Raw genomic sequence first — 144,179 nt, forward strand, 5'->3', positions numbered from 1 at the left:
TATGCTTACATGCTAATGTGTTTGCCGCTTTTGGTTGGTTGATTCATAAATCCGAAGCTATTTGGTATTTTCTTATAGCAAGGTGTCGTTAATGTATTCTTATTAACGATTTCATATAAATCCGAGTATATTTGGCATCCCCTTATAGAAATGTGTCGCTAATGTATTCTTATTAGCGATTTCATTATCTAAATTGTTGCTATTATTTATTGATTTGTATACAAGTTATGTAATTTCTTGTTATATACTTATTGTTTAAAATTATGAAATTGCTCACTAACCTTTGTGTTGACAAATTCTATTTTATGCAATGTTACAGGTTTGACTATAGGTTGACTCGAGAACTTGAAGTGAAACGTTATCAAGACTTTTAGGATATTAGCAAAACGAACCATATAATTATTTGCTAAGATTGAATTCGGTTATTGTATGAACAAGTTATGTGACTATTGATGATTTTATGAATTTAAATGAGTTGATTAAATATTGTCACTTTAAATAGTGTCTTGTGTTCTTGGGCAATCCGTTGCGCCCTGGCATGTTCCGCTGCCTTTGGTCGGGGTGTGACAGATTGGTATCAGAGCAATGACTATAGGATAGGTGGTTAGACGTAACGACATAGTATAGTTTATGCATTAGGGTCCTTATACATGTTACCTATACGTGTTTACCCTACTCGATTGTTCATTACACTTATTTATATATATAATTATTTATTTCATCAAATCATAAGTGTACACATACACACACTTTCATAGTACTTCGAGGTATCCTTACCTTAAAACGCAAAAACATATATTTTTATTACGTTTTATGGATTACAAGTTTAACTTGGATCCCGTTGTTTCAAATCTCCTTAAGGATCGGTTCCATAATGTTTTTCGCGATGACCGTAGGGAGTTGAACACTTGGAAACGACCTTTTGACAAAAAGATTCCAAGAATCGAAGGTGATATACTTACCTGGGAAGTTTGGATCAAAGTGTTTACTCCTAGGCCGAATGATTTATATTATGTGAAATGACAACCTTAAGTAGTCGAATGCGAGCGTTCCGGTCGCCATCCAAATTTTGGTGTTGAAACATAAAAGCCTCGGTGATACGTGGACTAGTGTTTTGACATCCCGTTGTATCTCGATTTATTACTTTGTCATTATCGCTATTTGAGTCAAAAACATGAAAAAGACGCGGTGGTACGTGCACATGTTTAGACTCCAACATGGTATTTTTGTAAAAAGGTTTTTAGTGTCGGAATATCAAGTCATGGTGGTTCATGCACGATTTTTCCGCCTTTAAATCTTAAGACATTATTTACAAATTCCGAGGATTTAAACAATTTTTCCTTTTATTTTGTCATATTAATTCTCATCACAAGTTCTCATTTATAAATTTATTTTCATTGTGAATAATTATTTTAAATTTTGATTTCACATGGTAAAGTTTCTACACAAATTTACTCATTTTGATTTCATACCGCGATTTTTGTTACAAAATTCATTTATTGTGATCTCTTCAATGTAAGTTGAAGAATATATATATATATATATAGGGGAAGGATCATGAGAGAACTCAATGTTATATATATATATATTGAACTATTTATAATGATTTTTAATATGCCATCTTTGTACATTAAGACTATCTATAAACCTAATTTTTATCATATGAATTTCATCGTGTTAAAAGTTTTGTGGTAAATTTTACTTTGATTTTTCAAGTAAATTCTCATTTTATAAATTTTAAATTGTCTTTAAAGTCAATATACGACTTCAAAAAAAAATTATTTTTTATAACGCTCCCGTTTATTTTGAACTATCATTTCACAATGTTGATTATTAAACTTCTCACGACAATTTAATTACACTAATTATATAATACACATGGTAGAATTTTTATTACCCAAATATATCCTCATAACAACTTTCATTATGCAATTTTTGGTTCATTACAAATTTTTATAAATAAAACTTGCTTCTTAATAAGCATCGATTCTTGTACTTTAGGTTTTTGTAAAAAAATATCTGAGTCTTTGCAATATTGGATTACGAAGGCAAGATTTGTCTTATACTTCACAAATTTGTGATATTATTTTGAAGACTAGAAGTTGTACATGCCGAAAGTGTTAGATTCAGCCCCGTAATAACCTACTTTGAAGACCATGGATATATTATGGAGTTGTAGGCAAAACTTTAGCACTACATCAAGAACCGAGGTCGAGACCAGTTTTTCCTTTCATTTTTCCATTTTTTTTCTTTTATTATCATTATGCCATTTATGTGTTTTTTTTTTTTTGTTATTATTAATCCAATCTAAGCATTTGATTCTTTAGTGATCTGACTGTGGGGGATTATTGAAACATGGTATTTTGGGATTTAGGTACTAGCCCACAGCCCCGTTTATATCTCCATATATTGTAACACTATATTGAATATTGAATGAAAACGATAAGCATTTTACCATTGTCTTACATGGTATTAAAGTCTTAGGTTCTGATTACTCTCTTCTTTGCTTTTGCTGTTCCACCACCAACAAAAAGCGAAAAACAACCCTAGCTGTCACCACCAAATTCAAACACTAGAAAGGGCGACGTGCCGCCACTTCTGTCGCCACCCGCCCTTTCTGACCATCGTTTGTTTTCATCTTTCTTCTTTCTAGTTCTAAATAAAGTCTCGTTTTGATTCTTGATTCTAGCCAATATTCCTATATATGTTTAGTGGGTCAATCCTTACATTCAAAGTCTTCGTCGTTCCACGCCCAAAGAAAAATTCCTTTATGAAATTGTTGCCATAATTTATTCAATAAACAAATAACCAAACACTGGTTATTGTGTTTTGATTCTTGTTAGCAGTCATATGTGTTGAACAATAACACACACACACACAAAACAATCGATTGTGTTCGTGTGATCGTCCCACCCATCGATTCTATAATTATGTTTCGCTAGCAGTTACTTTTTTTTCCGGGTATCATGGAATTTCGAACCGCACAAACCAGTATGAATTATTTTTCGTTTCTATGACTTTCCGGGTTCTATTTAGTTTTGTTCGTAATGGTCTTGTGTCTTTCCGAAATCCAAGAACAACCACACAGAGATGATGCTACGACCTCATCTTGTTGATTCCATTTCTCCATTAAGCCGTTTTCTTTCAAGACTATGGTCCTCGTGTCGCTCTGCCATCTCAAATATGACTTTGATCATCTGGTGCAATATTCATCGAGCCACACCGCCGCCCAAGATCAGACTTTAGTCCTCTGGAGCCGCTCGTTTTTTTTCTGTATTGTTGTCCCTCTCTTTCGGGACTACGGTCCTCGAGCTACTCCGTCGCCCCAAATTTGACTTTGGTCCTCTGGCTCAACATGTATATTTTATCCCCTCACTTGTAGGGCTTCGGTCCTCTAGCCGCTCATTAACATCTCGCAACATACACCACTAGTTGGACTATGGGAACATACAATTGTGGATTGCAATTGAACAATATGGAATAAAGATTGCTGGATTCTAGAACTTTGGCAGAAGTTTTGATCGAAATTGAAGACCGTATTATTATTAGACATTATTGTTCTTGTTTTTCATTTTTTTCCTCTCCGGTATGAGCTTCCGGTTTATGTCTCTAGGGTTTTGTCATAATAATATTTGTATATTGTATGACAACCTTAATTAAAAACATCGAGTCTTTTACCATTATCTTACAGGATTTGGGATTCCCTCTTTTCTAAACATTTCTAGTAATACATTATACATATATAAAATAAAATATAAAAAAGTAAAATAAACGATCCAAACCGAGCCATTACAACCCGGGCTGAGCTAAGCTCGCATTGTAACCGAGCCGATCCGGCTTGGCTCAGTTTTATAGTACCGAGTCGTGTTGAGCGAGCTTTTTTTCAAACTAAATCCGAGCTAGCTTCAATTCGAGCCGCGATTTTAAACGGCGCATGTGATGACAATTGAAATCCGAGTTGCAACTCCTCCATTTTAAATCTTACCCATTAACACATGGGAAGGGTCATTTTCCATGGGGACAAAATCTAGAAGCAAATTAAATATAAAGTGACAAAATTCGTCCAATTTCGTGAAATGAAAATATCATAGCATATGTAGGGTCTCCAATAACAGGGAGAAAAATAACTATTTTTAAAGTAAACAAATATCAACGGTAACATTAAATTTGATATAAGTCTACTAAACATACAAATAATTAGTGTAACTACATATTTAACCTATAGTATTTATGTTATAAATAGTGTAATAAAAATTACTCTAGTTTGAAATTTATAGAGTAATAACAAATACTGTAGTAATTTGTACATTTCTTACGATAAAAGTCATTTGTATTTATTTATCATAGGGTGATTTGTTATATAACAGAAGTAATTAACATATGTTTATTTGTAAATTTTAATACTCTAATAGAATTTTCTAATCAAAATCAGGTTATTTTTTCAACGGCAAAATCACGTTATTTGTAGTATATATTTTGGATTGATATAAATATTTGTGAACCACCCTACCTACATCTTAATGAGAGAGAGAAAAAATGAAATAATTTCGGACGCATAGTGGGGTACAAATTTGTTGCTTGTATGACGACTTAATGGGTCTAGTTGAGTAGTTGATAGCCTGATAATTGTGTTGCTATAAGCCTATACCACATGAACCATATGATCGATTATTGATCTATAATATTTAGTGTCATAAATGTGTAATTGCAAATTACTCAAGATTAAATTGGTAAAGACTTGAAATGAGACAAGTTTAATTAGCTTAAGCCCGAGCTTTATGTACTATGACCGTTAGTGAGTCTAAACGAGTTCTCAAGGATTTAAGCATGTGCGTAACTTTATTGTAAATGGGAAGGGCTATGTGGTAACCTGACCTAACGACCTATACTTGGCTCAATGTCTCACATGATGTGAATTTTTCCTTTCAAGCTAGTTTATCTAGCTACTCAAATTGTTTTTCTTCTGACTTCTCGGTTTTGCATATAAAAAAGTGATACCAAGTTTAAATCCTTCTAAAAGTCAGCAAGCTCATTCATTGATGTGACGGCTTAACGTCCTCATTCTCTCACAGTTGCTATTGATGAATGGATTGGTATTAAGTTGCTTTCTAAAAGTAATTTTTGTTATCTTGCTTAACTAAGTCTTCACCAACCTTCATATGCGTATAAAATGGAATTTTGTCAACAACACATGTTGAGTGAGCAACACACCAGTTTAGTTGTACATATAGTGTATATATATATATAACAAAATATGTAGCTGCAACAAGTCATATGAGAATAACAAATTAACCAAATGAGCAAGTATAACTGAGATGTCGAGAAGCACAAAGGCTAACGACTGGCGTATGATCATACTAGACTGAGATTATGTTGGACCTCTCCGAATGCGAAAGCATACAAAGCAAATAAGCACATAAACAAGTAAGGTATAAGTTGTTAACACATAGGACAAAGTTGCAGTTTTGAGTATAAGTATATATATGAAAAGTATATTTACGCATATGTCCCCAAAACATTGAAAGCCGTAAAATAGGGGAATGTGGTACTCACCTCAATAGACGAACAAAGGAAATAGATAACAAGCAGAATGACGATTTACGGAACTCACGCATTGACGATAAGGCCTAATAAGGAAAGTAGAATGCGGAGATACTAAGTAAAAGAACTAAATCGATTAAGGAAGTTCGGTATTTATAATTATTATTAAACAATATTATATTCTTTTTAATCATACTTAATATAATATTTTATTATTTATAAGTTATTATATGAAGAACTATTAGTTTGCCAAATTATAAACAAAGTATATTGTAATTATTATTTATAAAGGTATTATATAAGTAAAACATATCTTTAATAATATTACTAGTTTATTAATCCGTTAAATAATGCATTATAATATTTTATTATATAAAAATATTATACATCTTTAAAAATATTTATTAATTTGTTAAAACATTCAACAAGTTTGTCCATTTATATATATATATATAGCGAAAAATATTAGTTTACATGGTATTATATATACGTATATATAGATATATGTATATCTAAATACACATATACATACATACACGGACAAAGACGTGAGAAAATAAGTATTCTAGGCTCGGTTTCTAATAAAATAGTTTTAATTAGTTATTATTAAGAATAATGTATTTATTAAATGCTTTTTACACAAAAAGATCGAAAAATACATGGTGGCAAGGAGTCGAACCCGTGACCTCTGCCCTACTAACCAAGAGTATTTACCAGCTGGGCTAACCAACAATATGCAACAAGAATCCGATTTGATTAATTATAAACAAAAACTATTTAAACAAAAATCAAGAACAAACCCTAACAATTGCAATTGATTTAATCCGTGAATGTTAATTAAATCAGTGTTAGGGTTATCGATGAGGGATGGACGACGAATCTAACCATCAAACTAATTACCTGTGATGATGACGAATTGAAGGTGAAAGAAGATCTCGACGTCGACGCTTGAACGACGACTGGTAATGCCATTAACAGGTCGTTATAACTCAATTGCTTCTAGGGGTATGGTCGGAGATCAATGGGAGTATGTACCACAGATTAATTGAATTGTTATTATGTTTATATAATCAAATCACGATCGGGTATAAGACGGTGAAGTATTTGGAGCAATACGTATCATATATGATATTGTTTTCTTAATTAACTTAGTCAGCAAGGACGGTTTAGGCAAGAGAATCATAATACATAAATCAATTTCCAAGTTTGAAGCGAAGATTAAGGTGCAAGATACGTAAACGGGTAACGGGTTGAGTTTATGGATCGTGGATACGGGTTCGGGCTATTGGGTTATTGGGTTAAAATATTATAATGTTCAACATTTGCTAAAAAGCCCCTAGACTATTGAGGTGGAAACGCTAAAGGGTTAAAGTATAAGTTTAGGTTAATTTTTGCTAAATTATGAAAGTTATAAATATGTTTTATATAATTAATTAAATAATAATATAATAATTAAATCTTTTTGATAAACGCGATATAAATAGCCCGAACGTAAGAGTGGGTCGGGTATTTACTAAAAAGTATTAATCCGAGAAACCCGAGTTGTTACATTCTTTTTCTTCCTCCATTAGCGCTTGGTCGTATGGCGGTAGGTGGCTAAAGTCTTTGGTTAGAAAAGTCAAACTCTTGAAACGGTTTCTTTTATGTCGAGCTTCACCAATCGATTGGAGGCCACTTGACAATTCCTTAATTTCTTTTTTATAGTCGCCATCAACAACCGTTTTTTTCCCACGATTCCTACCCGGAGGGCGGCTACAACCTTGGTCTTTCAAATGACCTTCGGACAAGTTTAGGTCGAAGTCAATATGATTCTCCGACCCGCTCGAAGAGACGTATGTGCCGGACGCACTAGTTTTTGTACGTTTTGCCCCATCGCCCATGTCCTCCGCACATAGTTCAATCCATTTCGAGCACTTTCTTAACACCTCCCACAAGTAGCTATCGTCAAACGTCTTCACCACCCCATACCTCCGCAACACCTCTTGTTTCCATTCATCACAAGTGAATTTGCAAACCGTGAGATCATCAGACCCACTCGGCCGCATGCTAACCACCCACTCGGCCGCATTCGGTTAGCATTGCGGTTATGATGTTGGTAAACAATCCTACATATTTACGAGTATCGGTCCACCGACCCGATATCATATTATCGGTACGAGCCCTATTCCCCACTTGTTCGTAAAAACATTCCCGAACCTTGGCCCAAAAATCTCGAGCTTTTTGAAAGTCGGCTACAAAATAAATAAAAAAAAATGTAATAAGTACACATAAAACTTAAAAGAAATATCAAACAATAAAATTCACGAAATAATTTACCCGCGTTCCGATCTTGGGATATTTCAATCCAAGCTTCCAACGCAAGCTTCTCTTCTTTAGACCACGGAGTATCTTCCGCTTCTCCGGTGGCGAGGGACCATCCGCTTCACCGGTCTTCTTCCCCTTCTTTTTGTGGGATCGTTTTACCGGCTCCGGTTGTGTTTCCGGGACCGAAAAATCAGGTTGTGACATCCCAATGAACTCTTGAAACGAATCGTCGTCCATGTAGTTATATTCCTCGGGAAATGGAGTGTCGTTGATGTTGCCCCAACCCGACATGGGGTTGTAACTTGATAAATTCTTAAATTATTAGAGAGAAATGAAGTGAGAATGGTGTGTTATTGGTTATAAAATGGGGTAATTATTTATAATGTGTTATTTAGTAAAAAAAACAATTTAAACTAGCCAACGACTAGTTTTTTACACCCCAAAGCCCAACGGCTATTTTCTGTCCCGCGACCACAGTCACGCCGCCCAACCGCGCCCCGGCTCACCTGACCTGTGTAGCGGTGTTCGCGAGCCACATCACCGGCCACCTGGACCGCACCCCCTCCTTCGCGAGCCACTATCCACGGTCTTAGAAGTAAGGAACCAACAATCACATAAGCAACATAAATTAGCGACTCTTCAAAATTTTGATCATTCTACTTTAAATTCGAAAAAATTCTCATTACTCAAAAACTTAAGACATTAGGAATATACCTAAATAAATCCCCTCCATGTTAAAAGATTCCATAAATGTTATAAAAACTTTTGTAGTAGGCATTTTTGAATAACCACTAGCTTGGTCTAGTGGTAAATGCAAGAAAAAAAACGGTTATGGAATATAGTCTCACGACATGATTTGAAAGGAAATTAATTGTTAAAAATAGGTATTCATGAATGATCCAATAATCGATATAGATAATCTAGTATCGATTTTGACAAGACACTACTGTTCTATGACTTTATTTTACACAACACATTGAAAGCTATATGTACGCCTCTCATTATCTTGTTTCTCTCTTTAGTGATTGGAATAAGTACTACAAATATCAAAACAAGAGACAATGTCACATGCTAAACTTAAAGAGAGAAATTATTGAAAATACGCTTACATATCAAATAAAATACATTTTTTTACAAAAAAAGATTTTACTCCTTTTACTTTTATTTTTTAATTACATACAAAAGATTACTCTCACATCAATTTGAAAGAAAATAATAATAATAACAATAAACACCTGGTAAAAAGTACAAAATTACTAAACAAACATGCATCAAGTGATCAAATCCAACGAATTTACTCTTAGAAGGAGATACCCATCATGTCTATCATGAAATTTTCCAACATCAAACCCTCATCTTCTCCACAAAAGTAACTCTTGGATCTTGTTTCATCTGCATTTTCATTAACATCCCCAAATCAAATATGTTAGAAATATGGTTTCACATATGAACAAAGAAAGATCACATAATAATAATTAAGGTTTTTCATTAATCATACCGTAGAATGAGGATTCGACAAGGTTAGTTTGTGGAACGGGCGCGATCTTCTTGAGGGGGCATGAGGTGATAGGAAGCATAGGGAGAACATGACAATTGCATATCTCAATCATGTAACCATCTGGATCATGGAAGAAGAGCTGGTCCACCTCCACACCGCCTTCTTTCACAACCGCGGTCACGTATTTGATTCCCATTTGCTCGAGTTTCTTGATTATAAGACCCATGTTTGTGCATTGGAATGAAATGTGGTTGTCTTTTGGATTGATCACTGCTTTCTTTTCTGGAATTGACTCCATTTCTAATAAATGGATTCCAATCCCATGGTTGAACAACCTGTATTCAATAAAATCATCATGATTATGAGTGCCGATCGCAATTCGTGATCTGATGTGAACTGAACTCGCATCCATTTTAGGTTAAGAAATTCAGTATCTAGAAGACAACTTTAATTAGTAAGTCAGCACTGCAATGCAACTAGGGATGTTCTTAAGCCGTTGAAATTACGTCAAAGCGGATCTGCTTGTTTAGTAGTTTGGTTGTTTGACTGTTAGGTTTTTAGAGAATAACAGTTTATCCAACATGTTAAACCTTGGAACAGGTTGTGTAAACAAACAAAGTTTTAACCTTTTCAATTTTCATTTATGTACATTTATTATATTAATAAAACATTTTTATCATTTAATGTTTTTGATATAAACAAATAATTTAAATCATCTAAACATATAAAATTACATATTTTCCCAAAACACAAGTTTTAACTTTAAAATAAAACATTGTAAGCTGAAAAATATGAAATTCTCCCTCAACAAAACTCATTAAAACGCTAAAACCGAACATTTATTTCAAACCACAAAAACAAACTGCTTTAGTTCGTTTGGCTAGTGCAACCAACCAATTAACCCAACTAGCCAGTCCGGTTAAGTTAACCGTAAAAACTAACCGTTTTGGCTGGTTTGGTCATTGCAACTGACCCAACCGGCTAAACCAGATCATGAACACCCCTATCTGTAATTCGGAAATGATTCTCACCATGCGCCTTCAAAGTCGAAGGATGAAGGCCGTCTAATGAGAACAAACCCAAGAACATCGCTATAAAACTTAACGGATGTTCGAACAGATCTGCAAACAAACGACACATGATTGAGAGACAGAAGAGGCAACTGCTGTGACGAAGATGTATTGGAACCGAACTGATCGTGTCCACCATTAACAGCCATTGAAGAAGCTAATTAATTATTATAAATGGGGTAGTAGTGATAATTGGAGTGGTGAGTGAGTTAATGTATATCTAGATCTGCTGAAAAGCTCACCTACTTATAGACGAGAATGGTGAGCTGCTGATGATACTGGATGCATATGTAATTGTACGGTCCGATCCTACGTGGCATCGTGTCATCCTTGGTTTCATAAATTTACATGGTTATAGGAGAAAAAAAAGTAGTTCCGAGTCTAGACCACGTGTTTTTAATGTGCATTGTTAACACGCTTTGTCATTGATATATATTTTTGTTTTATTGTTGAAACTTGAAAGAAAATCATAGGCCTCAATGTTCACCTTTTTTTTATCTGCTTCAGACAATATTACACAATATATACATGTGATTTTGGTTACTCTCACCGTCATTGTTTTGATCTTTGAGACGAAATCAGGTAAGATTTGTCAACTAAAATGTATTCGCGCGTTATTCAGTGTGTTAAGGTGCGATCACACATGGTTTGAATACTTGCATGTCACCAGGTCTAGCTATATATGTTTAGGTGAATGCCGGCCGAGTTGTGAAGTTGTCCACATATGATCGTTGATCCACCACTGAATATTTTTATATCTTTTGGACCCAACCTCGTCAGTTGAAGTTCCAAAAAATTACACAACGTTGCCCGTTCTCTTGGGTGTTCCATCATCGTACGAAACACCTTGATATTGACTTTCATTTCAAAGGACATGGTACTCGCACATAACATTAATGTTCGATATGTGTCTGCCGTTGTCCAGATTGCAGATCTTTTGATCATACGGTTGTCATCTACATAAATGGGGACTCTTCGTTCCAAACTTCACATTGTTATAAACGTTTAGCTTGAAGGGCATATTAAAAACATTTGTTAGTCGTTTCATCATTATAGCAATTACTTTGTTCTCATTCAGTTGTAGACCCTCATTCAGTGTTGTCTTCGTATGTTTTGTTACTGTTTTTCTATGACTATATGGTTATGTTTTCATAAACTTTAGCTTTTAAGGTATAAAACACGTCACGTAGATTTTGATCTTTGAGATTTAATCCGTCACCTACTCATCTTTGCTGGATGTGGGACCTCAGTTTCTTTTGTTTTTTCTCTCTCTCTCTCTCTTTGTAATTATATTTAAAGTCATATTTTTTAATAATAAATATCTAAAAATGCGATATATGAAAATCATGTTAAATACACCATTTGCAATTATTAGAGCGACAAGGATGGGTGGGTGCCAAGACTATTTAGAATTGTGAGCATAAAAGAGTCCTTAAGACTAACACGAAGTCTACATTATAGAATGATGGTTAACAAAAATTATCATCACTTTATTGTCATTTAGGCGGACGAGAATTATTAAAATACTTCACTGAGTACAAAAAGAGTAATCATTCATAAAGAAAATCGTAATAAGGGTTACAATTTGCAGAAACAATCAAATAAATTAGTGGTATGTAAAACACTAGTTATCACAGATTGAAACACGAGCAAGCAACAAAACGATTCTTTGAGACAGTAATCTCAATCGAATGATTTGAATCATTCAGAAATAGGATGAAGAAGATGATCTTTGTGTGTGTGTTCTGATCTTTTTAACAAAACTGAAAGTGTAAAAATAAATGGCTTGGGTCTTGAGGAGTATGCCAACTATTATCCAGAAATCAATTACCCCAAATTAGTTGCAACGGCCCAATCCTTCCAAAGCCACATTTCAACTTTCTTTTATTAAAAACTCACACAAATATAAGAAATTTAAGAATCAGAAATATATATATTACTAGAGTTTTACAAGGCGCGTTACGTCGGGGCAGATTGATAAAACCCGGGTAGTGGTAAATCAAAGCGTTGTCAGTCCTAAGCATTGAGGCAGTAAGTCGACGCGAATTCGGTCGTTTTTGATTACGTGCGTTATTATACCAGAAAATTACTAGTTAGATCTGTAGAGACGCTCGATATGAAGGCTATGGGTCTAAATACCTTTGGTTTGATGAAGCAGTCGAGAAAAGGGGCTAAAGTAGTTCATCAAAGGACTTCATCAGCTGCTAAAGTTTGGAAGATTTGCATAAACTGAGGTTGTTGTTGCTGCTGCTACTGCTATTATTTTGAGGAGCATGCTGTTCCTGTTCGAGGGCCTACAACTGCCTTTGAAACTATTTCCGATGATGAGGCTGATAGTCCTCCATCACAACCTGTGGAGACTGAACACCAGGTGCAACAATCTATACCTGCTGCTGAACAACTTGATGCATTCGAGATATTTAAAGAAAAGCTCCAGTCAACTGCATTGAATCCTCCTTAATCAGTTGTTGTGACACATGATGATGCTGATGTTGAAGAAGAGCAAGCCACCGATCTTATTACGCGTAAACGAAGAAAGAAAGATCCAAGACCGGGTGTGCTGGCTAGTGATCTTGTGCCAACCACTCAACCAACACCTTCTGAGCCCGTCACTGTTGAAGCTCAAACTGAACAAGGCTCGTCTGTTGAAGCTTCACAAGCTCAAGATCAAATTTTTGATGATATTACGCAAGTGTTTGAGTTTGAAGCCCATATTCAGTCTACCACCGAACCCTCTAGATCGCCTGATCCGACTGGTCAAGAAAGCTCAACTACAGCTGCAAATATTACCCATATTCTCATCATGCAAGACCAATTTTTACAGGATAAGGGTAAAGGATTGCTTTGGACGCTGAACAGTCGATGTACATGCTTTACAACGCAGAGTCTTTGAGCTTGAACAAGATTCTGTGGTGAAAGATGTACGCATTCAAGAACTTGAAGCCAATAATGCTGAAAAAGATTCGAAGATTCAAGAGCTTCAAGCGAGCATGGGCGGTCTTACCGCTTTTTATTTTGATCTCCAACAAAAGCTTGTTAAAAGGTTTGGAGATGACTTTAAAGGTGGTGACGATAGCGGTGAAAGGACGTTGATGATAATCAAGATGCTCCTGTTGATAACGGCTCTAGTTTGCGCCCCGCATCAAATATTGATATAATACTTACCCGCTCCACCAAAGACCACTGAGCAGATGGAAAGAATAATGAGGAAGATATTGATCAGAAAGAACTCCAATCAGAATGTAGTGTCTTCCGATCACCCTGAAAAGTTTGTCATGGAGATTCAAAAGGGTTTTTCTGATAGATATGGTGATCATTCGGGGGTTGTTTCTTAGGGTTATGACATAGATAAAGAAATGTGGTGGCTCAAACGCAAGTCTGGAAACATGGAGTATTACAAGAAGATGAAGGACTTCCGTTCGTGGACGAAGGTTAATTTAAATGATTTAATACATGCTCTTTTCCACAACTGCAATCATGATCCAAAGGCCACCAATTTCTTGAATTACTTGAGCAACCAGATTGAAAGAGGATTCCCTGATATGCCTACTGTTGAGTCCTTTATCAAGAAAGTAAAGGGTGTACTTGATCCCCATACTAATAAGACGATGCTAATGTGATGTGGCCTCCTACTGCTAAAGTGACGCCAAATCTGATCACCAAGAGATTTCCCGAGGGTGCTCTTGATGAAATAAAGTTTTGGACTTATGATGGTGAGACGGCTACTGTTATTATACGGCTAAAAAAAGGACGATACCGTATTGTTGATCCGTGAGACCTATTGAAGTTTGGTGAGAAAGATATCAAGACCCCTTAGTGGCTTTCAGATTATGGCTGAACCACTTTATGAGCCAGCTACTAAGGAGTATACTGGAATGGTGGGATTGATTATACGAACAGGTTTATGGGCGGGTGCTTACAAAGAAGCTTATGCTGAAGTAATGGAGCATGAGTGGGATCAAAATATAAACCAAGGGGGAGATTGTTGGGCTATACGTAAATGGTTTATACTTAATCGTTGCGGGCTTGGTTTTGGGCGATTATGCAAACCGAAATATCTTTGATTTCGGTGGGCTTTTGTGTGGTTTTGGGCTTAGGGTTGTTGGTATACTATATATACTTTGTTTCTAGGTTATTATATGGTTGGTCGGTCATAGAACAGTGAGAGACGAGCGAGTTGTTTATCATTGATATTGTAATCATTGTTAAGGGCTTAAGAACCTGAGGTTGAATATACCGTGTGTTTTGAAGCCATCTTGTGTGTGTTTATTGCGTTTGCTAGTATTATATTGCATCAACTCGTTGTTAGATTCCGTCTAACATCAGGTTTAAGTGATATCACATTGAAAGATCCTTCATTGGGACCTACATGAATGCTTAAATTTGTCTTGAATGTTGAAATTGTGGAGTACTTGGCTAAAAAACTTTTGTTTTTAGTCTATCATAAAGTGGGTTTTAACCTTAAAATGAAGAACCCAATTTCATAAACAATAGTTGGTGTTTTTGCTTTGATTTAATTGGATTCTACATGTAAATTGATTGTTGATGTGATTTGAATGAAATTAGAATTATATAAGTGGTAGAAAGTTATGAAATTTAACTAAATGTACAACTTAGAAATCATGCCTACAAGGTGGTTGATGAAATGCTTGAATGAGATGTACAATGTGCCATAAGGAGGTTGAGTTGAACTATTTGGATAATGTTGGCATATGCTAATAAATATGATATAAAAAGAAAAGTATTTTCATGAGTAACTGGGTTGTGACTTATAGGCTACTCGAGTGACTATCAAGAAAATCAACCCGGAAGGAACGTGAAACAAAAAGGGAAACTTTAAGGTACGTGACTAGATGTTGCTTTTTATTATGTTACGAAATTATATCGATTTATTTATCTTGCCATAATAATTGAAAGAAGTTTGATTATTGATTCTAATAATAAAAAATAAGTTTTCACAAATTAAATAAAGGACTTGTCAATACGATTATATGAAACATGGCTAGGACCATGGAGAAATTAAATTACAACGTTGGATTTATTCACAAGCGATGGATTTCACAAGAAGGAATCGAACGAGTCGCCTTTGGCTTATATGGCCTTCAACCGACATTGACAATGAAACCAAGGTATAAACGACCATGGCGGCATTATACCGAGGTGTGATTATATACCAATCATAAAGTATTTTATGCTTGGATGAATATAAGAGCTTTTACTTGGAAGTAATATAATGAATTAATGACAAAAATACCCTTAACGGGCCAAGTAATTCGGGTTAGAAATCGGAATTCAAAATGGAAAGAAAACAAAATTTTTTTTATAAACAAGGGGTGTAGATTTGGAAACCTCTATTGAAGCTATCGTTGCTTAGCTTGATAGGTTTGCTTGACTTGCTAGGTCTGTTTGACTTGTTAGGTATGCTTGGTTTGCTAGGTCTGCCAAATGGTCTATCTATATAATTGATAAGAATAGTCTAATTCTTAAAATTTTCCAATCTTTTAGAGACATTTCTAGCTCACTAGTGTTTCTATTCGAATTTACCTGAACAATTTCAATTTTTACAATCTAACTAAAATATAAAGATAATAATCAAGACAATATTTTAAGATTTAGTAGTTTGTTCTAAGAGTTTTCAAAACATATAAAGTGGGAAAAATTAGAAACCGGTAAAAATTAGAAATAGAAAGGGAGACATAATCTTTAATGTATATATTAGCATTAAAAGTTGAATCTTGAGTGGGTAACTAACCCTCACTAAACCCAAGATGAATCCGCCACCGATCTTGTGTACCTCTTTAGTGATTCAAATGAGTACTACAAATATCGAAAAAGCGACAATGTCACATGCTAAATTTCAAGAGAGAAATTATTGAAAATTTTCTTCCATATCATATAATTAAATAAAATCCATATATATATATATAAAGATTTTACTCCTTTCACTTTTATTATTTAATTACATACCAAACTCTCACATCAATCTAAAAAAAAATCAATAATAATAACAATAAACACATGGTAAAAGGTACAAAATTACTAAACAAACATGCATCAAGTGATCAAATCCAATGAATTTACTCTTTGAAGGAGATACCCATCATGTCTATCATGAAATTTTCCATCATCAAACCCTCATCTTCTCCACAAAAGTAACTCTTGGATCTTGTTTCATCTGCATTTTCATTAACATCCCCAAATCAAATATGTTATAAATATGGTTTCACATATGAACAAACATCACATAATAATAATTAAGGCTTTTCATAATTAATCATACCGTAGAATGAGGATTCGACACGGTTAGTTTGTGGAACGGGCGCGATCTTCTTGAGGGGGCATGAGGTGATAGGAAGCATAGGGAGAACATGACAATTGCATATCTCAATCATGTAACCATCTGGATCATGGAAGAAGAGCTGGTCCACCTCCACACCGCCTTCTTTCACAACCGCGGTCACGTATTTGATTCCCATTTCCTCGAGTTTCTTGATTATAAGATCCATGTTTGTGCATTGGAATGAAATGTGGTTGTCTTTTGGATTGATCACTGCTTTCTTTTCTGGAGTTGACTCCATTTCTAATAAATGGATTCCAATCCCATGGTTGAACAACCTGTTTTAAATCAAATCATCAAGAATTTGAGTGTACTGATATGAAATGAACTAAAACTCGAATCAATTCTAAATTAAAAAAAAATACTCAATTTTGGAAGGTTAAATCTAGAAGATAAATAATTTCGGCAAGTAGCTGGGAGTGTTCATAAACCTCTAAAACTGAGGTTAAACCTTGAAACCGACTCTGTAAACTCAACATGTTTTTTTTTTGAATGACAAATTAGGATCACTCACGGACCACTGGAGTGAGTGTTCATAAACCTCTAAAACTGAGGTTAAACCTTGAAACCGACTCTGTAAACTCAACATGTTTTTTTTTTGAACGACAAATTAGGATCACTCACAGACCACTGGAGTATCATCGTGTCACCAGCAGAACCACGCGATCATATCCATCTCCACTAGGCAACAATGCCTAACCACCAATTCAGGAGGAAACCCAATAAATCTTGGAAAAACCCTCTTGTGGGATTCGAACCGAGGACCTTATGGTCCCTAAGCCTTATCCCACCACCAAGATGCCACTAGGCTATAAAGCCATGGACATTTATGTACATTTATTATATCAATAAATAATTTTATTTTTTAGAGTCTTTAATTTAAACTAAAGATTTAAATTCTTCTAATTTAAAAGTTGCATATTTCCCAAAACACAAGTTTTCGAAGATTTAATTGTACTTCAACTATAACTTAAAAAGAATATATGTACTTTTGTAAGTTCACAAAGGAAAAAAATATGAAATTGTCCCTTTAACAAAACTAAATGAAATGTGAAAACCGAACATTCATTTCAAGCGATAAAAACAAACCCGCTTTTGTTTATTTGTCATGATCAATTCAACTAGTCCAACCATCTAGACCAGTTTGGTTTTTTTAATTTTCATAACCCTATATATAATTCAGTAAGTGATCATGCTTACCAAGCGCCTTCGAAATCGAAGGACGAAGGCCTTCTGATTAGAACAAATCCTAGAACATCACTATAAAACTTGACGGATGTTTTAACGGATCTACAAACAAACGAGACGTGATTGAGAGACAGAAGAGGCAGCTGCTGAGATGAAGATGAAGAACCAAACTGATCAGGTCCACCACTAACAGCCATTAATGAAGCTAATAAGTTATTATTATTATAAATGGGGTAGTAGTGATAACTGGAGTGGTGAGTGAGTTAATGTATATCTAGATCTGCTGAAAAGCTCACCTACTTATAGACGAGAATGGTGCGCTGTTCATACTGGATACATATCTAGTTGTACTCGGATCCTACGTGGCACCGCGTCATCTTAAATTTACATCGGTTATGTGTCTGACCACGTTTTTATAGTGCATGGAGTTCACTTTTTTAGTACACAATACATACAAATGTTGTAGATAAACTTATCTATAGTTTACATGTGATTTTGGTCACTCTTACCGTCAATTGTAGTTGCTAATGTTTATTTTTTGAAACAAAATCGGGTAAGAGCAATCAACTAGATTGTGGCCAGGCACGTGTTTTATTTAGTGGCTTAAAGGTACGGTCATACATCTTTTGAATATTTGCATATAACCAGCTATTTATGGTTATGTGGATACTGGCCGAGTATTCCATATATGATCGTTGATCCAGCACCATATATTTTGTGTCTTTTGGGCCCAACCTTGTCAGTTGGAGTTCCAAAAAACCAACATATAGGTGCTTCATGGTTACCAGTGGCGGATCTGAGAATTTTTTTTAAGTGGTGCACTAGTTTAAATGTTTCAATTTCATGAAATTGAATATTAAAATTTCGGGTCGGTTCGAAACCTAGAAGTATATTTGTTTAATTTGCTAATTGTATAGTTGTTTAAATGTTTTGGTTATGAAACCTAAAAGAATGCATCCCTATGCCATCAGCTTATAATATAATCGAAATGGTTTTTTTCTAATTTATAAGATGGTTCACTCTGTTGTTTCCCATATAAAGATACACTATTATTTCCAAACTCGGGTGGTTCCTCCGAACCACCCATTTATATGGTGGATCCGCCAATGATGGTTACATATATCTGTTCCTAGTTCCTAGTTAACAATATTGAAGCTTAACAATCAATTGGGTATTTTTATTAGACTAGAGTAAGAAACACCTTGAAATTGACTTTCATTTCAACATACATGGTACTCGCACATAACGAACCTGCTACATTTCGCTGGGGAAGAAAGAAGGAATTGAGTCTTTTCACATTATCACGGAAAAAGGGGGCTTATCGTTGTCCAAACTGCAGATCTTTTGATCAAATGGTTGTCTTCATAACTAGACACTTTCCATTCCTAACTTCACATCGTTATACATGTTTAGCTTGATGGACATATTAAAACACATTATAAGTTCGTTATTTCATCAATATAGCAATTATTTTTTCTCATTCAGTTGTAGACCCTCTGCCGTTTCATTTATTTCTCCCTATTTCATTTCTCTTCGGATAGAATTATAGATGTGTTGTCTTCATATGATTTTATAATATTTAGCTTTTAAGGTTTAAACTATATTACCTAGATTTTAATTGATATAATCCTTCACATGCTCATCTTTGCTGGACGTGGGACCTCAGTTTCTTTTCTTTTTATTTTATTTATTTATCTTTTGTAATGGCAATTAAAGTCAGATATTTTTAAAATAATATCTAAAATGAGATATATGAAAATCATGTTAAATACACCATTTGCAATTATTAGATCGAGTTGGATGTGTGGGTATTGACTTTTGGATCATAACGTATTCAAGTAGACTAAAGAAAAATAATATATATTATTTTCATTGTTTTCTTTAATAATATGATTACTTCATGAAAATTTTGAAAAGAAAAAAAAAATGAAAGAGATAAAGAAGGTGAACAAATTTACTTATCATCGGTTAACTTGTATGGATTATTAAGGTTCAATGTCCCCATGCCAATTCAGCAAATCATTTCAGGCTTTTTTAGTTGTTCTACTCGAAAGGGGTCCGGCAAAGAGTTTTGGTTAGAATGATTATGTCTAAGCGATAATGATAATAATTTTAATAAAATCTTTCTTTCTTTTCTTTTCTTTTCTTTCTTTTCTTTTCTATTTGTTTTTTTGTTTAAACTAGGGTCGTTAATTTCTTAGACGGCCCGTACAAGATATAATAAAACAGATTTTTTTCAGGCAACACATGTGACGACTAACTCCCGGTACGCCACATAAGTTGGGCTTACACGTGCAAAAATACAGTAGCTCTTAAACTCCGGAATAACATTAACCCATCGAAAAAGAGATCATTATTACAATTCTGTCCTTTGTTAACAAATCAACAAAAATACCGAAAGAAACATAATAGCGAATCTAAACTTGGATGCCACTAGCCGCCTAGATAACCAGCTATACCCTAGCATTCCTTATTCCTTCAAACTAAACCCGCTAACCTGGTATGCATACAAAACGTCAGCTACACACTTAGTGAGTTCGAGATTTACTAATAACAAATAATATAAATAATTATAATTTCACTGCCGTGCCGAAACACGAACATAAATAAAATTGGACAAACATAAAGAATAACTGTCAAATCAACTAACCATACAACCATACTGAAATGTTCTCATTGCGATCACTGACAGACGCCACAAAGGCAGCGTCAACTAGTGCCCAAACATGGAGCCCATCTAGTACCCATACAACGTGGTCTAACTGAGTGCCCACACAATAGGGTCTTAACTGTGTACCCATGCAACGAGGTCCAACTGACTAAAACTTGCCTACACAACTGTTGGCTAACATACGATTAATTAACTTGACACATAACGTATGCATACCGGCCCCAAACCATATTTTAAATGTCTAAAAAAGGGGTTTTAGAAACTCATATGAATCTTGTTGCATTCGAAATTAATAGTAATTCCCTTTCTTAACTGAGCACGACTAACTGTTAAACAATTAGTTGTTAATTAATTATTCAATAACTTAATTATACTTAATTAAATTAACTAAGCTAACGGGTTCAAACCCATTAACTTAACTAATTTTACTAACACTTACTAACTTAACTAAGCTGTCTATAATGATTAAATATCTAATAAGGAGCATTCCCATTTGCCAAAAGTAATCCATTTTGCAAGGACTATTCCCATTTGCAAAGAGTATTCCCATTTTCAAGGAGTATTCACAAGTGTAAAGAGTATTCCCATTTGCAAACCGACATCAAATACATATAGTTTTCTAAACTAAAACGTACCTTAATCAAGTGAGATCCGAAAACGTATGTGATATTTGATGACGGCTCCTTCACGTTTTCTTTTTGTCGAACACGGATCTACACTTTTATGGAGTCGGATCTTGAATTCTTTACTAAAACGAATCGTTCTAATCATGAGCTTCATGTGTATGTTTTGAAAGGTTAAATATGAAGAGATTTAGGGTTTTAAGAGGGTATTTATACTCTCTATCTCATGGACCCTTAATCACATCATCTCTTCTTATGCCCATTTCCACTATTCAAGTCCATTTCCAGTAAATTCTTATTAGCTAACTCTAATTAGCTCATGTTAATATTTGTTATTTTAAACAAATAATAAATCCATCGATTTGTAATAATACTCCTTATTATTATAAATTCTAGGAAGTTACATGGCACATGCTTTCATGAACTTTCAGCTTTATGAATGCTTAAGCAATTACCTTTCCTAGTTGCATTAGCATGCAACCTAATCGTCGGTGCGATGCATTAGTTCAAATGACCATTTATTCATTATCATCAGGTAAAGAAAGCACTGGGCTTGCGTCATCCTCTTCTTAACTCGGTGAAGGCATCCTTCTGAAACTTATTCCATCGGAAAACAGCTGCCTTTCGGGTCAGGCTAGTTAGCGGTGAAGCTATCTTGGAGAAATCCTGAATGAATCTCTTGTAACAATCCACCAACCCTAAAGAATTGTGTACTTTCATTGGATTTTGCGGTGTCTTCTAGTTCGTCACCACTTCAACCTTAGCGGGGTCAACCATGATCCTGTCAGGATTGATTATGCGACCTAAACACTGAACTTCACGTAACCAAAAAGCTCACTTAGAATACTTTGCATACAACTTTTCCACTTCAAACACTTCCCGAATACGACAAGCTTGATAGGACTCATTCTTTAAATAAATCAAGATATCGTCTGTAAAGACGATGACCGATATGTCTAACATCGACTGGAATACCCTATTCATCACATCCATAAATGTTTCTGGAGCATTCGTTAATCCAGACGGCACTACGAGGAACTCGTAGGGCCCATACCATGTCCTGAACACTGTGTTAGGGATATTCGCCTCCTTCACTTTCAATTGTTGGTAGCCTGATCTCAGATCTATTCTAGAGAACCAACTCGCAATTGATATATTTTCTTTACCATAAACTTGTTCAAATCATGATAGTCTATACACATGTGCATACTTCCATCCTTTTTCTTCACAAACAACACATGTGCGCCCCAATGGGAAACACTTTGTCCGATAAAACCTTTATCGAGGAGTTCCTGTAGCTGGGCCATTAACTCTTTCATTAAAGACGACGTTAGGCGATAATGGGCTTTCGTGATGGGTTGTGCTCATTGTACTAACACTATCTAAAATCCTACCTCCTAATTGGGTAAAATTCCTGGAAGGTCCTCAGGGAACAATTCTCGGAAGTCACACACTATGTGCACATCAAGAACTATCTTTGTCTCGATCTCGCCTTGATGATATATGCCAAGTAAGCACTGTACCTTCTCCTCATTAAACTTCCAGCCTTAACCATCGGAATAATTTGTGGCCCTAAACTATCTGACTCACCATACATCGTCACAGAGCTACCATCAAAGCTTTCAAATGTATCATGCTACCCAAACACACTCTCTGAGCCTCGAACTCTAACAACCAGTCCATTACCAAAACTACATCGAACACTCATAACGTCATGACATACAACGAAACTGGGAAATTGTGCCTCTATAACTCTATCGTACAGTCCTTAACCATTCTCAATACTTTAATGGAAGTATCACTAGCGGTTTCTACCAAAAATATCTTAGGCACCCGACTACACACACACTTAGCTGACTTACAAAATGACGAAGCTACAAAACTTTTGATAGCACCAGAATCAAATAAGACAGATGCATGAATACTAATACCAAGAAAATTACAAGATATCAATTTGGTGTTATCCTTGGCTTCCGTTGGTGTGATCATGATGTAACACAAAGTGTACATATTTTAGCATCGAATTTTCCTCATATTTTGGTAAAAATCCATGTAAATTCATTCTATTTGGTACTTACATGAGTTATATGTGAATTTGCAGGTCCGGGCGCTCGCCCGACGAAGAAATGATGAAAAGATGGCGCTTTTAGGACAAAAATCAAGAATATGACAAAAACAGCATGGTCATGCACTTTTTCTGCATGAGTGCCTTTCTGAGAAGATTAGCCAATTCACTCTGGTGCACTAGCTGGTGCCGAGACAAGATGATCAGCACGGTCATGCACATTTGGTGCATGACCGTGCACTTCCGAGAAAACATGCCAGTTGACTAGGAGATGCCGAACAAGATATATCAACTTTGAAAGTGCACCGCCAGTACCGGTCATGCACGACCATGCACTCTTTGTGCATGATCGTTCACTTTTTTGGAACTTGCAAATCTGGTCAGCAAAAAGTGAAACATTGACTTACTAAATTGGGACACGACCTTGCACGTTTAGTGCACGATTGTGCAGTTTTCCCAGACAGTTACAAACACTCATTTCTCTTTATTTTGAGTGTGTGGAGCTTTACTCATTCTCTCTCAACTCTTGAAAATTATTTTGTGTGATTCTTTGAAAGTTTAAAGGCTTCCACCATCCTCAAGATCCTCCTATCTATTCTTCAATCCTTATTTGATCTTAGTTTACTTTCCATTGTTCTTGAACATGATTTGTAATCTTATATCTAGTTTGATTGTAGTTGTATTAAGCCTTATGGGCTAATTACTTTTGCTATCTAGACAATGTTGAAACTTTTTCTAATGTGATATGCATGATTTTGGTAAATTGGTGTTCTTTCAATAATATCGTTGAATTTATAAGTTGATATTGATGGTGTTCATACTTGTTAGAATTGCATAATCTTGTTAGTTTTACAAATGTTTAGGCATTCATGTTGGAAGACTATGTTCTAGATATTGTTTGTAAACTTTGAATGCTCATATTTTCTTTGTTTACATTACTAAGCAAGGAATGACTAGTACTTGGTTATAATATTATTGATGAGTATGGAACCCTACACTTAATATTGGAAAATTGATAAGTGTTGTTATGATTCTTGACTTGGTGATGACTTGCCAGTTAAAGTTTCATAATTTGATATTAATTTCATGAGTTTGGATACTTTAGTGTAATCTTAGGTGGTTAGAATGCTGTTCATGCTAGCTTCCCTTTGATAATAAGACTTTGTCGTTTTGAAAAACAAGTTAGTTTATGTTTATCTCTTGATTGAAAAATCCATCATGATGATTATTTGCTAGTATTAGGTTGTTTGATTGTAATCTAGTTTTCATGTTTAGACTCATGATGTTTTACCATATCAATGCTATGTTATCATAATAGTATAGTGGATTCATGTCTAGGTAGTTTCTTGGATTGATTGTGTTCTTGTGTTTTTACTTACTTATTTTCATTGTATGCTAGTTTAGTTAATTAAAATTCAAAGTGAGATTTACTTCTTCGGTTGATCATTTACAAAGATTTAGTACCAGATAGTTGCCATGTCCATGGATTGATACCCGGTTCTTACCGACACTTTATTACAAACGATTTGGTACACTTGCCTTTCGTGTGTGGTTTAGTTGTAGTTGAAAAACTATTTTAAAACCCGATTTGTGTTGAAATTTTATTAACATTTTTATATATATATCCACTTACGTCAGATCACGAACGCCTTTGCCTTGGCCTTTTCTTTATCAGCTTCTACCTTATTTCCTTTCCTTGAACCCTCAGCTCCATCCTTCTTCAATCCTTAGCTATATGACCACCCACCACAGTTGAAGCATTTTTTGTATTAGGACAGTCTGGGGAGAAATGCCATGGTTTTCCACACCGAAAGCACACATTGCTTCCAGGACTGCATTCACCACGATGCTTTCCCACAGGGAAAGCACACATTGATTCTGGCCTTGGTTTCCTCTTTCTTCACTTTCTTAAGCGCCCCTAAGGTTGCTTGAGCAGATCTCTTTGAGGTCCCAGTCCATTTATTCTTGGGATCTTCAGGTACTGGATCTTCATTTTCAATGTCATCCCTCATAATTACGCTAAAAGTGTTCATGGATTTGTTGTTCTTGGTTTCACTTGCCTTAACGTACGTGCAGACCTTTTAAGGGAGTCCTCGAATGTAGTACTTCATGCGATTTGTTTCATTGTTAACCAGATGCGGGACTAACCTTGCTAATTTATTGAACTTGGCATTGTACTCATGATGGGCCATATTGTCGGCTTTAAGTTTCAGTAATTCCATCTTTACTTTTTCAACTTCATTTGGTGGGCATAATTAACAAAGAACTAATTGGCTTTAAGTCATTTCATTTTATCTTTTCAAGTGCCTCGGCACCCATGTTCTCCTTCTTAGCTTCCCACCAGAACAAAGCTTCATCCTTAAAAGAATGGGTAGTAAACATAACAGCTTGATATTCATTGCATTGACTCATCTAAATGGTTGCGTCCATTGTAGTGATCCATTTGATTATGGCCACAGCATCCTTACTAACATTAAACTTAGGTGGGTCACATCCTTTGAAGGCTGTGTAGTTACAACCCTGTCCATGTATTTTCATCGCCTAAACAACATCCTCTTCATCATCAACACTGGTAGTTGTTCTTGGGGTCTTAATGTTTACTCTGGTTGCTTTCTCAAATGCCTCATGTTCTTTCTCTTCCTGACCCGCATTTTACAATGCCTCTGATAGCAAGGAGGGCGATGCTTCTTCTAACATAGCTGGGAATGAAGTCTTCATTGGGGAAGTAATCTCCTTAACCAAAGAAGCCCTCACGGGTAGCCTTAACTTAAACTACCCCGCTTACTTTTCCTTATGATAAGGTTGGGTCGCACTGATTTCATTCTCATCTAGAGTGTCTTGCACCACATCATCATAGTAGTTGTTCCAAGATGCTGCTTCTTGTATTCTAGCACTATTAGGTGTCCACGGACTTGGCCGCGACCTCTGTCTCGATTAGCATTACTCCCCATTTCAATATCCTACACATGAAACGCTAATGTTGTCATACCAGGTATAAACTTAGAACACGATTAGTAAGGTAAACCGTTAACAACATTGATAAGGTGATATTAATCCTTCATGTTACTAATCGAGTTCTAACTTTTTTCATATTCTGACAACCATTAATACTGACTATTAACCTCCTAAGAGGTAACTTGCTAGCACTGGGTTATCCTTGTTGTTATTCACTACTTGGTCCTGTTCTCATGTTTAAATTTACATATAGGAGATCCCCAAATCTCTCAAATTACTGCTCTGATACTAATTATAAACGTCTGTGACCCTGTACGCCACATAAGTTGGGTTTACACGTGCATAAATAGCTCCTAAATTTTGAAATAAATTAACCTAATGAAAAAGATCATTATTACAATTTTTTCCTCAGTTAACAAACCAATAAAAGTACTGAAAGAAACATAATAGCGAATCTAGACTTGGATGCCACTAGCCGCCCAGATAACCCACTATACCCTGGCATTCCTTATTCCGTCAAATTAAACCCGCTTAATTAACATGACACATAACGCATGCATACTAGCCCCAAAACATATTTTAAATATCTAAAAAAGGGGTTATAGAAACTCACTTGAATCTTGGTGCATTCGGAATTAATAGTAATTTCCTTCCTTAACTGAGCACGACTAACTATTACACAATTAGTCGTTAAATAGAACTTAATTATACCCAATTAAATTAACTAAGCTAACGGGTTCAAACCCATTAACTTAACTAATCTTACTAACACTTACTAACTTAACTAAGCTGTACATAGTGGTTAAATATCTAGCAATGAGTATTGCCATTTGCAAAGATTAATCCATTTTTAAAGGAGTATTGCCATTTGCAAGGGTTATTTCCATTTGCAAAGAGTATTCCCATTTTCAAGGAGTATTCTCATTTTCAAGGAGTTTTCACATTTACAAAGAGTACTCCTATTTGGTGTGAAGGGAGGGTTATGCCGTGCACCCGAATTTATTAGCCTATTTCTCAACACGTTGCGTATCGCGATGGCCTATTAAAGTGGCCATTGCGTAGCGCTAAGACTCAACGAATCTAGATGCTGCCAAGTGTTTGACACGTGTCATGTTTCCATGGAAGCTACTTCGCATAGCGTGATGGCCGAAAGAGTAAAGTTGTCACTTAGCACGACACTGCCCAAATATCGTGTTTTGTGAAGCTTCATCGTGTATCGCGATGGGTTTGTCACTTGCCCATCGCGCTGTGCAATGGGTTCTAAAACTTAAACTTTTTTACTTTTGATCATTCTACTTTCTCAAAATACTATGGCATCTCTCAAGCGACTCGCGGTTATGCGCGTGTGCAAAGTGCAAAGTTCTCCATCAAAGTGCCACATTGCACCCATCTCTCGAGCCCGTGCCCGTGTTGTGCACGTCAGGTGCTTCCCATCCTTGCTAAGGCCACTAAGTGTCTTGTTATATAAGAATATTATCTTGTGAACATATCTCCTTATATGGAGCTTACAAGTTTTATATTCTATTAACGTGGGACAAGTTCTCTTTTCTATTTATACCCTTGTGAGATAACTTAATTTTCTTCTTTCTCCAATATGGGACAACTTTAATTTTCTTATATCACTAAGGTGGGATAAACCCACTTTCTTGTTTCCATATTCTCAATTATATATTTCGAAGAAATTTTGGGTGCCTCATCTTTACTAAGTGGTCATATCTAGACATAATTGTTTGGGATGTTACGATCTACATTTCAAGGGGAGTACAACTAACTGATCGTTTAAGATGCGTACGCTAGAGACTAAAGATTATTAAAGACCAACACAACACAGAAAGTGATAAAGTTTTTTAAGATAATGATCCAACAATCCAAATCCTTCCAGAAATAAGATATATCGAGAGAACTCATTGAGAAGATTAAAGGCTGAAGACAGAGAAGAATCTATGAATCTATTGTCAAGGGAGAGTTTGGTGCTGCATATCTTGTGTGACAATAGCTTAATAGATTAGCCGTGTTTGTAATCGAGCATGTAATATGTTTTATGTTATGTTTGGAATAGGGTTTAGGCTGGAGAGAATTTCCCAATATAAGGGAGGCGAACTTGTCTTCTATATAAAGATAAGTCGGCCTTAGGGTTTTGGTTACACAATTCCAGCTCCATTCCACCCGTATACCAGAGAACTTAGTGTTCTATGGTTCTAGTACTGATTATAATATTGATATAATCAATTGAAGAATCGTTTAAAGTGAATTGTTCTTAGTTCTACTTGTTTACTTCTCGTTAGCGTTAATTATAGGGATTTCGCACCTCTGATAGTACGTATTAATCCTGTATCGATCCATTCCAGGGACCTACACTTACCAGTTATGCACTACATTTCTTCTTCATGAAGAAACGCCTATTTATAAAAATCTTTATGTTTCTTCTTCTATAAGAAATGTCAATTTGACTATAACCATTGTATGTGAAACTTTACGTTTCTTAGTCATGAAGAAACGTAAGGTTCTACATACAAACGTTTATTAAATGAACCTTTGTTTAAGAAAAGCTAAATATATATTTTAAAAGTTTCGAGGTTTAAGCTCGTTCCACAACTAGGGTCAAAATTATGTATTTATTTAACTCAGCAGAACCCCTACCTTATCACGGGTATTCGGGAATAAGATTAAGATCGAATGAGTAGCACTTCCACTATACTCTGGGTTTCGGGGCATCTTCGAGACTCCAACTGTTATCACATACTATGGGGCTTGGGGATTTTTTGATTCATCGCAAGGGGTTGGGGCCACGAACTTTGAGGGAAAGTGTGTCTAAGTCCCAAATCAGGATCTTTCAACGTGATATCAAACAAACTCGCTGTTAAGCGGAAATTAACAACAAGGTGATTCAAGAATAACAAAGAACAACCACAAATCAACACACAATATGCTTCAAAACACACATTATATTAACGTCGGGTGCTTAAGCCCTCAATAATCGATTACAAGATGATTGGAATGCAAACCATGTAACCTACAATGACCGCCAACCCATGAATGATCAACTACAATACATATATAGTAACCCTACAGCCCAAGCCCAAAACACAAGCTCACCGAAAACACTATGTTTTCGGTGTTACATACATACCAAGCCCATAAGATTATGTATAAACCATCTAATAAGCCTAGCAAAACAATCTCTCCTTTGGTTTATAGCTTTATCTTCATTCATGCTCCATAACTTCAGCATCAGCCTCACGGTAAGCACATGCCCATAAACCAGTGCTAATTATTGATCCCACCATTACTATATACTTCTTAGCAGCTGGTTCATAAAGTGGTAGAGCCTCAACTTTAAAGCCGCTAAGAGTCTTGATGTCTTCCTTTCCAAACTTCAGAAGGTCTCGTGGATCAAGAATACGATACTGACCCTTCCTTAGCCTTATAACTACAGTAGCTTCTCCATTGTAAGCCCAAAACTTCATGCTATCAAGAGAACCCTCAGAAAATCTCTGGGTAATCGGAATTGACTTTACTTTTGCACTTGGAGGCCACATAACGTTCAACATTGGTTTGTCTGTATAAGGATCACGAACCCCTTTGCTTTCTTTACAAAAGAATCAACAGTGGGCATATTAGGAAATCCTCTCTCCACTTGTTGCTCAAGAAGTTCGAAAACTTGCTAGCTTTCATGTCATGATTGGGATTGTGGAAAAGACCTTGTATCAAATCACTCAGATTAACTTTCATCCACGAACCAAAATCTTTCATCTTCTTATAATATTCCAGGTTCCCGGACTTGCATTTAACCCACCACATTTCTTTATCAATATCATACCCCTATAAAAAAACCCTAAATGATTACCTTAATTATCAGAAAACCTTTGAAGTTCCATAACAAACTTATCTAGATGATCGGAAGACACAACGTTCTGATTGGAGTTTTTCATGATCAGAGTCTTCTTTCTTATTCTTTCCTTTTATTTTGAGGTCCTAGGTGGGGCGGTCATGTATTTCTCCAGTTGCTTGCAAGTATCGGCGTTTGAAATAGGAAGCGAATTGGATCCACCAATGTCAGCACATCAGAAGCATTGTGCTAAGTGTCGAGGTCTGGAAGAGATCCAAAGCCTCCAGTGCCACTGAGTGTTACCACTATCATCTTCAATACTGCTGTCATATGATCTCCTGAACTCGTTTCTGAATTGTTTAATGAGTTTCTGCTGAAAATCAAAGGATAGAGCAGTGAGACCACCCATGCTAGCTTGAAGCTGTTTAATTTTTGAATCCTTGTTTGTGTTGCTAGCTTCAAGTTCTTGGATACAAACATATTTAATCACAGAGTCTTGTTCGAGCTCAAAGACCCTACGTTGTAGAGCATGGACATCAACGAGTTCGTGTTTAATGGCAATCCCTTTACCCTTGACTTGTAGGAACGTGTCTTGCATGAAAAGAATGTGGGCAACTTCCTCAGTACAACTCGAGCTTTCTTGAACCATCAGATCAAATGACCCTGAGGGTTCAGTTGTTGACTAGACGTGAGCCTCAAAGTTAAATTCATGTAGTATCTCATCATCAACCGGATTTTGTGTTTGCTGGGCTTCAGTCGGTGGGCTTGGTTCAGACTGAGTCTCAATGACAGGCTCAGTTGGAATTGGTTGATTGATTTTCACATAATCACTTGTCAGCACACCAGGTCTTGGATCTCTTTTTCTACGCTTGCATGGAATAAGATCGATGTCTGACTCGTTCTGAACAACCTCATCATCTATCACAGTAACTGGTTGAGGAGGTTTCAATGCAGTTGACTAGAGCTTTTCTTTAAATGTTTCAAACGCTTCAAGTTTTTCGGTTGGAGGTACGGATTGTTGAACTTGTTCATGGTGTTCTTTCCCCATAAGTTGAGATGGAGAGGCGTCAGCTTCATCATCAGATACAACTTCGCCTTTGAACAGGAACTGTATGTTCCTAGCCACATCAGCATCTATCTGGGTTTCAGCAAATCTACCGAACTTTTCTAACGGATAAAGCCCTTGGTAGACCACTTTTTCTCCTTTTCTTGATTGCTTCACTAGACCAAAAGTATACGGACCCATATCTTTCAAATCAAGCATCTCCACAGATCGATTCAACTCGGGGTAGTGAGAGTCTTCCCCATCAGGTTGCTTATCATCTCATTGAACACGAAATTTGAGTAATTGTAATTCCAGTTCATGATCAAAGCAACAACAGCCGATATTTGAGTGTGAATAATCTCGTCGGATCCCCCTTTTCTTCCCGAAATACGTGTAAAGAACCTGTGAATTAGAAACCTCCAGTACGGATGAAACAGTTTTTTGATGGCTGGTAAAAAGTCTTTCTCTTATCCTGTTCTTCTAGCAATTCCAGCCACCTCTTCGCTTGAATACTCTATAGGGTGTTCAGGTTGATCACCAAATAGAAGTACATCACGTATTATTGCCTCTGTAATCGTCACATGTCATTTCTGAATCGTCGACTCGATAGAAACAACAACCCCTACACCTTGTAGATGTTTATACGCATTATTCTAATCAAAGCAGTTGATTAGAATTAGAATGAAGAGGAAAGAGTCTCTTGAGATCAACAATATATTTTGATGAATGATAATCATACAAAATTTGCTGGGTGCGTTTTAATCTTCAAACAAAGTTTTTATTTGGGCCGAGAACTGATGGACCTACAATATCATCTAGACCAGGCCCCATGGGCCGAGAACACAAATAAACATCAAAGACTGATTCGGGTTTGATTAAGCAATTCCTTAATGCATTTGTTTCGAAAAGAGTAAACATGGGGTAAAACCAAAGACGTAAAAATAAAAGTTAAAAAATAATACAAAATAAACATAAAAACAAAAACGACAAGAAAACAACTAGATTTACCACCCAAATAGGCTTTCAGTAGTTCTAACATATTACGAGATCAAACTTCAGTTTCGTCACATGAGCAAACTTTTATGAAAAGACCCTAATATGGAATCATATTGACTAAGATGCTTTCACAATGATTCATTAAGATGCTTTTGAACACGAACTTTGAGTAATTGTAATTCCAGTTCATGATCAAAGCAACAACAACCGACATTTGAGTGTGAATACTCTCGTCGGATCCCTCTTTTCTTCCCGAAATACGTGTAAAGAACGTGTGAATTAGAAACCTCTAGTACGGATGCAACGGTTTCTTTATGGCTGGTTAAAAGTCTTTCTCGTATCCTGTTCTTCTAGCAATTCCAGCCACCTCTTCGCTTGAATACTCTATAGGGTGTTCAGGTTGATCACCAAATAGAAGTACATCATGTATTATTGCCTCTGTAATCGTCACATGTCATTTCTGAATCGTCGACTCGATAGAAACAACAACCCCTACACCTCGTTGATGTATATAGGCATTATTCTAATCAAAGCGGTTGATTAGAATTAGAAAGAAGAGGAAAGAGTCTCTTGAGATCAACAAGAGATTTTGATGAATGATAATCATACAAAATTTGTTGGTTGCGTTTTAATCTTCAAACAAATTTTTGATTTGGGCCGAGAACTGATGGACCTACAATATCATCTAGACCAGGCCCCATGGGCCGAGAACACAAATAAACATCAAAGACTGATTCGGGTTTGATTTAGTGATTCCTTAATGCATTTGTTTCGACAAGAGTAAACATGAGGTAAAACCAAAGACGTAAAAAATAAAAGTTAAAAAATAATACAAAATAAACATAAAGACAAAACGAAAAGAAAACAACTAGATTTACCACCCAATTAGGCTTTCAGTAGTTCTAACATATTACGAAATCAAATTTCAGTTTCATCACATGAGCAAACTTTTATGAAAAGACCCTAATATGGAATCATATTGACTAAGATGCTTTCAGACTGACTCATTTTCAGCATTATTATGACATAGTGGACAGGTTGATAGCAAGTATTTATCTACTTAGCATGATTCACATTGCATCAGTAATATGCATTAGGTTCAATTAGGCATAAAGCTTAGATGTACATCACTTATGGACCTATGATGCGTCTTATCTCTTCTCAAAGATTATTTGGCTTTCTCCAAATCACCCCAATTTGACTTCAACCCCCTCGTGCTTGATCAAAAGATTTTGATTTTGACTATACAAACAAAAATTTAAGCTTTAAGGTGGAACGTTGGACTTACATGCCGTCCGGACTTACAAGTCTTTCTTTCTGAGTGTTTAGGACTTACTTGATTTCCCCACCCTTGTAGTTCTAGTTTGACCCTTTAAGCTTTAGAAAAGAAGTTTAATTTCAAAATTATATACTTTTTTCACAACAAAAAATATTTTTTTTAAACGAGAATAAAGGAACAAAAATATTTGTGGTGATCAAGACACTAACAGGCTTGTGTATGACTGGGTAATTGTTTTTCTGCCTATCATTCAGAGAGATGTATCTAGAGACATGCATAAATCTTCAAAATGACCCTCCACAGTAAGTTTAGCAGATTTAGTTTATATCACTTCAGACTTTTACACACCATGGAAAGCTACAATACTTTTCAATGACTGTTCAAAAGCCTTTTTAGCCTAATAACTTCACATGTTAGGCACCCAAAATCAATTTACATATCATTACCCAAAGGTTGGATCAAATTTTCATTTAAAAACATTTTTGAGCTTCTATAAAGCTTGTAACTGAATAAACATATCACTTCCCTATCAAAAAAGGAACCAAATGCCACATTTGTTTTAAAAACACACACATTTTTTTTAATAAAGAACACACACACTCATTTTGTATTTTGGATTTTCTCCCCCTAAATATGTGTAAAAATTTTAACAAAACGAAAAACTTTTATGTACAAATTTAACCCCAATAAAACTCAATTGTCGAAACGTAGCATTTTAAGAAACCCTACAAGCACATTGAATCTGGCTGTTCCGACCGGTTTTGTAATCAATTCTGCCACATTATTATCAGTGTGGACTTGTTCAAGATGAATTATTTATGGTCGTAGTAGTCACAAATAAAATGGATATTAATTACGATGTGCTTGATTTTAGAATGTTGGACCGGATTTTTCACAATGGCAATTGCATCATCATTATCACAAAATGTAGGAGTGTCAAGAAATTCCAAACCGTAATCCAGCAATTGTTGTTGCATCCAAATAACCTGAGAGCAACAGGCAGAAGCATCAATGTACTTAGCTTCTGCAATTGATGTGGACATAGTCTGTTGTTTCTTGCATTGCCATGAAATAAGTCGATCTCCCAAGAATTGTCATCCAGCAGATCTAGATTTCCTGTCAATATCATTACCTCCATAATTGCTGTCAGCAAAAGCATATAAATTAAAATATGAGTGTTTGGGGTACCAAAGACCTAACTTTGGTTGCCCTTGTAGATATCTAAAAATACGTTTTATAGCAGTCAAGTGAGAATGTTTAGGATTAGCCTGGAAACGCGCGCATTGACAGACTACAAACATAATGTCGGGGCGACTGGCAGTGAGATACATCAGGGTTCCGATCATTGATCGATAGTACGTTTGATCTACGGGTTTCCCTTCTGGATCAGATGAAAGGAGAGGTCTTTCAGCCATGGGAGTCATCGCACATTTAGAATCTTGGAAGTCGAACTTCACCAACATGTCTTCGACATATTTCTCTTGGTGTAATAAATTCCTTTCGAACTCTGACAAACCTGTAGCCCCAGAAATATCGTCATCTCCCCTAACCAACTCATCTCAAACCTTTTCTTCATTACCTCCTCAAACTCATAACACAGAGAATTGCTGATGGAACCAAAAATGATGTCGTCCACATAAATCTGAACCAAAATCAGATCTTTCCCAACAGTCTTAAGGAACGGTGTCCGATCGATGGTCCCTCACTTTTATCCATGTTCCAACAGATGAGTTGTCAATGTGGCATACCATGCCCGAGGAGCTTGATGAAGACCATAGAGAGCCTTTTCCAACTTGTGTACGTGAGTAGGATGTTTCGAATCAGTAAAACCCATTAGCTGATCCATGTATATTTCCTCCTTTACCTCTCCATACAAAAATGCCATCTTGACATCCGTTTGATAAACCGTGAAACCCATGTAGGAAGCATAAGGCAAGAAAATTTGAATGGCCTCAAGACGAGCCACTAGAGCGTACACTTCGGTGTAATCCAAACCCTGAACCTGACAAAAACCACGAACCACAAGCCGCGCCTTATTTCGAACAATAACCCCATGCCAGTGTCATCTTGATTGTTACGAAAAACCCATCTCGTATCTAATGCCTTTTTCCCGATGGGTAACTCATTCAATCTCCAAACCTTGAGTTTCTCAAACTGGTTCAACTCTTCATGCATAGCTTCCACCCAACTTGGTTCTTGCAATGTCATTTCAACAGACTTCGGCTCAATCTGAGAAATAAATCATGAATACAGAAAGCTGTTGATGTTTCCTGTCTGACTTCTGGTTGAGACTCCTGCTTTAAGTGGACCTCTGACATTATCGATTGGATGATCCCGTTGAATCCCTGTTGGAATAGAGTGATCGGGAACAGAACTGGTAGCCGCTAAATTTGTTGGGTCTCCAAGGAGTTCAGAGAGCGTGTTCCTCATCCTGATGTCAAGGTACTATACCAGTACGAGGTACTGGCAATATATTCGTTTGGTATGACATTTGGGAATAGAGTGCTACCAAATATTTGACGAATGGTACTCTTCCCCTCTTGTAACATTCGTTAATTTTCAAAACCGAAAACCTGACCCGTTTTAAATTTTCGGTTTTGTTTCTATTTAAATTTATATATTTTTATAATATTTTAATTAATCTCAATTTTCATTAATGTATTTTATGTGATCATTTGTATGCAATTATACTTTTCACCATCCTTGTAGTATTACATACTCATTTAAAACATTCATAATCAAGATCAAATATTTATGTACATGTCCCATGCAATTTACTAGAATTATTATTTAACTACTACTACTTTATTATTATTATTATTATTATTATTATTATTATTATCACCATCATCATCATCTTTTCATATTATGTTACTTAACTGATAAAAAACTAATGAATGTTTTAACTAAATAAATTTTATTAAAATAGTTAAATCTTTTGAATGCCCCATTAAACTATTTTTAATTTGTGTTTTAATTATATTAAACATTATTTAAATTTCTTTAATTCCATAAGACATAAAAGCTCTATATTTTCACCATAAAAGGATGACAAATCCTCCATTATTTTCACACCTCAATACATTATTTTCTTAATCTTAAGAGCACTAACAAGTAAGTTTTTACCACTTCATGCATTTTATAGCTATTTTTTTTGATATTTATCTTGAATGTACATACCTGTTCATAAGTTGTTCTTCATGATCATGTTAGTTTTATCATAAAAATCTTATATTTTGGTTTTAAGAATCATTATGATCATGGATATCAAACATAAACACTATGATTTTTCTAAATCTTAGATCAAACCTAGTTATTTTGCAAGAACATTAAGCATGAATATATATTTATCTAAATCTTATGATTTGTTGATCATCATAAACTTATAAACTTTCTTTTACATAAGATGATTTATAAAAATTTATTTTATTTAAAATATTTCACAATAGATATAACATACTTCATATATTTAAATTAATAATTGAGTAAATTAATTATTGTTTATTTTATTTCAACATAAACTAATATTTATAATTTCTTTAAAAGAATTCATGCAAAACTTTTAAGTTAATTAATTAGTAAATTAATTAATTACGTTACTTGAGAAAAAAAACGTTTAATCATAAATTATTATTAATATTGTTATTTAATTTTATATTAATAAGTTATAATTATGTATCTACAAATCATTCTTCAACTAATAAACATCAAATGATTTTTATAAACTTTATTCATTTTTGTTAAACTCATTAAAAATCCCCAAGTCCGCATTTGCCAAAAGTTAATGAAATAGATATTAAAATAATGCATAATTTCTAAAACTAATATTATTTAACTTTTATAATCCCAATAGTTTGTCTTTAAATTTTGTATTTCCATTTTAATTATAGTTTGTGAGGTTCGATAATTTCAATTTCCTTAAACGCGCTCTCGGTTATTATTTCATGCTGTCTTCAATCTCAAAGGTGAGTTTCTCACACCCCTTTTTACGCTTTTACTTTTGGGGGTAGCATATATATCCTATCAACATTACAATTTCGTTTATTCATTATTTACAAACTACAATTCGTTACATGGACTTGTGTGTTTATTTTCTTACTTGCTCAAAGATTACGTGCTCATGGTTTCCTCATTAAGTATGATCATACGCTCCCTTATGCACTTAGGACCTCGATGTTATGAGTGGAATAGGGACCCCCGATTCGAGTACGTTGGTTGTTACAAACAGAAAATATACTTACTTGCGCTATTATCCGAGTACGTTGGTGCACAATCCCAACTGGAAAGGACTTTACTTGGTCATTTACACTTGTTCATGGAATTGTAGATTTTTATGTACATATATCAAAACTTGTGTGAATTCACAAACTATTCATTTAGTTGACATTATTTTATATATATGCTACAGGTACCTTATTTAGAGGATGATGCCTTGACAAAGACATTAGTACTTAGGATATTCAAATTAAATGGACGAATTGCTTAATTGTGTATTTCTTTGTATTTTCCTTGTATTTCTTGTTACAAACTTGTGTACATTATGTTTAAATTAATTAATGATAATATTGTCACTTAATAGTGTCACATGTGTTTTGAACAATCAGTACGTCACACTCGGGCGTATTCCGCTTTAGCCGGGGTGTTACACCTCTGCTGATGGAACATCAGCTGCCGGTATCCCAACTGTATGCATTTCACACTCTTCGAGAGACTTTTGTGAGGAATCAGTCTCAGGAATATGTTCCTGTGGAATCGAAGACAAAGGTTGTGCAATATCCTAAAATTCTGACGCTTCTATACCTAGCACCAGAGACTTTTCGAAACCAATAGAGATGTCTTCTTCTTCATAAACAGCACTTGAAGTCCCTGCACCTGAATTCCCTACATCAACAACTAGAAACATATTAAACGGTTTAAACAATTCATTATAATTAAATAACCAGTCAGGACCGAAACACGCATCGGTTTCATTCTCCTTTAGCCAGCGCACATCGTAAGATTCCACAATATGCTTCGTTGAATTTTTATAAACTTTGTAGGCAGTGCGACCAGTATAACCAACAAAGTAGCAATCATCAGCCTTTGCTCCAAATGTTGGAGTTGATTCGAGATTCAATAGAGTGCATGGGCATCCAAAAGCATGGAAGTTTTCTACAATGGGCTTGTGACCATAGACAATCACATAAGGAGTTTTCTTCTGTGTTTTGTTGATCAGCGCCTGATTTTGAACATAGCATGCTGTGTTGACTGCTTCAGCCTAGAAGAACAGAGGTAGCTTCTAGTCGCACAACATGGTCCTTGCGGCTCCAATTAGGGTTCTGTTCCATCTCTCAGCTATACCATTTTGTTTCGGTGTACGAGCTGAGCTATATTGTCTGAGCACCCCTTTCTCTACAAAAAAATGATTTAATATTGAGTTTTTGAACTCGGTGCCATTGTCACATTGAATCCATTTTAACTTAAAATTGAGTTGATTCTCCATTAGCATCACAAATCACTTTATCAGTTTTGCAGTTTCACTCTTATTTGACAAGAAAAACACCCAAGTAACACATGAGTAGTCATCGGTTATAATCAAATGATATGAACTGCGAGAGAGACTCAATACATGAACAGGATCAAACAAACCCATATGAAGCAACTGAAATACTGAGGATATGGTATTAACCAGTTTTGGCTTATGCGATTTACGATGATGTTTGCCTTTCGCACAAGCCAAACATTTCTCAGTTGTTATGAAATCATTTACCGGTAGTTCACGGACAAGGTTATTTTTAGCAAGACGGCTTAGGTTTTTAACATTTTCATGACCAAGACGACGATGCCAGGGCATGGCATTAAGTTCAGACACTTTTGAAAATAAACACGTGACTTCTTTTGGAAAATTTTTATTCATGTCGATCACGTATGCGTTATCCTTCTGTCTCATGAAGGGTTTGCTGAGTGGAAATTCAGATTTAAGAAATATGTTAAGATGAAGGATGCGAAAGTCTGGAAAAGTATTGTCAGGGGTCCTCAACCCATTACTTATGAGAAGGATGACGGTGAACTCGCTATAAAACCTATCTCCATGTACAGTGATACTAATTTTGAGAAGGTTGGGGAAGAAAAAGGCTCTTGCCACTCTTACCATGGCTCTTTCACCTGAGATTGCTCAAGGATTCAGAGAGCTACAATCTGCCAAGGGTTTGTAGGAAGCTCTCATTGAGGTGTATAAGGGAAATGAGGATACGAGGAGTCGACAGGATCTGTTACAACAAAAGTTTAACATGTTCAATCATGTTCTTGGAGTATCATTGGACACACAGCTCCAATGATTTGTTACTTTGGTCACTGAGATGCGAACTACAAATATTAATCTGAATCTTATTGAGATAAATAACAAGATGATCAACACTCTGCCTCAAAGCTGGGACATGAATGTTGCAGTGATAAAAAAGACAAAGGACTTGTCCATATTAGCTTTGTCAGAGATGATGGCGATCATAAAGTCTTGTGACATGGATTACTAGCAGCGTGCCATTAATTATGCTAACTCCTACAATGCTGTTGGTTACAATACTGCTTTGAATAACGCTTTCGTATCACAAGATAGCTTTTCGATGTTTAAAACATCTCAAGGTCAGTATGTTCAGCCACCGCAAGCTAATGACAATTTCTCAATATTTACATATTCAAGGTCAATTTGCTTAGCCACCTCAGCATCCCACTGTGTTCTTTAAACAACCCACTCCACCAACTAAACCTCAATCAGCTGCTACGACTCTTAGTCAATCTTCCACTAAATTTTCGGCTATTTCAAAGGAGACTTAAGAAAACATTGCCTTAATGGAAGGTTTCATGAACTGCTACAATGCCTTTCTTGCTGGAAATTTGGTTCATCCAGTCATGGCTGCTGAATTGGATCAAATTCATCCCGATGATGTAGAGGAGATGGATATATCCTAGCAGATTGCCATGAAAATGTTCAGAGCGAAAAAATTCACCAAGAGAATAGGCAGAAACAAATGGAACATGCCTGCTGACAAGAAGGTTGGGTTTAACAAGGACACCCTTAGGTGCTAAAACTTCCACGAGCCTGGTCACTTCGCTCGGGAGTGCACTAATCCAGCAAAGGAAGGAAACAGGGAAATGGCACTGGTTCCAGTAGGTGGTGCCCGAGGAGAAAATGGGAGTTGTGCTAAAGAGAATGAGCGAGGATTAGTTGCTCAACAGTTTGACTAGAATGACTAGATGCAAGCGCTCAACATAAACAATCAATCTGCTAATCTTGCTCAGATTGATGCTGATGAAGAAGAGAACGATGCAGAGAAGCTGGTCAAGTATCTTCAGTTTGCCTTAATGGCCTCCACTTTTCCTAGCTCATCTGTGGTAAGTTCTAAATTGTGTGTACATTATGCATTGATAAAGTAGAACTATATAGAATACACAATAGTAATCTTCTTAGAGAAATGGAGGTTGTCACACATGAAAACTTAACCCTTAAGAAAGCTGAAAAACCATTTAACGATAAACTAGAGGCACAACAAAAGGATTTTAAACAACTTCAGAATGATTTAGTGTAAAATGTTGTCACTACTTAGATGCAAAACAACGGATTGCTGAACTAACCGCCGAGTTAGATGCCTCTAAGATAGATATTGCCAAATTAACTAACATATTTGATAATGCTGAGTTTAATTTTAAGAAATTTTATGTCCCTAGTACATTTTTTGAGTCTATGATTGAAAAACAATTAAAATGGAAAGATAAAAGGAGTGAGGGTATTGGATGCATTGAGGTTCCACCTCCATATAATAATAACTACACTTGGTTTCCTCTTACTAAAGAAGAGGAAGAGATGGAACAATTTATGCAGTATGGTAAACAAAGTACAAATGAAACAGTTGGTTATGATTCAGTCTAACCTATTTAACCAATCTTGAGAGTGAATGATACTAACGTGTCTACTTCGTGTGCATATGAAGTAATTATATAGTATTGGACTGATGAGAAGGAAGACACATTTGTTTTAACTAATACAGACTTTAATTCTGCTGTTTCTTTAAATTTACCTGCTTTAGATTTTGTTGCTACTAATGCTTGTGTGGGCTTTGTTTTTTAAGAGCAAAAACAATCGTATGGTTGATCCTTCTAAGACATTAAAAACTTGTGGTGTGGTTTTAAACAAAACTGATAAAAATAAGATTTTGGATAAACATTTGTCACCTAAATTTGTTAAAGAAGGGATTTCATGTGTGCATGACTGTATTAAATCTAATGTTCAGGCTAAAACGAGGCAAACTAGCTCACACAAAAAGTCAAAACCAGGGGTTGGCCACAACGAATTCTCTATTAGAAGACAAACGTGTTTTAATTGTGGTACTCCTGGACAAATTGCTATAAATTGTCCGCACCATCCTTATGTCCCATACTACGGACATAAACAGAGGAATATGCCTCGAAATACCTTTAATAGGCTTAATTCTGATAAATCAAGGTATTACAAGGCAAATCCCTCTGATGGTGATTGTAAACGAAACAAGGATGAAAGGTTGAAATCCTATCAGACTAAGCCTACCATGTTTCGAAAGCGTGACAGAAAATCGAATTCGGTCCCGAGACCAAAGTCGGCCTCTAGATCGAAATTGATTTGGAAACCAAAATCCAGCTTGACGTCCGTTCGCAAACCAGAGACAAAGCCAACCGTTTGTGTTAGTCACAAAGTTTTAAAACCCGACTAAAATGGTTGCCCAAATCTTTGATGTCCAAATCACTAACACTGTGTTCCTGAGTCTAATTTAACGAGGGGTGTCGAAGGAAAAGAATGAAAAATATGAAAAAATCATGTTCCGGAGATTTTTTAAGAAAGAGAGGGGAGGGGAAAGGAGGGAAAAAGCTAGAAAATTTGAGCATATTATCATCCTCCCAAATTAGAGAGATTAGGAGAATATTTGTGTCAAATTATAACTTCTATAAATTCCTAAATTACTCTTATATCTAACTCCATGTAACAGTTTACTTAAAGGGTATAATAGGAAAATTTATCTTTCCTTTTCTTTTCCTCTTAACTTGGGAACTCCTAAAATGTTTAATTTACCTTATTTTCCTTTCCTTTTCATTAAACTGGGGAACACGAAGCAAAATCATGCATTTTCCTTCCCCTAGCTTTCTTTCCTGTCATAATTCCGCTTCCTTCCCCTCCCCTCGTTAAATGAAACTCGAGAACACAGTGTAAAAGCTTCATGTTCAATCTTTGATAAACAGGAAGACATGGCATGGCAACCTATATCTTTCATAGATGAATCAGAAGTACCCAACATCACTATGGACTGGGTACCAAAAACTAATTAATCTAGCATATCGTGCAGGAACAACTATGAAGGAATATCATCAGACCTTGGTTTGTTGATAGTGGCTGTTCCAGGACATCTCTCAACTGCACGACATTCAACAAATTAATGGAGGGTATGTTTCCTTTGCGGGAGGAGAAAAGGAGAAGATCACACAGAAGGGTACTGTAAGTAATGGTGTTCTTAAGTTTGAAAATGTCAATTTCGTTCTGGATTTGAAATGCTCAGTGTCTCGCAGATATGTGACAAGGGTTTTTCAACACATTTTACAAACAAAGAGTGTCTGATTATAAAACATGGTATCATCATACCAGAAGATTGGATTCTTGTTCAATCACAAAGAAAGACGTGGTATGCGAGTGGTAGTTCCCATGATTGAGTCCAGCTCTTGATGCGACGTAGTAATGGATGACACACTAGTAACTTGATCCATTTTAACAATGATCCAAAAGTATCAGTCCAAAGAGATTTGGCCCAATAGCAAAAATAGCCCAAAACCAAAAATGTTCTCGAGAACAGATTGACCCGAAAACTCTATTGAGAACTGTAGAAACTGAGAACACCAAAGTAGTACCGAGAACCCTTAATATGAGCCCGAGAACACTGATCTTGGCCTGAAAACACCAAACTGATCTCGAGAACCCTTAATTTGAGCCCGAGAACACCGATCCTGGCCCGAGAACACTAAACTGATCCCGAGAACTCTTAATATGACCCCGAGAACCCTGAATTGTTGTAGAGAACCGTTGATCTTTTGCTCGAGAACCTTGAATTTGCAAGTTATTTTATTTCTTTTTAGTTAAACAAATCCAATCAATCAAAATCTGAATTTACTTTTTATGCAATTTAGTTTAATTAATTATTTGTTAAAACTACTACTAAACACACATTCCACAAACTCTCTATGTTTGGCACCCATTTACTGCTATTTATTTAGTTGTATTATTTTTGTGTGAGAGTTCGACCTCACGTCAAATTTTGGCGTCATTGCTGGGGGGTAGTGCGCAACGTTTGTTAACATTTGTAGTTTTTGGTTGTTATTTTCGGATTTACGCTGATTGTGTTAGTGTGCAGGTACTTATGGGTGTATGAATACTAGAGGCTTTAACGGGTCATCACCACTAGTTTTTGATCTCGAGATTGAACGAACACTTAAAAGAAACCGAGTCTTACTTCGGAAGAACAAACTTCTTGGTTCTCCGACCGCATCGAACAGCACAATGGAATCACCGGCTCCCACTACGATTCAAAGATCACCAACCACACCTCCACTAAATCCACCTCCACCAATTTCTACTACCATAACTACTTCATCAAGTGAACTGAAACCAACTTACACAACTATGCCCACTATCGGTCAATATTCATACCCATCTTCATCAACATTACCACCCATTTCCCAACTATTTCCTAATTTCGGTCAATCATCATCCCAACAATACCAATCACCTCCATACCAAAAAGAACCACCTCTAGGTGCATACCACTCCGATTTCAACAACCACAATCAAGTTTTCAATATCAAGCAACGCCTTTTGTGCAATCTTCAAGAACACAAGGTGATGGTTATCGTGATGGGTTTAAAGGGGAGTTTGAGGGTTATGAAGTGGAAGGCTATTACACGGGAGGTGATGGGAATCAAAGGGTGAATCAAGGGAACTTTGCTTATTCTCAAAGTGTAAGGCCCCATTGCCGGTGTCTCACATTTGGACGTTGGATTTACTCATTAACATAGTTCTATTCATCAGAGTTATTAAAAACATTAGCGGAATATTAAAACGTTCATATAACATTACACATTAATCCATAACTTGTCTTATCAAACATATTGTCTTTAAAATCAAAACATAAATTATAAAACGACTTGAGTCTTCGGATGCCAGTCTCTTATTCGTTTGCCACGTGTTTCCCTCAAGCGAGCTGTTTCATTCTACTCACATGCGTGCATACTAAAAGTCAGCTACGCTGAGTGAGTTCTAGTTAATCGTACAACATACAATACATTCATTACTTCATACTTTCGTGCATACTTTATATTCTCATGCTTCGTACATAATATATATACATACCTTCATACTTTATTCTAACTTATACTTTACATTATTCTATTCTTCCTCAGATATTATTAGGGTCCGGTCCCTTTTTCTGCCTTGAGTATTATTAGGGCTCAGTCCCTTTTATGCCTCAAGATTATAAAGGGTTCGATCCCTTTTCTTCCTTGAGTATTGTCACACCCTCAATTTCCACATGCGGGATTTTACCGCGAGGCGCGTGACAAACCAGGATCTCAATCATTAGTTACAACAAACGTCTAAATATTTTAAATAAACTTTATTGCCCCATATTTGGGATATCATTAAGAGTTAATGTCTTAAGGTTTTAATATGCGGAAGCGTAACATAACGGGAAACATCCCTAAACAAAACCAAATAGTATAAGGCGCCCAAAACATGCGCAAGCCATAACATTATTAAATAAAAGTTTCCAGCTTAAGATGCAATGTCTATTGGTGATCATGAATGCAACCCCTATCCTTGTACTATGAGCGACCTGAGAAAGACATGCTAAAACGGGTCAACACAACGGTTGGCGAGTTCACAGTTTGAGTTTAAAAACAAGATTGTCAAACAACCATTTAGTAAGTAAACAGTATAGTAGTAAAGCACGGATATTGTACGGATAATGTATGCATTAGTAATACCGCTAGTTAATTACGCTAGTAATCATGTTACATTAGTGTGTTTTCCATTGTGACCGAGGCTGACATGTTAGTTTTGTTTGCCACCCACGGAGTCTAATATAAGACTAGTGCATATTGTGTTCCTAGTAGATGAAACGCCCGGCGACTCCCTCAACCGAGAGCCCCGAGGGGGTTTGTCAAACCCAATAGTACTACCTTTCATTACCTAGCCAATGTACAATTGCTAACGGTCTAATGTGCATGGGGGACTTCAGTTTAAGTTCAGTATGTATACATGAGGTATTAAAAAGTCTATAATTATCCAAAAAGTTTGTATGTTGCATGCTTTCCCCCCAAAAGGAGTAAGTAAAAAGTGGGGTAGTGAAACTCACCTCGAATGCGGTTCAAACTGAAAGTCAACTTCTTAAATCAATGTTGTTCTAGTGTCTAAATCACACAAGTACTATAAGTATTTGCTAAGCGATTCCTATAAACCTTAGTATCCAAACAATTCTCTTTTTTATTTGAAGTTTGACCAAAGTTTGACTTTTTTGTTGACTTTGACCAAAGTTTGACTTTTGTTGACTTTGACTAAAGTTTGACTTTTCATTTGACCTTTGACCAAAAGGTCCAAGTTGTTGACAGTTGACTAAAAAATCCAAGTCTCGATGACCGAAGACTAAAAATTGAGTTTTGTTGCCTGTTTGACCAAAATGTTGACCTTTGACCAAAATGTTGACCGACGGCCCGTTGATGACTTTTGACCAATTCGTTAGACTTAGAATGTTTATATTATGTTCCTAGTCACAACTTTAACAATAATCAAGTAATATGCACTTAGCCACTTTTCATGAAACTTTTCATGAAACTCTATGACTAATTCTGAAAACTAGATTCAAAATACATGTTCATAGATCAAAAATCGACCAAAAACACAAACGTATCATCAAGTTATTAACCATATAATCCAAGACACAAAGTCTGCCAGCAAGCAGATTCAAACCATAATCCACTAAAAATCATAATTTTTACATCCTTATGATTCTAAATCATCAAAGAACATTCTTACTCAATCAAATTTCATGTCTTACTATTATCCATTTGATTTCATAAGAAAAGTAAAAACAATTATATTTATAAAAGACTCAAAATACTAGACCAAAATACATACAAATTCTTTTGACTCATCAAACTTTGATCATCCCCTTTTATGATCCAAATCATTTGGATACAAGGTTCATATGTATACAACAAAACATAAATACCTACCCTCTTGATTGATCCAAATGTTTACTTCCCTTGCTTCCCAATAATCACCAAACCTTTTGTGTATGAAAATGATATTGAAAGAGAGTGTTTGCAAAACAAAATGAGAGTGTGTGTGTGGGTGTGTGGTTCACGGCCAAAGAGAGAGAGAAGGGAAAGAGAAAGGCTTTGAACTCCAATAGTTTGTAACCTCCTTGTTATTAAAAATCCTTTACTAATGATTTAATGGAATAATAACACCTTAAGTTATTTTTATTAATCCATATGTGACATGTTACATAATTTATAAACATTTTCTATGTATTATAATCTAAGGTTCCATATAAATAACCAACATGTAACATGACATATAATGTAACTTGTTTAATCACCTAGCTTACTTACAAATCACATAATTATGTATCAACCATAATATAACATATTAATCACATAGCACATTATACTTATCATTTACAGTACATGCTTCATAACACGTTTATCATAACATGTATGACGAGTTTATAATTCTAGTTATAATTAGCCACTTATTCTTGTTTAAGTCACCAATGACACATTAACTTAAATGTACGCATACATGACACCACATGTACAAGAGTTCATATACATGACCCCACATGTATAAGAGTTCATTAACATAGTTAACAGAACTAACTAAGTTTACAGACATAGTCAACATGATTTAACTGTGTTTGGTTAACGAAGTTAACCTGAAATTTGGCAGTTGTCACATCATCCCCTTGTTAAAAGAATTTTCGTCCCAAAAATTTTAAAATGTCGCTCAAGGACTGGAAAGGAAAGAGAGGAAAATAAAATAAATTTTTTTCAGATTGTCACATCATCCCCTTGTTAAAATAAATTTCGTCTCGAAATTTAGATCGTACCTAAGGTTTATCATTGGGTTTGAATAAGTGAGGATACTTTTCTTTCATCTGATCCTTGTCTCGAAATTTAGATCGTACCTTAGGTAATTTGGTTATGAAATCCATGGATATTTGTTCCCAATTAACCATTGGGATTACTGGTTGTTGAAGCAAACCAGATGGTTTCCTATACTCAACCTTTACCTCAGCACATGTCAAGCACCTTGCTACATAGTTAGCAATTTCTTCTTTCATGCCAGGCCACTAGTAGAGTTCTCGTAAGTCCTGGTACATCTTATCTGAACCTGGTTGTACCGAATACTGAGATTTGTGTGCCTCGTCCATGACCAATTCACGCAAATTCCCATAGCGAGGTACCCAAATCCGGCCGTTGTAATACCGAATTCCATTGGATTCGACTTCGGACTTTCCATTGATTCCACGCAAGGCTTCGAAATCAAAATTTTCTGCTTTTAAGGCTTCAATCTGAGCTTCTCGAATTCTGTCCGGCAATCCTGTATCTATAGTTAACTACAATGCTCGAACTCTTCGAGGCTTTGGGTTTTCCTTACGACTTAAAGCGTTAGCTATCACATTAGCTTTTCCCGGATGATACTTAATAGCACACTCATAGTTGTTGAGAAGTTCGACCCATCTCCTTTGCCTCATATTGAGCTCTTTCTGCTCGAATATATGCTGAAGACTCTTATGGTTAGTGTAGATGGTACACTTTGTTCCATAGAGATAATGTCTCCAAATCTTTAGTGCGAAGACAACAGCTCCTAATTCCAAATCGTGAGTCGTATAATTTCGCTCGTGGACTTTCAATTGTCTAGAAGCATACGCTATAAATTTCTCGCGTTGCATAAGTACACATCCAAGACCTTGGATGGAAGCGTCACAATATACAACAAAATCATCGACTCCATCTGGTAAAGATAGAATCGGTGCGCTACAAAGTTTTTGCTTAAGCGTTTGAAATGCTGCTTCCTGCTCCTCTCCCCACTTGTACAAAATGCCTTTTTGGGTCAGAGCAATGAGTGGTTGTGCGATCTTTGAGAATCCTTCAATGAATCTCCGATAATAACCAGCCAAACCAAGAAATTGGCGAATCTCGGTCGGCGTTCTTGGGATCGGCCAATCCTTAATGGACTCAATCTTAGCTGGGTCAACATGAATGCCCTTCTCGTTAACCACATGACCTAAGAATTGAACCTCTCGGATCCAAAACTCGCATTTCAAAAACTTTGCGAACAGTCACTCTTTCCTCAGCAGTTCCAAAATCAACCGTAAGTGTCGTTCATGATCCTCCTTAGTCTTTGAGTATATCAAGATATCGTCAATAAACACAATGACAAACTTATCTAGATACGGTTTACAAATGCGATTCATGAGATCCATGAATACTGCGGGTGCGTTCGTTAACCCAAATGGCATAACCGCAAACTCATAGTGACCATAACGAGTGCGAAATGCCGTCTTTAATATGTCCTCCTCCCGAACTCTGAGTTGATGATAACCCGATCTAAGATCGATTTTCGAATAATAACCAGATCCTTGCAACTGGTCAAAGAGATCATCAATACGGGGTAAAGGGTATCGGTTCTTGATCATAACCTTGTTAAGCTCTCTGTAGTCGATACACATCCTGAAAGTTCCATCCTTCTTCTTTACGAATAGCACAGGAGCTCCCCATGGTGATGAACTCGGACGAATAAAACCCTTGTCTAACAAGTCCTTCAATTGTTTCGACAATTCCTCCAACTCACTAGGAGCGAGTCGATAGGGTGCGCGAGCAATGGGAGTTGCTCCCGGGGTTAATTCGATTTGAAACTCGACCTGTCTGTGAGGCGGAAGACCAGGTAGGTCTTTAGGAAATACCTCAGGAAAATCCCTGACGATAGGAATATCCTCGATTCGCTTCTCTTCCGTCCTTGTGTCTGACACCATCGCCAAAACTGCTAAGTGTCCCTTACGTAACAACTTTTGAGCTCTTAACATCGAGATAACACCTATGGCAGTACCGCCTTCTTCTCCTTGAACAGTTAGAACTTCTCCATTAGCGACTGGGATACGAACTACTTTCTCATGACAACCTACTGCTGCTTGATGCGCGGACAACCAATCCATACCAATGACCACATCAAAACTACCGAGTTCAATTGGTATAAGGTCAATGTCGAACGTATGAGTAGATAATACTAATTTGCATTCCTTAAGAATCTTGGATACCTCAATGGTTTTCCCGTTGGCGAGCTCAATTAAATCGTTCGACTCTAAACTTGATGGATTGTGTTCTATTAGTTTACAAAACTTAGTAGAAATAAAACTTTTATCTGCCCCGGTGTCAAATAAGGTTAGAGCAGGACGCCCATTCAACATACATTTACCATTAACAATAGAAGAATCGGATAGAGCCTGACCTGATCCGATCACGAATGCCCTTCCTCTTCCTTCTCCACCGGAGTTGCCATTTCCACCATTCTTGTCTTTACCAGTGTTGTTGTTCACACCATTATTCTTATTCTTGAGCTTCGGACAATTTGGCCTGAAATGTCCTTCTTGTCTGCACTCAACATTTCTTTGATTTCTCTTGAGCTTGTGGTTGCTTATTCTTAAGTTCTCCTCGACAAACTCTTGCTTCATGACCCGGCTTTCCACAACGCTGACAAACTGCTTTTTCACACTGTCCAACGTGATGCAGATTGCACTTGTTACATCTAGGGTGTCGGCCCTGATAACCCCCGTGATTCTGGTTAGGGTTAAAGTGATTGTTTTTCCGGGTAGGTTCGAATCGTTTTTCTGACGATGTTGAGTGTTGTTTGAATATGGTGCTTTGTTCGCATAACTGTGGTTGTTGTTGGTCTTCCACTTATGTTTGTTTTCACTTGATCCAGCAGTCAATTTATTTCCTGGTAATGCCCCTTGCTTGATAGCTTGTTTGGTTAGTTTATGAGCTAGACGAATAGCTTCTTGAATCGTAGTCGGCCTAGATGAAGTTACCATCCCCTGAATCTGTGGTACTAGACCATCAATATACTTCTCAATCCTCTTGTAGGCAGGATTCACCATTTGTGGGCACAAAACAGCAAGTTCATGTGATCGGTTCGTATAAGTTTCAACTTCTGAACCATCCATGCGAAGATTCCAAAATTCCTGTTCTAGCTTCTGCACTTCATCTCTCGGGCTATACTCCTCTTTCAGCAGTTCAGTAAACTCAGCCCAAGTCAAAGCGTTGGCCGCATCAAGTCCCATTGTTTGCACCTGGGAACTCCACCAGGTAAGGGCTGCTTTTTCTAAAGTCCCAGTAGCAAACTTTACTTTACTCTCGTTCGGGCAGTTGCACATAGAGAACACAGACTCTGCTTTCTCTATCCAATGTAGCAACCCAACTGCTCCTTCCAAACCAGAAAAAGCATGCGGCTTACATTCCATGAAGTTTTTGAAAGTACAACCGGCTTGACCTGAATTAAAGTAGAGGTACACTTAAGTTTCTATATTTGTGGATATGATCACTTAAGTAGTACATTTGTCTGATTCTTGACAAATAGGTATGGGATTTTTACCTCCCTGTGGCTGTCCTTGAGCCTGAGCTGCGACCATCGCAGCCGTAACATGCTCATTAATTAGCGCTGCCAACTCGGCTGGGGTCAAGTTAAGGTTTCCACCACCACGTCCGCCACGAACAGATATAATTCTTCACATTCACAGAATACAATAATGTTAGTACCTCTAATACCAACCATTATTCTAGTATAAAGTAAATGGCATGCAATCATATAACCACAACATAATAAATTTAGACAATAATACTTGAATAAATAACTTGTAAAAACCGTTTAGAAAGTACTTAAGTTCAAATACCAAAATCCAAAAAGTATTAGTTGGATGGGAACAACCCTCCCCATCTAGGTTTATGAAAACTAAGCATGAGAGAAAAAAAAAATCCTTCCATCATCAGTGAGTCACCCCAGACCCAGCACTATCAGCTGGCCCTTCTTCAGGGTCCTCCTCCGGTTCCTCTTCAGGGTCCATGATGCTCCTCCAACTCTCTAATCCGATCAACTGCCAGACCCAGATGGCCTGTCAAATGCTGCACTCTACCAACTAGTTCAGCAACCTCAGTTCTCACCTTGTGAAAAGCTCGTACCATCCCACGATGGTAATCCCCAATTTGTCTGTTCCTATATGTCAGTTCTGAAATCCTGATCTTAGCCATATCTAAGTCTTTCCTCAAGTAATATATCCCTAAACTGTTTTCTTCCATTTGACTACGCTGGCGTTCCGACGAAGACAACACAACAGCCATAACTTGCAATTCATGACACGGAAGTACGGGAAGAGTAGGCTCAGCAGTTAGATCATTAGGTAACAAAGGGTTAGTCAAACTAGTCATAGGTGGGACATGCTCCTTCAAGACGAGACTAGAAACGTAGTTCGGGTACCAGTCCCATGTCATCTGTCTCCTAAGCGAGTGTTCGAGAGATAATTCACCTAAAGACGTTGCTCCCTCCGGTAATGAAGGATGAGTTGGTGACAATGGTTTGTCGTTTTCGGTGACAGGTTCCTTTCCATGAGCACGATCGAGGTTGGATGATGACATACTGCAACATAGGCGGGTGCACGAATAAGTACCCAATATGTGTGTGTTATAACTATCTTAACAAGTACAGTCATAGTTAGGAATGCAACCTAGTTCACTTATCACTAACTAGAATGCAACCTGGTTCACTATAACTAAATGCTCTGATACCAATCTGTCACACCCTCAATTTCCACATGCGGGGTTTTACCGCGAGGCGTGTGACAAACCAGGATCTCAATCATTAGTTACAACAAACAACGTCTAAATATTTTAAATAAACTTTATTGCCCCATATTTGGGATATCATTCAGAGTTAATGTCTTAAGGTTTTAATATGCGGAAGCATAACATAACGGGAAACATCCCTAAACAAAACCAAATAGTATAAGGCGCCCAAAACATGCGCAAGCCATAACATTATCAAATAAAAGTTTCCAGCTTAAGATGCAATGTCTATTGGTGATCATGAATGCAACTCCTATCCTTGCACTATCAGCGACCTGAGAAAGACATGGTAAAACGGGTCAACACAACGGTTGGCGAGTTCACAGTTTGAGTTTAAAAACAAGTTTGTCAAAAAGTAAAAGTGGGGTAGTGAAACTCACCTCGAATGCGGTTCAAACTGAAAGTCAACTTCTTAAATCAATGATGTTCTAATGCCTAAATCACACAAGCACTATAAGTATTTGCTAAGCGATTCCTAGAATCCTTAGTATCCAAACAATTCTCTTGTTTATTTGAAGTTTGACCAAAGTTTGACTTTTTTGTTGACTTTGACCAAAGTTTGACTTTTGTTGACTTTGACTAAAGTTTGACTTTTTGTTTGACTTTTGACCAAAAGGTCCAAGTTGTTGACCGTTGACTAAAAAGTCCAAGTCTCGATGACCGAAGACTAAAAATTGAGTTTTGTTGACCGTTTGACCAAAATGTTGACCTTTGACCAAAATGTTGACCGACGGCCCGTTGATGACTTTTGACCAATTCGTTAGACTTAGAATGTTTATATGTTCCTAGTCACAACTTTAACAACAATCAAGTAATATGCACTTAGCCACTTTTCATGAAATTCTATGACTAATTCCAACTCCTAATACTTTCAACATTTCACAAGTAAGACTAACCACTTAGTCAAGTAGTTCTAAGTTGACTCACAAAGTCAAAATTCCAATTAGCATAGTCAATATACTACAATTTATAACCATTTTAACTAATCAATATATTAATCACCCTTAACACATTTCAATCATTCAAAAACCGATTTTTCTAGTCAATCAAAACTTGGAATTAAATTATCAAATAAATCACACATATACTCACATGTATTAGGTATAACATATATTTTTCTCATAATTTTATAACTTACCAAAACATACAGATTATTCACACACTACATCAATCTAACTTTTAACTCTATCTCAACACAACAGTAAAAATATATTTGTCAAAAATTCCATGCTTGTCCAATTGATGCAAGACCAATTGGACTAGATTCCTATTTCAATTTACAACATTCCAGAAGTGAAATTATCTCAATATCTATTTTCAACATCAAGTTATGCAATTTATAACACAACTCAAAAACTTTACCTCTAAATCAGATTTGCATCCTGTTTTTATAAATTAATAAAAAGTACTCAAACAAAGTCCAAAAATTAAGATTCCCGACTTTCTGAAAACTATATTCAAAATACATGTTCATAGAATCAAAAATCGACCAAAAACACAAATGTATCATCAAGTTATTCACCATACAATCCAAGACACAAAGTCTGCCAGCAAGCAGATTCAAACCATAATCCACTAAAAATCATAATTTTTACATCCTTATGATTCTAAATCATCAAAGAACATTCTTACTCAATCAAATTTCATGTCTTAATCATAAGAAAAGGAAAAACAATTATATTTATAAAAGACTCAAAATACTAGACCAAAATACTTACAAATTCTTTTGACTCATCAAACTTTGATCATCCCCTTTTATGATCCAAATCATTTGGATACAAGGTTCATATGTATACAACAAAACATAAATACCTACCCTCTTGATTGATCCAAATGTTTACTTCCCTTGCTTCCCAATAATCATCAAACCTTTTGTGTGTGAAAATGATATTGAAAGAGAGTTTTTGCAAAACAAAATGAGAGTGTGTGTGTGTGGGTGTGTGGTTCACGGCCAAAGAGAGAGAGAAGGGAAAGAGAAAGGCTTTGAACTCCAATAGTTTGTAACCTCCTTGTTATTAAAAATCCGTTACTAATGATTTAATGGAATAATAACACCTTAAGTTATTTTTATTAATCCATATGTGACATGTTACATAATTTATAAACATTTTATATGTATTATAATCTAAGGTTCCATATAAATAACCAACATTTAACATGACATATAATGTAACTTGTTTAATCACCTAGCTTACTTACAAATCACATAATTATGTATCAACCATAATATAACACATTAATCACATAGCACATTATACTTATCATTTACAGTACATGCTTCATAACACGTTTATCATAACATGTATGACGAGTTTATAATTCTAGTTATAATTAGCCACTTATTCTTGTTTAAGTCACCAATGAAACATTAACTTAAATGTACGCATACATGACACCACATGTACAAGAGTTCATATACATGACCCCACATGTATAAGAGTTCATTAACATAGTTAACAGAACTAACTGAGTTTACAGACATAGTCAACATGATTTAACTGTGTTTGGTTAACGAAGTTAACCTAAAATTTGGCAGTTGTCATAAGTATTATTAGGGCTCAGTCCCTTTTGTTCCTTGAGTATTATTAGGGCTCAGTCCCTTTCTTTTGTACCTGGCTACCTCTTACATTCGTTCATAACATAGATACATATCTTTCATACACTATACATAGCATTATATCTATAATCATAACTTGACAATACGTGCAAAATCCGAAGATCGTTCACGTACCGACAAGAAATCAATCATACCTTTCACATAATTCACATAAGGCATACACTTATTGCTTAGGATAAGAGTATTAACAATTCAAATCGAGTATGCACACAGCCCGGAAAACATAACAAGGATTGGGGCTACAAACTCACCTGAATGCGGTTACGTTCGCCATTAATACTTATTCCCTTCTTTAACTGTGTGTGACTAATTGTATAACAATTACACATATCAATTAACTATCACTACCCATATCGCGTTTCAAGTTTAGTTATAACCCTCAACGAATGGGGGTCCGGGGGCAGCGCCCCTGGCAGCGGGGTTTAGGGGCGGCAGCCCCTAGCTGGGACCAAGTGGAAGAGCCCCTGGCTGGGGTCTATTAACTGTCTTAACACATTTCCTTTAGAAATTTAAATCATTAACAAATTGGGTTCATAACGAATAAACCTATTCGTTACTTTATAACGAATTGACTGTTATAACGAACTGGTCCTTGTAACGAATTGAACCCTTATAATGAACTGGTTAGCATAATGAATGACCACTCCGTAACGAACTGAACCCTCTAATTCGTTATCTCCTTTTAACGAATGGTCATAATGAATTGGGGTTAATTCGTTATCTTTTCCTAGCGAATTGGTATAACGAACTCGGGTTAGTTTGTTAGGTTCCCGTAACGAATTAGGGTTAGGTTAGGTCATAGAATGTCAGAAACATTCTCTGACAACCTTAAATACTCGCGCCGCCTTTCCGGCGCCGCCGTGTCGGAAAACCGGGCGGTGGCCGGTAAAACGTAAGTTACCCCATTTTACCCCGTTTTTCACCGTTTTTCGTCCCGTTTGATCCAGATCTCAGCTAGGACGACCCTTAGGCTCATATTTTGCTTGGTTCATACCCGATTCCACCCAGATCTCGTGAATTTAATGGTTTAAAGGTGTCAGCTCGTCGTTTCGTGACTAAATCTAGCGGGTTTGGACTTATACTATATCATACTATCTTTACTTCGGGTTGGTGTTCGGGTTGCTTGGTGATTTCGGCTAGAGAGAAAGTAGGATGAGAGAGAGCTAAGGGTGTGTTTTTGACGGTTTAAAGAATGAGTGAAATGGATGGATTGATGCATAATTATTGCTTATATATGATGGGTCATGGGCTTAAGCCCATGGTCTTTACTCTCTTTCTTTGCAATCCAAGTCCATTACCCATTTTATTTAACCCAACACAAGCCCAACTCATATTACTGTATTAATCGAAACGAGAAAACGAGATGTTACACAAAGGCAACAACCGGAACCGGTTCAAGAATTTAATAGAAAACCAACCACCACCAGTTGCACAACAACAAGTTCCTCAACAACAAGAGCAACAATATCAACAACAAATGCCTTAACCGCAATTTCAACAATTTGCACCTCCAAGGTCCATACAAAGGCAAATGGGTCAACCAAGAGTAAGATTGGGGGTACCAAGAAGACATGCCAGAGAAATGGTAAGCGGAATTGAAGCTCATTTTTGACCGGTCATCACTAATAATCTGTCCCCGGTGGTTATTCCTCATATCAACAAGGAAGGACAGTTGAGGTTAGAACCAATTCACTCCAAAGTCTACAAAAGTATAAGGGTTTAGCAACGAAAGAACCTTACTTTCACTTGGAGGCGTATGACTCTATTTGCAACACGATTGGCGATCAAGGTTTTTAATCGGATGAGGTTAAGTTGGTCTTATTTCAATTTTATTTGGAAGAGAAGGTGAAAAGATGGTTTTACACATTGCCTTCCGCATCAATTTATACTTGGGCCGAGATTCAACAAAGGTTTTTGGAAGGGTTTTACACGGCTAAAAAAACTAACAATGCAAGAAGGATTTTGAGAACTTTTCAACAACAATCGGGTGAGATGTTTCATGAAGCATTTGAACGGTTTAACATGACGATCAAGAATTGTCCTCACCATGGTATTGCCCTTTGGGAGTTGTCGAATGCTTTTCATGAGGGGTTGAGCACGGAGGATGAGCGGGATTTGATGTCGATTATAAATGGTACATTTGGTACTAATTATGAACAAGATAATTGGGCGTTTTTGGAGCAAATGTCGGTCACATCAAAAAGAAAGTATTAAACCACAAGAAACGTAAGGCCGACAATTGGAAGACCGCAAGTACATGTCGTGAAAGATAGAGGAGTACAAACCACGAATCAAGTAATTGATGTTTGTACTAATTATAATGAATTGGGTCATGCATCGGGCGTCTGTACAGTGGGACAAGTACAAGTGGAGGAGGTGAATACAATTCAAGGACAAGGGGAGGTGGTAGAAATTACAACATGAACTCAAACACTTACCACCCCGGGTTGAGAAATCATCCGAATTTTCATTATGGGAATCCGGCTACTCAATCCAATTCGAATTTCCAAAGGAATAAAAGAAATTATTTTCCACACCAAAATATAAGAATCAAGGCTTTCAAAGTCAATTTCAACAAACGAGAAATGGTCAAAGTGGGTCTTTGGGTCAAAGTTCTTTAAGTGGGAATGAAGTCATGGATATGCTTAGGATGATGCAACAAGACATGCAAAGGAGAAATTAATTTGATGAAGTGCGCATGCAAAAAGATGGAAGTCCGTGACAAATCCATTCAATCATTGACCTCTAAAATGGGTCAACTTGCAACCGATGTGGCAAATTTGAAGACAAACATCTCTAGCTTAAGGAAGGGTAACAACGTGCATATCAATGGGGTAAATCTTTTACCAAATTTTGAAATTGTAGTGTACAAGTTGATCCAACACCACAGTTTGTTGAGGGGGTGGTGGAAGATATTAGTGATGAAATTGAAAATGTGGGTAATTATGAAACAATTTTGTAAAATAACTCTAAACAACAACCGAATGAAACATCTTTTTGTGAAAATTGTTCTTGGGATAAATGTTTAAATGACAAATTAACTAAAATAAGGGATGGGGGGGGGGGGGGGTTGATAATAATATTATCCCAAGTAAACTTCAAGACCCATGAGTGCCCCTTTTGTCAATTCAAATTGGTGAATTTAAAACTGATCGAGCACTCCTAGATCTTGGAACTTGTGTTAGTATCATGCCCGGTAGTTTATATGATTAGTATGAGTTTGGTCTGCTACAGAAAGTAAACGCCACCGTGGTTTTAGTGGATCAAGCCAATACACTTACCTGAGGCATGATATATAATGTGATGGTACATATGGAGGATTTTCGTTACCCAGTTGACTTTTTATTACTTGGCTATGCTAAAAATGTAACTAACACGCAACCCACGGTTATATTGGCTAGACCCTTCCTTTCCACTTCACTTGTAGTAATTGATTGTGCTAAGGGGATGCTGGGAATTAAATTTGGGAATCGTGATAAACGATTATTATTATTTGAATATAATACTGACCCTCTTGTTGACAAGGAAAACCTGAAGGAGGATTTTGTTAACAAGTGTGTATCCTTGAGCAAGGATAACATGAAAGTTTAGTGTTTTGTGATTGGCAGGTGAGTTGAGAAGAAAGAAGTTGAGCATCAACAGCGTGAGTAGGTGGCAGAAAAAGGTGGCCGGCCAAGGAAAACGAAAGTGAAACATCCACATAACCTAAATGATCTAGGGTGGAGGATGAGGATGTTCGGGACCGACCCTGGTTTGTCAAAAGACTGCAACAGTTGCTTGAAAAGAGCGTGCTTATAACGAGGAGGCTGCACGGGAGTGGGCCACTCACCCACCTTGAATGCCATAAAGTTTCAAAAAGGTGGTAATTGTACATTGGTATATTTTTATTCATATTTTGCTTTATAATTTCTAGTTTGTTTGTTATTAATGGTATTTTAAGCTATCATCTTAGCAAAAACCAAGTGTGGGAAATTCTTATGGATTTCTCTCGACATAATGTTGGGGACAACGCAGGTTTTTCATGGAAGGAAGTGGAGTTTTAATTAGTAGTGTCTTTGTTTTTATTCTCTACAAGCCATGCATTGGGGACAATGTATCCCAAGTGTGGTTGGGGACAATGCTAACCTTAATAATAAAAAATTAAGAAAAAATAATAAAAAAATTAAAAATTTTAAAATTAAAAGAAAACCGGAAAGTGGTAAAAATGTGGGGGTAAGGTTTTGGTCCCTCTTCGTGGTCATAATTCCCTAATGGACAAGTTTGCCTAGTTGTTTTAGAAACGAGGTTCTTTTCTATTCTATTCAAGGTTAGCATGCTTTCGGTAAAATAACCTACATAACATGTCCGGATACACTTGTATATTGAGAAAGTGAATATTGGTGAGAGATTTGATATTCTCCGATAGAACTTGTGCGATCAATGCATTTCGAGACCTTAGCTTGGCATGAGTGTAAAAGTGATAGAGACAATTAGGTTAAAGCCTCATCTAGATGAGTGAGAGTGTGGGTTTTAGGGGTTAGGTCTCATACATTACACATATGAGCGTGGTTAATGAGAGGGGCAGGGGGTTGGTTCCCTTAGAAAACATTATTGGGCTTATTCTTTATTCAATCAACCCCGATGTTACATTTGCGAGACGATCCGGCTTAGTAGGTATTTTGTTGTATTGTATTTGTTTTAGTGCTAATCGATGGGAAGTATTGAATATTTGCAATGTTAAAAAAAGAAAGAGAAAAAATAGCTGAGATTCACCGTTCAAAGTATTGAGTGACTAGAAAAAAAAAGAAAAAGAAAAAAAACGGAGAATTTAGTGGTGTATAAAGTTGTTTATTTCATTGTTTACTTAGTTTGTATGTAATAAACCGGATCGAATCACCTGAGCTATTTTCAATATTCCCCTTCCAAATCCTTGCACCTTGACCTTGTTATAACCCGTTTTAAGTCCTCATGATTTGCATTTGTGTTAAAGCATTTATATATGTGGAGATTTGACTGTAGTACAAGCGTATGCGAGGAGAATTGGTTACGATGGAATATATGTGAACGATCACTGAATATAGCGTTAACGAATGAAGGTGTGTTATGTGTGGGTAAAAACCGAAATCATGTTAGGTTTGATTAGAATTCTATGGTTTAATTATAATATCAAGTATACTAGTGCAAACCTATAGTAACAAGGGAATAGGGTATGACTTGGTACCTTGACTAAACCGGAATTGTATGGTACGTATGGTGGTTGTAATTTAAACATCAAAAACATTGTTGTTTGAGGTGTTGCTTGGGGGCAAGCAACGGTTAAGTGTGGGAATGTGACGGGTGAAACCGTAGGGAAGCCGTTAAGCGAGATAAAAGATATAAATGCATATGCGTAACCAATTAACTTTATGGAATTAGTTAACTACGTTTACTCGTATAATTGCAGGTATGAGGATATAGAGGATGAAATCATGAGAACTTGGGTGAAAACGGCGAAGAAAACATAGATGAAACCATAAAGATATGAAGAAAAAAAGATATTGAGCAAGATCTCCACCGTGGCCCACGGCGTTAAGCGTGGGCCACAGTCAAAAAATTCCACCAAAACAGAATTCACCGTACCGTGGTCATTTTGGTCACCGTAGCTAGACCGTGGTCCACGGTCCGAGTCGTAACTGCAGTTTTTATTCCTCTTTTTAGACGGTTTTAGGGTGTCTTTTCACCTACTTTTCAATTGAAACGAGTTTAGGGCGATTTTTGGGGTGCCAAACAATATTTTGGTGAATGTAATCATTGGTTTGTGTCTTCTATTCCTATAAACAATACAAATGAAGTGATGATGATTCTACATACCATGAGTTGGTAATTCCATTGGTGATCATCTTGGATGTAAAGTTTAATTGATACACTATGTTATGCTTTAATTTCTAGAATAATGACTTCGCAATGTTTGTTTAGTTGTTATGGTGTTTGAATAATTGTTTGCATATTGTTGCTTGTGTTTTATCATAATTTAAATCATAGGTTCTTGGTGCTATTGGTAATCGGGATATCATGGGAGGAATTAGGGTTGAATATTAGTTAATTTATCTTTGTGTAACAACATTGCATTATATTAATCCAAGTACTTAGTTCCCTTATATCACAAACAAGTAATCAAACATGAACTATGTCTATGTGGTTCTTTCTAGTAAGCATGAACATTAGTGTTGATTTAAACCTGAAATCTAGGACGATCGCTTTCTCTTAATCGGCTTATTAATTTTAATCATTGTTTGCAAGTTATTTTATTTCTTTTTAGTTAATCAAATCTAGTCAATCAAAATCAAAATTTACTTTTTATGCAATTTAGTTTAATTTAATTGTCTGTTAAAGCTACTAGTAAACACGCATTCCACAAACTCTCTGTGTTCGACACCATTTACTACTATCTATGTAGTTGTACTTGGTTTATTTTTGAATGAGACTTCGACCTCGCGCCAATGGGCCATATTACATTAAACATGAAGACTAAACTATCCCTAACTTATCCGATCGGCTACAGACAACAAATCATGCAATTACATCATATGCAAGCAGTCCTTTCAACATACCACCAATGTGTGAATGCCAACACCTTGGGGTGTGGTCAAAATTCAAATTGATCAATAGGATGCAAAGACTTTCTATGCTTCATCAATGAAGCCGATGAAAAAACCAACAAAAGCATAGCAATTACATAAGAGAGCACAAGATGTCTTGGAATGAACATGATGTAAAGGAAGTAAAACAAGACCCCCGGGATCCTGCAATCAGAGTGCTCATAGGGACCGGTATCCACAAGGATACATAAAGTCAATTGATCAGCTTTCTCAAAAGAAGGATATCCACCTTTGTCTAAAACATGAAGATATGACAGGTATTTTAAAAATATTATCACTCATAAACTTGGTATAGACAAAAGTTTCAGGCCCATCTATCAAAAGAGAAGAAAATTTACACCGGAAAGAAACATCATCATACAAGAAGTTGAAAGATTATTGAAGACTAGGATGATCATAGAAGTGAATTTTCCAAGATGGCTAGACAATGTGGTGGTGGTCTAGAAGAAGAATGGAAAATGGAGAGTTTGTGTTGATTACACTGATCTAAACAAAGCATGCCCCAAAAATCCATACCCATTACCACACACAGATTCAATGGTGGATACAACTACAGGTCACAAGATGCTGACATTCATGGATTCATCCTCAGGATTCCAACAAATTTAGATGGAATCATTAGATCAATTGGATATCGCATTCATGACCCCTATAGGATTATTATATTGTTATATTTTGTTGGAACCCGAAATTATCAATCTAATAACAATTAACAGATCTCGGATCTGTTTATAATAGATTAATACCTTAACTATAGATCTAGCTCATAATTATCTTTGATTTAGTGTTGTATGCGTGTATGTATTATTAGTATGTATATAATAGTAATTGTATAATATTAGGATGAAGATTGAGAGAGAGAATCTGGACAGAGTTTCGTTAATTAGCTCTCAACACTTAAATTAAACGTTAACAGTGTTCACTATATATAGATGATAGGTCTGGTTCGCTAACATCCCCTAGCGAACCAGACGCTACTTCGTTACATACATAAATCAGACGAAACACCCCCTGATTCGTTAATATTTCCTAACGAATCAGGAGGGAATAAACTTAAGTCTTAGTTCACTAACATCCCCTAGCGAACTAGACCCTACATATAACAAACTAAACAATAACTTAACTAATTATTACATTAAATATAAAACAAATACGTTAACGATAATTACTAAGACTTAAGACGCAAATCCGTGCACTAACAGACACCCCCTCGTCTTGAGCTCTTTGTCTTTAAGTTACTGTCAAGTTCAATAACTTGATCCACAATTGCATTATCATCAGATGAAGTAGAAGCATTATCATAATGAACAGGAGACTCATTATCAGGTTCTTTAGTTGAAGCAGCAATTGGAGCTTCAACATCATTTGAACTTGCGAACCTTGGAATTTCCAAATGTTCTTCAAAATAAGCACGAACTAAATCTTCATATGGATGAGCAGTTGTTGGAGTAAATAAATTGAATAAGCCATCATAGTCAAACATCCAGTCGGGACCTTTTTCTTAGGAAGGAGTAGTGTACTTTTGACAGTCCACATGGTACCATTCTTCAACACAACCAGAAGTAAAGTTAAACACTCTTTTCTTAGGTGATGCATACCCCAAGAAATAACCTTCAATAGTACAAGGACACATCCTTTTTCAACATAGTACAAGGACACCCAAATGGCTCCAAGTACTTTAAATTCGGTATACGATTATTTAATAATTCATAACTGGTCTTCTTGAGTCGTTTAACAGTTAGAACTCGATTGAGGGTATAACAAGCCGAGTCGTTTAATAGTTAGAACTCGATTGAGGGTATAACAAGCCGTATTCATAGCCTCATTCCAAACCTGGACAGGAAGCTTAGAATCAGCAAGCGTCGTTCTTGCAGCTTCAATCAAGGTTCTATTCTTTCGCTCAGCAACGTCATTTTGTTGAGGTACATACGGTGCACTATATTCACGGTGAATTCCCTTTTGGATACAAAAGAAATCCAATATAGTGTTTTTGAATTCAGTTCCATTATCACTCCGAATTCTCCTCACCTTTTGTTTGTAAAGTGATTCGATTTTAGTGATAAGGTTTTGTACCAAAACATGCGTTTGATCTTTCGAACTCATAAATAAGACCCATGAGTATCTAGAATAATCATCAGTCACGACTAGGTAATACCAGTCTCCAGAAATACTCGCACAATTCACTGGACTGAACAAATCCATATGAAGTAGTTCAAGTGGAGTATCAATGGAATTTAATATCTTAGATGGATGCGATTTCTTCTTCTGTTTGCCCTTTTTACAGGCAACACAGTGATCAGATAACTTAAAATTCTTTAACGACACCCCCTCTACCAGATCGTTTGCCATTAAATAATTCATCTTCCGAACATGTATGTGACCCATTCTTCGATGCCAAAGTACGGAGTCTTTCTCGGTTGCTTTCGAGACAAAACACGTTTCGATCGATGTAGATACTTTAGAATTCATATTCAAGACATAAATATCATTTGATCGTGGTGATCGCATAACAACCATGTCCTCGGGAATCATATAACCCGGTTTCAGAATCAGACACTCTTTATCTGTAAATACTGTAGTGTATTGCTTATCACAGATTTGCGACACACTCAATAAATTATGGTCCACTTTATCACAATAGTTAACTTTCTCAAATATAATCTTCCCATTTGAAACATCACCTTCCTGTGTAATCATACCCCCAGAATTCCCAGCAAACGCCACATAACCCCCTTGAATATTTCTCACGTTTGATAAGAGGTTGAGATTTCCAGTAATATGACGAGAACATCCACTGATGATCCAATTTTTCACCAGAAATGGTCTTTGAATTAACATTTTTGCATAATGGTTCAGTAGGAATAAACTTAGGTTTAACGAAACCATGAGTTTCATTCACATGAACAACTTTTCGAGGATGTATGTTCGAAAACATAATATGAGTATCATTAGCACACGACACCGGTCGTTTCAAAATCTCCTTTACCAAAGGAATCGGTTTGGAATGATCCTTGATAAAAGGATGAAGATTCTGATAGTTCTTCTAGCCACAACTTCTTACTACATGACCTTGTTGACCGCAAAGAAAACAACTTCGCATGACAACATGATAATGTTGAAAATTTGTTGGAACATGTGACACAGATGATGACTGATGACTTACATTTTTAGTCATGCTTTTAGCAAAATCATCAGATAATTCAGATTTCTTTTTCAAGTAAAAATCTAAATTAGAACAGTTCGAAAAACTTTTCAATGTGTCTGTCCCAGTTGACTTCACAAATTTAATTTTCTTAGCTTGTTTTAAAACTTGTGTTGCTTTAATCAATGTGTCAGATGAATCTGATGTATTCGCATGAGCATATTGACGTTCAAGTTCACGAACCTTGGAGGTTTCATTGTAAAACACACTCTCAATGAGTTTAGGTTTGATGATACTTACTGTAATGTCTTTTTCAGTGAACATTGTATCCATCCCCTTTAACTTAAATAGACGAGCAGATGATGGCTTAAGTGCATTAGGATTTATAAAACGTAACCAATCCTCATCAGAAATTTTGGATTTTTCTGGTTTCTTAGACTTCACTAGTTTGACAAAAACATCTTTTTCATCTTAGTTGTGTGCGAACCATACACAGCCTCCTCAAATTCATGAGATTCACATAGTATGTGATTAGAACTTGGAATGTTCTTGTTCTTGTGTATAAGTTCCGGTTCAAACACATCCTCAATGATAACTTTGTCAACATTTTCAACAAAAACTTTGTTGCTTTGAACATGAGGTTTCTGAGAAACAGATTGGGTTTTAACAGTTTCAGACTTATTATGTTTAGAATTATCTGAATTCACAGGCTCTTTAAGAATAACATCTTCCTCAGTTGGAGCAAAAAGGATTAATTTTATAATCATTATGAAATGGTGGTGGAATTTCAACAAAACTTATACCTTTCTTTGAATCCTTTTGTTTTCTGGGAACTTCAATAATTTCATTCAACAGAAAAGATGAATTTCGAAATTTACCCAATTTGTTCATTAACTCAAGAACCTCATTCTCAAGCTCGGTTATCTTTAAACGATGTTTCAAAATTTCTTGAAACTTTTGATCATTAATTGTCATTTTTACAGATAACTCAGCTTTGAGATCATGATTACTTGTCGACAATGCTTCAATCTTTTCACGAGATCTCATTTGAGATTCAAGAGATTGTCGATAAGTATCTTTTAGAGATGAAATTTCTCTCACTAAATTGTCATTGTGATTCTTTAAATATTCTAACTTAGGTTTGTTAGATTCACAGTCAGCACAATTTACTTTAACAGATGAGGTAGCATAAATAGAATGACTAACCTCGTTTATCTTAGCCATGCATGCAAAGACTTTTGTAGGCTTGTCACAAGAATCATCAGAATCCGATCCAGAGTCATTATCAGAAAAAACCTCACTTCCATGGAAATCTTGAGTCAACCCGAACAAAGCCAAATTAGCTTGATTATCATTGCACAGTAATCGTTGTGACCAATCATCTCCATTAGCCAACATTACTTGTGACCCAGAACTTGATGGTTTCTTCTCAGCATCATTACCTCGTAGTTTTGAAGAGTTTGAACTTTGACCACGAGGACCATTATATTCCTTTTTCGGTTTGTCACATTCTTTTTCAAAATGACCAAATTCTTGAAAATTATAACATTTCACTTTCAACTAGTTGAATCCCAACTTCTTGTTTAGAGCAGGAAGATCTTTTCCAGTTATTTGCATGAATCTTTTCACCTTTCGAGCAATCATTGCCATGTTCCACTTTAAATCCATGATTTCTAAGTCATCTGGATCAATCTGATCATAGTCTTCATCAGTTAAATCACTAGTGGCAATTTTGCTACTAACCAGATTTTCATAAGACGTCATGAAAGCGGATAGAAAAGCAAAGTTTTGTTTAGCTTCTTTCATATTGACGTTTGGAGGTGATGAGTATTGATTTGCTGAAGATGAACTTCCTGAACCAGCAGAAACATTTGGTGATCCAGAATTACCAGCGGTATAAAAACATGCTCTAGGATCACTATAAATTGTTGTTTCATTCTCTTTTGCGTTCTGTGTCAGAAAAGCAGTGATCGGTGAAATTGTTGAACTTAAAGGCATGCTACCACCATAAAAGGCAGGATCTTGACTTTCCTTGGATGACTTTTGACACTTGAGATCATACTCACGAGCTTCAATCTTTTGTAAAAACTCACTTGCAGTCAAGTCTTCATTGAAATAGCTGTTTTCTTTTAATACCATTAGAAAAGTAGAGTACGAACTTGGTAATGCACTCTTAATAGTATCAATCTCTGGAATTTCCATCTTCATTTTATCCATTTCTGCAATCAAGTGATTGAATCTCGTTGTCATCTCTTCAACCGTTTCACCTTTGAGTAAATTAAAGTTTCTGAATTGAAACTTAAGCATCACCTTTTTGCTTTCAGCTGTATTTCCCATACTTCTCTTTCGGATATGTTGAAGCAAAGAAGCACATATTTTAATACTACCCACTTGGTGAAATATATTTTCAGGTAAAGCCATAGTTAGAGTAGAATATGCTTTCGTCTCTATCTCTAGTGCCTTCTTTTCTTCTTGTGAGTATTGGGATATAGCTTTAGGTCTAAATCCGATAGTTTCATCTCCAATCATAGGAACAGTATAAACTTCATCCAAACAATATGAGCAATCAGGATGAACTGTTCCTAGATGAGCACGAAACCGAGGTTCCCATTTGGCAAAGTCACTGAACTTCATAAATCTTGGACATTTCGAATCTGAACCTATCTCGGTATCAAGTTGCAACATTTGTTGAATCAACATGTTTTGAGACGCTAATGCATACATACCGGCCATTGTTGACAAGTTTCCAAAATTTGAAGGTGTAACGAATTAACCAACAAATAAGATTAACGAATGAGAATTTTAACGAACTGTAAACAGTTGTAGCGAACTGTGAATAGTAGATTAACGAATCAAATCTTAATGAAGTTAAGATTGATCAGACAAGGAATCACAATTGAGTTTAACGAATCAATCTAATGAATCAGAAGGTCAACGAATCAGAAAGTCAAACTAACGAATTGACTAACGAACTGGCTAACGAATTGATTAAGAAATCTTGACGAATTAAAAAGTATTCAGTAGCGAATCACTAAGAAAGACTTAGCGAAATAGATAACGAACCAGCTACAATTGATTAGCGAATATAACGAATCAGATTGTTACAACCGTTTGTAACAAACTCTGACACCTTATGCCACGTGGCAAAGGTTGTTATGACATAAATCCCAAAGTAGACGCGTGTCACACGAATCAGTTAATCCAAATAACGAATTAGATAACACGAATCAACTATTGATGCGAACTGGATAGCGAATCACTTGTAGTTTATAACGAATCAACTAACTTAGATAACGAATCAAAGGAAACAAGATAGCGAATCACCATAAGGATGATAACGAATCATGTTCATCTTTAAATCTTCAAATCTTCAACAAAAGATTTCCAGAAATCTGAAATGATGAACACCAACCCAGAAACCCAGAAACTTAAAATTTGTAATACAATCTCGATACTAAACCAAATCACACAAATAACCAACCAAAACACTCGTAACTCGATCGTGAATCTAATACATCAAACCTCGTAATCAATTTCCTCCGATAACCAACGCAATTATACCAAAATACACCCCTGTTTCGGCCTAAAACCAAAGCCGATACCAAATCTACTCAAAACCAATTCCAAACTTCAATTCCAACTCACAATTCTTTACCAATACCTTTAACAACTAAAATCCAATTTAAACCGACCATAAAACATTCAATTAACAATAATTTGATCCATATTTACTAAAAACAGAACACTATCAAACTAATATTCTAAATAAACACCAAACAAAGTGTAATTGAGCCCCAACAGCTCTGACCACTTGTTGGAACCCGAAATTATCAATCCAATAACACTTAACAGATCTCAGATCTGTTAATAATAGATTAATACCTTAACTATAGATCTAGCTCATAATTATCTTTGATTCAGTGTTGTATGCGTGTATGTATTATTAGTATGTATATAATAGTAATTGTATAATATTAGGATGAAGATTGAGAGAGAGAATCTGGACAGAGTTTCGTTAATTAGCTCTCAACACTTAAATTAAACGTGAACAGTGTTCACTATATATAGAAGATAGGTCTGGTTCGCTAACATCCCCTAGCGAACCAGACCCTACTTCGTTACATACATAAGTCAGATGAAAATCCCCCTGATTCGTTAACTTTCCCTAACGAATCAGGAGGGAATAAACTTAAGTCTTAGTTCGCTAACATCCTCTAGCGAGCTAGGCCCTACATATAACGAACTAAACAATAACTTAACCAATTATTACATTAAATATAAAACAAATACGTTAACGATAATTACTAAGACTTAAGACGCAAATCCGTGCACTAACAGACACCCCCCCCCGTCTTGAGCTCTTTGTCATTAAGTTACTTGAAACGCTTGGACTGCCAGTCTCTGCAACAATGAATTCCATTTTCATGACATACACGCACAACGCACTGGAATTGCATAGCCAGGTCGTAGTCTTCATTGCGCTCGATCAGAATCTGTTTTCTGTGTAGCACGTCATTGTCTGTCTCTGATAAATTAACCAACCACATCGGGTCGATTATCTTGATGAGCTCAGTCTTTAGTCCTTTACCAAGGACAATGACTGCCTCGCCAGTACGATTGTCATAGTACCAGCGGTTGAATGAAAGATGCATCTGTTGGGGCATCGTGTTCATAGGAACCCGCTTCATCGTCTTTGGCGGCTTTACCTTAAGGACAAGTTTCCTCCAGCCAGTCTGATGTGTTGAATATCACACTTATATTTCCTTACAATTTTATGATGTTTTAATGATTTAATATCAAATTTATGTAAGTTTAGGGGGTTAAGTGCAAAGTTTTACAAAGTTGAAATGTTTTGTGTAGGTTATGGAAAGATGTGGAAAAAAAGGCAAGAAAAAGAGAACTTGGAGGGTTTAAGTGTCAAAGTTTCAAAGTTTAATCAAGGCCCGGTCCAAGCCCACAAGTTAAAAGCCCTATATTATATTATATTATGATAATTAATAATGTTTCCAGCCATTAATCTCAGCCAATACCCGAAATCACAAAACCTTAACCATAAAACCCTAGTTCCGATCGGAACTAAGGCAGCCGGCGGCAGCAAAGAAAAAAGAGAAAAAGAGGCGGCCAGGGGCTGTTGTGACGGCTGAGGAAGAATGAGAACATCAACGTGATCTTGGGCAGCAGCTAGGGGCTTCAATACATCACAAATCTCAGCCATACTCTTGAGTATACATCTTTAAACTTTAATTATTTGTTCAAGAACCTTAACTTTGATTGATTTGGTCTTTTGTTTTACATTGTTTTGCAATTGATTGATAGATTGAATTGTTATTGATTGAGTTTGGATCTTGAATGTGTTTTATCATGTTTATATTGATGTTTATGATGTTTACTTTGATTGTTTGTGGCTGTCCAAAAGTGATGAGTAGCTAAACTTGTTTGTTCTACCTAGGATAGATGATTGTTGTATAGTTTTAACTTGTTTAATGGATTGTTAATGTTCAAGACTTAAATTATTGATGTAAAGTTTAACTAAACCATGAATTAGATTGTGTGTGATGGCTGTGTTTTATTTGTTATTACTTATAATCCTCTTGCATTAGTTAATTGAATTGGTTTTGATTAATTGATTGCTTGTTAAGCTCTTTACTTGGTGTTTTGGGTTTATTTGCGGGATGCGCAACCGTAGGGATAAGTGGGTAATATATCATCTAAAATCAGTTAAAATACACCTTCTTTGAGACCGAGAGGTGATAAGAAGTAATATTGTCTCGTTGCTTTTACTTGTTAGAATTAAGACCGCGCGAGAGCGGGTTTTGTATTGTCAAGTTTGAGTGTTTATGTGCAATTAGTTGGTTTAATTTGGGTTAAGTTAAATTGTTCCTCTATCCTTTGTTGCGTAGTGTTCGTCTCCATTAGGATAGTGTATCGGTGAGACCGAGAGGTGAGTCGTCATTTGAACACGTTAATAATTGTTTGTCTTGTTTGTTCCTTAAAATCAACTAAAATAAGTTGGAGTTTGTTAGAGATACTGAGAGGTAATTTGACTTTCTTAAACAAGTTTTAGTTGTGTCATCTTTTATAATCGGTGTCTTGAATATTTTCAATCCGTTGTCTTGTTATTTCTTTCAACATGATTTATTCCTAGGTAGACGTTTTTATTCATTGAATTTAAATCAAAGTTTTCTTAAGGAGTTTTGTTAACAGTTTTCTTTTAATTAAGTTAAGTAGTTAAATAAAATCTTAAAAATTAAGTAAATATTATTTTGGTAAGTCTTGGTTAGAGTTTTCTTAATCATAAACGTTTTCACGTGTCTTTGAGTTTGACATCCGGACTTCCTTGATGCTATACTATTTATGATCGGTACACTTGCCGGTTTTGTGTGGTTTCTATAGGATTTTCGTTTTTATAAATTTAAAGCTTAATTGTGATTTGTTCTTTATTTTTATTATACATTTTCACACATCAAGTTTTTGGCGCCGTTGCCGGGGACATGGTTTGAAGCGTTTTAAGAACGACTCGAGTTAAGACTCGCCTTATTTACTATTTGTTTTCTTAATTGTTTTGTTTGTTAGTTTAAAATAGTTTAGATAATTATAATTTCTTTTATTTATTTTTAATAGTTGTATGCGACGTACTCGACCTCTAGGACCACCAGAAGTTGAAGGATTTCCCGAACCAGAGAGAGAGCTTCTTGAGAGACGTCGTACAAAACCGTCTTCTAGTTCATCTACATCCGTCGGTAATACATTCTCTTCTCTTACTTTATCTGAACCCATCGTTAGGGTTAGGATTATGGCCGACGCACCACCGAGGAGGACAGTCGCAGATCGGGCCCGTCCGGTCGATGCTGGTGCGAGATCCAGCATTGCTCCACCAGCTATAGGAGTTCAAACGACCTGGCAGATTCCATCGAACGTTCTGAACACCATTTCCCATTCTGCTCAATTTCACGGGTTGCTCCACTAAAACCCGCATTCACATCTCACTCGCATCGCACGTATTTGCGACACGTTTCACCTTGCCAACGTATCCGAAGATGCCATCAAACTCCGCATCTTTCCTTTCTCACTCGTTGATCAAGCGAGTCTGTGGCTTGAGTCCCTCCCACAGGGATCCATTTCTACTTGGGCCGCCATGCAGACCCAGCTCCTGGAAAAATACGATCCTCCGGCTAAGGCCGCTCGTTTGCGTAACCAGATTCATTCTTTCCAGATGGAGGACACTGAGAGTTTCTACGAGGCGTGGGAGAGATTCAAAAACCTACTTGCTTTATGTCCGAACCACGGCTTGCAGGACTGGGCGGTTGTTGAAAAGTTCTATAACGGAGTGACTTACGCGACTCAGAATATGCTTGACACTGCTGCAGGAGGCAACTTATTGACGACAAAGGATACCGATGAGTGCATTGCCTTATTTAACGGTTTAGCCATGAGTGGATACCAGCGACCACCTTCTAAGAGCACCAAAACCGTCGACGCGTTATCACGCGGCATACATTCAGTCGACACGAACACCGCCCTCGCGGCACAGGTCGAGGCGTTAGCGAAGATTGTGAAGGACCTGCAGGTAAAAAGTAAGTTATGCGAGATCTGCAGAGGGGGACACGATACCGTTCAATGCCCCGTAGGTTTCCAGGAGGAGGCAGTCGACTATGTTAACAATCCGAACCGAAACCCTAATTCTTTTAATTTTTATAATTCGGGTTGGAGAGGTAACCAAAATCCTAACTGGAGAAACGGAAATCATTCCGGCTTCCAGCCGCGTCAGAGTCTATTCCAGGATTCCGGTGAAGGAGCGAGTGGTGGGGAGAAGAAGCCCACGCTAGAGGAGATGATGGCACAGCAGACTCAGATGCTGTCGCAGCTTATGACTCGAGAGGATTCCCGTCACAAAGAGACTCAAGAGAAATTTCGGGAACACGAGTCATTCATGAGAAATCAGGGCGCGTCAATTCAAAATCTTGAGAGGCAGATGGGAGAGATAGCGAATCGTCTGAATGAGAGGCCGCCAGGTACACTTCCGAGTAACACTGAGCAGAATCCGAAAGCCTTCACGAAGGCGGTGACGACGAGGAGCGGTGCAGGGGCACATAGTAAGCCCGTGAATCAGGGGCCTGCGGTAGATGTAGAGGAGCAGGTAGACGAGGAGATTCAGATGGAGTCTCCACCGGCCGAGGTGCATAAGAGGCGAAGCCCAGGAAGTATGGCACAGGCCGAGTACCAACCATTACCCAGCACACCACCGAGAGTCTACAAACCTAGACTCCCATTCCCCGGGAGAGTCCGCAGGGATAGAGACGAGGAGCAGAACACTAAATTTCTTGATCTCCTGAAGCAACTTTACCTTAACATTCCATTCCTTGAGGCACTAACTCAAATGCCGAAATATGCAAAGTTCCTTAAGGATATTCTTTCTAATAAGGAGAAGTTAGCTGAGGTTTCTTCCATCCCGCTGAGTGCTGGTTGCTCTGCAGTTTTGCAGAGAAAGTTACCGGAAAAGATGTCCGATCCTGGGAGTTTCACAATTCCCTGCATCTTGAGTGATAATACGGTCGTACATGCATTGGCAGATCTTGGTGCCAGTATTAATCTCATGCCGTATTCCGTGTATCGCAAGTTGGGACTAGGCGAACCGAGGCCTACCCGTATGAGTATCCAGCTTGCTGATCGTTCTGTGAAATACCCCCGAGGGGTGGTCGAGAACATGCTAGTTCGTGTCGACAAGTTCATCTTCCCGGTGGACTTTGTCATCCTGGACATGAACGATGATGATAGTGTCCCACTTATCTTAAGCCGACCATTCCTTGCCACTGCACAGGCATTGATCGACGTCTGCGAGGGTAAGTTAATTCTGAGAGTTGGGGATGAGAACGTCACCTTTGACGTTCGACAGTCACTGAAACACCCCAAGTCTGCTGATGACTCCTTATACTTCATTGATACCATCATGGAGCATGTTGGGGAGTTTCTCAGCGAAATTTGTGGAGGATCTGCCTCCGACACCCAGATTCTCGATAGGGAGATTCTGGAGATTGAAATGGTTGCCGTAACCAATCAGTCCTTAGATGACGACACCGAGTCGCATACCCCTGAATCTGGCGTGTCTGCCGAGATCGTACGAGACGATCCGATGGACCGACCTTCGGTCGAGAGCCCTCCTTCTTCCTTAGAGCTTAGGGATCTGCCTGCCCATCTTGAGTACACATTTTTAGATGAAGAGAGGAAGCTTCCAGTTATCATTGCATCTGCTTTGACGGAGGTCGAGAAGGAGAAGTTGTTGAGGGTGCTACGAGAGCACAAGGAGGCTATTGCTTGGAAGATTATCGACATCAAGGGTATCAACCCTTCGTTCTGCACTCATAAAATCTTCATGGAGGAAAATTTCAAAACTGTCGTCCAGCCGCAACGGCGGCTTAATCCGAAAATGCAAGAATTCGTGAAGAAGGAGATTATCAAACTCCTTGATGCGGGAATCATTTTCCCCATTTCTGATAGTGCTTGGGTGAGTCCAGTCCAAGTGGTTCCTAAAAAGGGTGGCATGACTGTCGTCACCAACGAGCGGAACGAGCTTATTCCCACGAGGACTGTGACGGGATGGCGAGTCTGCATCGACTATCGCAGACTGAATGATGCCACCAAGAAAGACCACTTTCCTTTACCATTCATTGATCAAATGTTAGAGCGTTTAGCGGGTCAGCAGTACTACTGCTTCTTAGATGGTTTCTCTGGGTATTTCCAGATTCCCATAACTCCCGATGACCAGGAGAAAACCACTTTCACCTGCCCTTACGGTACGTTTGCTTACAAACGTATGCCGTTCGGACTTTGTAACGCTTCGGCCACATTCCAGAGGTGTATGGTGGCCATTTTCCATGATATGATCGAGGACTCCATGGAGGTGTTCATGGACGATTTTTCCGTATTTGGGAGTTCCTTCGATCATTGTTTATCTAATCTTGAGAGGATGATGTCCCGTTGCGTTGATACTAACCTAGTCCTTAACTGGGAGAAGTGTCATTTTATGGTTCGCGAGGGTATTGTTCTGGGACATCGGATCTCGAGTGCGTGGATAGAGGTTGACAAAGCGAAGGTCAAGACCATTTCTAATCTTCCCCCACCCACCTCTATGAGATCCATTCGTAGCTTTTTAGATCATGCCAGGTTCTACCGCCGGTTCATTAAATATTTCTCTAAAATCGCGAGACCCATTACCAAACTTTTGGAGAAGGATGCTCCATTTGTTTTTTCCGAGCAGTGTATCGAGGCGTTTGATCTTCTTAAAGACAAACTAGTTAACGCCCCGATCATGGTTGCTCCCGACTGGTCGTTACCATTCGAGTTGATGTGTGACGCGAGCGACTTCGCAGTCGAGCAGTTCTTGGACAACGGAAGGATAAATATTTCCATCCGATCTACTATGCGAGCCGGACCTTAAACGGCGCACAGGAAAGCTATACCACCACCGAAAACGAACTTTTAGCTGTGGTGTTCGCTTTCGACAAATTTAGGTCCTATCTGGTTTTGTCCAAAACGATTGTTTATACGGATCATGCTGCTATTCGTTATCTCTTCAGCAAGCAGGATGCCAAACCTCGTCTTATCCGTTGGATCCTGTTGCTTCAAGAGTTTGATATTGAGATCCGTGATAAAAAGGGGGCCGAGAATGTTGCGGCCGATCATCTTTCACGTCTAGAAGGTTCTGAGTTAGGAGATTCGGGGGGCAGGATCAACGACCGTTTTCCGACGGAAAGTCTCATGTTCATTAAGGCACAAGAGGAGGGTTTTCCATGGTTCGCCGACTTCGCAAACTATCTTGCTGATGGATACCTCCCGAAGTTGTCTTACCAGCAAAAGAAGAAATTCTTTGCTGATGTTAAGTTCTACCTATGGGACGACCCGTATCTTTTCCGTGTTGGTGCTGATCAGTTAATTAGGAGATGTGTAGACACAAAGGAGGGATGGCAGATTTTGAGCCATTGTCATGTGGGACCGACAGGAGGTCACCACGGTGCGAGTTCGACAGCGAAAAAGGTATTTGATTCTGGATTCTATTGGCCTTCTATTTTCAAAGACGCACATGACTTTGTTAAAAATTGTGACCGATGTCAACGTGTTGGTAATATCTCATCCCGGAATGAGATGCCCCAAAATGCGATTTAGGTATGCGAGGTTTTTGACATTTGGGGTATCGATTTTATGGGCCCGTTCCCGTCGTCTAGAGGGAACAAGTACAATCTTGTGGCTGTTAATTACGCTTCCAAGTGGGTCGAGGCCAAAGCATTGCCCACTAACGACGCCCGAGTTATAGTGAGATTTTTAAAAGGTTTGTTTTCCCGTTTTGGAGTCCCGAAGGCCTTGATCAGTGATCGAGGTACTCACTTCTGCAATGCGCAGATGGAGAAGGCGTTGCAGCGCTATGGGGTCACCCACCGGCTTGTGACCGCCTACCACCCATAGACCAGTGGGCAAGTGGAAGTGAGTAATCGTGGAATAAAACGTATTCTTGAGAAAACAGTTGGTTTAAATCGTCGGGATTGGTCCGACAAATTAGATGACGCTCTGTGGGCCTTCCGTACAGCTTACAAGACTCCGACTGGTTCCACACCATTTCGGATGATCTATGGGAAGGCCTGTCATCTTCCAGTTGAGTTAGAGCATCGCGCTTCATGGGCCCTTCAGAGGGTTAATCTTGATTTATCCGTCGCTGAGAGTACACGTTTCCATCAGTTGCACGAGTTGGAGGAGCTCCGGGATCACGCATATGCACAATCATTTCGGTATAAGGAGCGGACGAAGGAACTGCATGATAGAAAGCTGAAGGGTAATAAGCAGTTCAAGTGTGGGGATAAGGTTTTATTGTATAACTCCCGGTTGAGGTTATTCCCGGGAAAGTTGAAATCCCGATGGTCGGGACCGTTCACGGTCACTGAGGTTTTCCCGTATGGCACCATTGAGATACAAGATCGAAGGGGGAAGTTTAAGGTGAACGGCCATAGACTGAAGCACTACATTGGAGAGCCGATAACTGATCAGACAGTCGAGGTGTTCTACCTTGACTCATTCACCGAGGATTAGTCGTGATGGATGCATCACTCGGGAGACAGCCCGAGTTGTAGAGTTTGTATTATGATTTTCTTTATTATTCTTTATAATGTTTTTATTTGTTTTATTTTTAGTTATATTTATAAAAACATAAAAAAAATTTTAATAAAAATCAAAAAAAAATTAAAAAATTCAAAAACACAAAAATATGTTTATTTCTTATGTTTCTGTTTTCTGTTTTGTACGCCGCTACATGCGAGCGAGTTTGAGTTGTTACAGGTATTATTATGCGCATGGTAGCTCTGATGGCGTTTTGGAACTGGTTCACCCGTGGTTGCGGCCGCGAATGAAATGCTATACGGTCGTTCGTTTGAGTCATACACTGCTGATGAAGAATTTGCATCTAAACCAGGGGAGTAACCCGTTCTCTATTTTAATTTATGTTCTTTAAAGTTTTAAGTTTATGCTTTACGTTTTATTTTTATTTTATTTCTTTTCCTTGTTCTCATCGAGGACGATTTCGTTCTAAGTGTGGGGATGGGAATTTATTTTACTTAGTTGGAAAAAAAAAATTAAAAAATTTAAAAAAATAAAAATTTTCACTTGTTTTTCGTTTTCGTACGTTGTTTAAGTTTAAAAAAAAACAAAAAAAAAAGAAAAAAATGTCCCTTGTTTTTAGTTTCATTTGCGTTAAAGTGGAGATGATGATTTTATTCGGAAATCGGTTTTTCAAACTACTAATAATGTCAGATAAATAAAAGAAAACGGACTTAACTTGGGATGTGTCGGTAGGCTCAGCCTTGAAAATGAAAGGGCAAATTTGATAAAACGGTTAAACGGAAATCTTTTGTGGGTAAAGCGTTTTGTCCGTGGAAAATAAGCAATGAAAGGTCGGGCCATACTCAAGCCTCAAATTTTGGTATGAAAAAGATGGAAACATCATGAGTTTTAAAAAAAATCTGAATACGTTATCATATGATGCTTGGGTAGGTTTAACGTTAGAGTATGCCGTGTAGCCTGTGATATAAATCTTAAAATGCTAGTTTAGTGTTTTACACCTCAACGGCGTATGGTTTTATAACCTTAAATCCTGTATTGATGGGATGCTTCGGGTCCGGAGACCATGGGTCTGTTTGCAATCTATTTAGCTGGGTATTCACAATTCCTAAGTGGGGTTGTGAATATTTAAAATAAAGCCAAAGAGCAAACCCGTATAAGTCTATAAACATGATCACAACAGTACGAAAGTACAAATACACTACAGACTTGATCATCCACGCTGTTAGTCATGTGGGGTCCCCTTTCTCGCGTCTCATTACCATTAAGAAACGGACCACAAGGGACACGCTACATGTAAGCCCTACAGATAAAATTTTGTATACTCACCTATGGTTATGGATTTGGGGTATTGCTTGATAACGGGGGTATGTCATGTTGTGGGGAGCACTGGCTATAAATAATTGAACCTTAATCATATCTAATGGCTGCTTGGTAGACTTTGATGCTTAAGCTTAGGTGGATAAACAATACCCTTGATCGTCTTAACTATTCATAAATATTGAGCAACAAAGTTTTAATTCTCCTAATTTTGAGGTTTAAGTCAAGTTGGGGTGGTCTGGTCCGGTAAAAGCAGAAAATAAGCGGGTGTTAATTGTGTAAACCACTGAGTAATATTGTCGGATCTTATTTGTCTCGGTAAAGATTAAGGCATGGGTTTAGGTGGACAACAATATCGATGATCACGGTTTTTGCGCTTTTTTGAGCTTTAAAATATAACTTATATGTTTGATTTAACTTTGATTTTCCGATTCTGATCCAACTGCATTAGACTTTTTCAGGGACGAAAAAGGTTTAAGTGTGGGGATGTTTGATGTGTTGAATAACACACTTATATTTCCTTACAATTTTATGATGTTTTAATGATTTAATATCAAATTTATGTAAGTTTAGGGGGTTAAGTGCAAAGTTTTACAAAGTTGAAATGTTTTGTGTAGGTTATGGAAAGATGTGGAAAAAAAGGCAAGAAAAAGAGAACTTGGAGGGTTTAAGTGTCAAAGTTTCAAAGTTTTATCAAGGCCCGGTCCAAGCCCACAAGTTAAAAGCCCTATATTATATTATATTATATTATGATAATTAATAATGTTTCCAGCCATTAATCTCAGCCAATACCCGAAATCACAAAACCTTAACCATAAAACCCTAGTTCCGATCGGAACTAAGGCAGCCGGCGGCAGCAAAGAAAAAAGAGAAGAAGAGGCGGCCAGGGGCTGTTGTGACGGCTGAGGAAGAAGGAGAACATCAAGGTGTTCTTGGGCAGCAGCTAGGGGCTTCAATACATCACAAATCTCAGCCATACTCTTGAGTATACATCTTTAAACTTTAATTATTTGTTCAAGAACCTTAACTTTGATTGATTTGGTCTTTTGTTTTACATTGTTTGGCAATTGATTGATAGATTGACTTGTTATTGATTGAGTTTGGATCTTGAATGAGTTTTATCATGTTTATATTGATGTTTATGATGTTTACTTTGATTGTTTGTGGCTGTCCAAAAGTGATGAGTAGCTAAACTTGTTTGTTCTACCTAGGATAGATGATTGTTGTATAGTTTTAACTTGTTTAATGGATTATTAATGTTCAAGACTTAAATTATTGATGTAAAGTTTAACTAAACCATGAATTAGATTGTGTGTGATGGCTGTGTTTTATTTGTTATTACTTATAATCCTCTTGCATTAGTTAATTGAATTGGTTTTGATTAATTGATTGCTTGTTAAGCTCTTTACTTGGTGTTTTGGGTTTATTTGCGGGATGCGCAACCGTAGGGATAAGTGGGTAATATATCATCTAAAATCAGTTAAAATACACCTTCTTTGAGACCGAGAGGTGATAAGAAGTAATATTGTCTCGTTGCTTTTACTTGTTAGAATTAAGACCGCGCGAGAGCGGGTTTTGTATTGTCAAGTTTGAGTGTTTATGTGCAATTAGTTGGTTTAATTTGGGTTAAGTTAAATTGTTCCTTTATCCTTTGTTGCGTAGTGTTCATCTCCATTAGGATAGTGTGTCGGTGAGACAGAGAGGTGAGTCGTCATTTGAACACGTTAATAATTGTTTGTCCGGTTTGTTCCTTAAAATCAACTAAAATAAGTTGGAGTTTGTTAGAGAGACTAAGAGGTAATTTGACTTTCTTAAACAAGTTTTAGTTGTGTCATCTTTTATAATCGGTGTCTTGAATATTTTCAATCCGTTGTCTTGTTATTTCTTTCAACATGATTTATTCCTAGGTAGACGTTTTTATTCATTGAATTTAAATCAAAGTTTTCTTAAGGAGTTTTGTTAACAGTTTTCTTTTAATTAAGTTAAGTAGTTAAATAAAATCTTAAAAATTAAATAAATATTATTTTGGTAAGTCTTGGTTAGAGTTTTCTTAATCATAAACGTTTTCACGTGTCTTTGAGTTCGACATCCGGACTTCCTTGATGCTATACCATTTATGATCGGTACACTAGCTGGTTTTGTGTGGTTTCTATAGGATTTTCGTTTTTATAAATTTAAAGCTTAATTGTGATTCGTTCTTTATTTTTATTATACATTTTCACATATCACAGTCCTAGGGTCAATCTCGTCAATACGCTTACGTCTCGGGACCTGGGGCTTGAAGAACTTGAAGCCATGATTAACCTCGAACAATAAGTGTTGATGAAACCACTCAGCTGTCCGGTAACCCCCACGATTGATAAATGGACGTCTAGCGAGGGTACGAACATCCCAATGCGGTAAAGTAAGAACATCCTTTATCATTTCTTATTACTGGATCCCCTTCTCCCACTTAATTGTGCATACTTTTAGCTTAGAATCATAAAGCCATGAGACAATATCAACATGTACCTTGGAAATAGTCTTGAAGGAGGTCACTTGGTTTTCTTTAACCCATGCAGCAGCTGTGTCTTTCCGTTCTTGATCAACATATCGATATGCACTGATAATTTTACCAACTTTCTGGCGTTTGAACCATCTTGCAATATCATCATCATTTATGACTTCAAGTGAATGAACTGTCCGCTTACACATCAACACCCTTTCCAATTTATCCTCAGCAACATTGAACGTTTGCTCATCGAACACAGGAGCACCTTGATCAACGTTTGTATGTTGAAACAAGTCAGGATACTCCTCAGCAGTTACATCTTCCATCTCAACATCCTCATCTTCATAAATAAAATTCGTATTCATCTGAATAGACAGATCATCTTCTAAACCTTCCTTATTCACCACTTCAACATCAGGTTCAGTTTCTAACACAGTCAACTGTTCGTCATTCAACCCAAGCAGTATGGAAATCTGCTCCCGTGTCAGAGACCTATCAACAAACTCACCAATCTCTATCACATCCCTGTTCACCACACTTTTAACCACCCCCGATCCATCCACAAGTATCACAGTATCAGCTGCAATCATCTCAATTGGCTTAGCAGCAGTTGGATCCTGATATACAATAATCTGTTTCCCAGAGTCCTCACCGCCACTTATACCAGCACCAGAAGATGAGCGGTACGATTGTTTAGGCTCACCTCCTGCACCAGACTCGTCAGGATCTTGATCATCATTTTTGAGTTTCTTAAGGGCATCTTCTTTGCAAGTCAATTGCAAGATCAACTCTTCTTGTTCCTTTATTTTCACCCCCTGAGACTCAACAATCGCCCGCAACGCTTTAGTCTCCTTCTGACAAAATGAGATATAACTCATCATCCGTCGTTGATTCTCCATAAGACGTTCTTGATTCTGACGGTCAACTGCCATTTGGTTTTCATAAAGATGGAGAAGGTTCAGCAACATCTCAGTCTGAAGGTTTGGTGGCAAGTTGTATAGTGATGGATGAACAGGTTGGATCGGTCCCTGAGGCCGAGTGATTCTTATAAAATAAACATCACTTGGAGGAGGTGGAGTAGGAGGACGAGGAGGAGGAGGCCTCATAGATGTGTTGAAGGGACAGTAGATAATGAAGCAGGAGGCCTTGGTATTTCAGATAACGCCATTTGTGGAATTAAACCAAGCCTTTCATGGGACACCAACGTCGTCGTCAATGTAAGCATCGGAGTGCAAGTAGTAGGCGGCACTACCGAGCGTTGAGACATTGATTGACGAGGTGGTGGTACACCAATAATCACCCCAGCCCCGGCTGACACACGTCGTTTCTTCGATGGCTCTTCAGTTGCCACCGCTTTCCCTTTCCTCTTTCGTTCTTGTTGAGCTGCAATGGTGGCAGCTAAAGCAGCATTTACTGCCTCTTGTTTCTCTTGAAAGGCAGCATCACCAGCTCCACCATCACCATCATTACCATCATCATTCCCATCATCATCGTTCCCACCTTCTCCCCCTTCACGCTTGGAATCCGAGTCATCATGGATCCAACGTTCATCAGGAGGACATACATAATTTGGATTAATTATATGACAAAATATTCGTTTATCTGCTGGCCTTCCCTTTCTATAAAGCGACATTCGACGTACGGTATTCGCCGTCATATGTTCCATAAGAAGCACAACGTTCACTAAGGTTTGATCAATAACCAAATTAGGTATTAAATCTTGAATAATCAACTGCAAGAACCGAGGATACATTAAGAATTTCTTCGACTGAATTGTTTGCTGAACTTGTTCTTTCAAATGATCGAAGACGAGCTTAGAGAAGTTAAATGTCTTGTTCATAATTAACGCTACAAATGCTGATAGCAAACTGAGTGGACATTCGTCAAAACCGCCACGACGACCACTCATACAATGAATAAGAACATGGAGAAGATACTTGTATGGTGGGAATAATCCATTCTTGTTCAACATAGATTTATCAATGTCCCCACCATAACGCACACGTGTAAACAAATCCTTGACCAGTTGCTTGTCAAATTCACTCGGGTTGTTATCATTATCATCAAATCGAAGCACACGCCGAATTACTTCAACATCAATTATACTAGGAGTTTGATTAATCGTTGCTCGAATATGATTCTCCACTTCTACATACTCGGTTGTAGCCCAAAACTGCCTGATAATACTCAAATAAATATAGCTATATAAGCAACATCTGAGTCAACGTAAGCACATATGTTGTGCTTTTTGTCATAAGGTAATAAAACGACAGCTTCTTGCTGTGCTTGAGGTGGTTGCTCTTTCGGTGGTTGTTCTTGTTGCCCTTGATCAGCCATTTTAACTGTTTAAGTATAAACAAATATAAGGAATGGAAAGATGTAATATATATTTAGCACAAATATATATCTATTTATGTATAAATGGTGTATTTATTTTCATATGATATGAGTAATTAATTTATTTATGCGTTTAGACGGTTGAAATACTTTATTTAATTTAAATGTTAATTTTAAATTTAATTAAATAATTAAAAATGAATGTCATTCGTGTAAATATTACTCTGATTCGTTACCATCCAGTAATAAATCAAGCGATTCGTTATCAGGTAAATAAGTTAACGAAAGAGACACAGCGAATCAACTATACAAGTTTAACGAACTGAAGTCTAGTTCGTTACAGATTTGGTGAATCCATATTTGATTCGTTAAGAAACTGATTCACTGAGCTAGTCCGTGTATTTCTTTAACGAATTGGGCACGAAGCAGTTCCAATTCGCTAAAGATAACGAATGGTCAGTAAATTAGACTTGATCTTTGACTTGCATAGTCAAAGTCAAAATTAATAAGAACACCGAAAGTCAAAAACACAAACCCAGCTTCAATTAGCTCATGCGTATCGTCGAGTAATCAAAATAGCAGGTCTATGTAACTCGGAATTGCAATACGAAGCTCACGGTGTTAAGATTGAGGCTTAACACCGTAACATAAATAAGAATACTCAGTAATTAAACAGAGTCTAAACCTCCAAACAGATTATCATTCAATCAACCCAGCAAACTATAATCGATCATTGATTAAAGTCTACCCAAGGTCTCGGAATCACATTCCGGTGACATTGAATCATAAATAAGCAAGCTTAACATAGTAAATCATAAATAAATCAGGGTTCATGAACTCGAAAAACCCTTAGACCGCAAAAGTCCATAATTAGTCTATTAATACACAGTCATTATTGACGAAAATCACATCGCTGTGATCATCTATACCTTAGAAACACAATGATATCCTTGAAATGTCGAAATTTGAAGGTCGAATTTCAGAGAAAAATTTGAAAAATGTGACTTTAGGATGAAGAAAGAAGATGAACAGTGAAGGATTGTTCGTGTTTCTTGTCTTATATAACCTAACACGCCACCCAAGGTACTCTTTGTACGAATCAAGCGATTCGTTTGAATTATAAATAACCAATTAGGTAATTCGCTATTCCAATTTGTTACATCATAGTAGCTAGCAAGACATAGGTCGTGACATGATTCGTTAAATATGTATAACGAAGTAGAGATGATTCGTTAACAGAGTGCGGAAGCGAATTAGGTGAGCGAACTGGAAATCAGTTCGCTAAAGAATCACCTAGTTCGTTATCCATACTTAACGAATTAGTTTTTAACGAATTAAAAACTTTATTTAATTTTAACTTAAATAAAAAAAAGAATTAAATAATGAATTAATTAAATAATTATCAATAAATAATTAAAATTTTAACTTAAAAGATTACCGAGAACCTTTTTATCTCGATAATTGAATACTTTAGAAAACGTTTCACTTTTACGAAACATAACTTAAATTCATTAAATAATATGTAAAGTAAGAAGAATAAAATATTTTTTGTATCTTGTAAAATTTGAAGAATGTATTTACAAAGAAGCATCCGAACATAAAAATTGGACAATCTTTTTGTGTTTTTCTATGATTTATCAAAGGCAGTACATATTTTTGTGTTTTTTGTTGAATTTGAGCAGATAATCATATTGACCAAAATGCCCTTCCATCACAGTTTTATATTTCAGCGATATTATGACTGGCGTTAAGTCGATCATTGATATTGTTGTCCACTTAAATTTTATAACAAACCTTCGACATTTATGTGATATGATTTATGGTTCAATTAGCGCACAGAATATCAGAAACTATCAGCCCCTAATCTCAGTTCAAGCTTAATTTGATTTTTGCCAAATCACCCCAACTTGACTTCAACCATTATAATGTTAATCAAAATTTTGATACCAATTGTGAAATTTTTGAGCAATGCATCAAGTTTCCTTTACTATGAGTGAGTATGCACGAGTCCATCTGTTGGCTTACATACATTGCCCCTGGGGTCTGTTTCTTATTGGTATTGAGACGCACGCAAAGGAGGAACAATTGTATGACTAACAATGGATTTTGATCAAGTCAGTAATTTATATTGTACAAAGTACAGCGGTAATCAAGTTTAATGACTTTGGGTTTGCTCTAGAAAGCGAGTGAAATATTCATGCTTATGAATACCCAGATGATTAAGCCGCATAAAGACTCACAGTGTCCAGAATCCTAACGCTTGTTATTTGCTTTATTATATTTTTGGTGATCAACAACTATAAGGCTTGAGTATGACCGGTTATTACATTTCCGCCATCTTCACCAAGACTTTTGCTAGAGACTAACACCTCTTTCCATTTGGCTTTTCTTTAAGTTTATATCACTTACTTTACTCTAACAGCTTGTTTAAGACCTATCAATGCACCAATGATTAAGCACACAGTCTTTTAAGCTTATTTCTTTCTGGATTTGGGGTCAAATAATCAATGTACTATCATTTTCTCTTTTTGCTTCAAAAACTCAAAATTTTGAGGAGCATAAAACAAAATAATTTTAATTGCCCCAGTTAATTTATGTTCACAAATTAATGGCTATCCTATCCATCTTCAAGTAGAGAACAAGACCAAAACATGCAAGCATGCTTCACAAACTTAAATAACTGACTAAATTTTCAGCAGAAAATAATGTAGATAAATGGCTAATCCGAAGATAAATGGCTAATCCGAAGATTCCAATAAATTATCAGGACCAAACATATACAAGTATATGTTCTTCGAAATAGAAGTAAATGACATAATTTTCAGCGATCATAAGCAAAAATCATTTTTGTTTTTCTCTTTACAAACTAAAACACAATCTTTTTGTCTTTTTCGGATTTTTTTTTTTACAAAAACAAGAAAGTTCACATTCTTTTTGACTTTTTCAGAATTTATCTATACAAACAGAAATCACAATCTTTTTGGTATTTTCTAATTTTAACAAATTTTTTTTGGGTTTTCAAATATTAGAATGAAACAAGAAAAAACACAATATTTTTGATTTTTCAAAGTTTTCTAATATTTTTGGGTTTTATCTATACAAACAAAAAGCACAATATTTTTGTATTTTCTAGAATTCACCCCCTAAAACCTAAAAACAAAAATTATAAACTAGAACAAAACTAAAAATAAAGATAATCATCCTAACTTTAGGATCTCAGCAAGGGTCTTCAATCCATTTAAACCAAGCAAAAAGTTAAAACGTGTTTTATCAAATACTTTGGTAAATAGATCGGCTTTTTGAAAATCAGTGTGCACTTTCTCAAGATCAATTAATTTCTTTTCATAACAATCTTGTATAAAATGATATCTAATTTCGATATGTTTCATTTTAGAATGTTGTACGGGATTCTTGGTGATACTAATAGCAGCAGAATTATCAATTAAGATGGGAGTAGTAAGAAACTTCAAACCGTAGTCGCGAAGATGTTGTTGTATCCACAAAACCTGGGAAAAGCAACTCGAGGCTGCAACATACTCAGCTTCGGCGGTTGAAGTGGAAACCATTGTCTGCTTCTTACACTGTCAGGAAACAAGCCGGCTTCCTAATAATTGACATCCAGCTGTAGTAGACTTGAAATTGATCTTGCATCCTCCATAATCTGAGTCTGAGTAAGCGGTAAGATCAAAAGTATCATCTTTGGGGTACCATAACCCGATGTCAGGATTTCCCCTTAGAAATTGCAGAATACGCTTGACCGCTGCCAGATGAGTCACTCGGGGACTAGCTTGGTACCTAGCACATAAACAAACAGCAAACATTATGTGGGGTCGAGAGGCAGTTAAATACATCAAAGAACCAATCATGGCACGATAGAGGGTCGGATCAACGGTATCCTCCAATTCATCCGGTGATAAATTGTGACCCATGGGAAGAGGAGTAGAAGGGAATTTTTCTGGCAGTAATCTTGAATCGGCCCAAGACATCGTTCACATATTTTGTCTGATGAATGAAGATTCCCTTTTCAGACTGATGAACCTGCAACCCTAAAAAGAAATTCATCTCTCCCATCGAACTCATCTCGAACTTGGTTTGCATAGACTTCTCGAACTCTTTACATAACATGTCATTCGTAGACCCAAAGATTATGTCATCAACATAAATCTGAACGAGTAGAAGATCATCACCAATATTCTTATAAAACAAAGTGCAGTCAACAGTTCCACGTTTGAAATTGTTATCCGTCAGATGGTCGGCGAGCGTGCCATACCAAGCTCTCGGGGGATTGATGTAGACCATATAATGCCTTGTTTAATCGGTAAAAACGGTCAGGATAATCAGGATCTTCAAAACCTGGAGGCTGTAAAACAAACACTTCCTCATGAAGTTCACCATTGAGAAAAGCACTTTTAACATCCATTTGATACACCTTAATATTCTTGTAAGAAGCATATGCCAGGAAGATTCGAATCGACTCTAATCTTGCAACTGGAGCATAAACCTCAGTGTAATCAATACCCTCTTGCTGATGAAAACCTTGCACCACTAAACGTGCCTTGTTTCTCAAAATTACCCCACGATTGTCTTTCTAAACACTTATATACCCACTTAGTCGGAATTGCCTTCTTGACTCTAGCAGGTTTGTCAATAAGATCCCAAACACCTAAACGTGCAAATTGCTGTAATTCTTCTTGCATAGATTCTACCCAAGAAGGATCTTGAAGTGCCACACAAGGAGTCGTTGGCTCAACTTGAGATAGAAAACAAGTGAATTTAGCAACAGTTGCAACTTCAGATGAGTGTAAGTCAGCATAAGCACATAGGGCATTATTTTCACTTGAGGAAGCAACTTGATGTCGTGTCTGAACTCCCACATCAAGGTCTCCAATAATGTTTTCTTGTGGATGGTAAATATGAATCCTGAGAGGAGGATTTTCAGAAACAGCAACATGTTCAAATAAATTAGTGTAATGTTCACCCAATTTAGGAGATGAAACATCACTGTCAAGTTCAATAACTTGATCAACAATTGCATTATCATCAGATGAAGTAGAAGCATTATCATAATGAACAGGAGACTCATTATCAGGTTCTTCAGTTGAAGCAACAATTGTAGCTTCAACATCATTTGAACTTGCGAACCTTGGAATTTCCAAATGTTCTTCAAAATAAGCACGAACTAAATCTTCATCTGGATGATCAGTTGTTGGAGTAAATGAATTGAATATGCCATCATAGTCAAACATCCAGTCGGGACCTTTTCCTTGGGAAGGAGTAGTGTACTTTTGACAGTCCACATGATACCATTCTTCAACACAACCGGACGTAAAGTTAAACACTCTTTTCTTAGGTGATGCATACCCCAAGAAATAACCTTCAATGGCTTTTTCATCAAACTTTCCCACATCCTTTTTCAACATAGTACAAGGACACCCAAATGGCTCCAAGTACTTTAAATTCGGTATACGATTATTTAATAATTCATAACTGGTCTTCTTGAGTCGTTTAACAGTTAGAACTCGATTGAGGGTATAACAAGCTGAGTCGTTTAACAGTTAGAACTCGATTGAGGGTATAACAAGCCGTATTCATAGCCTCATTCCAAAACTGGACAGGAAGCTTAGAATCAGCAAGCGTCGTTCTTGCATCTTCAATCAAGGTTCTATTCTTTCGTTCAGAAACGCCATTTTGTTGAGGTACATATGGTGCACTATATTCACGGTGAATTCCCTTTTGGATACAAAAGAAATCCAATATAGTGTTTTTGAATTCAGTTCCATTATCACTCCGAATTCTCCTCACCTTTTGTTTGTAAAGTGATTCGATTTTAGTGATAAGGTTTTGTACCAAAACAGGCGTTTGATCTTTCAAACTCATAAATAAGACCCATGAGTATCTAGAATAATCATCAGTCAGGACTAGGCAATACCAGTCTCCAGAAATACTCGCACAATTCACTGGACTGAACAAATGCATATGAAGTCTTTCAAGTGGAGTATCAATGGAATTTAATAACTTAGATGGATGCGATTTCTTCTTCTGTTTGCCCCTTTTACAGGCAACACAGTGATTAGATAACTTAAAATTCTTTAACGACACCCCCTCTACCAGATCGTTTTCCATTAAATAATTCATCTTTCGAACATGTATGTGACCCATTCTTCGATGCCAAAGTACGAAGTCTTTCTCGGTTGCTTTCGAGAAATAACACGTTTCGATCGATGTATATACTTTAGAATTCATATTCAAGACATAAATATCATTTGATCGTGGTGATCACATAACAACCATGTCCTCGGGAATCGCATAACCCGGTTTCAGAATCAGACCCTCTTTATCTGTAAATACTGTAGTGTATTGCTTATCACAGATTTGCGACACACTCAATAATTATGGTCCACTTTATCACAATAGTTAACTTTCTCAAATATAATCTTCCCATTTGAAACATCACCTTCCTGTGTAATCATACCCCCAGAATTTCAGCAAACGCCACATAACCCACTTGAATATTTCTCACGTTTGATAAGAGGTTGAGATTTCCAGTAATATGACGAGAACATCCACTGATGATCCAATTTTCACCAGAAATTGTCTTGGATGAACCCTACACACAAACGAAAATGATTAGTTCAAAGAGGCAGCCCAGGCCTCAGTCTTGGGCACCTTTTGGTTTTCTTGAGAAAAGTTAACCTTAGTTGCATTCAATTGTTGTTCAGCAACTTGAGAATAAGTTACAGGTTTCTTAGACTTTCGTCTTAGATACGCAGCTTGAAACACATTTGAATTAACATTTTTGCATAATGGTTCAGTAGGAATAAACTTAGGTTTAACGGAACCATGAGTTTCATTCACTTGAACAACTTTTCGAGGATGTATGTTCGAAAACCTAATATGAGTATCATTAGCACACGACACCGGTCGTTTCAAAATCTCCTTTACCAAAGGAATCGGTTTGGAATGATCCTTGATAAAAGGATGAAGATTCTGATAGTTCTTCTGGCCACAGTTTCTTACTACATGACCTTGTTGACCGCAAAGAAAACAACTTCGCATGTCAACATGATGATGTTGAAAATTTGTTGGAACAGGTGACACATATGATGACTGATGACTTACATTTTTAGTCATTCTTTTAGCAAAATCATCAGATAATTCAGATTTCTTTTTCATGTAAAAATCTAAATTAGAACAGTTCGAAAAACTTTTCAATGTGTCTGTCCCAGTTGACTTCACAAAGTTAATTTTCTTAGCTTGTTTTAAAACTTGTTTTGCTTTAATCAATGTGTCAGATGAAGCTGATGTTTTCCCATGAGCATATTGACGTTCAAGTTTACGAACCTTGGAGGTTTCATTGAAAAACACACTCTCAATGTGTTTAGGTTTGATGATACTTACTGGAATGTCATTTTCAGTGAACATTGTATCCATCCCCTTTAACTTAAATACACGAGCAGATGATGGCTTAAGTGCATTAGGATTTATAAAACGTAACCAATCCTCATCAGAAATTTTGGATTTTTCTGGTTTCTTAGCCTTCACTGGTTTGGCAAAAACATCTTTTTCATCATAGTTGTGTGCGAACCATACACAGCTTCCTCAAATTCATGAGGTTCACACAGTATGTGATTAGAACTTGGAATGTTCTTGTTCTTGTGTATAAGTTCCGGTTCAAACACATCCTCAATGATAACTTTGTCAACATTTTCAACAAAAACTTTGTTGCTTTGAACATGAGGTTTCTGAGAAACAGATTGGGTTTTAACAGTTTCAGACTTACTATGTTTAGAATTATATGAAATCACAGGCTCTTTAAGAATAACATCTTCCTCAGTTGGAGCAAAAGGATTAATTTTATAATCATTATGAAATGGTGGTGGAATATCAACAAAACCTATACCTTTCTTTGAATCCTTTTGTTTTCTAGAAACTTCAATAATTTCATTCAACAGAAAAGTTGAATTTAGAAATTTACCCAATTTGTTCTTTAACTTAAGAACCTCATTCTCAAGCTCGGTTATCTTTGAACGATGTTTCAAAATTTCTTGAAACTTTTGATCATTAATTGTCATTTTTACAGATAACTCAGCTTTGAGATCATGATTACTTGTCAACAATGCTTCAATCTTTTCACGAGATCTCATTTGAGATTCAAGGGATTGTTGATAAGTATCTTTTAGAGATGCAATTTCTCTCACTAAATTGTCATTGTGATTCTTTAAAGATTCTAACTTAGGTTTGTTAGATTCATAGTCAGCACAATTTACTTTAACAGATGAGGTAGCTAAAATAGAATGACTAACCTCGTTTATCTTAGCCATGCATGCAAAGACTGTTGTAGACTTGTCACAGGAATCATCAGAATCCGATCCAGAGTCATTATCAGAAGACACCCCACTTCCATGGAAATCTTGAGTCAACCCGAACAAAGCCAAATTAGCTTGATTATCGTTGCACAATAGTCGTTGTGACCAATCATCTCCATTAGCCAACATTACTTGTGACCCAGAACTTGATGGTTTCTTCTCAGCATCATTACCTTGTAGTGTTGAAGAGTTTGAACTTTGACCACGAGGACCATTATATTCCTTTTTCGGTTTGTCACATTCTTTTTCAAAATGACCGAATTCTTGACAAATATAACATTTCACTTTCAACTTGTCGAATCCCAACTTCTTGTTTAGAGCAGGAAGATCTTTTCCAGTTCTTTGCATGAATCGTTTCACCTTTCGAACAATCATTGCCATGTTCCACTTTAAATCCATGATTTCTAAGTCCTCTGGATCAATCTGATCATAGTCTTCATCAGTTAAATCACTAGTGGCAATTTTGCTACTAACCATATTTTCATAAAACGTCATGAAATCGGATAGAAAAGCAAAGTTTTGTTCAGCTTCTTTCATATTGACGTTTGGAGGTGATGAGTATTGATTTGTTGAAGATGAACTTCCTGAACCAGCATAAACATTTGGTGATCCAGAATTACCAGCGGTATAAAAACATGCTCTAGGATCACTATAAATTGTTGTTTCATTCTCTTTTGCGTTCTGTGTCAGAAAAACAGTGATCGGTGAAATTGTTGAACTTAAAGGCATGCTACCACCATAAAAGGCAGGATCTTGACTTTCCTTGGATGACTTTTGACACTTGAGATCATACTCACGAGCTTCAATCTTTTGTAAAAACTCACTTGCAGTCAAGTCTTCATTGAAATAGCTGTTTTCTTTTAATACCATTAGAAAAGTAGAGTACGAACTTGGTAATGAACTCTTAATAGTATCAATCTCGGGAATTTCCATCTTCATTTTATCCATTTCTGCAATCAAGTGATTGAATCTCATAGTCATCTCTTCAACCGTTTCACCTTTGAGTAAATTAAAGTTTCTGAATTGAAACTTAAGCATCACCTTTTTGCTTTCAGCTGTATTTCCCATACTTCTCTTTCGGATATGTTGAAACAAAGAAGCACATATTTTAATACTACCCACTTGGTGAAATATATTTTCAGGTAAAGCCATAGTTAGAGTAGAATATGCTTTCATCTCTATCTCTAGTGCCTTCTTTTCTTCTTGTGAGTATTGGGATATAGCTTTAGGTCTAAATCCGATAGTTTCATCCCCAATCATAGGAACAGTATAAACTTCATCCAAACAATATGAGTAATCAGGATGAACTGTTCCTAGATGAGCACGAAACCGAGGTTCCCATTTGGCAAAGTCACTGAACTTCATCAATCTTGGATATTTCGAATGTGAACCTATCTAGGTATCAAGTTGCAACATTTGTTGCATCAACATGTTTTGAGACGCTAATGCATACATACCGGCCATTGTTGACAAGTTTCCAAAATTTGAAGGTGTAACGAATTAACCAACAAATAAGATTAACGAATGAGAATTTTAACGAACTGTAAACAGTTGTAGCGAACTGTGAATAGTAGATTAACGAATCAAATCTTAATGAAGTTAAGATTGATCAGACAACGAATCACAATTGAGTTTAACGAATCAATCTAACGAATCAGAAGTTCAACGAATCAGAAAGTCAAACTAACGAATTGACTAACGCACTGGCTAACGAATTGATTAAAAAATCTTGACGAATTAAAAAGTATTCAGTAGCGAATCACTAAGAAAGACTTAGCGAAATAGATAACGAACCAGCTACAATTGATTAGTGAATCAACTATAACGAATCAGATTGTTACAACCGTTTGTAACAAACTCTGACACCTTATGCCACGTGGCAAAGTTGTTATGACACAAATCCCAAAGTAGACGTGTGTCACACGAATCAGTTAATCCAAATAACGAATTAGATAACACGAATCAACTATTGATGCGAACTGGATAGCGAATCACTTGTAGTTTATAACGAATCAACTAACTTAGATAACGAATCAAAGGAAACAAGATAGCGAATCACAATAAGGATGATAACGAATCATGTTCATCTTTGAATCTTCAAATCTTCAACAAAAAATTTCCAAAAATCTGAAATGATGAACACCAACCCAGAAACCCAAAAACTTAAAATTTGTAATACAATCCCGATACTAAACCAAATCACACAAATAACCAACCAAAACACTCGTAACTCGATTGCGAATCTAATACATCAAACCTCGTAATCAATTTCCTCCGATAACCAACGCAATTATACCAAAATACACCCCTGTTTCGACCTTAAACCAAAACCAATACCAAACTTCAATTCCAACTCACAATCCTTTACCAATACCTTTAACAACTAAAATCCAATTTAAACCGACCATAAAACACTCAATTAACAATAATTTGATCCAAATTTGCTTAAAACATAACACTATCAATCTAATATTCTAAATAAACACCAAACAAAGTGTAATTGAGCCCCAACAACTCTGATACCACTTGTTGGAACCCGAAATTATCAATCCAATAACAATTAACAGATCTCAGATCTGTTTATAATAGATTAATACCTTAACTATAAATCTAGCTCATAATTATCTTTGATTCAGTGTTGTATGCGTGTATGTATTATCAGTATGTATATAATAGTAATTGTATAATATTAGGATGAAGATTGAGAGAGAGAATCTGGACAGAGTTTCGTTAATTAGCTCTCAACACTTAAATTGAACGTGAACAGTGTTCACTATATATAGAAGATAGGTCTGGTTCGTTAACATCCCCTAGCGAACCAGACGCTACTTCGTTACATACATAAATCAGACGAAACACCACCTGATTCGTTAACATTCCCTAACGAATCAGGAAGGAATAAACTTAAGTCTTAGTTCGCTAACATCCCCTAGCGAACTAGACCCTACATATAACGAACTAGACAATAACTTAACTAATTATTACATTAAATATAAAACAAATACGTTAACGATAATTACTAAGGCTCAAGACGCAAATCCGTACACTAACATATTTATATGCCCTTTGGTTTAAAAATGCAGCTGCAACCTATCAAAGGTTAGTCAATATGATGTTCAAAGAGAAACTGGGGGCACAATGGAAATATACATAGACGATATGGTGGTGAAATCAAGAAAGACTAGAGATCATCTTCAGGATCTTCAGGAAGCCTTTGATATCCTGGACAAGTACAACATGAAGCTAAACCCTTCAAAGTATCATTTTGGAGCAGGAGCAGGAAAATTCTAGGGATATATGGTTACAAAAAGAGGTATAGAAGCAAGTGCAAAACAGATAAAGGCAATCATAAATCTAAAAGCCCTAGCAAATTTTAAGGATGTACAAGACTAACCAGCAAGATCGCAACTATAAATTGATTCATCTCAAGATCCTCAAAAAAGATGAAAAGAATTCTACGACATTCTTAAAAAGAATAAAAAATAAGAGTGGTGATAGACACATGAAAAGGCATTAGAAGACTTGAAGAAATATCTCTCATCAGCACCATTACTTATGAAACCCAAAAATGGTGAACCGTATTCTTATACTTGGCAGTATCCCGAAATACAGTAAGTGTCGTGTTAGTAAAGGATCATGAAAGCATCTACTATGTAAGTAAAAGTTCTCTCATTTAGAAAAACTTATTTTAGCTTTAATGACGGCTTCTATCAAGTTAAGGCATTGTTTTCAAACTCACATGATTCATGTTAAAACTAAGTATCCTATAAATAAAGTTTTGATAAAACCCGAAATGTCGGGTAGTATGGCTAGAACAAAAATTAAATCAAAGGCTCTCACGAACTATGTGGTTGATTTCAGTAGTGATATCCAACCAGAGGTCGGCCTTGAAGTGCAACAACTAGAGGAGAAATGGATATTATTTACTGACGGATCCTTAAATGTCTGGGAATCATCCAGAAATCGCCACAGGATGACATGAAACCCCAGGAAATCAGATATGATTTTCAAGCTACCAACAATGAAGCTAAGTATGAAGCTTTAATTGATGGTCTTCAACTATCTAAGGATATGAGAATTAGAAATATTCATTTGTTTGTAGATTCTTTATTATTAGTTAATCACTTTAATGGCTCCTATGTAGTCAAAAGTGAAAGACTAACCCAATATCTCTTGATAGTTAAAAATCTGAAAGAAACTTTCGAATATTTTATCATTAAACAAGTACCTAGAGAAGAAAAGGTCGAGGCTGAAGCCTTAGGAAATCTCGGATCGGCCTTCAGGATCCCAACGAATGTGCAAATTCCGATCATACATATCCTGAGCCCGGCCATATATATGCTTGAACAAAATAGAAGCAAAGTGTTAAGCACAGAAAGCAACGAAGACCAATATCCTAATGTTAATCAGGAATCCTGGACACAACCCATCAAGAAATGTTTACAAGACAACGAGATCCCTAAAGTTGAAAATCCCATGGCTTTTCGTATGAAGGTATCTCGATTTAGTATCTTACAAGATGTTCTGTATAGGAAATCTATTGCAAGTCTAAACCGTATATGCTTGGAGGAACCTATTGCCCAAGATGTACTGAAGGATATCCACGAGGTAGATTGTGGTAATCACACTAGGGTCAGACCATTGTTCTCTAAGATCCTCAAAACTAGTTACTATTGGCCAACTATGAAGAAAGACGCAATAACTTATGCTAAAAAATGTGATCCCTGGCAAAGACATTGCACCAACCACTAGAGCCCACGCACCCAGTTATCTTTCCTTGGCCTTTCATAAAATTGGGAATGAAAATCGTTCGAAAACTACCAAAGGTTCCAAGAGGGAAGTTATTCATGTTAGCAATGACATACTATTCTTCTAAATAGGTTGAAGCATAAGCATTCGTTCAAGTCAGAGAAAAAGAAGTAATATTATTCATCAAACATAATATCTTAACAAGATTCGGGATCTCGACAGAGATAGTATGTGATAACGGTTCTCAATTAATAGGAAAGAGAACTACTGACTTTTGTGCCACTTGGGGAATAAAAATGATAACTTAAACACCAGTACATCCTCAAGCTATGGTCAAGCGGAATCATCAAACAAGATCATAGACAACAACTTGAAAAGAAACCTGGGGACAAAGAAAGGGAAATAGGGTGAAGAAATTCCATTTGTATTATGGGCTGATGACCGTCGTTTGAGTCATGCAAAAAACCTAAATAACCTAAGTAGATAGGGTAAATAAGGTATCGTATCCACCAGGAGTATGTGGTCAATACAAATCGTGTACACAGTTTCAATATTATGAAGTAGCAGATTTAAGTGTTGATCACACAAGCAATAAGTTGAATTTAGAATTAAGAAAACGAACGAGTAAATAAGTTTCAATCAATTAACAAAAGCAAATCACTCCCGGGACTTCAAGTAAGCAACCTACAGTAATCTCATGCAACCTAATAAATTAATCGTTAACGGTTAACTACATACAGATCAACTAGACAAAACCTTAGACATCAACAATCGCTTTAGACACGACACTGGTTATCAAACAGTCCCTGCCAGTGTGACTCAGTTAAGGGCAATCATATGTTTTATAGTATTCAATCTAATCAAACAGTCCTATAATCAAATATTATAGCAACTGGTAACTAATCGTTCAGATCAACGTAAACCTAAACCGATTGAACACACAGAAATACCAAACATCAATAATCATAGACCAACCATAAACAATTATACATAAGTGTTCTTAGTCACATGAGAAAACTAAAAGAATTACAAACTATACATTCCCGGGTGAGATTCTAAGAGATTAGCCGAGCCTAGACATCATGGAATCGTCAATAATGATGAAATGGAGCATGTATCTAGTCTCGGTACGAACTGGAATGGTGAAATCGCCTTCTCTAACCTCTGGAAATCGCCTTCTCTGATAAAAACATAGTTGAGGTCGAGTTTGATGAAAAATTGATATAAAACCTTAACAGCCGGTCTGCACACCCCATCGCAATACGCGACATTATGTAACACGATGGACCCTTGGTCAACAATTCATTAAACATCCACCGCGATACGCAATGGGTCTTGTCACCGCAACCATCTTTAATGTTTTCGTTATGCGTGCTGGACGTCCCGGGTCTTCAATACATGCATCAGCAGGTCCAAATTAAGTACTTTAACACTTGTGACCTGAAATACAATAATACACGTATGAAGTATTGAAGTTCCTACAATAAACAATTAAAACTAAGAAATAAACAAACTAAACTATATACAAATTAACCAACCATCACATCCCCACACTTATATTTTGCTTGCCCTCAAGCAAACTCTAAATCAAACATAAACCTCCATCATAGGTATGTAAATTATCGGCATTAATACTAGTAAGGATTAAGGTCATACCCAGTTTCTAAGACTGATACTTTCTAAATTGGCATCCCATAAATAAGTTTAAATGCTATAATAAAAAAAATAGAGCCGCCCAGACGAGTGTACTTTATTTCCGGTTAAGGCACACATGCTCATACCACTCATAATATAACATCTCTTCTCTCGGCTTAATATCTGAACTAGCAAAAGATGTGCTAGTATCACTCTGCTCTCAGTACCAAGTATCAACAAGTGTCCACCCATATAACTGCTTTGACACAAATGCAAAACAAGAGGACTTAAAACGGGTTGTAACGGGGCTAGGTTTAAGATTATGGATGGGAATTTTTCAAGCAGCTCAAACGATCCAATCCGGCTTATTACAAAACAACTAAATAAACAATAATAACATAAACACTAATTTCATTTTTTTTACTACAAAAAAACTTCTAATTACATAACTGAATATAAACATACATCTTTTTGGCATTTTTCTTTTTTTTAAGCATAATAAATGTGATGCTTAATACTAGAACAAATACAAATACAAAGAAACCTATTAAGCCAGATCGTCTCACAATATAACATCGGGGTTAATCGAATGAAAGAATAGGTCCAAAATTGTTTTCTAAGGGAACCAACCCCCCGCCTCTCACATTACCCACGCTTATATGTATAATGTATGAGGTCCAACCCCCAGTACCCACACTCTCACTCATCCAGACGGGGCTTAACCTAATTGCCTCTATCACTTTTGCATTCATGCCAAAATACGAGCTCGTGATCCATAAGACAACCAAGTTACTCTCGATAAAAGCACTCAAATGACATGTGTGTATACTATGTATTATATGTGTATTATATATATATGTGGTCAACTCACACGCGTACCGGAAGAATTAGGCTGCCGACATGAACATGTGTACCTGTCCCCATGACTCGTTATTCCCGCCTAAACGACCCCATTTTCAACATCTTGTTATGAAAACATTTGTGAGTAAGACTATCGAGAAGCTGAAAAACCAACCATGACCAGAAACCTATACTTGGCCTTAATGATAGTAATTAACAGTTAACAAATTTGGTCTCCGGACACTCTTCGAGGTACTATCGGGCTAAAATTTTCAACTTTCCCCCATCCTCACACTTGAGGTTTACATTGTCCCTAATGTTAAAATATTTAAACAATTAATGAACATTAGAGGGACGGGGTTGAAATTGACTTTTTGTCTGTTAAGCAATTTAAAACTCAGGGCTCAAATGTGATGGTTCTGCTAGCAATTATACAATTACACTTTTAACATTTAAACTAATATAAACAAAATAGATTATGAAACTGAAATCACCTTATATCAACGAGACTGGAAAGGATCAGTCGGCTCGCGAACTCTCGTGAACACTCGTATACTCTCGTCTCAACCAAGTACCAAAACTGACAACCAAACCTGCAAAATCTCTAGACGTGTAGAAGCAAGCTTGTCACAAGTGTAAGACATAGGTCTTTTACGAGTTAAGAAAATGATTTTTTGTTAATTTTTATTAAAACAATTACCGAGCCGAATTAAGTCGTTTCATAATAAATTTTGTTAAAAACGTTAAAAGACCTAACTCACTTTCGTAGGAATCACGATTGCATTTAGCGTATGCAACAAGCCCTTTAAACGTCTCGGTAGCCCGGGAGGACGAGTGAAGTCTCGTGAGGGTTTATAGTGAACTACACCCACAAAGTTCGGTTAAAACATAATATACAAGTAAACCAAACACATCTGACATCAAAAGATATATATATACAAATAATCCCAACCAGTTACCCATACAGTATTCCCAATATAATATTAATATTATACAGACCATGAGAATAAAAATAAAATAAAGCAAAAAGGGTAACCAAAATCTACTGTGCTGGCGGAGTATCATCTGTATCATCTTGCGGGTCCACCGGCTGCTCCACTGTGATAATCAATGACTGCGAGAGCGATATCTGTGAAGCAACAAACAATAAACGAAAATAATAATCATGTCGGACCAGGTGGACCCGTGTCTCCTGTATGTGAGCTCGAGCCTCCTCCCTCTCGGCCCGAACCTCCTCCAGTATCTGTTGTTGCTGCTGCTAAAAAATCATCGCGAGTGTGACTGGCTGCAGATGCTGAGGTGGTGGCTGACGAAGCTCGTACTGCTGCTGTAGTCGCATCATGCAAGGGATCAGAATGTGCTGACAATAAGTAGGAATCCCACTCTACATAGCCACGTCTGCTGCACTACCCTCTGGTGGCGGTAACTGTGGTCCCTCTCGGACCAGGATGAGCATAGGTGGGTCGTGCATCTCAAAAATCCCGGCCCTCCGAGCATCCACCAACCCAAACGTCACTGTAGCCGGCCCAAGGGTGAAGTACGCAATTGGATATCTGTCAAAAACCCCCAGACTCCGTGCAATCCGCGTAATATACGGCCCCAAAGATAACTGGGCTGTCGCCCCCAGTAAACTCCAGCCTCTGCCAAACGATGTGAAGAGCAGCATCACATTATTGGCCTCCCTGCCGGTGATGATAGACAGGAGGCACAACAGATCAAAGTTGCTACACTAGTCGCGGCCCGAATGGCGGCCAACGACAGTGTAAGAAACTATGTGGTGTAAATAGCGATGGACGGGGTCCCGAATGTAAGATGCCACAACATAACTCGAGTGGGCCCCGTCAGCGATCTGTCCCCAAAACGGAGCTAACTGAGCCTCGGTGAGCCAAAAATGTCGGTCCCGTTATGAATGCATCGTATAACCACGGAAGCTCTCTAAAAACGCGGGAGTCTGAACATCCTCCCGCGTATAGAAGCCAATAGCCACAGCAAAATCTGGGACCGACATCTCATACACGTGTCGACCAAGTAAGAACTACACGGCATGAGGCTCGTCGAAATCGGTGGCCGTAAATCAGAACGTAGAGTAAAACTCGCGTGTGAGCTCGACGTACGAAGTCGCGTCACACTAGAGCACTCGCAGCCACCGATCCGATATCATCCCCCGAAGCCTGGTCTCCGCCCCCAAGGTACCCAATAAAACCCAATCAAATGTCCTCAGGCCAAGGAGCTGCATACCTCGAATGCGCATGAACCTGGTATACTCCTCAGACGTGATGCTGAATCTGAGCACCTAGTGCTGCATGCGGCGTCCATCGCCCATAATCTCCTCTGTATCGACGTCTGGAGTAATCAGCAGCTCCAGACCATCGTACTGTACGGGATGTGCTGCTGAATGGGGCAAGGCTGCTCGGGCTCATCCCGAGGAGCTGTGTCGGGGCCACGGCGGCCAGCGCCCTCAGGCCTCTGCCTCTTGCGCGCTTCGGCGCGAGAAGAGACTGGTATATCAGATATATCTGCAAAATCAAACATTTAAGTTAGATATGTCAACAGTGACTGTGATGATGACCGTATAGCATTTCGGTCGCGGTCGTCCCACAATAAAAATAATTTATAATAATAAAATAATAAAATGAAATTAAATAAAGACGAAAAATTCGGGGACACCTTTTGCATATTTCTAAAAAGCAGATTATCCCGCCCGAATGGAGATTGAGTGCGGGCGGGTAATCAATTTGCAATTCAAAACAACTAATTTCAAAGTAGCAACACATCCCCATGACTCGATTAACAAACTCGCAAACAGACTCAACTCGACTATTACCAAACAGACAACTACTAACAAACAGACTCGAACAAACGAAACGAACTGACAAATTGTCCAAAAAAACGTGCAAACAAACAAATAGACTGTCAGCAATAAAGAAATATGTGACAAATCAAGTTTGGAAAATAATATATTAATAAATTAAGTTCAAAACAAACATTTCATATTGAACCATCACTATCATTTATTTAATAATAAAATAATGATTTTTAACATATGAACTTCAAAACCCGACTTCTCACCTTGTTTAACAAAAGCTGAAAAACCTCGTTTTATCAAACTACTAACCCTCGTTTAACCCGACAACCAAAGGTAACAAACTACAAACTAAACCGACCTGATAAAGTGTCAAATCACACTACCCAACAAACCCGGCAACTCCACAAAGTTTCAAAAATCCTAAATCACGATCCCGATCACCCGATATCCAATATTATCCCAATAATAACCACCCGCGATATCTCGCATATCCAAACCGAACATGAACCATTAAAATTCTAACATAATTAAATAATAATGAAATTCATACCTAGATGTAGGATTGAACGAACACAAAAAGAACAGAAACCGCAACGGCGGTGTATGGTGAACGGCGGTGGCGGTGAACGGAGGTGAGTGGTGGTGATGGTGACTGTACAGTGGTGAACGGCGATGGCTGGTGATTGTGGAGAATGGACGGCGGTGGTGGAGTGGCGGTGGTGTTGAGTATGGTGGTGATGAGTATGGTGGTGACGGGTAAAGGGTGAGATGATGACGGTGGTGACTGTGACAGTGGTGGTGGCTAGTGATGGGGATGGTTGGGGAGACGGTGGTGGTGGGTGTACGGTGGTGGTGAGTATGGTGGTGACGGAGGTGATTGATGATGTTGGTGATGGTTGTTGCCGAGAAGAAAGGATATAGGAAAAAGAAGAAGATATGAAGAAGAAGAAGAAGAAGAAGAAGAAAAGGCGATGGGTTATATTATATTTTTCTCGGGTTCTTTTTACCCATCGCGATACGCGATGGGTCAAATAACCTCGCCACCCAATTGGGTGGCAATTAGGGGAAGACCCCATCGCGATACGCGATGGGGTTATGGGTGGCATCATCGCGTATAGCGATGACGTCACACTTGTCTGGGATGCCAAACCCATCGCGATACGCGATGATGGTGATGATAAGCCCATCGCGTATCGCGATGGGCGTTGTTAATAGAAAGTTTTTACCGGAAACGGGTCCGGACATTTTCCCACCCGACCACTTTTCGGCATCCCGACATCACCCTGAACACGTTTCCGAACTCAAAACACACGTTGCGTACCTGGAACGACGTGTAACTGATCAAACGCTTACCGAACTTCTTGAACTTTCAACTCTCCAGCAAGCTTTGTCACACCCTCAAAACCCACTAACGGAGTTTTACCGTCAGAGGGTGTGAACTGGCAGGATCGGATTCATTAGTTATAACCAAACCAAAGAAAAACGTATAAATGAAAGTAAATGCGGAAGCGTAAAACCTTAATTCAAAAGTTGCGTCACGCAGGACGACTTAAAACCAAATGTAACTGTTAAAATTAAGTTTGCAGATTAAAAGTGTTTTCATTAATGCATGCTCCTAAACCGCGCGCCCGCCTCGGCTACCTGAGAATAACATACTAAAAGGGGTCAACACGAGGTTGGTGAGTTCACAAGTTATATAAGATAAATCGTTTAGCGTTTGAGTTCAGCGTTTTCGTTAAGTGTTTTGCGTAACCACGTTACGGCGTTTAAAAGTTTTGCGTAACCACGTTACGGCGTTTAAATGTTTTGCGTAACCACGTTACGGCGTTTAAGTGTGTAACCACGTTACAGCGTTTAAGTGTGTAACCACGTTACAGCGTTTAAGTGTGTAACCACGTTACAGCGTTTAAGTGTTACCAGATAATGTTATGTCAAATTATATATCGATAGGTAGCTAATCTATACAACAAGTATTACTAAGTGGTTCGAGACCGAAGCTGACTGTTTATCAAGTGCCCGTCACCAGGTCAACCCAGACCATGGTAAGTGTTAGCCAAAAATTACACCCACTCAACCTCCAGTTGAGCTTAGCGTCGGGTGGGGTTTGTCAAACCCAGTAGTACTACTCAACAGTGACTCGCTATTCCAAATATTAACCGGTTCGATGCGTGGGACTTCAAGGGTTACGTGCCGCTTAGCCTCTACAAGTGATATATATAATTTATAACAAAATCTTAAATATGTGTTTATCTCAAAAATGCGTTTATCGGAGTATGTTATCTCCCCCAAGTGAAAAACGTTTGAAAACAGTTCAAAGAGCGGGGTAAGTGAACTCACTGTTTGCGAAGAATATTCCAAATTAGATCACCGAGTGATGCGCGTCGTAGAAAACTCTCTAGCGTTCTAAAATAACAAAGAGATTTTCTAAGTATCGGAACGTTTAACGAGTCTCTAGACTCGGCACATAATACCTATGCACGTATCATGTTTCGTGTTTCGTTTGTGAACCGTGTGTGATTTAAACAAGTACAATTGTGATACGATACACGAGTGAGCAATTACTTTCGTGTCATGTATTAATAACATACTTACAAGCAATTATTCCCGTAAGGGCATTTTGGTCAACAAACAAAGACTAACTAACCATTATTCCCCATAAGGGCAATTTGGTCAATTCATGGCAATCAAACTAGCAACTATTCCCCGCAAGGGTATTTTGGTCAAAATACAACAATTATATAAAAACTATCATATTTCATGCATTCCTACACAACTCAGCAGCTAGTTTCATTGTGACAGAATTTCTACTTGAAAGATTGTACTATTTCACCGATCATATCATCTCAATTAATTCACCAAAAATCACCACTGAAATATACATGTCTTAGGTTTCCAGAACATATTTTATATTATTTTTATTCCATATAGATTTCTCATAATGATCAAAACACTACAGTAAACTCATCAGTCAGATTCATGCACAACAGAATGTTATTTGCAATTCCCGGTAAACGAAAAATCCAATAAATGCAAGACCACTTGGGTTTGGTTCCTAACTCAGTGAGTCAACTTCCAGAAGTGGAACCAACCCAATTGGCCTCGTAGTTCATGAGATATAGAATTTACAATATAACCTAACAGCAGGTCTAACAGCTCAGCTTTGCATCACGTTTTTGTAAAATCATAAAAGTATACTTCCACTTATCCAAAAATTACGAATTTATACTTTATAGAAACTAGACTCAACCTAGTTTACTGCAGTACCCACAATCTCAATCAATTTTCACGTTTACACTTCGTTACAGTCAGTTAAACATCGTATATATATTCTGTCCAGAATCTGTTCACATCAAAACTCAACATCATAACAGTCTATGAACTATCATGCATCCATATAACCCTCTAGACACCATAACTACTATCCATGCATATAAATCACACCATACATACAAGATTAGGGTTTGTGATCTAATCCAAATCAAAGACAACAATGAATCATGCAACAACATCAATCTAGTTATCAATCTATTATGCAACTAACAAGAATCATATTGATCACATACATACATATAATCGGCCTACTTAGGGTTTACATACAACCCATTAAACATCAAAATTACACAACAAGGAGGTAAGGGATTATCAAGTATACCTTCCTAGCACCTAGTTCTTGGATTAATCTCTTGATTGATGTGTGTGTGTGTGATCTTTGTGGACGGCAGCCGTGGAGAGGGAACAAGAGACTTCCGATCGGAAGTTGTAGGGTTAGGGAAAATAGTTAGGGTTTAGTGTTTAAGTTATATTTATAAATAATCAAGTTACATTCTAGTCCCTCTTCTTTCCAAGTGTTGTTTTTCTAGAACATTCCATCATACTTGGACAATAAGTTAACATGACCATAGTATTATCACATAGCACATAATCCTAACACATAATAATCATATAATTATTGTTTTTACGTTTGTCGTTTATTTATCAATCGTTTGCGTCAACTCGTTTGCGTTTCGGTGCAAATCCCGAAAGACTACCCATGTAGTGAGTGTTAAGCGTCATTTAAACCCTAGTTTAAATGTAATGAAGTGTGCGTTATAGATTCAACGATCTTAAAGTTTGAATTGACGGAGTTGAGTTAACGGAGTTAACCTGGAATTGACGATTGTCACATCATTCCCTTGTTAAAGAATTTTCGTCCCGAAAATTTGAGTCAAGTCGTGATGAGAGTCTGAAAGAGTAAGAAGAAAAAAATTTCAGTTTGTCATATCATCCCCTAGTAAAAAGAAATTTCGTCCCGAAATTTAATTCATACCTCCGGTGATGTTTGACGGTTTGCCGGGTTTCGCGGTTTTCGGTGTTTGGTTAGCCCTTCAAAAAGGTGGGGATACTTTTTCATCATTTGATCCTCGCGTTCCCACGTGAACTCCGGTCCACGTCTCGAGTTCCAACGAACCTTAACGATTGGAATTTTGCTGTGTTTGAGTGTTTTGGTTTCCCAATCCAAAACTTCGACTGGTTCCTCAATGAACCGTAACTGTTCATCAACTTGCAGTTCCTCCAAAGGGACTACTTGGGTTTCATCAGATAGGCATTTCTTCAAATTTGATACGTGGAATACATCGTGTACGCCACTGAGTTCTGTTGGTAGGTCCAGTCGGTACGCCACCGGACCAATGCGCTCAGTTATCCGGTACGGACCAACATACCGTGGGTTGAGTTTGTTTCGCTTACCAAAGCGAACTACACCTTTCCAAGGTGAGACTTTGAGTAACACCCGATCGTTCACTTTAAATTCGAGAGGTTTTCGGCGCTTGTCGGCGTAACTCTTTTGGCGATCCCGTGCTGCTGCCATGCGATTTCGGATTTGAACAATCTTTTCCGAGGTTTCGAGTACCAGTTCTGGACCAGTGATTTGGCTGTCACCCACCTCTGCCCAGCAGAGTGGTGATCGACACTTCCGTCCGTACAGCGCTTCAAACGGCGCTGCCTTAATACTTGCGTGGTAGCTGTTATTATACGAAAACTCTACCAAGGGTAAGTGGGGTTCCCAACTTTTTCCGAAATCTAAGACGCATGCACGCAACATATCCTCCAGGGTCTGGATAGTCCGTTCACTTTGCCCATCCGTCTGAGGATGGTATGCTGTACTCATATCGAGACGTGTGCCCAGTGCGCTTTGCAGCGACTTCCAAAAGTGTGAGGTAAAACGAGAATCTCGATCGGAAATGATCGAGACAGGCACTCCGTGTCTAGACACCACTTCTTTCATGTATACTCGAGTCAGTCTTTCCATTTTGTCCGTTTCCCTAATCGCTAGGAAATGTGCCGATTTAGTCAACCGGTCAACGATCACCCAGATGGTATCGCATCCCGTCGGTGTCTTAGGCAAACCCGTAATAAAATCCATTGAGATGTGCTCCCATTTCCACATTGGGAGTTCCGGTTGTTGCAGTAGACCAGATGGTTTCTGGTATTCAATCTTGACTCTGGCACAAGTCAAGCATTTGCTCACGTAGGTGGCAATGTCGGCTTTCATGTTCGGCCACCAGTAAAGTGCCTTTAAATCATGATACATTTTATCTGAGCCAGGGTGGATAGAATATCGGGACTTGTGAGCTTCGTCCATCACTAGAGTTCTCAACTCTCCGTATCGTGGAACCCAAATCCGGTTCTCAAAATATCGGACCCCGTCCGATCTGGTTTCAAGTTGCTTGTTCATGCCCCGCATGAGTTCCGATGGAAGATTTTTATCTTTCAAAGCTTCCAGTTGCGCATCGCGAATCTGATCGGGTAAGCTGGCATGAATCGTAAGTTGCAATGCTCTTACTCGTCTGGGTTTTTCTGTTCCTTTTCTGCTGAGGGCGTCGGCCACCACATTGGCCTTGCCCGGGTGGTACTTGATGGCACAATCATAATCTTTGAGCAGCTCGACCCAACGACGCTGTCGCATGTTCAGCTCCTTCTGATCGTAGATATGTTGGAGACTCTTGTGGTCGGTGTAAATGGTAAACTTGGTACCGTACAAGTAATGCCTCCATATCTTAAGAGCAAACACCACAGCTCCGAGTTCCAAATCATGGGTCGTGTAGTTCTTCTCGTGAACCCGTAGTTGTCTAGAGGCGTAGGCTATAACCTTCTCGAGTTGCATCAGCACACAACCGAGACCTTGTATAGATGCGTCACAGTGTACCTCAAAATTTTCTGTTCCCTAGGGGAGGGCTAAAATAGGGGCGCTACAAAGCTTGGTTTTCAACAGTTGGAAAGCGGATTCTTGCGCGTCACCCCAGTTGTACTTAGTGCCCTTGTGAGTCAAAGCGGTGAGGGGTTGAGCAATCTTTGAAAATCCCTCGATGAAACGCCGATAGTAGCCGGCCAGTCCTAGGAATTGTCGCACTTCAGTCGGAGTCTTAGGTGCTTCCCAGTTTTTGATGGCCTCTACCTTACCGGGATCGACATGGATACCATTCTCGTTGATCACATGTCCTAAAAAGTGAACCTCGCGAAGCCAAAATTCACATTTCGAGACTTTAGCATACAGTTGTTCCTTCTTCAGTAGTTCCAGAATTATCCTTAAGTGCTCTTCGTGGTCAGTCTCGTTCTTGGAGTAGACAAGAATATCATCGATGAAAACAATCACGAACTTGTCGAGGTACGCCTTGCATACTCGATTCATGAGATCCATAAATACGGCTGGCGCGTTGGTTAGGCCAAAAGGCATAACCGAGAACTCGTAGTGACCATACCGTGTTCTGAAAGCCGTCTTTGAAATATCTTCTTCGCGCACTCTCAACTGGTGGTAACCGGATCGTAGATCGATCTTCGAGTAGTAACTCGATCCCTGAAGCTGGTCAAATAAATCATCAATTCGGGGTAAAGGATAACGGTTCTTGACCGTCACCTTGTTCAATTCCCGGTAGTCGATGCACATTCGGAAAGTCCCGTCTTTCTTTCGAACAAACAAGACAGGGGCTCCCCATGGCGATGAGCTAGGTCGGATAAAACCTTTATCCAACAAATCTTGCAACTGGGTGGACAACTCCTGAAGTTCCGCCGGTGCGAGCCGATACGGGGCTCGTGCTATGGGTGCTGCACCGGGTGTCAACTCGATTTGGAATTCGACTTGACGAATAGGAGGGAGTCCGGGCAAATCCTCCGGGAAAACTTCCGGAAAGTCTCGCACAATCGGTATGTCTTCAATTCGTTTCTCCTCCGCGGGTTTCTCAACAATCTGCGCCAAAATTGCCGGATGACCCTTTCGTAGATACTTCTGTGCTTTCATAAGGGTGATGATGCTGTTGGTCATGCCGCTTCTTTCGCCTCGGACCGAAATGATCTCGCCGGAAGGGGTGGTAATATGGACTATTTTATCATGGCATATAATCTCCGCTCGGTTCTCGGATAACCAGTCCATGCCGACAACGACATCGAAACTACTAAGCGTAAAAGGAATAAGGTCGATGTCAAAAACATGACCTGACAGTTTCAACTTACATCCCGCAAGTATATGAGTTGTTACTACAGTTTTACCATTAGCTAATTCAACAGGAAACTTAGCGTCTAACGGGGTTGGAGTAAGGTCTAAAAGTTGGCTAAAGGCTTTTCGACACAAAACTCCTATCAGCTCCAGTGTCAAACAAAATGGAAGCAAAACAATCGTTTACAGGGAACTTACCAGACACCACATGCGGATCATTGCGGGCTTGACCCGATCCAATCACAAACGCTCTTCCTTTGCCATTTCCTCCACCGTTACTGCCACTTCCATTGCCCCCATTGTTGTCATTATGTTTCAGCTTGGGGCAATCCTTCCGGAAATGACCTTCCTGTCCACATTCAAAACATCCCTTAGTCGTCATCGGTTGCTTAGGAGCACCCTTCGCCGCAAGGTCAACTCTACATTCCTTCGCTTGGTGACCTATCTTTCCGCATCTTTGACACTTGACATGGTCACACTGACCAACATGATGATAGTTGCACCTATTGCACTTTGGATATCTCCCAGCATATCCGCTCGAACCCTGCCCGCTACCGTTGTTATTGTTGTTGTGACTTTGATTGTTAAAGCTCCGAGTGAATTCGGGCTTACGGTAGTGTTGTTGCGGTGGGAGGTTCGAGGATGAGGATCTGGTGTTGTCAAACTTCCTCTTTCCGCTGCTCGGGTTGCTGTTGCTGTTGTTGTCATTACTCGGGTTGTCACGGGCCTTAGTGGTTGAACCCCTAGGTGGTAACGCACCTTGGGCCACTGCTTGATCCGTCAGTTTGTGAGCTAACCGGATCGCTTGTTGTATCGTGGCTGGTCTGGAAGACGTCACCATGCCCTGAATCTGCGGTGCTAACCCATCAATGTACATTTCAATCCTCTTACTCGGCGGATCTACCATACGTGGACACATCACCGCTAACTCGTGAGAACGGGTAGTGTAGGCTTCGATTTCCGAACCCACCATCTTCAATGACCAAAATTCCGACTCCAACTTTGAAATCTCCTCCCTCGGACAATACTCTTCTCGCATCAAGTCTTTGAACTCCTCTCAGTTCATAGCGTTAGCTAGTTCCAATCCAAGAATTTGCACATTTGCACATCGTCTGAGGACACCTCTGAGTGTGCCTCCTCCTCAGCCGGTTCTTCTTCAGGCTCCTCCTCGGGATCTTCCTCGGGGTCCTCCTCAGGTTCCTCTTCAGGATCTTCTTCAGGATCTGCCTCAGGCTCGGCCTCAGGCTCTGCCTCGGGTTCGGCTGCGTTCTGAGCAAGTTGCATTTGTAGGTCATCGCAACGCTCGAGTGCTATCTCGGTTCGGGTCCTTGCTTCTTGGAGTTGCTCTTGCAAGTCTATCATCTCGGCTTGCATCTTCATCATAACCTTCGTTTGTTGATCACTAGCCCCTTGCATATCCTTCATTGCCGCCGCCATGCGGGCAATCTCCTCCTTAGTCTCGGTTTCGTCTTTTAACAATCTGGAAACGTTCTCTCTCGTGTAGCGCATGTAACCCACATCACGCTCCAAACATGAAACAACGGCTGCGAGAACTCTCTCTACAGGTTCGGTTATGGGTGGTAGGGTGTTGGGATAAGCAGGGTGGTTCGGGTGAGGTAACGGGGGAACTTGTTCACGGTAGACCATACGTCTGATCATGTTGGGGTACCATTCCCAGCTAACGTCGTTGTCATACAAGCCTCCGGATAGGCGGTACCTCTTCGGTGCAGGAGCTTCGAGTTCCGGGACTACGCGGGGTGGCGAGGCAGTAGGTAACTGCGGTTCCTTCCCGTGAGCATGCGTCATCGAATCGGATGATGATGAGGGTGGCGTCGACATCCCTACAGGTAAGCCGTGTATGCGCACGCGTATGAGCGAAAGAGGTAAGAGATAAGATTACAAGACTACACAAACCTATGCAGTGCGTATTATTATAACTAATGGGTCGTCGCGGTTATAGTCTAGTATGCATGCAGTTTCTAGTTCGCTATAACCAATGGCTCTGATACCAATCTGTCACACCCTCAAAACCCACTAACGGAGTTTTACCGTCAGAGGGTGTGAACTGGCAGGATCGGATTCATTAGTTATAACCAAACCAAAGAAAAACGTATAAATGAAAGTAAATGCGGAAGCGTAAAACCTTAATTCAAAAGTTGCGTCACGCAGGACGACTTAAAACCAAATGTAACTGTTAAAATTAAGTTTGCAGATTAAAAGTGTTTTCATTAATGCATGCTCCTAAACCGCGCGCCCGCCTCGGCTACCTGAGAATAACATACTAAAAGGGGTCAACACGAGGTTGGTGAGTTCACAAGTTATATAAGATAAATCGTTTAGCGTTTGAGTTCAGCGTTTTCGTTAAGTGTTTTGCGTAACCACGTTACGGCGTTTAAAAGTTTTGCGTAACCACGTTACGGCGTTTAAATGTTTTGCGTAACCACGTTACGGCGTTTAAGTGTGTAACCACGTTACAGCGTTTAAGTGTGTAACCACGTTACAGCGTTTAAGTGTGTAACCACGTTACAGCGTTTAAGTGTTACCAGATAATGTTATGTCAAATTATATATCGATAGGTAGCTAATCTATACAACAAGTATTACTAAGTGGTTCGAGACCGAAGCTGACTGTTTATCAAGTGCCCGTCACCAGGTCAACCCAGACCATGGTAAGTGTTAGCCAAAAATTACACCCACTCAACCTCCAGTTGAGCTTAGCGTCGGGTGGGGTTTGTCAAACCCAGTAGTACTACTCAACAGTGACTCGCTATTCCAAATATTAACCGGTTCGATGCGTGGGACTTCAAGGGTTACGTGCCGCTTAGCCTCTACAAGTGATATATATAATTTATAACAAAATCTTAAATATGTGTTTATCTCAAAAATGCGTTTATCGGAGTATGTTATCTCCCCCAAGTGAAAAACGTTTGAAAACAGTTCAAAGAGCGGGGTAAGTGAACTCACTGTTTGCGAAGAATATTCCAAATTAGATCACCGAGTGATGCGCGTCGTAGAAAACTCTCTAGCGTTCTAAAATAACAAAGAGATTTTCTAAGTATCGGAACGTTTAACGAGTCTCTAGACTCGGCACATAATACCTATGCACGTATCATGTTTCGTGTTTCGTTTGTGAACCGTGTGTGATTTAAACAAGTACAATTGTGATACGATACACGAGTGAGCAATTACTTTCGTGTCATGTATTAATAACATACTTACAAGCAATTATTCCCGTAAGGGCATTTTGGTCAACAAACAAAGACTAACTAACCATTATTCCCCATAAGGGCAATTTGGTCAATTCATGGCAATCAAACTAGCAACTATTCCCCGCAAGGGTATTTTGGTCAAAATACAACAATTATATAAAAACTATCATATTTCATGCATTCCTACACAACTCAGCAGCTAGTTTCATTGTGACAGAATTTCTACTTGAAAGATTGTACTATTTCACCGATCATATCATCTCAATTAATTCACCAAAAATCACCACTGAAACATACATGTCTTAGGTTTCCAGAACATATTTTATATTATTTTTATTCCATATAGATTTCTCATAATAATCAAAACACTACAGTAAACTCATATCAGTCAGATTCATGCACAACAGAATGTTATTTGCAATTCCCGGTAAACGAAAAATCCAATAAATGCAAGACCACTTGGGTTTGGTTCCTAACTCAGTGAGTCAACTTCCAGAAGTGGAACCAACCCAATTGGCCTCGTAGTTCATGAGATATAGAATTTACAATATAACCTAACAGCAGGTCTAACAGCTCAGCTTTGCATCACGTTTTTGTAAAATCATAAAAGTATACTTCCACTTATCCAAAAATTACGAATTTATACTTTATAGAAACTAGACTCAACCTAGTTTACTGCAGTACCCACAATCTCAATCAATTTTCACGTTTACACTTCGTTACAGTCAGTTAAACATCGTATATATATTCTGTCCAGAATCTGTTCACATCAAAACTCAACATCATAACAATCTATGAACTATCATGCATCCATATAACCCTCTAGACACCATAACTACTATCCATGCATATAAATCACACCATACATACAAGATTAGGGTTTGTGATCTAATCCAAATCAAAGACAACAATGAATCATGCAACAACATCAATCTAGTTATCAATCTATTATGCAACTAACAAGAATCATATTGATCACATACATACATATAATCGGCCTACTTAGGGTTTACATACAACCCATTAAACATCAAAATTACACAACAAGGAGGTAAGGGATGATCAAGTATACCTTCCTAGCACCTAGTTCTTGGATTAATCTCTTGATTGATGTGTGTGTGTGTGATCTTTGTGGACGGCAGCCGTGGAGAGGGAACAAGAGACTTCCGATCGGAAGTTGTAGGGTTAGGGAAAATAGTTAGGGTTTAGTGTTTAAGTTATATTTATAAATAATCAAGTTACATTCTAGTCCCTCTTCTTTCCAAGTGTTGTTTTTCTAGAACATTCCATCATACTTGGACAATAAGTTAACATGACCATAGTATTATCACATAGCACATAATCCTAACACATAATAATCATATAATTATTGTTTTTACGTTTGTCGTTTATTTATCAATCGTTTGCGTCAACTCGTTTGCGTTTCGGTGCAAATCCCGAAAGACTACCCATGTAGTGAGTGTTAAGCGTCATTTAAACCCTAGTTTAAATGTAATGAAGTGTGCGTTATAGATTCAACGATCTTAAAGTTTGAATTGACGGAGTTGAGTTAACGGAGTTAACCTGGAATTGACGATTGTCACAAGCTTCCCCACACTTGGTGTTTGCTGCACATAACTCAAAACGACACTTTGTACAAGACTCAACAAAATAAAAACAAACTGGACAGACACTTACAAACCCCGGGTTGCCTCCCGTAAGCGTTGAATTTCATGTCTACGGCTAGACAGTGCCTCGAACTCAATTGTCTACATAAATCGGTGAAGTCACAATGAAATTCACTGATTCCTTGTCCATCTCGTGTATATCTTTCATCTCCAAGTATGGCTTCAGTCTATAGTCATTTACCACTTGCCTCAAATGATCATCAAAATCCTCAATCTCGTACTGACCATGATTCCCAACTCTAACAACCGAATACGGGCCCGTCCACTTACTTTTCAACTTACCTGGGAAGAGCTTCATCCTTGTGTTGTATAACCAAACCCTTTGACCAACTTCAAACTTCTTCAACCGGATGTTAGAATCATGAGCTTTCTTCATCTTTGCCTTGTAAGAGGACGCACGATCGTATGCTTCGTCTCTCAACTCCTCAATCTCGCACAAAGCTAACTTCCTTGCGTTACCTGCGTCATCATAATCTATGTTAACCTGTTTAGTAGCCCAAAACGCTTTTTGTGCAATTTCTACCAGTAAATCGCAATACTTTCCATACACAAGGCTATAAGGAGTGGTTCCAATTGGCGTTTTATTTGCAATTCGGTAGGCCCATAGAGCATCGGTCAACTTGGTTGACCAATCCTTTCGGTCCGTCCGAACGGTTTTCTGCAAAATCTGTTTGATTTGCCTATTGGAAACCTCAACTTGTCCACTCGTTTGTGGATGGTAAGGAGTTGCAATCCTATGATCACCACCATATCATTTAAGCAATTTCCCGAATTAAAAATTTTAAAATGAGATCCCCCATCACTTATGATGGTTCAGGGGACTCCAAATCTAGAAAATATGTTACTTTGAACAAAATTGCAAACGACTATGTGATCATTCTTCCTAGTGGCTATCGCCTCAACCCATTCAGAAACGCAGTCGACGGCCACTAGGATGTACAAATTACCATGAGAATTCGGGAACAGGCCCATGAAATCGATCCCCCAAACATCAAAAATGTCAACAACTAGGATCAGGTTCAAGGGCATCTTGTCTCTCTTAGAAATGCTCCCGAGTTTTTGGCACTTTAACAGTGTGTCGCAAACTCGTGAGCATCCCTAAACAATGATGGCTAAAAGAAACCACTCGTAAGGACTTTTCTAGCAGTTTTCTGGCAACTAAAATGACCCCCACACGCAGACGTATGTGCTTGTTCCAGATCCGATCTGACATCCTCCTTGGGTATGCGTCGTCTGATCATTTGATCTGCACCAATCTTGAACAAGTCTGGATCATCCCAAATATACTGTTTGGCCTGTGACATAAAGTGTTTCTTCTTTCTCCTTGGACAATGCTCTGGTAAGTCACCTGAAACTTTAAAGTTAACAATATGAGCAAACCAGAGATTTTGCAAGACTGCCAAGATGTGTTCATCTGGGAAGGACTCGTTAATGGGCTCATCTGTGTTCCCATCTTCCACCATAATCCGGGACAAGTGATCTGCAGCAACATTTTCACTTCCTTTCTTGTCCCCAATCTCTAGATCAAATTCCTGCAGCAGCAAAACCCATCTGATGAGCCTCGGTTTTGCATCCTTTTTTTCCATGAGGTATCTAACATCATAGTGGTCAGAATAAATGATTACTTTACTTCCCCAAATATATTACCTGAATTTGTCTAGAGCATCTACTACTGCTAGTAACTCTTTCTCGGTTGTTGTGTAATTCAATTGAGCATCCGAGAGAGTTTTACTCGCATTGTATATGGCAACGGGTTTCTTTTCAACCCGTTGTCCCAAAACAGCCACGACCGCATAATCACTTGCGTCACACGTTATTTCAAAAGTTAAACTCCAATCGGGTGATTGCTAGATCGGGGCTTCAACTAATTTCAACTTCAAAATCTCAAAGACTTTAGCACATTCATCATTAAAGTCAAACGGGGCATCCTTAAGCAATAAATTACATAAGGGTTTGGTAATATCACTAAAACCTTTAATAAACCGTCTATAAAACCCGGCATGCCCCAAAAATAATCTAATGCCTTTGAAATTCGTGGGATGAGGTAGAGTGGAAATAACTTGAACCTTAGCTCGTTCCACCTCAATCCCACGACTCGAAACAACATGGCCCAAAACAATTCCCTCTTGGACCATAAAATGGCTCTTTTCCCAACTAAGAACCAAGTTTGTTTCGACACATTTTTTCAAAACTCTTTCGAGTTTGTTTAAACATGACTCGAAAGATGTGCCGAAAATCGAAAAATCATCCATGAAAATTTCTAAAGACTCCCCCACCATATCAGAAAAGATACTCATCATGCACCTTTGAAAGGTGGCGGGGGCGTTACATAACTCAAATGGCATTCGCCTAAACACGAATGTGCCATACGGGCATGTAAAATTAGTCTTCTCCTGATCTTAAGGACGAATAGCTATCTGGTTATACCTGGAATAACAGTCTAAAAAGAAAAAAGAATTTCCGACCAGATAGCTTTTCGATAATTTGATCGAAAAGCAAAAAGTGATCTTTCGATGTTGTCACGTTCAGTTTACGAAAATCAACACAAATGCGGCACCCGTTTACCGGCCGGGTGGCGACCTCGTTACCTGAGCCGTCCTTGACGACTTGGATGCCCGCTTTTTTTGGTAATGTCTGTGTCGGGCTCACCCACGTGCTGTCTGATATGGCAAAGATAATACCAACATCCAACCACTTCAGCACTTCTTTCTTCACCATTTCCCGCATGTTCGGGTTCAACCTCGGTTGAGTATCGTGTGCGGGTTTGATAGTCAGATATGTTAAAATTTTGTGCATCACAATTGAAGGACTGATTCCCTTCAAATCCGCTATCGTTCATCCGATTGCCTCCTTATTCGCAACCAGCACCTCCATCAAAGAATTTTCATGTTCGATAGATAAATTAGAAGCTATAATAACAGGCAAAGTATTATTCTTAACAAGGAAAGCATATTTTAAATGCTTTGGGAGCTCCTTCAGCATCGATAGTTTCAACCCAGTATCAATCTTCTTGGGAAGTGCTTCCACCTGAACTGACCATGGTGGACGGTCTCCTTGCACAGCTGCGATCTTCATCTGTTTCTTCTCCTCTTCCAGCAACTTGTCTGTTTCCACCTGTAACCTGTCAAACAAAACACACATCTCCGCTGTGCCATCTATGCTGACGACAGAGTCATATAGAGGGATGCACTCGTCAATGACATCAGCCATAAAGCACTCGTCATCGACCGGAGAATTATCTCCACGTGTGAAAACATTAATCCTCAGCTTACGGTTACCAAATGCCATGTCAACAGTACCATTTCTACAATTAATGTTGGCATTTGCGGTGGCCAAAAATGGTCTACCGAGGATAACCATAGGTTGTTTGGTTCTTTCACCCGAAACATAATCGAGGACCAAAAAGTCAACTGGAGAGTAAAATTCTTCCACCTTGACGATAACGTCAGTCAGTATTTCTCAGGGAAGTTTCGGTGTCTGGTCAGCTAAGACAACCGTGGTAGCGGCTGCCCGAAGCGGACCGAAGTCATACTAATCATATAGATTTCCCGGGAGAATACTAATTCTAGCTCCAAGATCTAGAAGCGCCCGTGTCATTTTAAAATCACCCACTTGAATGGGTATAATGGGCGTTACCGAATCTTGTAGCTAGGGTGGAAGAGAACCCGAAAGAATTGCACTCACGTTATTAGTAAAATCGATCTGTTTAGGAATCTTATGACTCCTTTTCTGTGTGCACAACTCTTTCAAATACTTAGCATAGGTGGGAATTATTTTATGGCATCTAAAAGAGGAATATTGATTTTCACTTATTTAAACGTTTCCCACATTTCCTCTTGTTGCGGGCCCCTTTTTGATGCCATCTTCGCCTTCGATGGCGCCAACAAAGCATCGGGATAGGGAACGATTTTCACCTTCTCCTTGTCCTTAGAGTTGTTGGTGTCATCTCTCGGAATCAGTTTGTTAATATTAGTTTCACTTTTCTTAGGTTCAGTTAATTTAAATAGTTCCGCCTCGTCATCACTGAAGAGATTTCCATCAATCTCTTCCACCACCCCCTCAACCAATGGTGGTGGAACCCCAACCTTATTATCATACTTTTTACCACTACGTAAAATACTTACCTGGTTAACGTGCTTTTTCGAACTCGAGCTGTAACAGTTCGGGATGACCGCGGTGTCGCTCGGGATTTGGCCCGCATTCTTCTGTAACTTTGCCGCATCTGCACCGAGCTGACCAATCTGCTTCAACATTGTCTCTGATGATTTATCTCGTAGTTCGAACAGTTGTTTCGTTTCAGCCTTATTATCAGTCATAACCTTCAACAACGCATCCAACTTTGAGTGCACCAACTCATCTGAATTTCCCGAGGACCCTTTCTGTCGGTCCTGATTACCCAAAGAATTTCCACACCGGTTACCGTCTCTCTTATACCCCTGATTCTGATTATACAAACCCTGTTGCTGCTGATAACTGCCTTGACGGTTATTACCCTGCGATCTGTTCTGGCTCGTTCCCTGAAAGTTCGGATTCAACTGCGTAGACGCGTTCCCGTAACGAAAGATCGGGTGATTCCTCAGGCCCGGGTGATAAGTGTTTGAGTTGAACCCTTGGCCCTTGGAATCCCCGTAAGTATAGTTAACCTCTTCAGTATCATCCTTCTCGTCATCATAGAACTCGGGGCAATTTTTTGCCTTATGCCCGAGTTCACCACAATCTTCACAAACCGGGAATTTTACTCCAACTTTCCCTACTTCCTTCTTCTTACCCTTTCTGTACCCAGCCAGTTCACGTTCCAATTCAGCAATTCGTTCAGACTCACTCGTGACTGACTTAACTGACCTGGAGAAAGTACCATGTCTTCGTCTCTTAGCTGCTGCTTCTGCCTTTGAATCTTCTCACGTAAATTCCAAGAAATCTCAATCATCCTCTACAGGTTGATTCAGCAGCTGACCGTTACACGAGGCTTTCTGATGCTTTCGGTCCTCGTATGTCAACCCGTCAACAAAGCATTTCACTAGTTCCCACAATTCAATCTGATGGTGTGGGCATTTTTTGATCATCTCCTTAAACCAGGTAAATACTTCATGGAATAATTCACCTGATAATAGTGAAAAATGGCGAATTTCCATTCGGGCCTCGCTCGTCTTCGACTGCGAATAATATTTGTTCAGAAACACCTGCTGCATCTCAGCCCAATTTCTGATACTGTGCATCGGTAGCAAGTTAAACCAGTGTTTTGCTTTGTCTTTTAGGGAAAACTGGAATAACCGCAACCGAACCTCGTCCTGATCATAAGTACCATCACCAATCGACCCGCAAATAGCCGAAAAATTTGACAAATGACAATACGGGTCCTCGGATGCCATCATGTGAAAATGCGATACGATGTTAATGTATGATGGCCGGGACTTAAAAGTCTGTTTTCCCGGTACTCGTTCCTGTGGGACCAACGGGGATGCTCCATCTGAGATAGCGGGTCTGAACCGACTGTTCACACCCTGAACTGGGGCCACAAAATTCCTCATTTCCCCCCAGGATTTATCAACCCACCCCTATTAACTTGAATATTCCGAACTCTTTCGGACCTTTCTGCCCAGTTAACCTTGTTCCCACCAATACCATTACCTCCCCTGTTCCTGTTAACCGCTTCATCCCATCTCTGATTCACTGGCTCTTCCACCTCCTCATCCCAATTATTATCCCCCTCGTTCTCTGGCTCAACTGCCTGATTCCCTCTAACCCACCGGTCTACCTCGTTCCTAACCTCAAAACCCTTGTTCACATCATTATCTTCTTCATTTTATGTCGGAATTCTAGGATAAGCATCATCAAGATTAATCTGAACTTTACGGTTACAGGTGTTATTTGGGGCTGATGGTTCGGCCTGGTCAAGGTTTCGGTTTTTGTTTAGGTTTCGGGTTCTAGAAGCGCGAGCTGAGTTATTCTATTTGTTTTGGTTATTGAAATTTAGTGGTGGAGGTATGTTGTCTGGGTGAAACGCGTTATTTTCTAGGAGTGGTTGTGGGTCTTGGTTTTGGTTTTCTTTATGGTTCTGGTTCTGGTTTTGGTTTTGGTGTTAGTTTTGGTTTTGGTTTTGATTCTGATCTTCCATCTCTGAATTTCTTTTCTGAACTCGGTTCTACCGAGCTAATCTTTCAATTTCGGGCACGAAAACAATCGGTGAATGTCTGCCCGAGTGTCGGGTGTGCATAAACTTGTTACCTGCACAAACTACACACCCTGCGTAAAATAGAAAAAATAAAGTTTAAACTAAAAACTGAAAACAAAAATTAAGATCATAATTAAAATTAAACACAAAAATCAAATAACACGAAAAACACTAAGCGCACTAACTCCCCGACAACGGCGCCATATTGATGATCGTCGTTTGAGTCATGCAAAAAACCTAAATAACCTAAGTAGATAGGGTAAATAAGGTATCGTATCCACCAGGAGTATGTGGTCAATGCAAATCGTGTAAACAATTTCTATATAATGAAGTAGCAGATTTTTTGTGCTGATCACACAAGCAATAAGTTGAATTTAGAATTAAGCAAACAAACGAGTAAATAAGTTTCAATCAATTAACAAAAGAAAATCACACCCGGGACTTCAAGTAAGCAACCTACAGTAATCTCATGCAACCTAACAGATTAATCGTTAACGGTTAACTACAGACTGATCAACTAGACAAAACCTTAGACATCAACAATCGCTTTACACACGACACTAGTTATCAAACAGTCCCTGCCAGTGTGACTCAGTTAAGGGCAATCATATGTTTTATAGTATTCAATCTAATCAAACAGTCCTACGATCAATTATTATAGCAACTGGTAACTAGTCGTTCAAATCAACATAAACCTAAACCGATTGAACACACAGAAATACCAAACATCAATAATCATAGACCAACCATAAACAATTATACATAAGTGTTCTTAGTCACATGAGAAAACTGAAATAATTACAAACTATTCATTCCCATGTGAAATTCTAAGAGATTAGCCGAGCCTCGACATCATGGAATCGTCAATAATGATGAAATGGAGCATGTATCTGGTCTCGGTATGAACTGGAATGGTGGAATCGCCTTCTCTAACCTCTGGAAATCACCTTCTTTGATAAAAACGGATTTGAGGTCGAGTTTGATGAAAAATTGATATAAAACCCTAACAACCCGTCTGCACGCCCCATCACGATACACGATGGGGTCTTCACTGGTCCATCGCGTATCCCGATGGACCCTTGGTCAACAATTCATTAAACACCCATCGTGATACGCGATGGGTCCTCAAGAAAGCCCATCGCGTGTCGCGATGGGTCTTGTCACCAGTAACCTTCTTTAATCTTTTCGTTATGCGTGCTGGACGTCCCGGGTCTTCAATACATGCATTAGCAGGTCCAAATTAAGTACTTTTAACGCTTGTGCCCTGAAATACAATAATACACGTATGAAGTGTCGAAGTTCCTACAATAAACGATTAAAACTAAGAAATCAACGAACTAAACTATATACAAATTAACCAACCATCATGGGCATATATAACTACATCAAAGAATGCTACTAGTCAGACTCCTTTCTCTTTAGTGTTTGGAACTGAAGTAGTGATCCCTATAGAGATGGTGATCCCTACAGCAAAATCCTTTCTCCAGAATACTAAGACTAATGATCAAGATCTCTTCGATGATCTTGATACCATTTATGAGTTCAGAGATTCAGCGAAATTCCGTATTGCAGCATATCAACAAAGAAGATCCAAGTCATATAACAAAAGTATCATAACAAGAAGATTTCAATTAGAAGACTTGGTATTGAGAAAAGCATTTCAAAACACGACTAATCCTAGTGATGGAAAATTGGCACCTAAGTGGGAAAGATCTTATTTGATAGATTCTGAAGCTGGTAAGGGAGCATACCAATTGGCCACCTTGGATGGTAGGATCCTGCCAAGATCCTGGAATGTTCTTCATCTCAAACTCTATTTTGTGTAAGTTGGAATATTATTTCTAACTTGTTATGGTATGTATTCTAACCCTATTTTTTAAATACTTATTTTATTACTTATCGTTTGAATTATATTTCTAACTTAAGCAGTAGAGGGGTGTTAGTCAAGCTAACATCCACCCTCACAAAGGTTCAAGTGTTTTGCAGAATATCGGGATCCCGACTACGAAAGTGAATGCATTCCTAGGGGTTTAGCCACCTCTCTAAAGTTTTGGGGATTCAAACTCCCTCTACCGTTTAAAGGTTCTCACCTTTCAGATTCTAGAGTTTCTACACCTCGCCCGGAACGCATGTTGTCCATGTGTAGTTCAAGATGGTGGGACCAGTCCATGTAACAGTGGCTGACAATTGAATCATTATTGGCTACATACTGGATTCTTAAGTATAACTATCAATGGAATAACATTTTTATGTTATACAACCGTGGATGGTCCCATGTTTATCAATGGCATAACATTTTCATGTTATATAACCATGGATCGTCCCAAGTATATAACAAAAGTTTCAACATTTTCATGTCCCTCAAGAAATCGGGCTTGTCCCTATTATCTTTGTGTTTGTCCCCAGTATCTTTGGGCTTGTCCCTAGTATCTTTGGGGTTGCCCCCAGTATCTCTAGTATCTCTGGGCTAGTCCCCAGCATTTAACACTTGAATTTTATTGGCATTTTAGTGTTGATCCTAAATAATCAAAAGCTAAACTTTAAAACATAGCTTTGTTATTTCAAAGATGTTCCACGACATCCCTAGGATCACCGTATTGCAATAGTAATCCTCAAAGGATCACATTAAAGACACGGTAAATGGTCGGGATCCTCGCTGTCGGTTAAAGTTGTGAAGCATATCTCAGCTGAAACAACCTGTAAAAGACTCCCAACAACTAGTAGCTCAAGACTTGATAAATGAGTGCATGGAAACAAAGTTGACTAAGTCCAATGGTTATATTGAAGAATTAGTTAATGTCATTTATTGTCAAGATAATCGGTAACTATATAATGAGGTTATGATGAACAAAATAAGACACTTGCTCACTCGCACCACACTACTTACACACTCTTGTACTCTATGTTCATCACTAGTTCTCGAGTTGTAACACTTTTACTTATTAATAAATCTAAGGCAGGCGGATAGTTTTCCCCTCCTGAGGTTTTTTGCCAAAGATCCTATTAAGGATCAAGGGTTTTTTCTCGCTATATCCTAAGAAATTTACTACTTTACACACACACAAACACAAACACACACGCACGCATACATACACTTGCAATATTGTGAAGAACACACTACCTCACTTACAAAGTTTGATCACTAAATTGCTTAGGTAATTTTTAACCAAAACAGTCAAGAATTGGAAAACCCTAACCTCACCCACCAAGGTTCGATCCTTCTTGACCTTACGGGATATTATCGTCATTTCATCCTCAATTTCTCAAAAATCATGTTGTCCATCACCGGTTTAACTTGTAAGGGTAAACCTTATAAGTGGGGGGACTAAGCAAGAGGAAGGTTTTAAAACTTTCAAATGTATGCTTTGTGGCGTACTTGTCATAACCCTCCCCTAAAGGAATAAGGGTCTCATGGTCCATTGTAATGCTTCAAACCAAGGACTTAGTTGTGTTCTTATGCAACGAGGTAAGGTTATCGCATATGCCTCACGGAAACTCAAGAACCACGAAAAGAATTATAAAACTCACAACTTTGAACTTGGTGTAGTCGTATTCGAGTTAAAATTTTGGAGGCGTTACATGTATGGCACTAAATACGTGGTATTCGCTGACCAAAAGAGTCTCCAACTTATATTCGACCAAAATAATCTCAACATGAGACACCAACGTTGGGATGAGCTATTTAGCGACTACAATTGCAAAACATGTAACCATCCTGATAAAGAAAACGCAGTTGCCGATGCCCTTAGTCGTAAAAGTCATGTTAAAAGTGTTCTCCTCCATAGTGTTGTTATTTAGACCGATCTCCATCTTCGTATCTTTGAAGCCCAACACATCTCCATCACCGAAGGAAATATTTGTAAGAAGAGATGTTGTGTGGTGCTAAATTCCAACTCGAAACCAAGAATGATGGTTTGCTTTACTTCCTTAATCGCTTGTGGGTCCCTGGTCATGATAATCTTCGCACATTATAGTGGATGAAACTCATATATCGTGACATTCCATTCATACTCATGCGGATAAGATGTATTTAGATCTTCATTCTACATATTGGAGGCCCGGAATAAAGAATAATATCGCCCGCTATGTCAGAAAATGTCTAACTTGTTCCAAGGTAAAATCCGAGCATCAAAATGTTCTGGTTTGTTCGTGCAACCATTTAATCCATGTGGAAGTGGGACAATATTACTATGGACTTTTTCACGAAACTTCCAACCACTCGAAAGTAAACGATAGTATATGAGTGATCGTTAATAGGTTAACCAAATAAGCTCATTCATTCCTATTAGATAAAAGTTTTAGACCGAATGACTCGCTCAGATTTATATCTACGAGATTGTTTGACGTCATGTTATACCTTTGAGCATCATTTTCGACTGCGATGGTAGTTTCATTTCTCATTTTTTTTAAATCGCTCCAAAATGCTCCGGGAACTCGTTTTGATCTTAGCACTGCATTTCACCCTTAAGCGGATGATTAGTCCGCACGAACCATTCAAAAGCTTAAGGATATGCTAAGATCTTGTGTCTTCGATTATGGTGGCAATTGGGATTCTCATCTTTTGTTGGTCAAGTTTTTGTATAATAACAGTTATCATTCAAGCATCAAAATGGATCCATCTGAGGCCCTCTATGGTTGTAAATGTCGCTCTCATATATGTTGTAACGAGATCTGTGAAGCTTAAATCACCGGCCCCGAAATGGTACAAAATACCACCGACAAAATTGTTCAAATTCGTAACAATATGCTCGTTACTGAGAGTCACCAAATGGCTAATGTCGATAAGCGACGAAGACCTTTGGAATTCGATGTCAGGGAACTCGTCCTCCTCAAGGTATCACCTAGGAAAGGATAAGTCTGATTCGGTGTAATGGGTAAATTAGCAACCCACTTTGTTGGTCCATTCAAGATCCTAGAAAGGGTCGAGGATGTAGCTTATAGGCTCAAGATTCTGCAGGAACTTCAAGGCATCCATCCCATGTTTCATGTGTCCAGTCTTCGAAAATGTTTGGCCAACGAAAATCTTCATATCCACCTTGAAAAATTGCGGATCGATGAAACCATGCACTTCGTTGAGAGACCGGGTGGAGATAATGAATCGAAAGGATATAGAAAACAAGCATAACAGACCCCTTTGGTCAAATTTCATTGGGAATGTTGGCGAGGTGCAAAATTTACTTGGGAGTGTTAAGACCATATGAAGACTAAGTATCTCCATCAATTTGCTACGGATGTTAACTCCTAATTTTGGGATGAAATTTCCTAACAGTTGGGAATACTGTGACATTCATCAAAATCCGTATTTGTATTTGTTTACCGAATCGCTTTGTAAGTCGGATCCTCATTTATTAATAAAGTGGAGTATTTACTGGGTATTTATTATTGTATTGTTGTTCAGATCGTATTTATCCTTTTGCAAGTCATTCCTACCAAATTTCGAAGTTTGGTTATCCTCCCTGCCCCACGCTTCATGGAGGATACCCATCAGCTCCCCGTGACGAGCGGCAGGTTTGGTCCACGACAGCAGACAGATGTTCCCCGCGCGTCATGTGGGATAACCTTAGCTCCACCACGATACACGAAAAAGCTTGTTGTTACAGGTTTTGTGATTTAATTCATTTTAACTTGTTTTGACCCTTTTCAAACGATCTCAAACTTTGGTCAACTTATTTTACTGATATTGAATACACTTCAACTCTCAAAACTTTGTTTAAACTCAATTGGTCAATCAAAGGATTTATGAGCTTATTTACACACTTGACTAAATTCAAATGTTTTGAAAACTCTTTGGCCATGTTCATCTATAAATACCCTTCATTTCTCTGAATGCTACTTTGTCACACTTCAAACAACAAAAATTCTCTTATTCTTGTTGACAATTTGAAGTATTTTCGAGTTTGATTTTCAAAAGTCAACCCGTGAAGTTCAAGTTCTAATTCTGTTATTTTTTAGTCAACTTCCGGGTATATTATAGTTTATTTTTCTACGTGGTAGTGTCGTTTAGGACTTGATGCTATGTTGAAATTAATTTAACGTTAGTGTTAGTTCATTAAAAACGAACTCAACTCGCTTATGCAACTATGCGGTTTCAGTTTAGTTATTTTACCCAATCAACGTCTAAAACTAATTCTTTTCATCCCACCAAATAAAATATAATATTTTTGTCATGTCGGAAACGGACTCGACATCAAGTCGAGTTTGGGTCTGACCAGAACCGAACTACTCACTTAAACTCGTACTTTTTAGACCCGTTTCAAGTTTTCTCGAAACGAATTCAACATATTAACGTGACTAAGCAATATTGTAACCCAACTCTTCATAAACAATTAAAAATCAATCTACTTATTAGTTTTACTAGGAAAAAAACAAAAAACAAATCATGTTTAGTGAAATATATATTTTTCTTCCAAAAGCTTAAAAACGCTAAACCACAAACCGAATCTTTCATGTCTTACTTAATCTTGAACCATATTTTGAACGTAGAAATATTTTCATGATTTCTAGGATCTTGTTTTAAACAAACTCAACCGGTTCATTCATTTAAGCGCTCGTTTCACTTTTACCCGCTTAACTCAAACATGTGTGTTTTCATAACCCCATTTTTCCCTTTTTATTATTTTAGGGTGTAGCACATTATGTTAACCCATGGTTACTTTATGACTTAATGTTCACAACCAATTTACAATATCTGTCTTGCATGTTATCATTTTTTTTAAATATAACGGTCGTATAGCCGTTTGAAGGAGGAGGGACCACCACTCATCACCCTTTCCGCGCCCATCTTTGTGAAGATGCCCCACTTTCACATCCCACAGCGGTGTTCCGCGCCCTCGATGCCCCATAAATACCCCATTTCAGCGTCCATAGCGAACCGTCAAACGATCAGGTTTGATCAATTAGTTATAAAAAAATTATTTTCTGCTATTATTGTTATCACACACCTAATTCCATTTCCAAATATCATACTTTTAGCATTAATAATCTTAGTTCCAATTTAAGCACGTCAGTTTGTCCCAAAACTCTCATTAAGAAGACAGCGTAAATATTAAATAACTAATTTATAAAAATTTTGCATAGTTTTTCATTTTATCAAAGTCTTTATTGGTTTGTCCTAAACGAATGCAAATGTAATTAAAAGACAATATATTATCAATCAACTTAAGAATCCAATAAAAAATTGTTTCAAATTAATGCTGGATAGAGTTATTACAAAGAGCGCTCGTGTAACAGATAAGAACAAATTAAACCCGACTTGTGAGAAACGAAACAAGTCCCATGTTCGCATGCCATAAACACTATGAGTTCGACTTTTTTTTCTTTCAAGCAGTTCACATTAAAATTAATAGGAACCACCCATCCTTTAGTGGGACAACTTTCATTTATTTACTCTTTCAAGTTAGATATTAAATCCATACTTCAATGTCAATAAATAATTATATATTATATATTAGTTTTTATCTCGGTTGTTTTAATATTTATTTATTTTTTGAATTTATATATTTTATTGTATGAAAGTTAATAATATACTTATAGTTTGATGATAAAATGTTTCATAAATAAATGAGATGTTATAACACAGTTTATAAGTTATATGGTTTTGATGAGACCCAAGACCTGATTAATTTTATTACTATTAAATTGGTTTTTTAATTGTAGATAATATTTATGAAAGTTAATAATATAGTTATGGTTTGATGAGACCCAAGACCTGTTTTTTTTTACTATCAAATTGGTTTTTTTTAATTTAAATAATATATATATCTTTTTTAAAATAAATAAGATATTAACTTTTATTATATCCTATTTTATAGGATTTTTATATCAATAATTTGGTGAGAATAATTTTTAATTTAATGAGATGTTATAAGCCGTTTAAGGAATATCTGGGTTTGGTAAGACTCATACCTATGAATTCGGGTCAAATGCATGAGAAGCCTCCATTTAAAACTCAAACAAATCTGGTGACTCTAAAAAAGGAGGAGCGACCACATTCCGACACGTAGCATTTTTATATCTTAGTTTAAATATATTATAGATATATTAGCTAATATTAACCGTCGGTGTTACAAAAGTTTTTTTGAATTTTTTATTAGTTTTGTTATGGTTGTATTTATTCACTTTAATTGAGTGAAGACCACTTCGGATATAGCTGATACTATTTTAATATATTACTTTATTCTTTAGTTTAGTTATTTTATTTTAATTAGGTTTTTTTATTGTTTATCTTTTTATTTTTTTGGCATTTCTATATATTATTTAAAAATAAGAATAAAAAAATAATCAAAAAATGTTTTTTAACTTCAGTAATTTTTATTCTATCTTGTTCATGAAGCATAACTCAATTCATAGGTCTTGAAACCATCTCAAATGATCTCTATCAATAGTCCAGTCAAAACAAAGCTTATATGATAGATATTAACCTTGATAGAATGACTTATTTTTTTTTAAGAAAATGTGTATTTAACCGTTTCCGTTGAATTTTCTGCACGTTGCTTAGGCTAGGCGGTATATACTCGTGTGTAATCCTCACTGGTCTTAGGTGGCAGCCATGTGTGGTCACGCGTGACCTGAGGCCACCGATGGCGCTCAGTCACGTTAGTAGCCTTTCAAGTGGGCCCCATTGGACCGTTGGGCAACGACACTTTTTAATAAAAAAAAATTGTTTTTATTATATTTTAAAAATCATTTAAACCATTTCAAACCATTCCAACCATTCTCAAACCATTTCTACATATTTTAACAAAAACCATATCAAAATGAATGATCCATCTTCGTCCGAAGATAAGGATTTTTTTTCTACATGCAATGAAGTTTACGATCGAACATGTTTTACTTGGTGACGACCAAACATCGCCTCGTCTCACAAGAAAAGCTCGGTTGAATCAAGATCGTAAAGGCGCACACGACCGTTTGGTAGCCGACTACTTTTCCGAAAACACAACTTACACATGCGAAGATTTTAGGAGGCGCTTCCAAATGAGTAAACGTCTATTTCAAAGAAGTCGACGTCATAGTGAGAACGAATCCATGGTTTGAGTTACGTTTGGATGCGAGAGGGAGAAGAGGTTTTACCCCACTACAAAAGTGCACTGCAGCGATCCGGCATATGGCATACGACACGGTTCATGATGCTTTGGGCGAGTATCTTCGAATGTCCGAAAAAACGGTACACAATAGTGTTTATAAGTTTACAAAAAATATTATTAAGTTATATAGCAAAAAATATTTACGTAGCCTTACTTGGAGTGGTATTCAAAAAATCATATGAATGCCATGAAACAAAACATGAATTTCCCAAGATGCTTGGTAGTAGTGATTGTGTGCATTGGGAGTGGGCAAACTGCCCAAATGCTTAGCGCGGTCAATACATGCGAGGTGATCATGCACAACCGACTATATCCTTGCAAGCAGTTGCTTCACAAGATATATAGATTTGGCACGCCTTATTTGGAGTTGACGGTACATATAATGATTTAATGGTCCTCCATTAGCCGGGGTTTTACAATAACATACTAAGTGTACGATGTTGGATTCAAGTTTTTGTGTTCCATGAATCGAATACAAGCATGGGTATTATCTTGGTGACGGGATATATCCGTCGTGGTCCATGTGTGTGAAATCCTTCACGTGCCCACAAGATGAAAAACGAAAGAAATTTAAGGGAGCTCAAGAGGCGGCAAGAAAAGATATCTAAAGATGTTTCGATGTCATAAAAAGAAAGTGGCACGTAGTGGCCAACCCGAAACGAGCATGGATGCCAAAAAAAATTAGACTGATGACATATGCTATATATATTTTGCATAACATGATTATTAAAGATGAGGGATGTGCATTTGCGAGTACAACGAGGATGAAGACAACGTCCAATATCAACTAATTGACGAAACACAAAGGGAATATAATCGATTGGCTTTGGAAAATCAAGATACATATGACGCGTTACGTTTGGACTTGGTCGAACATATTGGTCTCTTCCAGACGATGAAGACAAGATATTTTTTTTTAGTTATTTTGTTTTAGTTTATGTTTATTTGATAATGTTATTTGTATTGTTTTAAGTTTAAATTTAATTATTAATGTATGAATATTATATAAATTAAAAAAATAAAAATGGAAAATGGTGGAGAATGAGGGAGAGTAGTGTATTTACTTGGTTGATGGGTGTCGAAGGGTGATGAAAAATGATATGAGAAGCTGACATGACGTTAATGTAACGAATGAGGAGAATGAAGGAGAGTGGTGTATACCCCTAGCATTAGTTGTAATTTTAGAAGATTTTTTTGTTAAATATAATTTTCTTTGCACTCTCTCATTGCATGCACATGCCAAACAAATCATCAACAAAATTATCTTAGCCGCAACGACAATATTGAAATTGGTAACACAAGTTTCATAATCTCAACAAAATGAAAATGTTGTTGTTTAATATATTTTTTTTACTTCTAAGACATTAAACTATAATATAGCTAGAGATTATAAACATGATAAATATGAGGGATCTAATATCAAATGTCTACGATGAAGGACCACAAACGACTTTTGTTCTTTTCTATAAATATCAAAATACCTATATTGATTGACTTATAATAATAATAATAATACATCACTTGTTCTAGTAATAAATTACATTTGAATACATTCCGACTCCATCCCTTGTAGTTTATAGTAAACCCAAAACTATTAATTACAAACACGTTGCATTTACAAAAAAGGCTCAAATCCCGTGGTTGTCAAAATAGGTATAAATTAAGACTAAGGTTAGATTTCTCGCTCAATAAAATGTGTTGAGATTAACATAATATAATAAAATCTTATATAAATCTCTAAGAAGGGTACGAGCACTCATGGTATTTATTACTCATCCACCTGTTAATCGTGTATTGCCATCTCATTTGTAATAGGAACTTGTAACTAAAACTAGTGACCATTTATGTTGTCACTAAACATGCAATGGATGTGAGACAGAATTTTCTAGAGCATGCACCCATTTTTGTAGTATTGTGTTAACGTACAGTGATTAAGAAAATCCACTATAATAATGTGACACATGTTTTAACCATGACAACTCAGAACGGTATATCAAACCACTTTCCATAAACCACTACTAAAAAAAAAGCCTTTAATGACACGCAATGCATGTCATTAAAGGGTACATATGACACGCAAATGAGTGTCAAGGAAGCCCCTGTCATAAATTGAATATGACATGCAATCCGCGTGTCATATTTAATGACACGCTTTAATGACAAGCGTTTACGACACCGATACACGACTTGCATTTATGCGTGTCATCGTTTTAATGCTTATAAAAAAATATTTTTTTTTTACATAATTACTAGTTTTTACATTACTAATCATAACTAAATTCTGATGACAAATAACATATAATGCAAATAGAGGAAAACTATCCATTTTCATTTCATAATAAGACATCCAAAGTCAATATATTACAAAGTTAACAAAAATATTAGTTAATAGTCAATAAAATACATTAGTATCGGAAAATAAACTGTGCCACTTAACTCGCGCATTCTTCTCAGGTTGCATCAAAATCCGCCTCATGTGTATTCGTCTTTGTCATCCCCAACCTGAAAAGAAAATTAAACAAATTAAGAAAATGTTAAAAAAAAATTGGTCAGGATAAAACAACCAATAAAAACTGTAAATTAGACATATTTTGTTATTGACAAGTATTTCAACTTTGATGCTTCTATAGAAAATTAACCCATGCCTAAAGAGCTTATTTGATTCACTTCTTGGCGTTCAAGCAAACCAAACCGAATCAAATGGTATACATATATACAACGGTAGAAAAGGTAAGCCCACACAAATATTATTACCAGATAAATCAAGCAACTGCACATTCAACTGAACACCTAAACTCTTGTATTGGCACCTGTATTACGATATTATCCCAGCTCTGTAACGCATTCGGATTTTACCTGAACAAAATAAGAATGAAACATTTTTAGGCAAACTGAGTTAAGGGTCAACCCAGGTATTACACTAACCCGTATAAAAAGTTTGACCCGTTAAACAGTTATGGGCCAAATGTATCGGAAAATATTTGTTAACAATTATGGGCCAATATATTACAAAGTTAACAAAAATATTAGTTAATTGTCAATGAAATACATTAGTATCGAAAAATAAAGTGTGCCACTTAACTAGAGCATTCTTCTCATATTGCATCATATCCGCCTCATGTGTATTCGTCTTTGCCATCCCCAACCTGAAAAAAAAAATTTTAACAGATTAAGAAAATGTTAAAAGAAATTTGGTCAGGTCAAAACAAACAATATAAACTGTAAATTACACGTATTTGTTATTGACAAGCATTTCAACTTTGATGTTTCTATAGAAAACTAACCAGTGCCTAAAGATCTCATTTGATTCACTTCTTGGCGTTCGAGCAAAACAAACCGAATCAAAAGGTATACATATATACAACAGTAGAAAAGGTAAGCCCACACAAAGATTATTACCAGATAAATCAAGCAACTGCACACTCAATTGAACACCTAAACTCTTGTAATGGCACCTGTATTACGGTATTATCCTGGCTCTGTAACGCATTTGGATTTTACCTTAACAAAATAAGAATGTAACATTTTTAGGCAAACTGAGTTCTAGGTCAACCCAAGTATTACACTAACCCGTATAAAAAGTTTGACCCGTTAAACAATTATGTGCCAAATGTATAAAAAGGTGATACTTATGCCCGGCTCGGTATCGCATTTAGATTTTGCGTTAACAAAGTTAGGATGAAACAAAATTAGGCAGAAGTACCTTTGGGTCGACTCAAGTCTTATACTACCCATATAGAAAAGTTTGATCCTCTAAACAGTTATGGGTGGTCAGTTACACTTATTATGAAGGTATACCATCAAATATTTATTTTATGGTGATCATTATCTTTAATTATGTTCAGGCTATAAAATAATTAATGGTACCTCAATGTATATAAATACCACAGTGCAGCCATAATTAGATAAACAAAAGATGCATATAAGTAACATCTTCTGTATACCAAAGTGCAGCCATATAGTATCATGATGCTAATAAACAGAAATGTATAAGAGAACATTGGATTCGTCACTTTTGAGCCACATTTTAAAATTTTAAGAGAGATCATTTTTCATCTTTCACTTCCACCGGAAATTAAGAAGTACCAAAAACAACCATATACTTCTTTTCGTAAGGGTAAAACTTGAAGCTAACTACTTAAAAATGCATCTAAAGAAATAGATAGATAACTTAAACCTCAAGAAAATGTTTCATAAAACTCTCTTCAAGTGAAAGTTTGAGCAATGAGTTGAAGCATCATCAACAATGAAATAATCATAATGGATGTATGTGTGAGTTTATTCATAATTCACCTAAACAAATTTGCACAAAATAAAATATGTGATTAGCAACTATGATATAAAATATACTAAACATTGCTTTATTTGGTGCAGAGTAACATATTAAATATAATGAAGTATTTAAAAGTAAAACCCCAGTTTTTGTAAGCAATTTAATTTATGAGCCGGGCTCAACCTTTAGAAAAAAGAACTCGAGCTTTCATAAGTTAAAACGAGCCTAGTTGAGCTCGGTCTTGGCTCAACTCGTTTACACCCCTACTCTTATGCCTAGTTCATACATTTTCCTCACATCATTAGAAACAAATTTCAATTTCCAATCCAAAATTAGGGCTTATAACAGTATATTTACATAACAATCAAACAGTAACATACAATCAATTGAAAATTTAACATAAACAAACCACATAATTGAACATAAAACTCTAGTTTACACCTGTTTAATACATTTGCCAAAATAAGGGTTTGTAACACTCTGTTTACATTACAATCACAAACTAACACAATCAATTTAATTAACAACATATGCATATGGTATAGAGAACGAAGTTCACCATGAGGTCGAGATTGGAGCAAGAATAAAGGAGGTGGTTGAACTTGGGATCTTTCCCAATGTTCTTCCATTTTCCAGTGCTGTGTTTTGAGATGCCGCCGCGTATTCCTCCCGCGCCCACTAAAACAGCGATTGAAGTTGGGCAGATTATGAAACCCTAGCTTCGAGAAGGTGGTATTGATGAAGAAGATGGCCGGATTGTGCTCTGAGAAACCCTAAGCGCCATGTGTGTATACTGTATATAATTTGGGCGTGGTTTGATTTTGAGATGTATATTGGGGTTGTGGGTGGGTTGTGTTTAAGTTTTTATTTAGATGGCAAGATGGCACACCTTTTCTCAGTACCAAGGGGTTTTTTTAATTGCTGACATCTAATCAACGACACACAAAAATGCCCGTCGTAAGTCTTTTAAATTTTGAAAAATATGACACTTTTTCCATGACATGCACATTTTGCGTGTCATAAATCAACGCGTATCATAGTGCGCTTGTCATTAAAGGCATTTTTTGTAGTAGTGAACGCATGTCTTTTTGCCCAGCCCTGCCCTCACGTTTAAGTCAAACTCACACCGAGCTCTAAAACTCGTTCCGGCTACTCACCTCCCATACTCGACACTTCCGGGCTAGTGTGGTAGCAGGTCCACGCCTACTCGCAATGTGGACAAGTAGCTAAGGTGTGCCGCTCGCCCAAACAAGAATATGATAATATCCACCGGAACTTATTCATCTAGTATTTGACTACTTAAATTATAAAAAAAAATCAATACATTTTTACTTTTTACTACTTCCTAATTCTTGCTCAGTCAGGCTTTATATTACCATGTCATGTGTCTAACATCATCGTACACATTTATTTATTTTTTCTTATTGAATGTTGCCAGTAGACACTTAACTCATCAACATTCTTTTACCTATACTATATATTGTAACACCCCGACCGATGGCGGATTATACATCGGGGCGCCACGTATTGTTTCATTACTCGCGACACTATTTGGGTGTCAATATTTAATAAATACATTTCCTTGCGCACGCGCAGAACATGACGTAGAGTAACATAAATCATATCATAACTTAAAATATTCAAATAACATAAACTTGTCTTGTTACATTTTAAACTAGGTCCAAAAGAAAAGAAAACATCCTATGTGTCCTCAAGCTTCCAGAAACAGCTACAGCAAACCTGAACATGTGTTAAAATAAAACGTCAACACTTGCGTGTCGGTGAGAAATCAAGTTTAATAGATATAAATAGATAACAATATCTGCGTGCATCATGTGTATAACTGGTGTTCAACAAGGGTGTAATCAGATTGTGATCAAGCCTTAGATCATAGCTCATAGTTCAATCCGTGCTCCCAATTGAGCACAAAAACAAGAAAACTGTGCAAGTGTAAACAAAAGAGAAATCATAAACGATAGTTCTCCCGTGTTCATCTAATGGATCCATGAAAACTGCGGAATAGGCCGACAAGACGGTTAATGATCCACACATACAAATAAACAGCCAAGTCTACGTCCATAACACATGGGGTTTTGCGCGACAAAAGTTTATAAACAAGTTTAAGACTCAAGTTTGTACGAACACATGAACATCCCAAAACATTAAAAATAAAAAGGGATTAGGTACGAGATTACTCACCTGAAAAAGGTGGGTTGAAAGATAATGCAAGAAACAAGCACAAGTTAACCTATAAATAAGAGATTATTGGTTTAATGATTCGTTTTATGCCTTGAATATATGTTAGCATAGTAATATGTATTTTTAACAAATTATTATATTTTATATATTACCGGAAATCTGGGCAGGACAAGGGAAAAGACGAAGGCAGAGAGAGGAGGCGGCTGAGGAACAACGGCAGAGGGCAAGGAGAAGAGAGCAGAGGAGAATTTAAGTGTTTGTGTGTGTAGTGTTAAATAACAAGAAAATAGTATTATATATAGGGAAACCCTAGGGAACACAATCCCTTAAAAAGAGGCAAAAGATCTTCTCAAATCAGACAAAAGATATTAAAAAGTACAAGAAGCCAAAAGCAAAAGATATCACCAGATATGCCGGTAGCTGCAGGGGATGGGGAAAAGCTGACAGGTTACAGAATAAAGCATGGGAGATGTCAGAGAAAACACTGCTCAAGACATGCAAAAGAAGATTTCAAAAGATAATGTCAGTCACTTTTTCTGTCAACCAATAGGATTGGTGCGCATGCCGCGCCGAAAGTGGCTTTTCGGACAGATGTCGGAACTGACCTAAAGTGCTCAACAAAAGATAAGATATCTCAAAAGAATACAGGCTAACAGGAGAAAAGACTTAAGGTCTAGCGTGAGAAGATTCGAGCGCACGCGCGAGGGCGAAGGCAGACAGAGCAATCCTTAGCGCGCCGCGGGAAGAACTAAAATCCTTAGCGCGCCGCGGGAAGAACTACCATTCTTAGCGCGCCGTGGGAAGAACTACAAATCCTTAGCGCGTCGCGGGAAGAACTACCATTCTTAGCGCGCTGCGAGAAGAACTACCGTTCTTAGCGCGCTGCGAGAAGAACTACAATTCTTAGCGCGCTGTGAGAACAGTTCGCCTCGCGTATCGCAGGAACAACTGGTCATCACGCAGGCTTCCTTGTAAGGAGTCTGGCGCGTGGAGCTGCGCAGACATCCTTAGGCGGGAAGAACCAAAGGACAAGCAAAGAGTTAAGAGAAAAAAGGGGGGGGGGGGTTCAGACACAAGGGTTAAGCAAAAGGGGCGGGACGGCGACAAGAGAGAGAAAGAGGCGGGACGGCGACGAGAGAGGAAGAGGCGGGACGGCGACAAGAGGGAAAAGAGGCGGGAAGGAAATTATTATTATTAGTAAGTAATATATAAAAATATATATATAATTTATTTAATGTTAAATTTTACAAAGATTAATAAACAAATTTTAAATCATAAAAAGAATCGGATCAGAAAACGGGTACCTGGGTCGGGTCGGATCGGGCAGTTGTCACAGTCTCCCCTACTTTAAGAAATTTCGTCCCGAAATTTATCTCGAAGGTGGATGCGTAGAGAAAAGGTGCGGGTACTTGATCTTCATCTGATCTTCCCTTTCCCAAGTGAACTCGGCTCCGCGCTTGGACTGCCAACGAACTTTAACAATAGGGATGCGACTGCACTTGGTTTGCTTTACCTCGCGATCCATAATCTCAACAGGCTTCTCAACGAAGTGCATAGACTCATCAACTTGAACTTCATCAAGTGGTATGTGAAGGTTCTCGTCAGCTAAACATTTCTTGAGATTGGATACATGGAAAGTTGGATGCACATTGCTGAGCGCGGGCGGTAGGTCTAGTTTGTAGGCAACTTTTCCCACCCTCGCAAGAATCTTGAATGGACCAACATAACGAGGTGCAAGCTTACCTTTCTTCCCAAAGCGGACAACACCCTTCCAGGGCGACACTTTGAGGAGAACAAGATCACCAACTAGAAATTCGAGAGGCTTCCGCCTGCGATCTGCGTAACTCTTCTGTCGGCTTCTGGCAGTCAGCAGATGATCACGGATCTTGGCGATTTTATCGGTTGTCTCTTGAACTAGTTCGGGTCCTGTGATTTGAACTTCACCCACTTCGTTCCAAAAAATCGGTGAACGGCACTTTCGACCGTAAAGTGCTTCAAATGGGGCCATACCGATACTGGAATGATAGCTGTTATTATAAGAGAACTCGATCAGAGGTTGGTGTGAATCCCAATTACCTCCAAAATCAAGAACACAAGATCGAAGCATATCCTCAAGGGTTTGGATGGTTCGCTCAGACTGTCCGTCAGTCTGAGGATGATATGCGGTACTCATGTCCAAACGAGTTCCTAACGCAGATTGGAGAGATTTCCAAAAGCGAGATATAAAACGGCCATCGCGATCGGATATGATGCTCAAAGGAGTACCATGACGGCAGACAATTTCCTTGACATAAAGATGCGCAAGTTGATCAACACGGTAGGTTTCACGGATGGGCAGAAAGTGAGCAGACTTGGTCAATCGATCCACTATTACCCAAATGCTATCATGTTTGCTTGCGGTCAAGGGTAACTTGGTGATAAAGTCCATTGCTATACCTTCCCATTTCCACGTAGGAATTTCAGGTTGTTCGAGCAAACCAGATGGGCGTTGATGTTCAGCTTTTACCTTGGAACAAGTTAGGCATTTAGCTACGAACACAGCAATATCCTTTTTCATACCAGGCCACCAAAAAGAAAGGCGCAAATCTTTGTACATTTTGTCAGCACCAGGATGAACGGAATACCGAGATTTGTGCGCTTCACTCAGTATGACAGAGCGAAGATTCTCATCATTGGGGATCCAGATGCGATTGAGATAGCAGAGAATTCCACTTAGATTAGGGACAAAATGCGCTTCCGCGCCACACGCTAACTCGGCGCGAAGGTTGCCATTGCTGATGGATGCGCGCTGCGCGTCACGAATGCGTGATTCAAGATTGCTTTGAATCGGCGCGAAGTGAAACTGCGTGCGCGGCATGATACAGTTAAGTTGGCTGGGTTTACGGCTGAGCGCATCGGCTACCACATTAGCCTTTCCAGGGTGATACCGGATCTCACAATCGTAATCGCTGATGAGTTCGTTCCATCGACGTTGTCTCATGTTAAGTTCCTTTTGATCGAAAATGTGCTGAAGGCTTTTATGGTCGGTGTAGATGATGCACTTAGTCCCATAGAGGTAGTGTCTCCAGATTTTCAAGGCAAATACAACTGCACCAAGTTCGAGGTCGTGAGTCGTATAATTCTTTTCATGAATTTTAAGTTGCCTTGACGCGTAAGCGATAACCTTGCCTCGTTGCATAAGTACACAACCGAGACCTTGGTTGGAGGCATCACAATACACGACAAAATCGTCAGTACCCTCAGGTAACGCTAGAACAGGAGCTTCGCACAACAATTGCTTGAGCGTTCGGAAAGCTTCTTCTTGCTTCGAGCCCCAAATATACGGTTTGCCTTTGTGCGTTAAAGCTGTTAAAGGCAAAGCGATCTTTGAGAAGTTCGAAATAAATCGCCGGTAGTAACCAGCTAAGCCCAAAAAGGAACGGATTTCGGTAGGAGTAGACGGCGTAATCCAGTTCTTGATTGCTTCAATTTTGGATGGGTCGACATGAATACCCATCTTGTTTACAACATGACCAAGAAACTGTACTTCATCCGACCAAAACTCACACTTGGAGAGTTTGGCAAAGAGTTGCTCGGTTCGAAGCTTTTGCAACACCAACAGAAGATGTTGCTCATGCTCGGCCTTGGTCTTAGAATACACTAGAACGTCATCGATAAACACGATCACGAATCGGTCCAAGAAAGGCCTACACACCCGATTCATTAGATCCATGAAAACGGCGGGTGCGTTGGTTAAACCGAAGGACATGACCAAGAATTCAAAATGGCCATAGCGGGTTCGAAAAGCAGTCTTGGGAATATCCTCTTCGCGGATACGCAACTGGTGATAGCCAGAACGGAGATCGATCTTGGAGAAACAAGAGGCACCTTGGAGTTGGTCAAAGAGGTCGTCAATACGCGGTAAGGGATACCGGTTCTTAATGGTGAGCTTGTTCAGCTCGCGGTAATCAATACACATGCGAAACGAACCGTCTTTCTTTTTAACGAACAACACCGGAGCACCCCAGGGCGAAGAGCTAGGGCGAATGAATCCTTTAGCGGTCAACTCTTGGAGTTGACTTGCTAATTCTTGCATTTCAGCGGGTGTAAGTCGATAAGGAGATTTGGCTACGGGGGAAGCACCAGGGACCAGATCAACACGAAACTCGACTTCCCGAGCGGGAGGTAAACCAGAAAGATCATCGGGAAAAACTTCAGGAAAGTCACGCACGATGGGGATTTCAGAAAGTTTCTTCTTTCCTTCATCGGGTTTGACCACATGGGCTAAGAATGCAACACATTTCTTCCGCAAAAGTCTTCGGGCTTCAGTGCATGACATAAGTTTAAGACCGTTAGATGGTTTTTCGCCGTAGATATGAAGATTTTCACCATTTTCCCGAGGAATGCGAATCAACTTCTTGGCGCAGATTACTTCGGCGCGATTTTGCGATAGCCAGTCCATTCCAATAATCACATCAAAACTTCCAAGAGGCATAGGAATGAGGTCGATTAGAAAATCATGTTCATTAAGGTTAAGCGTGCAATCTTTAATCACGGAGTTTATTAAAATAGTTTCACCATTAGCCAATTCAACTGAAAAGTTTTCGTTTAAGTTTACTCGCGGTCGCGCGAGTTTTTGCTCAAATGCGCGAGAAATAAAGCTTCTATCAGCGCCAGTATCAAAAAGTATGGATGCATATTGTCCGTTAAGTAAAAATGTACCATTAACCACGTCATTATTCGCTTGCGCTTGGTGCGCGGTTATATTAAAAGCTCGTCCGCGCGACACTTGGTTCGAAATTTGGTTAACTGGGTTAGCTTGCGTAATTTGTACTTGCAGTCTTGGGCACGCGTTCCGGAAATGACTGGGGTCACCGCAGTTATAGCACGACCTGGGTCGTGGATTAGGGTATGTTGGTTGTGGGTTTAGCGGGTAAGTTGGTGGTGTTTGCGCGATTGGGTTGGCGGGAAGGACTCTACAGTTCTCAGCAGTGTGACCAGTACGGCCACATCGGTTACATTGTCGACACGGGACTTGAGGTGGGTGGTGAAGTCTACAGGTTGGGCAAAAGGGTTGGTTTCCTGTGTAAGGTTTCTTAGTTGACGGGGCAGGGAGTGCTGGATTGGTTAGGGCATAGTTGTGGACTACAGGAGGTGTTGGGTAGGTCGACAGTGGGTTAGGCGCGTAAACTGGAGGTTGGTAGATGGGTTGTTGGACAATGGGCGGGTTGGTAAGCGCATAGGCTTTGCGCCTGCGCTTGAGGTTGTTACGGTTTGAGGGTTCTGGTTTGGTTTCTGTTGGTTCTGTGACAGTCTTGGTGGGTTTGGTCTTTTCGGCTCCCCGCAGGAACAGGGTTCCTGCCCTGACATGGTTGTCGCTGAGCACAGCGGCCAACTCGATGGCGTCAGAGAGGGTTGCTGGGTTCCTGGCCCATACAGAATCTTGGATTTCCATGGGGAGACCCCCAAGGAACTTCTCGATGGCTCGGCGGGAAGGGGTAACTAGGTGTGGGACAAGCAAACTAAGTTCGTGGAAGCGCGTCGCGTACTCGCGCGCTTCGCCACTGTACTGCTTCAAGTTCCAAAATTCTTCCTCAAGGCGCTTTATTTCGTTGGGAGGGCAGAATTCTCTCGTCAAGAGTTCCTTGAATTCCTCCCAGAGCATGCTAGAAGCAGCCTCTGCGCCACGCGCATGAGCTACTCCATTCCACCAAGTAAGCGCCCTTGATTCTAGGACACTTGAGGCGTATAAGGTTCATCGGTCTGGAGGGCATTGGGTATGGAGGAAAGTGTTTTCAATTTTCTCGAGCCACCGGAGCATCACGGTGGCTCCTTCAAGTCCTGTGAATTTCGGAGGGTTACCCGCATTAAAGGATTTAATATTGTATCCGGAGGGGTTGGGATTATTTTGGTTTAAGGCTTGGGCTATCGCGGCGGCCATTTCCTGGGAACGTTGCTGCCTACGTCTGCGCGAGGCTTCTCTCCTCTGATGACGGCGAGATAGCGGAGGCATTCTATAAAAGTTTTAATTTTTGTTAATATCTTGGTATGGGAAATCGTTTTAGCGCAAAGTATATCGTCGTAAAACTTGTCTCGTGAAGTTAAATGCTATCAAATTTTGAAGTAAAAGTATGAATTTAAATGCAAACTTAATACAGGTAATGAATTCGAATTGAAAATCGACAATTCATGCATCACCATGACTTTCCGAATTCTCAATTAAAATATCGAGTAAATGAGCATTGAAGGTTGACAATTCATGTATCACCATGACTTTTCAAATCTTCAATTTAAAATATCGAGTAAATGAATATTGGAGATTGACAATTCATGTATCACCATGACTTTTCAAATCTTCAATTTAAAACATAAAGTTAATGGTAATTGAAAATCAACTATTCATGTACCACCATGACTTCTCGGATTTTCAATCCCCACAACAAACGAATATGTAAGTAAAGAAATAAATTGAAATTTAATAAAAATCGAAAGATCGCGAATAAAACATGAAATCAAGTGCTGCGTATGCGCCAGCATATTTTATAAATATCGAGTAAATAACAATTAGCGCGCAAACATGAGATATTTCTCATGCGCGAGAAGGGACTCTTAGGTATTCTAGGTCGTTACGTCTAACCACCTATCCTAAAGTCACGGAGCTCTGATACCAATCTGTAACACCCCGACCGATGGCGGATTATACATCGGGGCGCCACGTATTGTTTCATTACTCGCGACACTATTTGGGTGTCAATATTTAATAAATACATTTCCTTGCGCACGCGCAGAACATGACGTAGAGTAACATAAATCATATCATAACTTAAAATATTCAAATAACATAAACTTGTCTTGTTACATTTTAAACTAGGTCCAAAAGAAAAGAAAACATCCTATGTGTCCTCAAGCTTCCAGAAACAACTACAGCAAACCTGAACATGTGTTAAAATAAAACGTCAACACTTGCGTGTCGGTGAGAAATCAAGTTTAATAGATATAAATAGATAACAATATCTGCGCGCATCATGTGTATAACTGGTGTTCAACAAGGGTGTAATCAGATTGTGATCAAGCCTTAGATCATAGCTCATAGTTCAATCCATGCTCCCAATTGAGCACAAAAACAAGAAAACTGTGCAAGTGTAAACAAAAGAGAAATCATAAACGATAGTTCTCCTGTGTTCATCTAATGGATCCATGAAAACTGCGGAATAGGCCGACAAGACGGTTAATGATCCACACATACAAATAAACAGCCAAGTCTACGTCCATAACACATGGGGTTTTGCGCGACAAAAGTTTATAAACAAGTTTAAGACTCAAGTTTGTACGAACACATGAACATCCCAAAACATTAAAAATAAAAAGGGATTAGGTACGAGATTACTCACCTGAAAAAGGTGGGTTGAAAGATAATGCAAGAAACAAGCACAAGTTAACCTATAAATAAGAGATTATTGGTTTAATGATTTGTTTTATGCCTTGAATATATGTTAGCATAGTAATATGTATTTTTAACAAATTATTATATTTTATATATTACCGGAAATCTGGGCAGGACAAGGGAAAAGACGAAGGCAGAGAGAGGAGGCGGCTGAGGAACAACGGCAGAGGGCAAGGAGAAGAGAGCAGAGGAGAATTTAAGTGTTTGTGTGTGTAGTGTTAAATAACAAGAAAATAGTATTATATATAGGGAAACCCTAGGGAACACAATCCCTTAAAAAGAGGCAAAAGATCTTCTCAAATCAGACAAAAGATATTAAAAAGTACAAGAAGCCAAAAGCAAAAGATATCACCAGATATGCCGGCAGCTGCAGGGGATGGGGAAAAGCTGACAGGTTACAGAATAAAGCATGGGAGATGTCAGAGAAAACACTGCTCAAGACATGCAAAAGAAGATTTCAAAAGATAATGTCAGTCACTTTTTCTGTCAACCAATAGGATTGGTGCGCATGCCGCGCCGAAAGTGGCTTTTCGGACAGATGTCGGAACTGACCTAAAGTGCTCAACAAAAGATAAGATATCTCAAAAGAATACAGGCTAACAGGAGAAAAGACTTAAGGTCTAGCGTGAGAAGATTCGAGCGCACGCGCGAGGGCGAAGGCAGACAGAGCAATCCTTAGCGCGCCGCGGGAAGAACTAAAATCCTTAGCGCGCCGCGGGAAGAACTACCATTCTTAGCGCGCCGCGGGAAGAACTACAAATCCTTAGCGCGTCGCGGTAAGAACTACCATTCTTAGCGCGCTGCGAGAAGAACTACCGTTCTTAGCGCGCTGCGAGAAGAACTACAATTCGTAGCGCGCTGTGAGAACAGTTCGCCTCGCGTATCGCAGGAACAACTGGTCATCACGCAGGCTTCCTTGTAAGGAGTCTGGCGCGTGGAGCTGCGCAGACATCCTTAGGCGGGAAGAACCAAAGGACAAGCAAAGAGTTAAGAGAAAAAAGGGGGGGGGGAGTTCAGACACAAGGGTTAAGCAAAAGGGGCGGGACGGCGACAAGAGAGAGGAAGAGGCGGGACGGCGACGAGAGAGGAAGAGGCGGGACGGCGACAAGAGGGAAAAGAGGCGGGAAGGAAATTATTATTATTAGTAAGTAATATATAAAAATATATATATAATTTATTTAATGTTAAATTTTACAAAGATTAATAAACAAATTTTAAATCATAAAAAGAATCGGATCAGAAAACGGGTACCTGGGTCGGGTCGGATCGGGCAGTTGTCACATATATAACTAGAATAGTGTCCGTGTTACACACG

The 144,179-nt window shown here is 37.9% G+C and overlaps 3 protein-coding genes across 3 annotated transcripts; all 3 read right to left on the reverse strand.

Annotated features, from left to right (window-relative positions):
- Window positions 1-8,971: 8,971 nt before the first annotated feature.
- Window positions 8,972-95,207, reverse strand: LOC143626671 (glyoxylase I 4-like). The gene is made up of 4 exons (XM_077096677.1): window positions 95,197-95,207; window positions 10,375-10,598; window positions 9,344-9,678; window positions 8,972-9,237 (listed from the first exon to the last, which is right to left on the reverse strand). Exons 2-4 carry the CDS (start codon window positions 10,560-10,562, stop codon window positions 9,146-9,148), a joined length of 615 nt encoding a protein of 204 aa, XP_076952792.1. The 5' UTR covers window positions 10,563-10,598; window positions 95,197-95,207; the 3' UTR covers window positions 8,972-9,145.
- Window positions 16,308-18,196, reverse strand: LOC143626669 (glyoxylase I 4-like). The gene is made up of 3 exons (XM_077096676.1): window positions 17,951-18,196; window positions 16,694-17,028; window positions 16,308-16,588 (listed from the first exon to the last, which is right to left on the reverse strand). Exons 1-3 carry the CDS (start codon window positions 18,133-18,135, stop codon window positions 16,491-16,493), a joined length of 618 nt encoding a protein of 205 aa, XP_076952791.1. The 5' UTR covers window positions 18,136-18,196; the 3' UTR covers window positions 16,308-16,490.
- On the reverse strand, window positions 48,797-51,884 carry LOC143626647 (uncharacterized). Its single transcript, XM_077096657.1, has 3 exons — window positions 51,106-51,884; window positions 49,272-51,003; window positions 48,797-49,187 (listed from the first exon to the last, which is right to left on the reverse strand). Exons 1-3 carry the CDS (start codon window positions 51,140-51,142, stop codon window positions 48,797-48,799), a joined length of 2,160 nt encoding a protein of 719 aa, XP_076952772.1. The 5' UTR covers window positions 51,143-51,884.
- Window positions 95,208-144,179: the final 48,972 nt, after the last annotated feature.

Source organism: Bidens hawaiensis, unplaced genomic scaffold (assembly GCF_021521415.1).
Source record: "Bidens hawaiensis isolate Kalapana, Puna unplaced genomic scaffold, B.hawaiensis_p1.1 tig00004474_1, whole genome shotgun sequence".
NCBI lineage: Eukaryota > Viridiplantae > Streptophyta > Magnoliopsida > Asterales > Asteraceae > Bidens > Bidens hawaiensis.

Bases quoted from the DNA above. Each gene is read 5' to 3' on its own strand.
- LOC143626671 (XM_077096677.1), bottom strand. From the start codon at position 10,562: ATGGCTGTTAATGGTGGACACGATCAGTTCGGTTCCAATACATCTTCG. The intron at 9,679-10,374 runs GTGAGAATCATT...TATTGAATACAG, and splicing joins TTCGACTTTGAAGGCGCATG to GTTGTTCAACCATGGGATTG. The intron at 9,238-9,343 runs GTATGATTAATG...ATGAAAATGCAG, and splicing joins TGTCGAATCCTCATTCTACG to ATGAAACAAGATCCAAGAGT.
- LOC143626647 (XM_077096657.1), bottom strand. From the start codon at position 51,142: ATGGTCGCAGCTCAGGCTCAAGGACAGCCACAGGGAG. The intron at 51,004-51,105 runs GTAAAAATCCCA...ACTTTAATTCAG, and splicing joins TCAAGGACAGCCACAGGGAG to GTCAAGCCGGTTGTACTTTC. The intron at 49,188-49,271 runs GTTAGACAAGGG...TGGAACTTTCAG, and splicing joins TCGAAACAATTGAAGGACTT to GATGTGTATCGACTACAGAG.
- LOC143626669 (XM_077096676.1), bottom strand. From the start codon at position 18,135: ATGGCTGTTAGTGGTGGACCTGATCAGTTTGGTTCTTCATCTTCATCT. The intron at 17,029-17,950 runs GTAAGCATGATC...GATTTAAAACAG, and splicing joins TTCGATTTCGAAGGCGCTTG to GTTGTTCAACCATGGGATTG. The intron at 16,589-16,693 runs GTATGATTAATT...ATGAAAATGCAG, and splicing joins TGTCGAATCCTCATTCTACG to ATGAAACAAGATCCAAGAGT.